The 134,346-nt window shown below is 41.3% G+C and overlaps 3 protein-coding genes across 3 annotated transcripts; all 3 read right to left on the bottom strand.

The window, feature by feature from the left end:
* Positions 1-4,522: 4,522 nt before the first annotated feature.
* LOC139411243 (RAB14, member RAS oncogene family) lies at positions 4,523-12,890 on the bottom strand. The gene is made up of 8 exons (XM_071157278.1): positions 12,746-12,890; positions 11,810-11,868; positions 11,513-11,566; positions 10,911-11,088; positions 8,561-8,627; positions 8,358-8,445; positions 8,206-8,236; positions 4,523-8,097 (listed from the first exon to the last, which is right to left on the bottom strand). The coding sequence occupies exons 2-8, from the start codon at positions 11,859-11,861 to the stop codon at positions 7,920-7,922; spliced, it is 648 nt and encodes a 215-aa protein (XP_071013379.1). The 5' UTR covers positions 11,862-11,868; positions 12,746-12,890; the 3' UTR covers positions 4,523-7,919.
* Positions 12,891-22,624: 9,734 nt separating this feature from the next.
* LOC139411242 (complement component 5) lies at positions 22,625-87,806 on the bottom strand. Its single transcript, XM_071157276.1, has 40 exons — positions 87,645-87,806; positions 87,206-87,401; positions 86,630-86,786; positions 86,443-86,513; positions 83,510-83,604; positions 83,314-83,396; positions 83,080-83,170; positions 82,577-82,679; positions 82,176-82,308; positions 81,789-81,904; positions 62,028-62,231; positions 61,026-61,229; positions 60,538-60,747; positions 60,221-60,370; positions 59,711-59,840; positions 59,450-59,515; positions 59,124-59,327; positions 54,948-55,032; positions 54,571-54,656; positions 53,912-54,060; positions 53,347-53,583; positions 52,364-52,424; positions 51,254-51,343; positions 50,664-50,876; positions 50,322-50,400; positions 49,671-49,923; positions 49,404-49,575; positions 49,069-49,274; positions 30,790-30,945; positions 30,366-30,428; positions 28,368-28,461; positions 28,015-28,054; positions 27,280-27,382; positions 25,949-26,023; positions 25,663-25,768; positions 25,484-25,570; positions 25,207-25,296; positions 24,944-25,027; positions 23,196-23,334; positions 22,625-23,071 (listed from the first exon to the last, which is right to left on the bottom strand). Exons 1-40 carry the CDS (start codon positions 87,707-87,709, stop codon positions 22,939-22,941), a joined length of 5,079 nt encoding a protein of 1,692 aa, XP_071013377.1. The 5' UTR covers positions 87,710-87,806; the 3' UTR covers positions 22,625-22,938.
* Positions 87,807-88,108: 302 nt separating this feature from the next.
* Positions 88,109-92,698, bottom strand: LOC139412109 (PR domain containing 12b). The gene is made up of 5 exons (XM_071158903.1): positions 92,309-92,698; positions 90,810-91,000; positions 90,450-90,605; positions 89,914-90,028; positions 88,109-89,751 (listed from the first exon to the last, which is right to left on the bottom strand). The coding sequence occupies exons 1-5, from the start codon at positions 92,523-92,525 to the stop codon at positions 89,318-89,320; spliced, it is 1,113 nt and encodes a 370-aa protein (XP_071015004.1). The 5' UTR covers positions 92,526-92,698; the 3' UTR covers positions 88,109-89,317.
* Between the last annotated feature and the right edge of the window lie 41,648 nt (positions 92,699-134,346).

The following is a 134,346-nucleotide window of genomic DNA, read 5'->3' as shown; positions in this document are numbered from 1 at the left end:
GATCCAAAGCATAAAGCAAAATCTACAATGGAATGGTTCAAAAATAAACATATCCAGGTGTTAGAATGGCCAAGTCAAAGTCCAGACCTGAATCAAATCGAGAATCTGTGGAAAGAACTGAAAACTGCTGTTCACAAATGCTCTCCATCCAACCTCACTGAGCTCGAGCTGTTTTGCAAGGAGGAATGGGAAAACATTTCAGTCTCTCGATGTGCAAAACTGAGAGACATACCCCAAGCGACTTACAGCTGTAATCGCAGTAAAAGGTGGCGCTACAAAGTATTAACTTAAGGGGGCTGAATAATTTTGCACGCCCAATTTTTCAGTTTTTGATTTGTTAAAAAAGTTTGAAATATCCAATAAATGTTGTTCCACTTCATGATTGTGTCCCACTTGTTGTTGATTCTTCACAAAAAATACAGTTTTATATCTTTATGTTTGAAACCTGAAATGTGGCAAAAGGTCGCAAAGTTCAAGGGGGCCGAATACTTTCGCAAGGCACTGTATATAAAACTATGCATTTGTGTGGCTTAAGTATTGTAGTTTCCACTACCTCAACTAGTTTGAGAAGTTTTTGGGGCAAATTCAATTACATTTTTGCCTATGAATATGCTTGTTTTTGTATGACATATTGGTATATTTTTTAACTTTTTAATATCAATGTCTCATTTATTTACAAGCTTTCCAGTCACGGTAGCATTTAATTCCTAGCATCCGGCTAATGCATGAAAATTCTGTTTGTTACCATCAATATGTTTTGTGGACTTATGTTGCTCTCCGGTTTTGTGATTAAACAAAGGTGTGGTTGAATTTATTGTCTCGGCCTTGGGCCTATATATCAGGGTGTCAAGGCATATGAACTAACAGGTTATAGAGCAATTATCGCAACACATAGATTGTCATGGATTTTTTTCCCTGGCTTGATTCCTCTGTGATTTTACCCCTGCACCACTACTACAACACAATCAAATTGTGCAACATCTGCCGGGACTGTTGTGTTACTTCGCCCAATATCATTATTAAGGTTATAGGGCCACAAGTGGTTTGAAGTGCGTGCCCCCAGGTGGAATTGACATCCAAAATAAAGTGAAAAAGTGATGTCATTACTGTAGTTAGCTAAATTGAATATGTCAATTCCTTTAGACATATATTTTAAGATACCTTATTGGAATTATGAAAAATCACCCTGAAAATGTACCTGTCCTTCAAATGAGGGGGAACTATTTTACCAGACGCCATTCTGCTGCCCAGTTGTGATAGCTAATGGTTGAAGTATCACTGCGCAGGTCCGCGTGGACAGCGTAAGTCCCTACAACGCGCAATGCTGTCGGGGGTACGCCAAATAAAAATGTGATTCACAAAAAAAATACATTCCTTCACATTTTCAAACAGTCCATTTACATTTTCCAACGGGGCTATACATTTGGGTGAGTTTTTTTTCTCACCTGAGTAGCCTCGTTTCAATGCCAAAAACAAAAATTCAACTATCTAGTGTTAAATAACTACACAACGTAAAATACAGGTAGACTAGTCAAATAATGAACATCCAATCACATTAACCGTTACTCTCTCGCGGGAATTCCATTAACGGTCCGTATGTAGCCAAACGTAGCTGCAGCGCATTCCGTTTGCCCGAAAATGGATGAATGGTTTAAAAAAAGTAAGGCAGACGTCCATAGAAACACTTACCAGCTCTACTGGTAGTACTGCTACTACCAGCAGTACTGCACCTGCACCTGTCAACGACACAAGTTGTTCTGCTTCCACGAGCACATTCAATGCTAGCATCAGGAGTTCAACATTTGTTGTTAGCCCAGCTAGCATGGACACTGACAGTTGTGCATCTGATGCAGCCGAAGAGCTACTGCCCCCTTACTCGGGAAAGCACTGAACAACAGACAGGGACATTGGACCATCGAAGAGACGCAAATATGATGAGAACTACATTGATTTGAGGTTCATCTATATTGGGACTAGTGCCTTTCCTCAGCCACAGTGCAAAAGTACTATCTCACAATTCGACTTGCGCAGACATTTAGAAAAAAACATGCCATATTGAAAAATAAGCCACGGGAGATTTTTTGAGCGAAAATGTATGACTTTCGAGTAGTAAGACATATATAAAAAAGCAACATAAACCATTAGTAAGAAGGGGGTAGAAGCGTCTTATATGGTGAGCTACCGAGTGGCTAGGATAGACAAGCCCCATACTGTTGTGGAGGACTTAATTATTCCTGCTGCTGCGGATATGGCTGGGGGGAAAAGGCCCAAAAAAACTATACAGACAATGTCTCCATCAAACAACACTGTTTCACGACGCATCAGTGACATGGCAGATGTTTTGAAACAATTACTGTTTTGCATACAAGTCAGTAAATTCTATGTGTTACAGCTGGATGAGTCAGCGTGCCTGGCACAGCTCCTGGTATATTTCTGTTACATTTATGAGGGGTCAATTAAGGAGGACATCCTCTTCTGCAAACCACTGGAAGCCAGGACAACAGGATATGATATTTTTTAAGTACTGGGCAGCTTTGTGACATCAAATGGACTTTGGTGGTCAAGATGTGTTGGTATCTGTACTGATGGCGCAAAAGCCATGACAGGGAGACATAGTGGAGTGGTAACGCGCGTGCGTGCAAGAAATTGCCCACCAAGCCACTTGGGTACACTGCAGCATCCACCGAGATGCTCTTGCTTCCAAGGGAATGCCTGATGGCTTGAAAGATGTTTTGGACACTACAGTGAAAATGGTTAACTTTGTTAAAGCAAGGCCCCTGAATGTATTTTCTGCACTATGCAATGATATGGGCAGTGACCATGTAACACTTTTACAACATACAGAAGTGCGCTGGTTATCAAGAGGCAAAGTATTGACACTTTTAATTGAGAGATGAGTTTAAAGTTTTCTTTACTGAACATAAATTTAAATTGTCTGACCACTTGTACTAGTTTCTCACACGACTGTCCTATCTGGGTGATGTTTTTTTCTCACCTGAGTGATCTCAATCTAGGATTACAGGGACATTCCACAACTATATTCAATGTGCAAGACAAAATTGAGGCTATGATTAAGAAGTTGGAGCTCTTCTCTGTCTGCATTAACAAGGACACCACACAGGTCTTTCCATCATTGTATGATTTGTTTGTGTGCAGATGAACTCAAGCTTATGGACAATGTCAAATGTGATATAGCAAAGCACCTGAGTGAGTTGGGTGGGCAATTACGCATGTACTTTCCCAAAACGGATGACACAAACAACTGGATTTGTTATCCCTTTAATGCCCTGCCTCCAGTCCACTTACCGATATCTGAACAAGAGAGCGTCAATTAAATTTAATCAGAAGTTACTGCCAGATTTCTTGATTGGGCATTGCTCCAGAGTATGCTGCCTTGGCAAATCGCACTGTTAAGACACTGATGCCCTTTGCAACCATGTACAGTGCCTTGCGAAAGTATTCGGCCCCCTTGAACTTTGCGACCTTTTGCCACATTTCAGGCTTCAAACATAAAGATATAAAACTGTATTTTTTTGTGAAGAATCAACAACAAGTGGGACACAATCATGAAGTGGAACGACATTTATTGGATATTTCAAACTTTTTTAACAAATCAAAAACTGAAAAATTGGGCGTGCAAAATTATTCAGCCCCTTTACTTTCAGTGCAGCAAACTCTCTCCAGAAGTTCAGTGAGGATCTCTGAATGATCCAATGTTGACCTAAATGACTAATGATGATAAATACAATTCTTGTGTTTAATAAATGTATTGTATAGTGTGTGTGGCAGGCTTACAATGATGTCAAAAAACATTTGAGAGTGCGCTGACCCAGATGCTAGAGGGGGTATGCAGCTGGAGGTTGAATGTTTGAAGGGGTACGGGACTATAAAAAGTTTGGGAACCACTGATATAAGGAAATCAGTCAATTGAAATGAATTCATTAGGCCCTAATCTTTGGATTTTACATGACTGGGCAGGGGCTCAGCCATGGGTGGGTCTGGGAGGGCATAAACCCACCCACTGGGCAGCCAGACCCAGCCAATCAGAATTAGTTTTCCCCCACAAAAGGGCTTTATTACATACAGAAATACTCCTCAGTTTCATCAGCTGTCCGGCTGGCTGGTCTCAGAAGAAGAAGCTGGATGTGGAGGTCCTGGGCTGGCATGGTTACACGTGGTCTGAGGTTGTAAGGCCGGTTGGATGTTCTGCCAAATTCTCTAAAATGACATTGGAGGCGGTTTATAGTGGAGAAATTAGTTTCAATTCTCTGACAACAGCTCTGGTGGACATTCCTGCAGTCAGCATGTCTGCACACTTCCTCAAAACATGAGACATCTGTGGCATCGTAGAATGGCCTTTTATTGTCCCTAGGACAAGGTGCACGTAATGATCATGCTGTTTTATCAGCTTCTTAATATGCCACACCTGTCAGGTGGCTGCGTTGTCATTGCAAAGGAGAAAAGCTCACTAACGGGGATGTAAACAAATTTGTGCACACAATTTGAGAGAAATAAACATATGGAATATTACTGGGATCTTTTATTTCAGCACATGAAACATGGGACCAACATTTTACTTGTTGCATTTATTTTTTTGTTCAGTATAGATACGTACCGAGTCATCTTTAAAGGGAAAGATGCACATCCCTAGTTGCCACACACAAGATTGCCCTTAATCCAGAACAAAATCTAATTACAGAAAGCTCAACTGAGATTAAGAGTTGTTTATCCATAAATATTTTACCATGGTTAAAGAGGTGGTCCTTCGAAGCCAGTATTATTACACAGAAACTTTTTATAATCTGGTCTTGTCAAGAGCATCTGTGCTTAGATTCACAAGAGTATAAAGAATGTACAATAATGGTTATCTAAATAAAGTAATTCAATAATGAAAGTACATTATGCAAATTCAATTGTACATTTGCTCAAGACAAAAATGTTACATTAATCAAAGAAAATCATTACAAACAGAAATGGCTAGCCATCAGTGAACCAATTCCAACAAGTAAGATTTTTGACCAGGGACCATATGTATCAAGCCTATCAGAGTAAGAGTGTGGATCCAGGATTAGTTTAGCCTTTTAGATCATAATGAATAAGACTACATGGACAGGGTGGGACCTGATCCTAGATTCTCTCCCACTCAGCTGCTTTGTGAATATGAGACTAGGTTTACGTGATGGAGCTACATTTAATGAGACCAATTTAAATTCTTCTCAACACTTCCAAGGAGACCACATGGGGAAAAGCACCACAACTAATATTAGCCAGTCTCTTCATGCCACCAAAAAACTTGAGTGAAAGGCGGACTGGACCAGTCTTTTTACAGTGCATCGAGCTTTGAGAAATTGCATTACAGTTGTATGTTCTAAGCCCATTTTCAAGATAACACCACTGCTGCGTTGCGATACTGGGCCCTGAAATACAGATTGAACATAACACACTAACACCTCTGCTGGGAAAGAAAATCAGAATCAGAAGCCTTCAGAATCATAGCTCGACATCTCTCCAACTAAGAAATCAAGTACATCAGTGATGTCAAGGTAAATGGAAAAGTAAATATGGAATGACTTCAACGAAAGATTAGTAAGAAAAATATATTTCACAAAACATGAGAAACATAAGCTCTCTACAGAATGCACCACGTGTGGTCATCCCAATGTGGAGATTATTGTTGTGAAATGGTTGAGGAATGAGCTTTCCTATCCTCTGGGGTGTATTCATTAGTGCAAAACGATTTGCATTAGAAAACATTTTGCAACAAAAACAAGGGTTTGTTATTGGACAAATTCAGGTAGGTCCTTACCCATTTGCTTTCATTTGGTTCATAGTGTATACACCAGAGGAATCTGGTGGAGGAAGAGTTCATTGTAAAGTCTGAAATGGAATCGTAACATCAATCAACTTGTTTGACTCCGTTCCATTTCTACCATTAAAATGAGCCCGTCCTCCTATAGGGCCTGCCACCAGCCTCCTCTGGAATACACCCCTGCTAAGACATGAATAAAAGGGGCAGGAACCACTTTAGGTGAGTAGCTAAGATATCTGCGTGGCTCAGACAGCGCTCCTCGATGCTCCATTACAAGAAGGGAATGAATCTGGTGTTATTAGAATCGGAACAAACCAGACAAAAAAAATACAAAATATTTTTGTGCCTTTGAATGGGGTATGGTAGTAGGTGTCAAGAACTGCAACGTTGCTGGGTTTTTCATGCTCAACAGTTTCCCTTGTGTATCAACAATGGTCCACCAACCAAAGGACATCCAGCCAACTTGACAAAATTGTGGGAAGCATTGAGTCAACATGGGCTAGCATCCTTGTGGAAAGATTGACACATTGTAGAGTCCATGCCCCAACAAAGTGAGGCTGTTCTGGGGGCAAAAGCGGGTGCAACTCAATATTAATGTGTCCCTAATGTTTTGTACAATCTGTGCATATGATCTGAAGAGAGGCAGTAAAATATATCAAAATAGGAGTTATGAATCTAATATAGTAGCCTATTGAATTTACAGAACGGCGTTCTACATTAGTCTGCGTAACAAGTTAACACTAAATTAGGCAAAAACAATCACAGAGAGAATGATATAGGGGGTGTGATCAAGGGTCGCATCCCAAATGCCGCATTATTACCTATGCAGTGCACGACTTCTGACCAGAGTCCTATGGGTACAATTTGGGATGCAAGCAGTGAGATGAAGTCCCTGAGATTACATCAATCAAAGGGAGAGGTGCATTGCTGAACCACCTCACAACCTCAGTTCACCAGCTAAGTCCTACTAAAGTGCCCCAGGGGACATAGGAGAGATATCCCTCTAATACAAAGCCACAGGCTGAGCAGGATGACCAATTTCACAGCCACCATAGATCCACATACAATACTCCCATTTGAGTCACAGCTGGAGTGGGCATCCGAGATGTCTCACTGATCAGAATCTCTACTGATGGGGTGTATTCATTGGACAATTAGGTTAGTCCCTCCCTGTTTGCTTCCGTATAGTTTCTAGTGAAAACCACCCTGCTGGAGCTCCATCTCCACCGAAACGGCCTCCAGACCACATCACAAAAAGTGCAAAGATTTCTCTTGGTCTCCAACGCCCAGTGTTCTGTCTAACTTTCCAATAGTACATGCTACAGGTCAGACCTCTCTCATTGAGGCACCTAAGAAATTTGACAATTTGGTCTTTCACACACTCATATTCTACATGATACTGTACCCATAATTTCCCACTAATGTTCATTAAAATAAATGGGTACAAAAATAACAAATATTTTATATTAATTGTATCGAACAAAAAGCCAATCCAACGTATTCCAAGACCGATAAAACCTCCGGAAACGTTTGAGAAGAATGAACAATTTGGTAAATGGTTATACACGTTGAGTGAATCATGCATCATTATCTTTGGTATCTGTGCCTGTTCGCTGAGTATTTTGCAGCCACTCTTAATAATTTAATTTGAATTAAAACAGTACTACATTCAAAACACCTCAATAGTGATGAATCATTCCATTTATAGTTATGCACATCATGGTTTCTTCTGTGGATAGAAAAAGGCATTTTCTTCAGTAGAGCAGCCAGCCAGCCACAAAGGCCTATTTCTCTGTTGCTGTGTTCTAATCACAATGTGTGACCCATGAAGCTTGCTCATCTCATCATAGGCGCTGGGTGCACTGGGTTATGTAGGCTATGGGGACATACAGCATAGCCGTGTGAGATAGATACGGGGAGACAGAGAGAGAAAGAGAGAGATGAGAGGGAGATGGCTGGGAATGGTATAATGCCCATCCCTGGCTCAGAGCCTACTGGGGCCCAGACTGTCATGTCAGTGCCTTGGTGGAGGCATGTGGGCTCCTGGGTGGTAGAGGGAGGCTGTGGCACAGGGGGCAAAGGTCAGCTGGAGGGTCAGTGGGTGGGGTCATTAGCAGCTGCAGCTTTCCTTCTGAGGCTGCGGTTCACTGGTCAGCCGTCCTCCCTGCGGGGCGGAGGGCTTGTGCTGGACACCAGACTCGGCGGCGTTCAGGTCCAGGCTTCCGTCCTGAATGTTCTGGTAGATCTTCTTGGCTGCCTCCAGGAACGCGTCCTCCACATTCTCACCCCTGGGTTACAGGAAAACAACAGACTCAGGCACAATAGACTGACTAGTACCCTAGTAACTTCAATGCACTATTTTATGCAAGTGAAAACGTTTGGGTGTGTTAACTTACGTCTTTGCACTAGCCTCTAGGAACAATAGACCTACAAAAACAAAAGACTGAATTAGGTTCATAAGAAAAGTTTTTGCAAATAGAAAGTGATTGTTACAACTTTGATTTCCCATGATCTACAGTACATGGAGATCTGCAGTGATAAATCTTACCATTCTCCTCAGCAAACTGCTTAGCCTCCTCATAGGTTACATCTCGCTGGGCCTCCAAGTCTGCCTTGTTACCAATAAGAATGATCACCTAGGGAGATAGCACACAGGCCAGGGTTGTCATGGCAGCATGGAAATATACAACTGTCTTGTAAAGACATCCCACAGTCTGATCAGGAGTTCAGATTTCCAGCTGGCTGACTCACAGTATTAGGGTTGGTGAGGTTTCTAGCATCAGTCAGCCAGCTGCTAAGGTGGTTGTATGTGCTTCTCCTACAGGAAAGGACAAGATAACATTTGGAACCATAACAATAATATAATTTCAGTTCAAATGTACAAAGACATAATACCAGATAAGTCATTGTGAATACAAGACAATGGAAATTGAACTAAAGGTTAAATGGGGTTACTGAATCCATGCTAATTCTCAACACTCAAATGCTGGGCACCTTATGGGTTTGCCGAAACCCAGATTTTGCATAGGCCTGGATTTAAAAAGCACTTTAAATTGACATTCTCCATTAAACATGCTTTTTAGTCCAGGACTAGGCTTAATCTGTGAGGCTAGATAAATAATCAATGTAATAGTCGCCAGAGCCGGCGTTATGGGCGGGCCTTAAGGGGCCTGGTCCGCTCCGTATCCCCTTGCCCGTCCAAATCAAATATTGATAATTTATTTAAACGGGACGCGAGCCAACAGAAAGACGCATCAATCTCATAAGTCACCCGAACCAGCATTCCTCTATCTCAGTGTGTGTGGCCCGCGTATGTGATGCTGTCTGGACAAAAATACTATGGCATGTCATACTCTTTTTGTCCAGACAGCACCAGATAGATAGATATATCTATCTATCTATCTATATACACACACACAATATATATATATATACACACACACATGTATGTAGACACCCCTTCAAATTAATGGATTTGGCTATTTCACCCACCCACGTTGCTAACAGGTGTATAAAATTGAGCACACATCCATGCAATCTCCATAGACAAACATTGGCAGTAGAATGGCCTTACTGAAGAGCTCAGAGACTTTCAATGTGGGACAGTCATAGGATGCCACCTTTCCAACAAATCAGTTCTTAAAATTTCTGCCATGCTAGAGCTGCCCCGGTTAACTGTAAGTGCTCTTATTTGAAGTGGAAACATCTAGGAGCAACAACGGCTAAGCCGTGAAGTGGTAGGCCACACAAGCTCACAGAACGGGACTGAAGCGCGTAAAAATTGTCTGTCTTCGGTTGCATCACCCACTACCGAGTTCCAAACTGCCTTTCGAAGCAATGTCAGCACAAGAACTGTTTGTCGGGAGCTTCATGAAATGGGTTTCCATGGCCGAGCAGCCGCACACAAGCCTAAGATCACCATGCGCAATACCAAGTGTGGTCTGGAGTGGTGTAAAGCTCACCGCCATTGGACTCTGGAGCAGTGGAAATGCATTCTCTGGAGTGATGAATTACGCTTCACCATCTGGCAGTCCAATAGACAAATCTGGGATTGGTGGATGCCAGGAGAACGCTACCTGCCCAAATGCATAGTGCCAACTGTAAAGTTTGGTGGATGGCTAATGGTCTGGGGCTGTTTTTCATGGTTTGTACTAGGCCCTTTAGTTTCAGTTAACAGAAATCTTAACACTACAGCATACAATGACATTCTAGACCAGGGGTTGGCAACCCTGTTCCTGGAGTGCCGCAGGTACTGCAAGATTTTGTTCCAGCTAGGCACCACACTTGACCAACTGAGCTAATTGATCAGTTCAATGATTGCCTAAATTCAACACACCTGGTCTTCCAGGTTGGTTAAATCAAAACCATGAAGTGCCTGCCTCACTCCAGGACCAGGGTTGCCTACCCCTTTTCTAGACAATTCTGTGCTTCCAACTTTGTGGCAACAGTTTGGGGAAGGCCCTTTCCTGTTTCAGAATGACAATGCCCCTGTACACAAAGTGAGGATAATACAGAAATGGTTTGTCAAGATTGATGTGGAAGAACTTGACTGGCCTGCACAGAGGCCTGACCTGAACTCCATCGAACACCTTTGGCAGGAATTGGAAGGACGACTGCGAGCCAAGCCTAATCGCCCAACCTCACTAATGCTCGTGGCTGAATGGGGGCTGTTATAGCAGCAAAAAGAAGGGACCAACTCCATATTAATGCCCATGATTTTGTAATGAGATGTTCGACAAGCAGGTGTCCACATACTGTTGGATATACACTACATTACCAAAAGTAACAAACTAATGAAAATGGTTGTGTGTTATTTGGGGGGGAAAATGTAATTGTATTCTAATGTTACCTAAGACCTTCATAAACACAACCAAATTATTATATTTGCGATAGCATATATGAAATGTATTAATAACACTGTTAGAATGTTGCAATCAGAATGACTGCTCATTAGCTTGAAGGGGGGTCCCTCGACGCAAAGCAGTTCAAGCGTAAAACATTTTTGTCCCCTTATGGAAATCCAACGCCCGTCCAACTGCTTAGTTCTTGTGCTGGCCCTGATAGTCACTTCAAGTAAAGCCCAGCTGAGATCCTGGCCTACCTGGTGATGTCATAGACCATGAGTGCCCCTGCTGCTCCCCTGTAGTAGCTGCGTGTGACGGCCCTGAAGCGCTCCTGTCCCGCAGTGTCCCAGATCTGCAGTTTGATCTTCTGGCCGCTCACCTCGATTATCCTTGTGCCAAACTCGACTCCAATAGTGTGGGGGCAGTCTGCCATGACTGTTGGGAAAACAGATAGGCCCTATTAGCTTACTAAAAGTATCTATTGAAGAGAGTATCTTGAGTGCAGTGCACATTTCTTGGATTGTTAACAGAGGTGTATTCACTAGGAACCAAACTAAAGTAAACAGGAGGGTCTAATCCCAACTTGTCCAATAAATCCTATTCTGTATGGTGACTATGTTGACTTGCCTGTATTCTGTTTGTATATTAATGTAAATGTACTTGGCAAATAAAGGTCATGATACTGAAGAAACACTTGATTCTGTTGCAAAATGTTTTGTTAGTGTGCATTAATGAATACATCCCTGGATTATGTAACCTTGAATGGAAAGTCAACTTTGTAAACATGCAGTGGTACAGTAACATGATTGTGTACAATCTTCCATAAAGGAGACACCACTGCTTTTTAGACCATACTCACATTTCTTTTCTGTGAACTGGTGAAGCAGACATGATTTCCCTACACCCATATCCCCTGTAGTGGGAGAAAACAAAGCAATATAGGCAACGCTTACAATTATTCAAAGGCTTATATGAAACAGTGACGTTGAAGATTTATGGGAAGTGTTGTAGTTGGGCTCATTTATAAAAGAGTATGTACACTTAAGCAGTATTCTCAGAGGGCACTTTTACATAAGACCAAAACAACTGCGATGAGACATCAACTAACATTCAGATTAATTTCAGTGAGCTATGTAAAATATGGGAATCCACTTACCAATAATAATGTATTTGAAGATGTAGGAGTAGTTGTATGGAGCAGTAGTCATTTCGGCTCTTGAATAAAGAAAGGAACGTCAATTTTAATGAAACGTTCTAGCTAGCAATGACACCAACCAGAATGTAAACTATAAACAACCATGCCACAGCCTGAGGCCCATTACAACAGTCAAGCTCGAATTGAAAACCATAAGCTAGCTATAACGTTAGCTAGCTAGTTAGCAAACCAATACATTTTCTCGTCATCTAGCCTATGCCATAATAAACATAATGCGAACTGCAAATTCACTTTGGCTATCTACTCCGATTTCAGAGCACTCTCGTCAGTGTGCCAGAGCACAGAAAACCTGATGAATTTATGAACGCTCAACACCGATTGCCAGTAATCTTCGGCAAAAAAAAAAACGTAATTAACGTGTTGCCAAAAGCACAGCAACCAACTGCTAGGGTGAGTAAAATGGTCAGAGTGAGCAGTTATCTCAGTTAGTTTGGGTGCTTGACTGCAGTTGTGAGGTTAGAACACTCGGGCCCTATTCATCCGCCAGAGCGTCCAGTGTGCGCTTTGAACGCTCATTTACGAACGGACAATCTGACAACACTCACGCCCAGAGCGCACTCTGGCACTCAAAAGTCAATTTACGAACACACCCTAAATTAAGCCTATTCGATTTTTTGAAAACGTGGTGCTAGCTAGATCAGAGGAAAAGGACGAAACAGTAATGTAATGGGGAAAACCTAGCGTTCTACATTGGCAATTGTAACGTTGGCCAAAGGGAACTCCCATTCAGTTGCTAGCTAGTTAGCTAGCTGACTCTTGCTCAAGTTAGCATTAGCTAGCTAACGTTACGCATTTAGCTAATTTAAAGTAACGTTGAGCGGTACCAAACTTGAATTCCCCAATTTCAGATAAACATGATACATGTATTTGTTTTACCTTGTATTTGAATACTTATCTAGCAGTCTAACCCGGCGATCTGATAAATCGGTCCTTTTAAGAGGCTTTCACAATTCTTCATCAATAACAGCTAGCGCAACCAAGTTCAGCTGTATACCGCAACCTACTGGACAGGAGTACACTCAGCTAATGCTGCACCGATATGGAAGTGATCATTTTTTTCCCATGGGGTTTTTCCAATGATGTGTAAATTATGTGATGATGTGTATAAATGACACTGTTGGGGAAGCTACTCTGAAAAGACAGTTTAAAAAGCTGCCAGTTACTTCACTCTGAAAAAAGTTAAGCTAGGCTAGTGGCCAATCCTCAAAAATGGCTTTAGTTTTTGAGATACCCCTACCAAATGTAGAACAAAACACAACCATCTTTAAAAAAAAATCTCTGTCTCTCATTTATGAAATGGATTGTTGTGAAAAATATTTGACTGCAAAAGGGGTGACATTTATAGATATTGGGACACACACCCCAACCTGGCTGGAGGGGGGCACAAATCAAATGTTATTTGTCACATGTGCCGAATACAACAGGTGTAAACCGTACAGTGAAATGATTACTTACAAGCCCATAACAACAATGCTTGAAGTAAAAAACTTTTTTTTTTAAGTGTTAAAACATTGATTTCTTATAAGGATTTTTTATAAGCTTCCGGGTTGGAGTCCCGCGCCTTGAAAGCAGCAGCTCTACTCTTTAGCTTAGTGCAAATGTTGCCTGTAGTCCATGGCATACAGTCACTGTGGGGACGACGTCATCGAGGCACTTGTTGATGAAGCCAGTGACTGTGGTGTACTCCTCAATGCCATCGGAAGATTCCCAGAACATATTGCAGTCTGTGATAGCAAAACAGTTCTGTAGCTTAGCATCTGCTTCATCTGACCACTTTCTAACTGACCGAGTCACTGGTGCTTCCTGCTTTAGTTTTTGCTTGTAAGCATGAATCAGGATAGAATTATGGTCAGATTTACCAGGACGTGTACTCCGAGCATGCGCTGACCAACTGACAAGTGTCTTCAGTGACATTTTCAACCTGTCCCTGACTGAGTCTGTAATAACATGTTTTAAGCAGACCACAATAGTCCCTGTGCCCAAGAACTCTAAGGTAACCTGCCTAAATGACTACCGAACTGTAGCACTCACGTCTGTAGCCATGAAGTGCTTTGGAAGGCTGGTCATGGCTCACATCAACACCATTATCCAAGAATCCCTAGACCCACTCCAATTTGCATACCGCCCCAACAGATCCACAGATGATGCAATCTCTATTGCAGTCAACACTGCCCTTTCCCACCTGGACAAAAGAAACACCTATGTGAGAATGCTATTCACTGAGTACAGCTCAGCGTTCAACACCATAGTGCCCTCAAAGCTCATCACTAAACACCTCCCTCTGCAACTGGATCCTGGACTTCCTGACAGGACGCCCCCAGGTGGTAATGCACATAACACATCTGCCACGCTGATCCTCAACACGGGGGCCCCTCAGGGGTGCGTGCTCAGTCCCCTCCTGTACTCCCTGTTCACTCATGACTGCATGGCCAAGCACGACTCAAGTTTGCAGATGACACAACAGTGGTAGGCCTGATCACCAACAGCGAGACAGCCTATATGGAGGTGATCAGAGACCTGGCCGTGTGGTGCCAGGACAACAACTTCTCCCACAACGTGATCAAGACAAAAGAGATAATTGTGGACTACAGGAAAAGGAGGACCGTGCATGCCCCCATTCTCATCGAAGGGGCTGCAGTGGAGCAGGTTTAGAGCTTCAAGTTCCTTGGTGTCCACATCAAAACAAACTATCATGGTCAAAACACACTAAGACAGTCGTGAAGTGGGCACGACAAAACCTATTCCCCCTCAGGAGACTGAAAAGATTTGGCATGGGTCCTCGGATCCTCAAAAGGTTCTACAGCTGCACCATCGAGAGCATCCACTGGTTGCATCACTGCCTGGTATGGCAACTGCTCTGCTCGGCCTCCGACCGCTAGGCACTACAGAGTAGTGCGTCTGGTCCAGTACATCACTGGGGCCAAGCTTCCTGCCATCCAGGACCTTTATACCAGGCTTTGTCCCCCCCCATCCCCCCCAAAAAAATGTCAAAGACTCCAGCTTGTTTTCTCTGCTACAGCATGGAAAGCGGTACCGGAGCACCAAGTCTAGGTCCAAAAGGCTTCTTAACAGCTTCTACCCCCAAGCCATAGGGCTATCCTCTTTTACGCTGCTCCTACCACAGTAAAAATACAAGTGTTAATTTAACTCCTATAGTTTAAATCAACTCTGTATCATATAACATTTGGTCCCAGTCTATATACTGTTAAAGTTAATTTTCAGATCTTCAGGTAGTGTCACATTTTCAGAGTTAATTGGACTCAAAATGGTGTTAAAATTCACACAAATGTGTAATAATATTTAACACTGGTTTGGTTATACTCTCCAGTGTTATTTAATCACTCTTTTCAGAGTCAAGTATACTCAAAGTTGTGTTAAAATTGACACTTTTTTCTCTAGTGTTATCCAGAAAGTTACCGTTACCAAATTACTTAACTTGGTGTCAATATATGTGAATAAACTCAACTCCACATGATAAATGTCCAACATTTATTGTAAATGTCATCAATTTCAATGTTAATGCACATCAACCCACCCCTCACCTTTCCTTTTAATCAGTGTAACCATTTACAGATAATGTCAACATTACAAGTGACATGCTCACCAGAAAAAGCAATATGGGACAACAAATGTGTTATTCATTCTATACGACATTTGTATATCAAATCATCTATGATAATGCAGGTTGTCGACATGAAAGAAAACAAAACCATGTTTTGACTTGGTTACTTTGTATGCATGGAAATGTTCTTGAAAAGCTATATATATATTTTTAAAATTATGCTTACCTTCATACCCCAACTATGAATTACAGGTCAAATTTTCTGGATGCAGTGGGGATAATGAATTAGAAAATGGTGCTTTGGTAAAAGTTTTCTGGGGAAACTGTTTAAATAGTTTGCGGTGCTCCACCATCAAATGTTTTAAATAAACATAGGAGAAAATATTATGTTAACTATTTGAAGTCATAAAAGGAGTAGGCCTCAGTGCTGGTCAGTAGAAGGTATCAAATCCCCCCAAAATAAGAATGTTTCTCAGTAGGCACTATGACAAAATTGCATTAAGTCCCAAATCATTCGATCCTTCTGATAAATTCACAGCCACTGGTTTGTTTCTTTTCATGAATCCATAATCAAAACTTTGTATTCTTAAATCTCTAATTCTGCTGATGTTACATGTTTTTCCTTCAGATAAAGAAATAATAACTTCAACTTGCACTGGGCCACACCCTCTAACAAGTTCTCACAGGTGTATGTTAGTCAAACAAGAATTCCATTTAGGAGAGAAGTTCCTTAAAGTAAAATATATAGCAATATATACCAATTTATGAATTCCTAGCTTGGAACCCAGAGGGTTTGCAACCTCAAAATCATTATAGGACTATTTCATCTGTATTGCGTGCCTTTCTATTGAGAACAGAGGGTGACTCTTAATAAAAGATCCATCACAAATATCACAGTCTTGTGTCACTGGTATCGCGTCTTTGCAACATCTCTGAAACATGTTGACTTTTGAATATTGACTGCAAGGTAGACAATATTGGAACATACATACATTTGTCTTGAACTGCAATCTGTGCATATGTTCCAGTCTTTTTTGTCTTGTGTCAAATCTTGAGCCAATGACATGTTCAACTGGTTTCTCTGTGAAAGAATGTGGGACCTCTTGTATTCAGAATTTAGCACAGTGAAAGGATTCTCTAACCCTTCAAAACATTCCTCAACTTTCTTGGACATTTCAGTTTGTCCTTCATCACACAGAACATGCTTAATGACAGTTTCTTCAGCTCACTGTTGGATAATCATGAACTCTTCCATGGAATTCACAACAGAATTAACTGTACTTTGACCTACACCTGCTGCCTTTAGATCAGCAGTTACAGATGCACACCTATTTACAATGTCTGGGGAAGACATCGCTGTCTCACTCTACATTTTCAGTCAACACTTCTCCAACAGCATTACCCTTACAAGTGTTAAAGGTGCTTTGAGGGTTTGAAAGAAATCGACATCACCGACTGAACCAAATTAACTGCTAATGTGGCAATTATTTAAATGCTTTCTAAAACCAGAAAAGCTACCAAAGGAATGTGAACATCCCACCTGACCACATTTTAGATGAAGAGTTCTCCCAGGACAGAGTCCATTAATTACTTTAAGGTGCTTGAACTTGTATGCTCAGTCTTGCATAGAAAACACTTAATAATTTCTTCTTAGCAGATCTTCACTAACGCAACATTCTTGCTCTTAACTCGGGGAGTCTCCTTTGTTTCCCCCATATCAATGTTATAGATGGTTGTTTGCACAAAAGTGAAGAAGTTACTCAAGCAAGTACTGTATGACGTACCAAAAACGAAGTGAGCCTTAAAGAGTTCGTAAAAGGCTCCCAGTGGGGCCCGTAGCCTTGCATGGAACCATATGCTTGCAGATCACAACAAGTAGGAGTGAATGCTGCTCTTTGTGGATCCCAAGGCAAGAAGGTAGGGCTGACTGCTTTGGTATCCAGATGCTGCTGCACACTGGTTCCAACCTAACACACAACAGATATTGGTAGGAGCATTTAGTGACTAACTTCTGACAAAGGTTATATGAACATCAGATCACTTCACGCTATGCATGGGAGCTTGAGGTAGGGACATAATGTACATCGAACTTGCAAGAATATTAACAATATGCTAACTAACTTAACTACGCAATGTTTATTGACTTGATTATTCACATCATTCTTAGCATCGCTAAGTGGTATAGTCGTTGTGGTTCTCAATGGACATTGTTAGGGTGTGTTCGTTTATTCGCTTTGGCTATCTACTCCAATTTCAGAGCACTCTCATCTGTGTGTGCCAGAGCTTAGAATAACTGATGAATTTACAAATGATCAACACTAGTTGAATATGGCTTGTGTCAGTAAACCTTTGGCAAAAAAGCGTAAATAAATTGTTGCCAGCAGCACAGTTAGTCATCAACGCTCTAGATAACATGAAAACAGCCTAACCAGCTCTGCTAGGGTGAGTAAAATGGTCAGAGTGAGGTGTTCTCTCATTAGTTTCAAAGTAGCTAGCAAGCCCATGTTAGCCAGTTAGCTTGGGTGCTTGACTGCCTTTGTGAAGTCAGAACGTTCAGATCAACCCTACTCCTTAGCCAGAGCGTCCAGTGTGCGCTCTGAACACTGTCTGTTCGTAAATACACAATCTGACAAAGCTCTGAATTTATGAACACTCAGAGCACTCTCCGGCACTCCAGATTGAATTTACGAACACACCGAAGTCGTAAAATGTCTAGCTAGTCATTTGTTATGCTAGCAACTGTCCGGAAGACAGGCAAAGCGCTAGTACGTTCAACTGAAAGGACACTGTTTGTTTACAGCAGGTATTCCCAAACAGGGGTACGCGCCTGAGTAGCCTCTTTTCACTGCCAAAAATAAAACTAAACCATCTAGTGTTCAGCAAAATAACAACACAAGGTAAAATACAGGTAGCCTTGTCAAATAATTAACATCCAATCACATTAACCATTACTCTCTCGCGAGAATTCCACTAACAGTCTGTATGCATCCAAACGTGGCTGCTGCTCATGTTGATATCTGTACTGATGGCGCAAAAGCCATGACAGGGAGGCATAGTAGAGTGGTAACGCGTGTGCAAGCAGTTTCTCCCGAGGCCACTTGGGTACACTGCAGCATCCACCGAGAGGCTCATGCTGCCAAGGGAATGCCTGACAGCTTGAAAGAAGTACTTATTTGTAATAAAGTGCAAATTAATTACTTAAAAATCATACAATGTGATTTTCTGGATTTTTGTTTTAGATTCCGTCTCTCACAGTTGAAGTGTACCTATGATAAAAATGACAGACCTCTACATGCTTTGTAAGTAGGAAAACCTGCAAAATCTGCTGTGTATCAAATACTTGTTCTCCCCACTGTATATGTATATATATATATATATATATTCCATGTCAGATATATATATTTTCCATTTTTTATTCAAATGGAATGGAGTAGAACAGCAAACACACACATGGTCACTGCGCCTGCTACTCCTCTCCATTTCCATATGAAATAGCCATTGGGTGCTGTTGGGGGGGAGGGCAGGCCCACAACAATGGCCGGGGTTGAATTGAACAGTACTTCACCTTAGTGACTGTTCCCTCTGCTCTATACAATACATATCTGTTTATGTTATGTTTATTTTATGTGATGATAAAAGGCTCATACAGTGATAGCGACTCCGACTGGGAGCCCCCGGTGCCAAGCTGCCCGCTCTACCTCTGCCCCCTCTACTCCTGCCTCCAGTGGTGTTCATATGCCACAGTTCATTACAGCATGGAGGCGTCGTTGTGTTCTGTGTCGCATGAAGTCCCCCATCACCTGCACCACTTGTTCAGTTTGCCTGTGCTTTACATCAGAAAGAGACTGCTATGGGACATGGCACAGGCCGCAAAATATTGTGTAGAGGACTTCCAAAGGGTAAATATTTTTTTCTAATATTTGTATATTTTTTTTGTGTGTTAGAATTCGTTTTTGATATGTTGTATATAGTTATTTGCACTGTTGTATATAATTATAGGTCATTTCACCAATTCGGCCACTTGGGTACATTTGGGCAACTTGTGTGGGACACCTGGGTGACTTCATGCTAAATGTCATGTAGCTCACCCATTCCTGAAGTTATCAGTCTGAAACTTTGTACACCTACAGTTGCCCTCTTGTGTTATCCACCACAATTAACTCCAGCATCCTATCTGACTGTATCAATATTCTAGTACATGTGAAGGATGATGCTACAACAATAAAAAACAGAAAACGTATGCTCTTTCTTTCTCTTTTTTTCCACCAGATCTACTGTGTTATATTCTCCTACATTCAATTAACATTTCCACAAACTTCAGAATGTTTCCATTCAAATGATACCAAGAATATGCATATCCTTGCCTCTGGGGCTGAGCTACAGGCAGTTAGATTAGGGTATGTCTTCAGGTGGAAATTGAGAACAAGGGATGCAGCCATAACAAGATAACTAAGGTCAGGGCGTGACATTCAGGGCTAATCTCTATAGTTAGCCAGCTAATTACGAGCGGCTTGCTAAACAAAAAGACCTTACCTCTTCTAATATGTTGGAGTTGGTTCCCTGGTGATTGACATAGGAGCTCAGCCATGATAGCATGGAGTAAAAAGGTGGCACCGTTTTCCCACCTGCATCTCCACTTCGACCCTTAATTTAAAAAAAATCTTAACCAACTGCCTCCACTTCTTGTAACAAGCTTCCCCTTCCATCCCCATTACCTCCCTGATCTCTTTTCAGGAGTTGAAACTAAACTATTGTCTTTGAAATCCCTACATGTGGCATCATAAAGATGTTTATATTTGCAACCTTCTTCTGATAGCCTTTCGTCAAATTTCTCCATGTTTGTTCTGAAGGAAATTAGTTTGTGTTATAACAGGATGTACCGCCTCCACCTATTCTCAACCAATCATGTCAATGCAGAGCTATACAGAGCTAAACGGAGGCCTCTGCATTGTTACAAAATTTCAGAGGTGCACAGCGATGCGTGACAGATGCGTGGATCAAGCATAAATTGGCTTTTACGGTCGCTGTCCTTTCAGCACAACGAGCTTGTCACTTTTGATGTGACACTTGTTGCTATTGGTGATAGTGTGATATTGGTGTTAGGCTACCATAAGTTATGTAAACTGTGTGTTTTTTGTTTTGCTTCTCACACTATTAATGTTATGACCTATGCAGATGTTCAGTTTGTCCCAGACTCTAATTAGGTTCTATCATTTTCTTTCGTCTTTATTTACTTTTGAGCACTGAGGTTGAAATACTTTATCTGGTGGGAGTACTTTGATCTTTTTAACCTGTCTCTCCTCTCTGGGGAGGTTCCCATTGCTTGGAAGGCAGTCCCGGTGCATCCTTCACTTAAAGGGGGAGATCAAGCTGATTCAGATGACCATCCTATCCATAATAGATTACGGAGATGCAATTTATAGATCGGCAGGTAAGGGTGCTCTCAAGCGGTTAGATGTTCTTTACCATTCGGCCATCACATTTGCCACCAATACTCCTTTGGGACACATCACTGCACTCTATACTCCTCTGTAAACCAGTCATCTCTGTATACCCGTCGCAAGACCCACTGGTTGATGCTTATTTATAAAACCCTCTTAAGCCTCACTCCCCCTTATCTGAGATAACTACTGCAGCCCTCATTCTCCACAAACAACACCTGTTCTACCAGTCACATTCTGTTAAAGGCCCCCAAAGCACACTCATCCCTGGGTCGCTCCTCTTTTCAATTCGCTGCAGCTAGCAATTTGAACGAGCTGCAACAAACCCTCAAACTGGGCAGTTTTCTTATCCATCTCTTCATTCAAAGACTCAATAATGGACACTCACTGACAGTTGGGGCTGCTTCGTGTGATGTATTGTTGTCTGTACCTTCTTGCTTTTGTGCTGTTGTCTGTGCCCAATAATGTTTGAACCATGTTTTGTGCTGCTACCATGTTGTGCTGCTGCCATGTTGCATTGCTACCATGTAGTTGTCATGTGGTGTTGCTACCATGCTGTGTTTTCATGTGTTGAAATGGTGTAAAATACTTGTATGCTTGAGGAATTTTAATGAGATTTGTTGTTTTGAATTTGGCGCCCTGCACTTTCACTGGCTGTTGCGGAGTGTTCCAGTCCTAGACAGGTTAATCTACTCATCAGCCCTAACAAAACCTATTGCATAGCATTTCTTATCCTGTGATACACTTAAGGGAAAGTTCAGGGATTTTACACACTGCAAACAACTAGCAACATTTTGGGATCAATTCCCCATGTAAGTCAATGTATTAAAGTAGTATGTATTAAATGTCATGCCTGATATTGTGACCAATGAATTGGTTGAAAGGTAGACAGCATTTGTAGTGTATTGCATTGGATAGCATGGTATTGTACTCATGGATGCCAAGGGAAGTCAGGATCTCCACCCCAACCCCCCCTTTCCAAAACAAACTGAAGAATTTATCTTTCGTCTCTGTGTTTCATACATTTCCTTGCGCAAGAGGCTGAATGTATATCACTGGAGAAAGCATCAGAGTGAACAAAACAGCGCCCCCTCGGTTATGTGTAGCCCATCTAACTGATGCTGTCTGGTCAAAAGGAGTATGACGTTGTTGCCCGTAGCACTGAATGCAAGGGACACCATCGAGCATTTGGCCTCCCTTGATATATATATATTTTATAGATAGTTAGCGTTGAGCTAAACTGAGTGAGCTCAGCTGTGAATGGTCCTGGCACACCAAAAAAAAGTGTCAAGGGAAACCAGTTTGGTTTTGGCTTCACAGCAATCACATCAGAAGCCAAACGTCATTGACAGAAAACTTGAATTGTTGCATCGTTGTGTCGTTATCCTCCGGTGGCTAGCTAGCTAACTAAAATTGTCCCCTTCCTAAATTAGCCACAGATGGAGATAGGGATTTGGACATGTGGTTTTACTTAATTCTCTGTACTGGCCAATGATTATAAAGGCGATTCTGATCCAACTATAAATTCATATATTATGCCCCTGGCCTGAAAGGATAGAAAGGTCAACATGTAGCTAATGTGTCTTCTTATTGTCTCAGCCTTATATCTCGGTGTCAAGGTACAGTTTATGAACTAACAGGTTATAGAGCAAACAATGCAATTATCACAACACAGGTTGTAATATCTATTTTTTTCCCTGGCTTGGCATCCCAGATGATGTTACACACACAGCTACTGACACACACACGAAATCCATATCATCTGTTTATTTGTACAAAATTAATGAGACCTATGGCACGGTTATGTATTCATAATAATCTTAAAAACACCATATCATAAAATTATGTTGTGTCTTTCTGAGTTAGTATCTTGCTGTTTCCTTTTATATTTAGCTGCTATAAACAAAAAATGCCTAAATGTGTCTAAAGCAACCTTTGCCTGCTCATAGTTGTCATGTGATGCACACCAGATGATGTCATCAGTGTCTCCTGAACTTAAACCTGCCGTTTTTTGTCTTGGTTCTGGATATTATGAATTTGGTGTTGAAAAAGGGTGAAGTGCCCCTTTAACAGCCTTCAAATAGAACACGTTCTGCATAATCATTCAGAATGTCTACATATTTAGTGCAGGCGGGACTTCTCTCACATTCAGTTGGCCACATCTCAACTGTAGCCTGGGAATCCAAAGGGTATCTATACCTGAAACATAGGGTTAGGGTCAGACCTGAATCAAAAAATACGTGGTTATAGTGCAGTATATTGTCAGTAGCCAAGTTTTATAATATTTTTGTAATCCAAAATAAAGACCAATGCACACACTCACTTATAACTTCTGCCAACTCGTATCTGCATGCTGTCTGCACCCATGATCAGGTACTGCCCACCAATCTTCATATCCACAGAACTGCAACTGGCCTTTTTGACAAATTCCACCTCTGTGTTGATATTGACATTGTCCAACCCTGTCATTTACACAAAACAGGAATAAAGTTAAACACATATACAGTATGTCACAAAAGTGAGTACACCCCTCAGATTTTTGAAAATATTTGAGTATATCTTTTCATCTGACAACCATGAAATGACACTTTGCTACAATGTAAAGTAGTGAGTGTACAGCTTGTATAACAGTGTAAATTTGCTGTCCCCTCAAAATAACTCAACACAGCCAAATTGGGCCCAATTAGCCATTTTCCCTCCCCGGTGTCATGTGACTTGTTAGTGTTACAAGGTCTCAGGTGTGAATGGGGAGCAGGTGTGTTCAATTTGGTGTCATCGCTCTCACACTCCCTCATTCTGACTGGTCACTGGAAGTTCAACATGGCACCTCATGGCAAAGAACTCTCAAATAATTGTTGCTCTACATAAAGATGGCCTGGGCTATAAGAAGATTGCAAAGAACCTGAAACTGAGCTGTAGCACGGTGGCCAAAACCGTACAGCGGTTTAACTGGACAGGTTCCACTCAGAACAGGCCTCGCCATGGTCGACCAAAGAAGTTGAGTGCATGTATTCAGCGTCATATCTAGAGGTTGTCTTTGGGAAATAGAAGGGGTGGGGGGGGTCAGCCTGTCAGTGCTCAGACCATACGCCGTACACTGCATCAAATTGGTCTGCATGGCTGTCGTCCCAGAAGGAAGCTTCTTCTAAAGATGATGCACAAGAAAGCCCGCAAACAGTTTGCTGAAGACAAGCAGACTAAGGACATGGATTACTGGAACCATGTCCTGTGGTCTGATGAGACCAAGGTAAACTTATTTGGTTCAGATGGTGTCAAGCCTGTGTGGCGGCAACCAGGTGAGGAGTACAAAGACAAGTGTCTTGCCTACTGTCAAGCATGGTGGTGGGAGTGTCATGGTCTGGGGCTGCATGAGTGCTGCCGGCACTGGGGAGCTACAGTTCATTGAGGGAACCATGAATGCCAACATGTACTGTGACATACTAAAGCAGAGCATGATCCCCTCCCTTCGGAGACTGGGCCGCAGGGCAGTATTCCAACATGATAACGACCCCAAACACACCTCCAAGTCGACCACTGCCTTGCTAAAGAAGCTGAGGGTAAAGGTGATGGACTGGCCAAGCATGTCTCCAGACCTAAACCCTATTGAGCATCTGTGGGGCATCCTCAAACGGAAGGTGGAGGAGTGCAAGGTCTCTAACATCCACCAGCTCTGCAATGTCGTCATGGAGGAGTGGAAGAGGACTCCAGTGGCAACCTGTGAAGCTCTGGTGAACTCCATGCCCAAGAGGGTTAAGGCAGTGCTGGTGGCCACACAAAATATTGACACTTTGGGCCCAATTTGGACATTCACTTAGGGGTGTACTCACTTTTGTTGCCAGCGGTTTAGACATTAATGGCTGTGTGTTAAGTTATTTACACTGTTATACAAGCTGTACACTCACTACTTTACATTGTAGCAAAGTGTCATTTCTTCAGTGTTATCACATGAAAATATATACTGATATTTACAAAAATGTGAGGGGTGTACTCACTTTTGTGATATACTGTACATATACACACACACACATTTCTTACTTTATATTTAAAAAGTTTTATAGGAGATAGACTTACCCCTTTTGAAGGGATCCTCCACATTTGCCACATAAGTACTAAAATCACCTTCTTCCGCAATGGATTTGATTTTTACCTTGAAAGCTGTGAGAAAAGACGCAAACATATCATATGCAAGTCCTCCTAAACGAAACAAATAGAATAAGCTCATCATACCAAAAAGGACTGCCTACAAATGTGAAATGTCTTCAATAAATCAATTGGGCATTGGAGACAATTTTTACTGATGAGGTTGTAAAAGTTCTAACAAAGTATCATCTTACCATATTTTATATTGTCACGGCAGGTAGTTCGTCTTCTTTCCTCAGCAGTGATGCTGGGATCCATCTCTGATTTGAAGTTGCAGCATTCCGCTATCATCACAGAAACGGATTGCAGTCACAAATAAAAATAAACAAAGTAATCACCCATAATTTACATTAACTTGAACAAATGACCAACCAGTTTTATCCAAACCCACTCATGTTCCACCCTCCATACATCTTCAATGCTTATAATTTACTCGCAAACACCACTGTCCTCTGAGCCCATATGACTTACCTGCCATGCAGTGGCACTGTTCCCCTACACAAAGCCGCAGTAGCTTGGTTTCTATAGGCGGGGAGTAGAGCTTGGAACATTGGCTCTCTGTGGAGCAATAGAGAAGGATTATTTTAAAGTTGCTCAAACTTCCTGTGGTATATTAGTTTCTATGGGTTTTGTTTTCCGCCATACTGTACCTTGATCATTGTACTCGTAGATTTTAAACAAGGAAGCACTGACCATGCCAACTCGAAAGAGTTCTTTTATACGGAATCCCACACAGACAAATTGGTCAAAGGGGACCTGTAGTGTGAAAGGCAGTGACAGTGTTAACATTATATGACACACTTGAACAAAAGTATAGGACTACAGTATTAGGACAAATTTAAACTAAAGTACAGGACTACATTATATGATTCATTTGAATGTCCACACCTAAACCAACATGTTCCAATAGCAGAAGAGAAGATAAGTGGAACTTACTGAGTCCAGCTGAAGCACAACCTTGTCTCCTGTGATCTTGTAGTCAGATATCACAGATTCCAGTCCATCCCTAAACTGAGGGAGTTGATCACACAACCAAAAACAGGCCATTTCATTCATGTGGAACAGTGTACAAATACACTGAACAAAAATATGGATTTTACTGAGTTACAGTTCATATAAGGAAATCTCTCAATTGAAATAAATTAATTAGGCCCTAATGTATGGATTTCAGATGACTGGGAATACAGATATGCATCTGTTGGTCAGAGATATCTTTAAAAAAAAAGGTTGTGGCTTGGATCAGAAAACCAGTCAGTATCTAGGTGTGACCACCATTTTCCTCATGCAGCGCTACATCTCCATAGAGTTGATCAGGCTGTTGATTGTGTTGTCCAACACCTCTTTAATGGCTGTGCAAAGTTGCTCGATATTAGCGGGAACTGGAACGTGCTGTTCTACACGTAGATCCACAGCATCCCAAACATGCTCAATTGGTGACATGTCTGGTGAATATTCAGGCGATGGAAGAACTGGGACATTTTCAGCTTACAGGAATTGTGTACAGATCCTTGCGACATGGGGCCATGCATTATCATGTTGAAACATGAGGTGATGGCGGCGAATGAATGGCACAACAATAGGCCTCGGATCTCGTCACGGTATCTCTGTGAATTCAAATTGCCATCGATAAAATGCAATTGTGTTTGTTGTCCACAGAAAACTGCAGTTAGGTCAAGACCCTGGTGAGGACGACGAGAATGCAGATGAGCTTCCCTGAAATGATTTCTGACAATTTGTGCAGAAATTCTTTGGTTGTCAAAACCCAGTTTCATCAGCTGGCTGGTCTCAGATGATTCCGCAGGTGAAGAAGCCGGACGTGGAGGTCCTGGGCTGGTTGGACGTACTGCCAAATTCTCTAAAATGACAATGGAGGCGGCTTATGGTAAAGAAATTAACATTACATTTTCTGGCAACCGCTTTGGTGGACAATCCTGCAGTCAGCATGCTAATTGCACATTCCCTCAAAACTTGAGACATCTGTAGCACATTTTAGAGTGGCCTTTTATTGGTGCACCTGTGTAATGATTATGCTGTTTAATCAGGTTCTTGATATGCCACACCTGTCAGGTGAATGGATTATCTTGGCAAAGGAAAAAATGCTCACTAACAGGGATGTAAACAAAGTTGTGCACAAAATAGGAGAGCAATACGTTTTTTGTGCATATGGAACATTTCTGGGATCTTTTATTTCAGCTCATGAAACATGGGACCAACACTTGTTCAGTGTAGATTTAGGAGAAAGTGGAAAACATGAATATGTTAATTACCATATTCAGATCTTCTTGGAAGGGTTGCACCCCAGTGGGTAGTTGGATTTCCATGACTGTGTGGCTGGAGTCAGTGAATACCTCGTTTGGAGGGGGATTGTATCTTTAAAACATATGAGACAATTTAAGCACTGTTCTATGAAGTATATTTTACTTTACAGAAATTCACATTGTCTTTACAGTGGTGGAGATAGCGTTAGATTTTCTTTGTATTTTAATTACATTAAAACAGATACAAAAAACACCTTATGGAACAGCGGGGACTGTGAAGCAACACAAACATTGACACAGACACACGCATACACATGCACACACATACACACGCGCGCGCGCGCTCGCGCAATACATACACATGGATTTAGTACTGTAGATATGTGGTAGTGGTGGAGTAGGGGCATGAAAGCACACAGTGTGTTGTGAAATCTGTGAATGTATTGTAATGTTTTAAAATTGTATAAACTGCCTTAATTTTGCTGGACCCCAGGAAGAGTAGCTGCTGCTTTGGCAGCAGCTAATGGGGATCCATAATGAATTGAAATACAAATAAAACGATGGTGATTTACTCAATAAATTACTGTGAACTAATATATAGAGTGTGTGACTCTATTTATTTTCATAGTTTATAGTTTATTCTCCGTCAGTCAGCACCTCTACATAAAATAATTTCCTCTGGGCGTGCGCCAGCTCATGTTTTTTATTCGATTAATTTAAAAAATATATATATATTTTACTCACTTTGCACATGCGACAATTCGAGAGGAATGCAGCATAGTATCTGGTGAAGTAGAAATGAAAGCTACAGTACCAGTCAAACGTTTGGACACACCTACTCATTCCAGTGCTTTTCTTTATTTTTACTATTTTCTACATTGTAGAATAATAATGAAGACATCAAAACTAGGAAATAACACACATGGAATAATTTAGTAACAAAAAAAGTGTTCAACAAATCAAACTAGTTCAAATAAAGAAAATCCTTGAATGAGTAGGTGTGTCCAAACTGTTGACTGGTGCTGTATATTTGTTTCCATGTTTATTGTGAGAGAAATGGTTGTAGTAAGTTTACAGACATTGATTCACTGTCATACCTTTGGACTTTTTGTTAGGATGATGCACTTCAATGGAAATGTCAAATTTGCAGTTTTTGTTGGTCTCTGTTGTTTTATAATAAACGGTTTTCATCTGTTGTCAGATAAGAATTGAGCATACTGTTTAATCTAGAGTTGAAACAACAATTGGGTATGACAGTTGAACTAAGCTCATGAGGCATAAAATAAATTATTCAAGAATGAATGGGTATATGTAAATCATTACTTAAATGTACAGTGGCAAGATAAAGTATGTGAACCCTTTGGAATTACCTGGATTTCTGCATTAATTGGTCATAACATTTGATCTGATCTTCATCCAAATCACAACAATAGACAAACGTAGTGGGCTTAAACTAATAACACAAATTATTGTATTTTTCTATATTGAATACATTAGGTTGGAAAAAGTATGTGAACCCCTGGGCTAATGACTTCTCCAAAAGCTGATTGGAGTCAGGAGTCAGCTAACCTGGAGTCCAATCAATGAGACTAGATTGGAGATGTGTGTTAGAGCTGCCTTGCCTTATAAAAAACACTCACAAAATTTGAGTTTGCTATTCACAAGAAGCATTTCCTGATGTGAACCATGCCCTGAACCAAAGAGATCTCAGAAGACCTAATATTAAGAATTGTTGACTTGCATAAAGCTGTAAAGGGTTACAAAAGTATCTCTAAAAGCCTTGATGTTCATCAGTCCAGGGTAAGACAAATTGTCTATAAATTGAGAAAGTTCAGCACTGTTGCTACTCTCCCTAGGAGTGGCCATCCTGCAAAGATAACTGCAAAAGCACAGCTCAGAATGCTCAATGAGGTTAAGAAGAATCCTAAACTGTCAGCTAAAGACTTACAGAAATCTCTGGAACATGCTAACATCTCTGTTGTCGAATCTACGATACGTAAAACACTAAACAAGAATGGTGTTCATGGGAGGACACCACGGAAGAAGCCACTGCTGTCCAAAAAAACCCATTGCTGCTCGTCTGAGGTTTGCAGAAGTGCACCTGGATGTTCCACAGCGCTACTGGCAAAATATTCTGTGGACAGGTGAAACTACAGTTGAGTTGTTGGTGTGCTGTGCCTTCCAAACATCAAAACCTCATCCCAACTGTAAAGTATGGTGGCGGGAGCATCATGGTTTGGGGCTGCTTTGCTATCATCGACGGAAAAATTCATTCCCAAGTTTATCAAGACATTTTGCAGGAGAATGTTAGGCTATCTGTCCGCCAATTGAAGCTCAAAAGAAGTTGGGTGATGCAACAGGACAACGACCCAAAACTTCAACAGAAGAAAATACGCCATCTGGAGTGGCCAAGTCAGAGTCCTGACCTCAACCCGATTGAGGCGCTGTGGTATGACCTCAAGAGAGCAGTTCACACCAGACATCCCAATAATATTGCTGAACTGAAACAGTTTTGTAAAGAGGAATGGTCCAAAATTCCTTCTGACCATTGTGCAGGTGTGATCCGCAACTACAGAAAACGTTTGGTTGAGGTTATTGCTGCCAGGAAGGTCAACCAGTAATGAAATCTAACGGTTCACATACTTTTTCCACCCTGCACTGTGAATGTTTACACGGTGTGTTCAATAAAGACATGAAAAAGTATAATTTTGTCGTGCGTTATTAGTTTAAGCAGACTATTTGTCTATTGTTGTGACCTAGATGAAGATCAGATCAAATTTTATGGCCAATTTATGCAGTAATCCAGGTATTTCCAAAGGGTTCACCTACTTCATTTAACTAGGCAAGTCAGTTAGGAACATTTTCTTATTTACAATGACAGCCTAACCCGGCCGACGCTGGGCCAATTGTGCGCCGCCCTATGGGACTCCCAATCACAGCCAGATGTGATACAGCCTGGAATCAAACCAGGGACTGTAGTGACGCCTCTTGCACTGAAATGCAGTGCCTTAAACTGCTGCACCACTCGGGAGCCCATAATCAACTTCTGTTTAGAAGGACATTGAGTAACGCAACAGAGGATGGATGGAACTTACCTGGACAATGGAGACTCCTGTACCAAAGCCTGTGGACACTCTGACATCTTTATCCTCAGTCACCTGTTAAAATGAGACACAGTATGACTGTATAATCATGAATTAGATGGGAGACAGAAAATAGCGAGGAAACATACAAACACAGCACATGAGAGATATAATATAGTCTGTACTGCAACTTCAGGGTTCATTTAGTAAAGATCAGTATGAAATGTACCATAGGGGTAGATGCTGAAGAAACTACATCAGTACATAAATGATTGAGATCATGATCAGGTTATACTGCAAATATCATTGACCCGATACATCATAGTCACAGGAAAACCCAAGGAAAAGATGGTCTCATTGAGAAGAAGTGGTCTTTTTGCAGGCAGTGTGTAAATTTGGGGTCACACAGCGTGTGAGGGTGGAGGTAAGCCCTTACCTCTATTGGTTTGCCCACAGGTTTCTTCTGGGTGAGCACAATTTTCCCCAGTTGTTCCCTCGTCTTTATGTAGGATGCCTCGATCAACAGATCCAGCTTGGTATATTTGACCACTTTGCTGTACTCAGTCAGAGCCTCCAGGGTGAGAATAGTGTCCTGTGTAGAGATGACATACAGTAGTGTGATGAAGAAGGTGTAGGTGGTCCTCTGTAAGTGGTCTTCTGTAGCTCAGCTGGTAGAGCATGGCACTTGCAACACCAGAATAGTCAGTTCAATTCCTGGGACTTACAGTTAAAATATATGCATGACTGTAAATCGCTTTGGATAACAGCGTCTGCTAAAAGGGATAATCAACAAGGGGCTATGTGTTATGGAAATTATTGAACAACGTGGAAGGTATGTGCCATGACTAGTGGTGGGGAGTCCATTCCTCAAGCCTCCATTCCGCTAGGGATCGAGTCCTAAGAGTCAGTATTTTGCAATGGAGGAAACTAGCTAGTTGCCATAGGCTACTTCCGAGAACGCCAACTCTCGCAACTTTTACAGCAAAGAAAGAAGCGGCTAGCCAGGGAGGGAGAGAGGGGAGGGGCACAGCCAGGCATGCCGGCCACCAGGCCGTCAGTCAGAACCGTGCATCCAAAACAAATCAAATTTTATTTGTCACATGCGCCGAATACAACTGGTGTAGAAACTTACAGTGAAATGCTTACTTACAAGCCCTTAACCAACAATGCTTTAAGAAGTTAAGAAGAAAAACGTGTTAAGTAAAAAACAGATAAGTAGAAAAATACAAAAATAAACGTAACAAATAATTAAACAGCAGCAGTAAAATAACAATGGCGAGGCTATATACAGGATGTACCGGTACAGAGTCAATGTGCGGGGGGATCGGTTAGTTGCGGTAATTGAGTAAATATGTACTTGTGAGTTATTAAAATGACTATGCATATATAACAGAGAGTAGCAGCAGCGTAGAAGGGGGGGGGGGGGGCAATGCAAATAGTCTGGGTAGCCATTTGATTAGATGTTCAGGACACTTATGGCTTGGGGGTAGATGCTGTTTAGAAGCCTCTTTGACCTAGACTTAGTGCTCTGGTACTGCTTGCCATGCGGTAGCAGAGAAAACAGTGTATGACTAGGGTGGCTGGAGTCTGACAATTTTTAGGGCTTTCCTCTGACACCACCTGGTATAGAGGTCCTGGATGGCAGGAAGCTTGGCCCGAGTGATGTACTGGGCCATACGCACTACCCTCTGTAGTATCTTGCGGTCGGAGGCCGAGCAGATGCCATACCAGGCAATGATGCAACCAGGATGCTCTCGATGGTGCAGCTGTAGAACCTTTTGAGGATCTGAGGACCCATGACAAATCTTTTCAGTCTTCTGAGGTTTTGTCGTGCCCTCTTCACAACTGTCTTGGTGTGCTTGGACCATGTTAGTTTGTTGGTGATGTGGACGCAAAGGAACTCTCAACCTGCTCCACTACAGCTCCGTCAATGAGAATGGGGGCGTGCTCGGTCCTCTTTTTCCTGTAGTCCATAATCATCATCTTTGTCTTGACCACGTTGAGGGAGAGGTTGTTATCCTTGCACTACACGGTCAGGTCTCTGACCTCCTCCCTATAGGCTGTCTCATCATTGTCGGTGATCAGGTCTACCACTGTTGTGTCATCGGCAAACTTAATGATGGTGTTGGAGTCGTGCTTGGCCATGCAGTCATGAACAGGGAGTACAGGAGGGGACTGAGCACGCACCCCTGAGGGGCCACCGTGTTGAGGATCAGCATAGCGGATGTGTTGTTACCTACCCTTACCACCTGGGGGCGGCCCATCAGGAAGTCCAGGATCCAGTTGCAGAGGGAGATGTTTAGTCCCAGGGTCCTTAGCTTAGTGATGAGCTTTGAGGGCACTATGGTGTTGAACGCTGAGCTGTAGTCAATGAATAGCATTCTCACATTGGTGTTTCTTTTGTCCACGTGGGAAAGGGCAGTGTGGAGTGCAATCGAGATTGCATCATCTGTGGATCTGTTGGGGCTTATGCAAATTGGAGTAGATCTTGGGTTTCTGGGATAGTGGTGTTGATCTGAGCCATGACCAGCCTTTCAAAGCACTTCAGGGCTACATACGTGAGTGCTACTTGTCGGTAGTCATTTAGGCAGGTTACCTTAGTGTTCTTGGGCACAGGCACTATGGTTGTCTGCTTAAAACATGTTGGTATTACAGACTCGGACAGGGAGAGGTTGAAAAGGTCAGTGAAGACACTTGCCAGTTGGTCAGCGCATGCTCGGAGTACACGTCCTGGTAATCCATCTGGCCCTGCGGCCTTGCGAATATTGACCTGTTTAAAGGTCTAACTCAAATCGGCTGCGGAGAGCGTGGTCACACAGTTGTCTGGGACAGCTGATGCTCTCATGCATGTTTCAGTGTTTCTTGCCTCGAAGCGAGCATAGAAGTTATTTAGCTCGTCTGGTAGGCACGTGTCACTGGGCAGCTCTCGACTGTGCTTCCCTTTGCAGTCTGTAATAGTTTGCAAGCCCTGTCACATCTGACGATCATCGGAGCCAGTGTAGTATAAGTCCTGTATTGACGCTTCGCCTGTTTGATGGTTCGTCGGAGGGCATAGCAGGATTTCTTATAAGCTTCGGGGTTAAAGTCCTGCTCCTTGAAAGCAGCAGCTCTATGGTAGCCTAGTGGTTAGAGCGTTGGGCCAGTAACCGAAAGGTTGCTGAATCAAATCCCTGAGCTGACATGGTAAAAATCTGTTGTTCTGCCCCTGAGCAAGGCAGTTGATCCACTGTTCCCCAGGCACTGTGCATGTCAATTAAGCCAGCCCCCGCACCTCTCTGATCCAGAGGGGTTGGGTTGAATGTGGCAAGACACATTTCAGTTGTGTGACTGACTAGGTATACACCCTTTAGCTCAATGTGGATGTTGCCTGTTATCCATGGCTTCTGGTTGGGGTATGTACGTACAGTCACTGTGGGTACAACGTCATCGATGCACTTATTGATGAAGCCAGTGACTGATGTGGTGTACACCTCAATGCCATCGGAAGAACCCCGGAACATATTCCAGTCTGTGCTAACAAAACATTCCTGTAGTTTAGTTTATCCGTATTCAAACTATGTATATGTTTAATCGTATACTTCCAACTTGTGCTAAATTAAAATATTATACTGAGTTAAATCAACCAGACTCAGGCGCTAAACTTCAACATGTCTTTACTCCATCACTGTCCGTGTAACAAGTCCCATATTCCTTTACTGATGTGGTGACGTCATATATCAGTACGTCACATCAATCAATACATGACATCCCTCCTTTACTTGGATATGAACTTCAACGTCAACCTGACATACACAACAACACTAGTTCTTTACCTATATAGAAACCTTTGTTTTTACCAATAAACAACTGAAATATGTTCAGTGTCTTATTATTTCTGTTCTCCTAATGGACTTAATTTTAAAGCTTACTTCTAAGCAAAACAAAACAGTACTATTATTATTATTTCTTAATGTAACAAAACATTCTGCACCTTTTTCACAACATACCAAACATTCAAAGTCTTCGCATTAGTCCTTTGTACTTGTCATTTTTCAGTTTATTCTCATTTTCTTTACCCCTTGCAGTACAGGATAATTAGTTTATGACAAAGTCTGTTAACTTCTGTGGCAGTTTAATTTGTCTGTGAGGCTTGACTGGCTTGGGTGTCCGTGGTCATTGTGGTGATCCCTCACAGATAGTCTGGTTGGACTCTATGTAATGTATCAGAGTAGGACTCTGTTCCACAGTCTCTTTCAGTTGTGTGGTGTCCTTTGGTTGTGGATCTGGCTCCTCAATTGTATACCTCTTTACGAATGTTGTTTTCCTTGAATACCTGGTCCTGGTTGGAGATTGAACAACCACATTGTTTCCCTCTTCATTGATCACAGTGTGTGGTTTCTTTTGAAGGTTGTTGTGAACTTGTGTGTTTTGTCCTGTTTTAGGAGGACCTGGTCTCCGATGTCCACGTCAGAGTGTTTGGCTCTGCAATGGTTGCCTGCATAGATCTTGGATTTCCCTTTCTGCTGAGCATCATATTCCTGTGTCTCCAGGTCACTGTGGTATAGCTATATCCAGAAGCTTCCACCTCATTTTCCTTTAGAAAATGAGCTCAGCTGGGCTCCTGCCCATGGTATAGTGATCAATGGACCTGTAGACTGTGACATACTTGCATAGCTCCTGCTTCCAGTCCAGCCTCAGCTTGTGCAATGCGAATCCGTTTCATGAAGGAGGCATTTTTCCACTCCACTTCACCATTTACCTGTGCCCATTTTGGCATCGTTTTTTCATGCTGTATCCTATTTTCCTGGCAGAAGTTCTGGAACTGGGATAACATGTACTGTGGGCCAAAATCAGATCAGATTGTTAATGGTAGACCATGATGACTGAAAATAGTCTCCAAACTATCAATCACCTTTTCTGCGGTAGCAGATTGCATGATATCATTTTCATAATATCTGCTGTAATACAACTACAAGTATTGAGTGTCCTGTTGGTAGTGAACCCAATAGGTCAGTGGTGACGTCCTGCCTCTGGCAGCTCCTGGCAGACTGACGTCTCTGGCAGCTCCTGGCTGACTGACGGCTCTGGCAGCTCCTGGCTGACTGGCGGCTCTGGCAGCTCCTGGCTGACTGACGGCTCTGGCAGCTCCTGGCTGACTGACGGCTCTGGCAGCTCCTGGCTGACTGACAGCTCAGGACACACTGGCGGCTCTGGCAGCTCAGGACAGACTGGCGGCTCTGGCAGCTCAGGACAGACTGACGGCTCTGGCAGCTCAGGACAGACGGGAGACTCTGGCAGCGCTGGAGAGGAGGAAGGCTCTGACAGCACTGGACGGAGGGGAGCATCTGTAGGGAGAAGACGGAGAGACAGCCTGGTGCGGGGGGCTGCCACCGAAGGGCTGGTACGTGGAGGTGGCACTGGACAGACCGGACCGTGAAGGCACACTGGAGCTCTTGAGCACCGAGCCTGCCCAACCTTACCTGGTTGAATGCTCCCCGTAGCCAGGCCAGTGCGGCGAGGTGGAATAGCCTGCACTGGGCTGTGCTGGCGAACCGGGGACACCATGCGTAAGGCTGGTGCCATGTACACCGGCCCGAGGATACGAACTGGAGACCAGATGCGTATAGCCGGCTTCATGGCACCTGGCTCAATGCCCACTCTAGCCCGGTTGATACGAGGAGCTGGAATGTACCGCACCAGGCTATGCACACGCACCGGAGACACCGTGCGCTCCACCGTATAACACGGTGCCTGCCTGGTCCCTCTCTCTCTCCGGTAAGCACGGGAAGTTGGCGCAGGACTCCTACCTGCCTTCGCCACACTCCCTGTGTGCCCCCTCCAATACATTTTTGGGGCTGCCTCTCGGGCTTCCAGCCGAGCCGCCGTGCTGCCTCCTCATACCACCGCCTCTCGGCTTTCGCTGCCTACAGCTCAGCCTTGGGGCGGCGATATTCTCCAGCCTGTGCCCCTGGTCCCTTGCCGTCCAGAATCTCCTCCCAAGTCTAGGAGTCCTGCGATCGCTGCTTCTGCTGCTGCTGCCCGTTACCACGCTGCTTGTTCCTTTTGTGGTGGGTGTTTCTGTAACGATCGTATTCGGGAGGAAGAGACGAGGACCAAAGCGCAGCGTGGTAAGTGTTCATAATTTTAATTAAAGGAAGCACTGAACACTGAATCAATACAAAAATAACAAAATTAACGAACAAAACGAAACAGTCCTGTCTGGTGACATACAAACGTAACACAAAGACAGAACAAAAGTACTAAGGTCAGAACGTGACACTCGGAAAAGCTGTTTTACATGTGGCACGAAGTATGCATTTAACGCAGCCACAGCCCTGACTTAGTCTGTTGGTTCTCCAGTGTCTGCGAGTGTGGAGAAAATGTCCTGCACAGCTGTCCCAGCACGATCTAGAAGCAAAGCTCTCCTCCATTGTTTTGTAACAGCATCAACTTCAATGGATAGTATTAATCCTTTACCATCCGCGAACAGCTCAAACGTCATCAACCACCTGGTCCAGCATGGACCTAGCGTAGCAGGCTCACGGTAGCAGTCAAACTTTGGCACATTGTTTTCCATCTTGATTACGCTAACTCACTTTTCAGATTTAACTGTAGTTTTCAAACGCTGTCATCTTCACCATTGTTTAATCCTATACTTACAACTTGTGCTATGTTAATAAGATTTTATACTGAATTAAATCAACCAAACTCAGAGGTAAACTTCACCATGTCTTTACTCCATCATTGTCCGTGTAACAAGCCCCACATTCCTCTACTGACGCGGTGACATTATATATCAGTATGTCACATCAATACACAACACTATAGGCTTTCGCAATGCTGTATCTCTCAATTTCTACGGAACCCAGAGAAGAGAACAGGTTCTCCAACCCTGTTCCTGGAGAGTTACCTTCATGTAGGTTTTCGCTCCAAGTCCAGTTGTAAATAACCTGATTCATTTTATCAACCAGCTAGATTTGGCAGGCAAGCACGAGTTTATCCGAGTAACCTTATACACATGACTTTGAACTATCTTCATGCCTAGAGTAAAACCTCCAGGCTTCCGTCATAGGAGTTCAAAAAATTGAATTACGGGGGGAGTTTGGAAAAACGAATCCTGTGTGAATCGTCCTCTGGAATACTGCACATGCTTGGATAACAATTACATAACTAATGTCTCTAGTAATACCTGTCCAATAGGGCTATAACACGGCAAAGAATAAGCTTATCAGCCTAGAGTGATATTTCCGCGCACAGCAGAAATATCACTGAAACGTTCTAGTTCCTACACATCACCTTCAAACAAAATAGGCCTTTTATAAGCTAAATTGAAGAGGAAATGGGCAGCATCATGCTCATGTCAGTTCTCTAGAACAGGGTTTCCCAAACTCGGGCCTGGGTCCCCCAATGGTCCCCCACATTTTGTTTTTTTCCCTAGCACTACACAGCTGATTGAAATAACCATCAAGCTTGCTAAGTCCTAGCTTGCTATTATGAACATCGAAGTCAACAATGCCAACAGTGGTGTACTGCCATGTTTATAGGTGAGAGAGCAAAGAAAAAAAAAAAACATAATTTCTCAATCAAAGTTAGTACTGACCTAATATCCAACACACTATTAAAGTTTATTGTGAAATAGTCACAAATTACTTATTTGAAAAGTTTTTGTGTGTATTACATGATTTAATTTCTTCATAACGCATTTGTGTACATTACACGAATTCCAATTTGATATGGCTAACATTAGCTAGGCTAGCAAGGTGTCTAATGTTAGCTAGGCTAGCTAGGAGGCTAACTAGGCTATGGGGTTAAGGTTAGGTAACATGCTGGCTAAAAAGTAATAAGTAGTTGCAAAGTTGCTAATTAGCTCAAATGCTAAAGTTGTCTGTGATAAGATTCAAACACGCAACCTTTGGGTTGTTTGACGTTTGCGTTATACGCCAACCCATCCTCCCCGAACAGCCTCCCTCCTATCTTTTCTGTCTTAAGTAACCTACTGTCTTTATCTGTGATTGAAAGGCACTGTACACAAAATTGTGTACTGGACATTAACAAAATCAACTTTTTCGTGTGCCTGTCACAAATTTCCAATAAGTAATTTATATCTTTTTCACAATAATCTGTGATACTGGGTTGTGAATATCATTATAGAATAGGCCTATGCATAAAATGTATCTTCCAATTGCAACGTGTCCCTACGCCCACACATATTATCTCAATATACCATCAAACATCAAGTTAGGAATACCTCATTTCAAAATAAGCCATCATCACTGTCAAATGGGAATGATAATTCTTCACGTTTTACCGGTGAAATCTCCAAACTACATGCCTGCCAATCAAATGATCTCAATCAGCTTCATGGGAATATGCATTTAGATCTTCTTGAATTACTGTTTTGTGAACAAATTAAAGCATGTGGAGTTAACAAACTATTAGCCTTTCTTGTAGGCCTATTTTGTTTAAATTAAAGCTTAAATCCTGCCTAGTGGCACGCCATGTTTAGTTTTGGCCACATTGGTGTAACATATTATAGGCCTACTATGCTACAGTATATGCTATTATATTCCGTTTTGTTAGGCTATGTAAAATACCAATTATTCATTAGGTTACGTGATCATACGAGACATTGATTTAGCTTTGATCTAACTTCAAGCCTACTAAACGAGCATCATTGTAAGAAGTGATACTCTTCTATTTGAAATAATAATCATAATAAGTGGGACTACTATGCTTAGACAACAGATCTTGATGAGGGTTATTTTAAGCGACTTGAGCGCCCTTTGAATCATGGTGCTGAAAGGACAGAACCATAATGAAGTGGTCACATATCGTTCTGGGTTCCACTGCGCAAGAGTGGTTCCACTGTGCAAGAGGGGGTCCGTGGAGATTTATGAACATCAAGGCAGACACGCAGTAAATTTGGATCCTAGGTCTCGTTGGTGTGATGATAAGGTTCATGCGGTGGATCAGTTTGTCAGTATACTCAATAGAGGTGGTGCGTTTCTGTCAGCTAAGCACTCGGACAGTAGGGCGAGTTCAAGTGTGTCGTACATGAGCCCCAAGTCCATAACAAACTGTTTTGAGTACAGCTGTTTTAGCAACCCCTGCACCTGCTTCCTGACTCCCTGCGTCAACATTACAAGGTGGCTGTTCTTGTTAAGTCGGATTTGACCCGCTCAAAGTGGTCAAGCCCCCAATCGACGGGCCTCTGCACACTCACCTACAGCAATTCAACATTTGCACCGCTGCCAGAGAGAGAAGACAGGGGAAAAAAACTATTTACAGTGCCTTAAGAAAGTATTCACACACCTTGACTAATTCCAAATGTTGTTGTGTTACAGCCTGAATTTACAATGGATAACATTTAGATTGTATTGTACCTTGCCTACACAAAATACCCCAATATGTCAAAGTGAAATTATGTTTTTTTTATTATTGCACTACCATCGGATCTATTGGCCAACGTGCAATCACTGGAAAACAGTGCATCGACAACGTCGTTCCCACAGTGACTGTACGTACATATCCCAACCAGAAGCCATGGATTACAGGCAACATCCGCACCGATCTAAAGGCTAGAGCTGGCGCTTTCCAGGAGTGGGACACTAATCCGGACGTTTATAAGAAATCCCACTATGACCTCAGACGAAGCATCAAACAGTCAACACGTCAATACAGGACTATGATTAAATCCTACTAATTCTACTCTGACGCTCATCGGATGTGGCAGGGCTTGAAAAATATTACGGACAACAAAGGTAAACCCAGCCGCAAGCTGCCCAGTGATGTGAGCCTACCAGACGAGCTTAATGCCTTTTATGTTTGTTTTCGAGGCAAGCAACACTGAAGCATGAATAAGACCACCAGCTGTTCTGGACGACTGTGTGATCACGCTCTCCGTAGCTGATGTGAGCAAGACCTTTACACAGGTCAACATTCACAAGGCCCGACGGATTACCAAGGAGTGTACTCAGAGCATACGCGGACCAACTGGCAAGTGTCTTCACTGCCCTTTCCCACCTGGACAAAAGGAACACCTATGAGAGAATGCTATTCATTGACTACATCTTAGCGTTCAACACCATAGTGCCCACAAATCTCATCACTAAGCTAAGGACCCTGGGACTAAACACCTCCCTCTGCAACTGGATCCTGGACTTCCTGACGGGCTGCCTCCAAGTTGTAAGGCTAGGCAACAACCCATCTGCCACGCTGGTCCTTAGTCCCCTCCTGTACTCCCTGCTCACCCATGACTGCATGGCCAGGCATGACTCCAACACCATCATTAAGTTTTCTGACGACACAACAGTAGGCCTGATCATCGACAATGATGAGACAGCCTATAGGGAGGAGGTCAGAGACCTGGCAGTGTGGTGCCAGGACAACAACCTCTCCCTCAATGTGAGCAAGACAAAGGAGATGATTGTGGACTACAGGAAAAGGAGGGCCAAACAGGCCCCCATTTACATTGACAGGGTTGGAGTGGAGCGGGTTGAGACTTTCAAGGTCCTTGGTGTCCACATCACCAACAAACTATCATGGTCCAAACACACCAAGACACCCCCTCAGAAGACTGAAAGGATTTGGCATGGGTCCCCAGATTCTCAAAAAGTTCTACAGTTGTACTATCGAGAGAATCCTGACCGGTTGCGTCACTGCCTGGTATGGCAACTGCTCGGCATCTGACCGAGGCTGACTATGAAGATAGGTTCAATTTAGGTTCTGAATGAAAGTAAGTATTTTTTGGATGTTGAAATAAAAAAAAATTCTACCCCCTTTTTCTCCCCAATTTCGTAATAACCAATTGGTAGTCAGTCTTGTCCCATCGCTGTTATTCCCGTACGGACTCGGGAGAGGGGAAGGTCAAGAGCATCATCCTCCAAAACACGACCCTGCTTCTTGACACACTGTTCGCATAATCCGGAAGCCAGCCGCACCAATGTGAAACACCTTACAACTGGCGACCGAAGTCAGAGTAAATGCGCCGGCCCGCCACAAGGAGTCACTAAAGCAAGATGGGACAAGGTCATCCCAGTCGAACAAACTCTCCCCTAGCCTGGACGATGCTGGGCCAATTGTGCACCACCTCATGGGTCTCCCGGTCGCGGCCGGCTACGACACAGCCTGGGATCGAACCCGGTCGGTCCTGACACCTCAAGCACTGTGCCTTAGACCGCTGCGCAACTCGGGAGGCCCTTGGTTCTGAATGACGTGAAAATATGTAACTAATAGACGTCTATGTTTGGGCCAAATCAAGGCTAGTCCAGACCGGACAAAATCTGATTGGTTAAGATTTGGTCCGGACCAGACCAAAAAACAACGTCCGTGGATGTGGAAATCAAGGCTGGTCCGGACTGCACCAAAAAAAAACGTCCAAAAGGCGTCAGTGTTGGTCCTTGCTTACTGAGGTGTAGCCTACAGCAGGGATGGGCAACTCCAGTCCTCAGGGGCTGGAGTGGTCTCATACTTTTTCCCCATCCAACACAGCTGATAAAAGTAATTGCATTCTAAACTGAAGATCATGATGGTTAATTATTGGTGTCAGATGTGTTAACTTGGGCTGGGTCACAAGTGTGACACCGATCAGTCCCCAGAGGACTGGAGTTGCCCATCCCTGGCCTACAGTGTCGCCTGAAATTACATTTTAGGAATGCCCATCTATGTGGTAGACCTACCGTTTGTAAAACACCAAACAAAAGACGTCCGGTCAAGACAGGACTAAAGAAAGACATCCAAAAGACGTCGGCGTTCGTCCGTGCTTACTGGGGTGTAGCCTACCATGTCTGCCCAAAATGGAATTTTATGAATTCCCATCCATGTGGTAGGCCCACCGTTTGTAAAACAGGCTGTTGCATTGGCTTTATTAATCCTGATTCCTGTGACTAATCAATTTGACTATTTAAGCTCTGATATCAGCTACCCAACTTTATCAGAAGGAGTTATCCTAGGCCGATTTGCAATGTGTTTACACTGCGTAAAATACAGAAGTTTTTCATTTTCGCTATGATCAGCTCGTGAAAAATTGAAGGATATAAACTTGAAACCACTGATCATGACAATTTAGAGAAAGGGATGAAACTCCTGGACAGCAGTTGTGAGTAGCCTGATTAACATTCAATGTTGTTCATTTTACTTTGACCTGTCCTGTTTTTAGAATATGTTGTTTGTTAACATGTCAGTGCATTTTTTTTGATTGGGCCAGATTAGGCTATTTGATCGAAAAAAACGTTTCCATTTCATTGCATGTTCATACATTTTATTTCCAGCCTGTAGGCTACAGAAAAGGCTGCATACTCTTTCTACCATCTGCTACATGATTTATGTTAGATCATTTCTTTGACGGAATGTTGGTGGAGCGCCGCAGTGATACGTATTCTCGTCAATCTGCCACCATAGACGCCTAATCCACAGGAGAAGCTCAGTCATTAACACCATAGTACCCTGCAAGCTCATTATTAAACTCGGGGCCCTGGGTCTGAACCCCGCCCTGTGCAACTTGGTCCTGGACTTCCTGACGTGCCGCCCCCAGGTGGTGAAGGCAGGAAACAACACCTACACTACGATGATCCTCAACACAGGGGCCCCACAAGGGTGCATGCTAAGCCCCCTCCTGTACTCTAGGTTCATGCTCAGCCCCCTCCTGTACTCGAGGCCACACACGCCTCCAACTCAATCATCAAGTTTGCAGACGACACAACAGTGGTAGGCCTGGAGGTGAGGGCCCTGACGAAGTGGTGCCAGGAAAAAAACCTGTCCTTCAATGTCAACAAAACAAAGGAGTTGATCGTGGACTTCAGGAGACAGCAGAGGGAGCACGGCCCCATCCACATCAACGTGGAGAAGGTGAAAAGCTTAAACACCTTCTCAACGTCAACAGTAAAGAGGCGACTCTGGGATGCTGGCCTTCTAGGTAAAGTTCCTCTGTCCAGTGTCTGTGTTCTTTTGTCCATCTTAACCTTTTCTTTTTATTTGCCAGTCTGAGATATGGCTTTTTCTTTGCAACTCATTCAAGAAAGCCAGCGTCCCGGAAACGCCTCTTCACTATTGAAGTTGAGACTGGTGTTTTGCAGGTACTATTTAATGAAGCTGCCAGATGAGGACTTGTGAGGCGTCTGCTTCACAAACTAGACACTCTAATGTACTTGTCCTCTTGCTCAGTTGTGCACCGGGGCCTCCCACTCCTCTTCCTATTCTGCTTAGAGCCAGTTTGCACTGTTCTGTGAAGGGAGTAGTACACAGCGTTGTACGGGATCGTCAGTTTCTTGGCAATTTCTCGCATGGAATATAGCCTTCATTTCTCAGAACAAGAATAGACTTACGGGGGCCCCCGGGTGTCGCAGTGGTCTAAGGCACTGCATCACAGTGCTAGCTGTGCCACCAGAGACTGGGTTCAAGCCCAGGTTCGATATCCTTGCCTCACCACGCACTAGTGACTCCTGTGCTGGGCCGGGTCGCTAGGTGTACGGTGTCCCCTCCAACACATTGGTGTGGTTGGCTTCCGGGTTGGATGTGCATTGTGTCAAGAAGCAGTGTGGCTAGGTTGGGTTGTGTTTCAGAGGATGCATGGCTCTCAACCTTCACCTCTCCTGAGTCCGTACGGGAGTTGCAGCGATGAGACAAGACTGTAACTACTACCAATTGGGGAGAAAAAAGGGGTAAAAAAAGAATAGACTGATGAGTTTTAGAAGAAAGTTATTTGTTTCTAGCCATTTTGAGCCTGTAATCGAACCCACAAATGCTGATGCTCCAGATACTCAACTGGTCTAAAGACGGCCAGCTTCTTTAATCAGAACAACAGTTTTCAGCTGTGCTAACATAATTGCAAAAGGATTTTCTAATGATCAATTAGCCTTTTAAAATTATAAACTTGGATTAGCTAACACAAAGTGCCATTAGAACACAGGAGTGATGGTTGCTGATAATGGGCCTCTGTACGCCTATGTAGATATTCCATACAAATTCAGCCGTTTCCAGCTACAATAGTAATTTACAACATTAACAATGTCTACACTCTATTTCTGATCAAGTTGATGTTATATTTTCTTTCAAAAACAAGGACATTTCTAAGTGACTCCAAACTTTTGAACGGTAATGTATGTGTATGTGACCAATCAAATTTGATTTGATTTGATTTCACTAATGAGCAGGCCGGCCCTGCTTGTAATTGCTAAGGACTGGAGAGTTATTCAGGATAAAAAGTCAAAAGAATGGAGCAATGCGCAGAGGAAAGCCTGGTTCAGTCTGCTTTCCACCAGACAATGAGAGCTTAATTCACGTTTCAGCAGGACAATAACCCTAAAACACAAGGCCAAATCTACACTGGAGTTGCTTACCAAGAAGACAGTGAATGTTCCTGCGTGGCCGAGTTACAATGTTGACTTAAAATCTGCTTGAAAATCTATGGCAAGACTTGAAAATTGGACAGAGCTTGAAGAATTTTGAAAAGAATAAGGTGCAACTACTGTACAATTCATGTGTGCAAAGCTCTTAAGAGACTTACCCAGAAAGACTCACAGCTGTAATTGCAAAGGTGATTCTAAAATGTACTGACTCAGGAGTGTGAATAGTTATGTAAATTCAATATTTTTGTATTTAATTTTCAATACATTTGAAAAAAATCTAAAAATATGATTTCACTTTTTCATTATGGGGTATTTTGTGTAGACGATGAGAATTCAGAATTTTGAATTCAGGCTGTAACACAATAAAATGTGAAATAAGTCAAGGGGTATGAATACTTTCTGAAGGCACTGGACCTACCTATAGGCTGCTATAGCCTGCATATTTATTTAGATTGTCATTCTATCATTTTCATGATACTAAGAACAGATATAGCCCCTGGTTCACTCCAGACCTGACTGCCCTTGACCAGCACAAAAACATCCTGTGGCGGACTGCAATAACATCGAATAGTCCCTGCGATATGCAACTGTTCAGGGAAGTCAGGAACCAATACACGCAGTCAGTCAGGAAAGCTAAGGCCAGCTTCTTCAGGCAGAAGTTTGCATCCTGTAGCTCCAACTCCAAAAAGTTCTGGGACACTGTGAAGTCCATGGAGAACAAGAGCACCTCCTCCCAGCTGCCCACTGCACTGAAGCTAGGTAACACGGTCACCACCGATAAATCCATGATTATCGAAAACTTCAACAAGCATTTCTCAACGGCTGGCCATGCCTTCCGCCAGGCTACTCCAACCTCGGCCAACAGCTCCCCCCCCCCCCCCGCAGCTACTCGCCCAAGCCTCTCCAGGTTCTCCTTTACCCAAATCCAGATAGCAGATGTTCTGAAAGAGCTGCAAAACCTGGACCCGTACAAATCAGCTGGGCTTGACAATCTGGACCCTCTATTCCTGAAACTATCCGCCGCCATTGTCGCAACCCCTATTACCAGCCTGTTCAACCTCTCTTTCATATCGTCTGAGATCCCCAAGGATTGGAAAGCTGCCGCAGTCATCCCCCTCTTCAAAGGGGGCGACACCCTGGACCCAAACTGTTACAGACCTATATCCATCCTGCCCTGCCTATCTAAGGTCTTCGAAAGCCAAGTCAACAAACAGGTCCTGACCATCTCGAATCCCACCGTACCTTCTCCGCTGTGCAATCTGGTTTCCGAGCCGGTCACGGGTGTACCTCAGCCACGCTCAAGGTACTAAACGATATCATAACCGCCATCGATAAAAGACAGTACTGTGCAGCCGTCTTCATAGACCTTGCCAAGGCTTTCGACTCTGTCAATCACCGTATTCTTATCGGCAGACTCAGTAGCCTCGGTTTTTCGGATGACTGCCTTGCCTGGTTCACCAATTACTTTGCAGACAGAGTTCAGTGTGTCAAATCGGAGGGCATGCTGTCCGGTCCTCTGGCAGTCTCTATGGGGGTGCCACAGGGTTTAATTCTCGGGCCGACTCTTTTCTCTGTATATATCAATGATGTTGCTCATGCTGCGGGCGATTCCCTGATCCACCTCTACGCAGACGGCACCATTCTATATACTTCCGGCCCGTCCTTGGACACTGTGCTATCTAACCTCCAAACGAGCTTCAATGCCATACAACACTCCTTCCGTGGCCTCCAACTGCTGTTAAACGCTAGTAAAACCAAATGCATGCTTTTCAACCGTTCGCTGCCTGCACCCGCACGCCTGACCAGCATCACCACCCTGGATGGTTCCGACCTTGAATATGTGGACATCTATAATTACCTAGGTGTCTGGCTAGACTGTAAACTCTCCTTCCAGACCCATATCAAACATCTCCAATCGAAAATCAAATCAAGAGTCGGCTTTCTATTCCGCAACAAAGCCTCCTTCACTCACGCCGCCAAACTTACCCTAGTAAAACTGACTATCCTACCGATCCTCGACTTCGGCGATGTCATCTACAAAATAGCTTCCAACACTCAACTCAGCAAACTGGATGCAGTTTATCACAGTGCCATCCGTTTTGTCACTAAAGCACCTTATACCACCCACCACTGCGACTTGTATGCTCTAGTCGGCTGGCCCTCGCTACATATTCGTCGCCAGACCCACTGGCTCCAGGTCATCTACAAGTCCATGCTAGGTAAAGCTCCGCCTTATCTCAGTTCACTGGTCACGATGGCAACACCCATCCGTAGCACGCGCTCCAGCAGGTGTATCTCACTGATCATCCCTAAAGCCAACACCTCATTTGGCCGCCTTTCGTTCCAGTTCTCTGCTGCCTGTGACTGGAATGAATTGCAAAAATCGCTGAAGTTGGAGACTTTTATCTCCCTCACCAACTTCAAACATCTGCTATCTGAGCAGCTAACCGATCGCTGCAGCTGTACATAGTCTATTGGTAAATAGCCCACCCATTTTCACCTACCTCATCCCCATACTGTTTTTATTTATTTACTTTTCTGCTCTTTTGCACACCAATATCTCTACCTGTACATAACCATCTGATCATTTATCACTCCAGTGTTAATCTGCATAATTGTAATTATTCGCCTACCTTCTCATGCCTTTTGCACACAATGTATATAGACTCCCCTTTTTTCTACTGTGTTATTGACTTGTTAATTGTTTACTCCATGTGTAACTCTGTGTTGTCTGTTCACACTGCTATGCTTTATCTTGGCCAGGTCGCAGTTGCAAATGAGAACTTGTTCTCAACTAGCCTACCTGGTTAAATAAAGTCGAAATAAAAAAAATAAAAAAAATAGAAAAATGACATTTTTATTTTTATTTATTCAGAATATATTTTCTATAAATATTTTTACCAACCCCGTGATACGGCAGCACTACGTCCCTGTAATGCCAATAAAGTTTTTAATTCGACTTTCAAAAGCAGCTCATACATAGAACATGTAAGAATGAACTTCATAGCCATTGAATTATACTGTGCATTGTAGGGAAATAATGGACACTCTAGAATGCCCTTTAAGCCAATCAGGACAACTATTCAACAATGCCAACATTGTTGAATACTCATTTTTGATTGGCTAGAGAGTGCATTATTTTACTATAATGTACAGTATAATTCAATGGCTATGAAGTTTATTCTTACATGTTCTATGTCGATTTTCATAATAGGAAGACTGATGGTTTGGCTCGCTAAGCTAGCTTGCTTGGTTACCAAGGCAACTACTGTTGCTGTCAAGTAAACTTGCTAGCTACTTCAGTGGATGTTGAACACATTTCTATCAGCAAATTAAAACATTTCTAACAGCAAATAATAGCCTTAGTATAAGCAGGATAATTAACTTGAGGCTCTAAGCGTTCCCTGCAAAATAATGCAACTCGGTGGAAGATAAGTGGCACACACCTTCCACTTCATGCCTTATTTTCCATATAATTAATTGATTACCCATGAAATATTATATACAGTGAGCTCCGAAAGTATTGGGACAGTGACACCTTTTTTTGTTTTGGCTCTGTACTCCAGCACTTTGGATTTGACTAAAGTAGGGACTAATTAACTTCTATGTTTTTTTATAGTAGTCAAAAGTTTAGTATTTGGTCCCATATTCCTAGCACGCAATGATTACATCAAGCTTCTGACTCTACAAACTTGTAATGATGAGTGAGAAGTTACAGACGCACAAATGGTATACACCCAAGACATGCTAACCTCTCACCATTACAGAAACAGGGGAGGTTAGCATTTTTGGGGGGGGTATGATACTTATTTGCCTCTAACTTTCTCCATCATTATTCACGATTCAGTCAGAATTATCTGTAATCATGGTACCATCCACATTCATGTTAAAAACATATTATATTCTTATTTACAATAAAAGTGACTCCCAAAATGACACAATACATTATTTACCATTCATTTCTATTGGGAACATAATAATCTGAAACACAAACAAAACAAACAGCAAATGCATCTAACAAGTTTGAAGACTCACAAGCTTGATGTAATCATTGCGTGCTAGGAATATGGGACAAATACTAAACTTTGGACTACTTTAATAAACATATAAGTTAATTAGTCCCAACAGTTTTGGTCCCCTAAAATGGGGGGGACTATGTACAAAATGTCCTAAATGACAAATTAAAAAATACTTGTTATGTATATTGAGACCTGGGTTCAAATAGTAGGCCTATTTTGTTTTCTTTCAAATACTTTAACTGCGCTTGATTGAGCCGGTCTGGCGTACTGTAACCTGCCCATTTTGCATTTTGTTCAGGCAGGCTCAATCCAATGCTCAAAGAATATGAAAGTAAATACTATCTGATACCAGTGTTAGTATTGCTATGGAACCTGAGTTGAGTGAAAGCCCCCTCCATAGCGCTGGTCCTGGGTCAGCCAGTTAATGATGGGCAGGGCGTAGTTGTGTTTGGCTTTGATCAAGCCTGTGAGTAGGACGTAGGAGGTGGTCTCCACGGTCTGGGCCGATGCCTTGTCAGGCTTTAGCGGGTTCAGACGGGCATCTATCTCATGCCAGTAACGATATTCAACTGGGTTTCCTTCACAAGAAGACACAAGAGTACAGACATCACAAGATTATACTGATAATTTGGAGCTACAGTATGTTCTACATTGAATTCTAAATTGTATCCAGTAACTTTCGCCTCAGATTCCACAACACGTCGTACCTTTTTCCCTGGCTTGCTTCTCAAGGCCATCATACAGGATCACGGATTGCATGCTGTCCCTGTCGTCCAGTGTGAGAGCATAGGCAGCCACAGCTTTCGCATACAGGCTTTTCACCCGGGGAGCATGATCAGAGATGTAGCCAGCAGCACGTTTCAGAGCCAAACTAAACTCCTGAGGATAATCACACAAGTCTAGGTTACCACATGGTACTGGAAATATTAGAGCCTATATTTGATAGCCTACTTCCACATTTGCTATAGCCTCACCAGCAAGCCACAATTTTCCACCGACATGGCAGTCTTGATCCCAATCATGACGAAGGATGTGAAGAAGACTGATTGATCCACGGAATCTACACTTGCACCCTGTACTCTGGGACAGAAGGAGAATTCACGGAAGGAACCATCCTCATTTTGAGCCTTGTTGATCAGCCAGAAGATGGTGTTAGACAACATGTCACTGTCTACTTTGACGTATTTGTCCACCTGTCCCAAAGTCTTCACCACAAGAGCTGTTAACCTACAGGAGAGTCGGTCACAACAACACAACAAGGTGAGGTGCATGAGAAAGCGCCCTGAGTTTCTTCTAGCCTAGTTGCTGACCCATACTGTATTTACTGTATATATATGCTGACTGGCAGCAAGAAGGACAACAAAAAGATGACTACATTTGATGACTACATTTGACTACATTTACACAGGCAGCCCAATTCTTAAATGTTTCCCACTAATTGGACTTTGACCAATCACATTAGATAATTTTCAGAGCGGATCTGGTCAAAAGACCAATTAGTGAAAAAACTATCCGAATTGGGCTGGCTGCCTGTGGCATGACAATGATAGGGAAACTTCCTGGTCCAGCACACAGTATGGGACCAGGCTCTGTCTGTTCAACCCTATACCAAGCAGCAGACTCACCATGTACTAGCCTCCTTGTCTTTCCACATGCTGTAACTAAATTCACGAGGCCTCTTAAAAGATAAGATGCTTGTGATGCCTTAACGACACAGAACAACAAAAAAACACAATTGAGCAACACCAATTCAAAGCTCATGAAACAAAAAGATTACAATTTTATTTCAACTTTGTTTTACCAAATGTTGAAGTTAGGAAACTTTTTCACACGGAGGACTTAGCAAACAAAGGAGCAAGGGATTCTAAACAACATGTTCCTGTAGAACAGGATAATAATGTAATGTTGTGTTCACATTTGTATTTTAGAGAAACAATAAGTGTAAAAAAAAAGAGTGAATCTCCCACCCTCTCTGATCTTCCTCTTAAGCTCCAGGGGACTGTTGTGTTCCTCTAGGCCCATGATGTCCCAACGGCCCGTGGTCTCCAGGTAGTGGTAGACAAAGTAGATGGGGAGGACTCTCATGATCTCGCCCTCAGCGGAGCCACTGGGTAGGTTGACAAGCTGGCGCAGGCCATCAGGGTTGTTCAAGATAGCCAGCACCTCTCCCAAAATCTCACCTAAAAGATGTGGTGAGGAGGATACAGGCTCATTTAAATGCAAGATGGAGAGGGAGTAAAAGGAAGGAGTGATAACAATTAGACACAATAACAAAGATTACGATAATGAGGTAAGGTTAGGCTATGAGATTACGATTTCTACAATTATTTTAGGCTAAAAAAAGAGCAACTGGGTGCAATTCACAAATCATACGGCACAACTTATTGATATGATCTTAAAGACATGATCAATAACTTGATATTGAAGAGTTTCAGAAATTATACACATTTGTATCATTTCTGCTGTTGAAGTTCTGCCACATTTGAGGGAACAAATAGATATCACAGTGCAACCTCTATAGCATACCATATCATTACAATAGAATAGAATAAAATACCATTAATAGTAAGGAGACGTTCCACAGAGGTCTTAGGCACCAGTTGTGAAGGAATGGTATTACTGAGTTCTACCTTCCTGCTGGCGGCGCCTGATACACACAACACAGAACATACATCAGCAGTTAGGAGAAATTATATCAACAATGGCCAACAAGTCGAATGTCTATGTGTGGAGCATGTGCATCCAATGGAATGCTTTGTTCATCAATTTGTTTTGTTTTTCCAAGAAAAGACAGCCCAGCATTACAGAATATGTATTGTTTAGGAGTGATGATCCACAGGAGGCTGGTGAGGGGAGGACGACTCATAATAATGGCTGGAATGGAGTAAATGGAATGGAATCAAACACATGGAAACCATGTGTGTGAAGTGTTCCATACCATTACATTTATTCCGTTCCAGCCAATACTATGAGCCTGTCCTCCCCAATTAAGGTGCCACTAGCCACCTGTGATAGAGATAGAAATTAAGCAGGCAGAACCATGACACAGAGGTTTGGAGAGTATACTAAGAAAGATATTATAGTTCATGTACTGTATATCTGCAGTAGCTTTAGGACACAACATCGGGAGTCTGTGTATTGGTTAAACTCCCTGAGTTGTGCATCTTTCTGGTGGGTGGCAATGGAAAATAACCCAACCACAATATAGCCGGCTTAACCACCCAAAAAAATCCTGTCTACAAAGGTATATGTATAATCTCTAGGAATTCTACTTACAGACTAAAGTGAATTGTGTCCAACTTTTGTCCGAACCACATCATATTCCTGCTGAGTTAAACAGTGGGCTGGCATTACACCATGCACTTCACATGAAACTTCCTACAACAAAATCTACCATATGGAGGTTCGGACAAAAGTTAGATTCAGTTGTTGATTTGATAGCGAGGGATACATTTCACTTTACGTCTGGTAAGTAGAATTCCTACAGCTTATACATATGCCTTTGTTGGCTTCTGTTGACAGGAAAAGTATTTTTGGTGAAGCAGGATATATTGTGGTAGGGTTATTTTCCTTCACCACACACCAGAACGATGCACAACTCAGGTCCAATACACAGACTGCCGATGTTGTGTCCCAGCACTAATGTGAAATAGCATTGAGCCCATACCATAAAGACCCTGTGGGTCCAGTTTTCCTCCGCTGAGGTCCTCAGTCCTGATGCCTTCAGGCTGATGAAAAGACAGATAATACACAGCTTTTAAAACATCATACATATACTGTACATAATATACGTGTATGTAATCACAATATTCACAATATTCACAATATTCACAATATTCATTAGGCAGTTGCAAAGATGTTAAAGAGATATATATATATATATATATATTTTTTTAAATTTTACCCCTTTTTCGTGGTATCCAATTGTTGTAGTAGCTACTATCTTGTCTCATCGCTACAACTCCCGTACGGGCTCGGGAGAGACGAAGGTTGAAAGTCTTCCGATACACAACCCAACCAAGCCGCACTGCTTCTTAACACAGCGCGCATCCAACCCGGAAGCCAGCCACACCAATGCGCCGGAGGAAACACTGTGCACCTGGCCACCTTGGTTAGCGCACACTGCGCCCAGCCCGCCACAGGAGTCGCTGGTGCGCGATGAGACAAGGACACCCCTACCGACCAAGCCCTCCCTAACCCGGGCGACGCTAGGCCAATTGTGCGTCGCCCCACGGACCTCCCGGTCGCGGCCGGTTAAGACAGAGCCTGGGCGCGAACCCAGGGACTCTGATGGCACAGCTGGCGCTGGCGCTGTGCCATCCGGGAGGCGTAACCACTGCGCCACCCGGGAGGCATTAAAGAGATATTTTACTGAGAAAACACATTATCGTTTTTTTTTCTCGATGCAGTCCAAAACATTTTTTTGCATGTCATCAGTTTTCAAGATAGAGCACTTAGTAAAAATCTAAAAGTGTGATGATGATGCATTTTGTGTCAGTTCCATTTTGCATCATCATCCCCCCCTTTTGTTTTGTCATATCCTCAATAATACCAGAGGGTTCGCAACTGTATAATGGTGCGGATGACGCTCATTCTAGTACAGTTAAGTGCAGAAGTAGCAGCAGTTGAACTAGTCGCCTATAAGCTTACCACTACACGGATCGTCTTCACAATTTGGTCGTTGAACCTTGACTTGTCAGTGTGTAAGGTGAATGTGAGAGTGTGACTCCCCACTTCCAAGGCCATGAGAGTGAAGGTGACAAGACCAACTGAGCCGCTTTCCAAAAGAGAGGTCTTGTCACAGTTGGTAGTCTTTATGCCGTCATCTTTCGTTGGTTTTCCTTGGAACAGGCACACCCCTGCCCCAGCGGTCAGAGTTACACAATACTAGCCACGGATGATACAGACAGAAAGAAGAATGGAAGCAATAAGATGCAAGTAAATCAGTACTTAAAATGGGCAGGTATACACCGGTACTGAATACCAGTAACTTGATTTTTGACTGCTTGAGTACCGGCACATCCTATAGAATATTGTCTTCACAAAAAACAGTAATACTGGCCCTTATTTCATTCCACTTCAAATACATCATAAATTCACCAAAATATGCATTATATGATAAATGTTTTCAATCCTAATGACATGAATAATACCAGGTAAATGTTTTTTTATTATTTTCAATGCATTTCAATAGAACCTCATTTACTGGCTTCACCTTAATATTGTCTTCTGCCTGGTTATAGACGGAGCCTCGCAGCTCGATCTGCTCTCCACGCACCATGGAATAGGGCAGGGGCACATCTACACTCACTGCCTGAGTAACTGAGACCTTGATGGGGTCCGCCACACAGATCCCTGAGCTCCCTGGGAAGAATAAGAAAAACATTAACAACAAAACCGGGGCGACCAAGGGTTGATTCACTCTTCTGTTTTGAGCCAAGCTTTGCTGGCCTGGCTACACAACTAAAATGGCAGCGGGGAGCCATGTAGCTCATACAGGACTGCTACAGGAATGATAAAGGCCTAGTGACCAATTAAAAAAATATATATATTGTGATTTATCAGGGAATGCTGAATGACCCACATCAACCCTACTTCCCTCGGCTATGACAACTACCATAGTTCCTGGAACTGTGCTGGAAAGGACAATGTGTAGAGAAAATACTAGAGCCTGCATGGTACGGTTCGGGTTGGCACAATGTGTGAAAGGGGTACAACTGACTGTGTAGAATAGTGGCTAAGGACTCCAGCAAAGATAGTTGCTATTATATGGATGAAAAAATAAGATTGCTTGGTGTGTTGAATGACTGTGGTAAATGTACCTAATTTCTCCTGTAGGTGGTGCTAGGCGTCAGTGTTTGTTCACCAACTTACCCTCCTTCTTGAACACGCCGACAGCTTTTATCTCCCAAGTGGTCAGAGAGTCTGGGAGATTTCTGTTCAAGGTAATCTGCCCTGACCTAGTTGATGACAACAGTAACACACTTACTTGGCCTCAGGTCAACCAAGACACAAGGGCCACTGGGCTAGCACACTCCCCTTTTAGATACTGTTAGATAACGGTACATTCAATTAACATAGAGAATACAATTGTTAAATCTGTCTTTCAGTATTGTCTCACGTAACTTACTTTGCATTAATTGTCAACCTTAATGTTCTATATTTAATATCTCTTCCAGGTAAGAAGATATATTGCATTTATAGTTTGTTTATATTTTTTATGCTATGCCAAGAACCTTTGTTTTTCTCACCTGACTGGTTGTACTTCCCATAGCCAGCTCTCTGGGAAGTAGCTGCGTATCTGAGTGGGCATCAGGTCAAAGAGAATAGCCATCTCTGCATAGAAAAGGCAGGGATTGTCAGTTAAAACACAACTATGCTGACCCTCAACACGGGGACTCTCAGGGGTGCCTGCTAAATCCACTCCTGTACTCCCTGTTCACCTGCGACTGCATGACTCCAACACCATCATTACTTTTGCTGATGATACAATGGAGCTCCCTGCTATCCAGGACCATTGTGAACCAGAACAGGACCACAAAAAAATCCACAGGACCACAACAGGGACTACCCACTGGGCACACACTGGTTGATTCAATGTTGTTGCAACGTAATTTGTCAATGTATTGTGACATGGAATCACTCCGAATTTACTTTCACATACAGCTTGTACAAGAAAAGTTTGAGGAGTTACTGTTCAATGTTATTTATGTAGTCTACGCAAATTAGTATGGAAGCTGATCAATGTCAAAATGTGTTAACATGATAGCTCAGCTTAATTGTACACAGTTTGTTTCCAAAGTTAAGCAGAGTACATAGAGGTAGGCATTTGGATGATGGACTTGTTCTCACTGATGTGCATTACCTCTCATACAGCAGTAGAAGTCAATGTCCAGGCAGAAATCGTTGGACTGTGACTTCAGATTTTATTTCAAGGTTGATAGCTTGACATTCAAACAATGACATTGATTAAAGAATACAATTTTATTATCAACATTGAAACAAGGGAAAATCAAATGTGTGCCCCGTTTCAAGAAACTATGCGTATGTCGCACATCAGTACTTTCCAGGAGAGGCATTTGAATGTTTATTTTTATCGAAATACATTTTTGGGCAGAAATGCCTTCTGGAACATATGAATTTACATATGCCTTAATTTGTATGCATCTGTAAATAATTGGTTTAGCCAGGGAAAAATACAGGAACCTTCCCACTAGCCATGATTGGCTGAGATAATGGATTGGCTGGACATACAGAGAGATGAGTTTGGAGAATGCTTCTGTCTGTAACGTGAACTGCTAAGTGTGTGTGGATAATCCGGTCTACCTCAGCTTTTTTTTTTAAGATGTCATGAACAACTGAAAAAGTTTTGCTACTGCTCTCAACATTGCTGCCCTGAAGTTAATAGCGCTATCGACAAAGCTCAGTGGGAAAATGTTGTGATGGACTACTTTCTGGAGGTTGATCGTGCCATGCCGACTCTTTCTAACTGAAAATGAATCAGACAATGAGGAAATCCCTGATTTAGGTAAAAACATTTTAATTGAACCAGACACTGTAGTCTTCTGATGACAATGGTGGGGAAGAAACGGTATTGTTGTCACGGAAGAGTTGACTGAATTTTGAAATCAGTGGAATGCTCAGTGGAAGCAGAGAGATGATTGCCAAATACAGAGAGTCCAAAAAGAGAACACAGAAAGGAGGCTGTTGTATAAAACACCCGTCTATAGATTACATCTTCAAACTAAGTGAAACCTTGGCATCCATGACAGAGGGAGAAGCGTTCATCCATGTATAGGGAGGGGTAAGTGCCCAGCTACATTTTCAGATATTATACATTTCAAATTTTGTCAGAAAGTTGTTTTCATTGCAAGTTAAAGCGTACTGTTAGCTAACTAGCTAATGTTAGCTGGCTGGCTCGCTAGCTAATGATCTGTGTAGGAGCTCTAGAAAGAAGCCCGAGTTCCCGAGTTGGAATTCTGAGTTGGATGACAGTTCAAATCGATTTTTCCCAGTCAGAGTTTGTTTTTCACTGGATTATGGTTAACTGTTTAGCTTGCTAGCTAGCTAAATTTCAAAACAAAAGACTCCACTATGCAAGTAACCATTTAACTGTACCGTTTACACCTTCTGTATCCTGTGCATGTGACAAATAAACATAGATTTTATTTGATATAGTGTGATTACCAGAGACGGTAATGTGAAGAACAACAAGACATGCACCAAAGTCAGATTAGGATATATCAAATCAAAGTTTATTTGTCACGTGCGCCGAATACTACAGGTGAAATGCTTACTTAGGCTCTAACCAATAGTGAAAAATGGTATTAGGTGAACAATACATACGCCAAGAACTAGATAAAGTTTATTTTTAATACAACTTTTTGTTACTACTTTAACCATTTTTATTCTTGAAATCGTTGGTTGTGAACGATGCTGAATGGGTGAAGAAAAGGAGGAGCTCTCCAGTAGGTCTATCAAAATATTCACAGGCCATTTTCTCAAAAGTGGGGTTAAAAGTTTATCAACTTTCAAAGCATAATTAATTTTTCATTGTTCCTCAACTGCAGTGTATGCTATACCATTTTCTAGCTCAGAGTCTCTACTTTGATCCAATGTAAAAAAAAAAAAATGTTGCTAAATTTTATTTAAAGATTATTCAAAGTAGCCACCCTTTGCCTTGATGACAGCTTTGCACACTCTTGGCATTCTCTCAACCAGCTTCATGAAGAATGCTTTTCCAACAGTCTTGAAGCAGTTCCCACATATCCTGAGCACTTGTAGGCTGCTTTTCCTTCCCTCTGCGGTCCAACTCATCCCAAACCATCTCACTTGGGTTGAGGTCGGGTGATTGTGGAGGCCAGGTCATCTGATGCATCACTCCATCACTCTCCTTGGTCAAATAGCCCTCACACAGCCTGGAGGTGTGTTTTTTGGTCATTGTCCTGTTGAAAAACAAATGATAGTCCACTAAGCGCAACCCATATGGGATGGCATATCGCTGTAGAATGCTATGGTAGCCATGCTGGTTAAGTGTGCCTTGAATTCTAAATAAATCACTGACAGTGTCACCAGCAAAGCACCCCCACACCATCACACCTCCTCCTCCAAGCTTCATGGTGAGAACCACACATGCAGAGATCAATCCTTTCACCTACTCTGCGTCTCACAAAGACACGGCGGTTGGAACCAAAATCTCAAATTTGGACTCATCAGGACAAAGGACAGATTTCCACCGGTCTAATATTCATTGCTCGTGTTTCTTGGCCCAAGACCGTTTCTTGGTGACCTTTAGTTGTGGTTTATTTGCAGCAATTCAACCATGAAGGCCTGATTCACACAGTCTCCTTTGAACAGTTGATGTGATCTGTCTGTAACTTGAACTCGGTGAAGCATTTATTTGGGCTGCAATCTGCACTTAACTTGAATGAACTTATCCTTTGCAGCAGCGGTAACTGTGGGTCTTCCTTTCCTGTGGCGGTCCTCATGTGAGCCATTTTCATCATAGCGCTTGATGGTTTTTGCGATTGCACTTGAAGAAACATTCAAAGTTCTTGAAATTTTCCGCATTGACTGACCTTCATGTCTTAAAGTGATGATAGACTGGCGTTTCTCTTTACTTATTTGAGTTGTTCTTGCCATAATATGGAATTGGTATTTTACCAAATAGGGCTGTATACCACCCCTACCTTGTCACAACACAACTGATTGTCTCAAATGCATTAAGAAGGAAAGAAATTCCACAAATTAACTTTTAAAGAATCTAAAATATACTTGGAAGAATCTAAAATATAAAATATATTTTGATTTGTTTAACACTTTTTGGGTTATTACATGATTCCATATGTGTTATTTCATGGGTTTGATGTCTTCACTATTATTATACAATGTAGAAAAACTTAAAAAATAAAGAAAAACCCTTGAATGAGTAGGTGTGTCCAAACTTTTGACTGATACTGTGTGTAGTTCTGATGATTATGTTGAAATTAGGTTGATGTAACAACCTGTTAGTCAGGTTAAGTCAATGTATTAAAGTTTAAGTTTGAACCTAATTTCTATATTTACAACGCCGGTTGAAATGAGATGAAAACAGTTCTGGTTAATTACTTTTTTCAAATCCAATGTATTTTCTATGTTGATTCCACGTCACAATAAGTTCACAAATTACATTGAAACAACATTGAGTCAACCAGTGTGTGCCAAAAATCTATAATTTCTCATAAAGTGTGCACTTGTGCCACCTTCACACATATTTAAAAGCATTTGCATCATATTTCTTATACCAATCCATGAAAGGAAGTAAACAAGTGCACACTTTGGGGGAAAGGATAGATTACTGGGATTCAAGGAATATCACATTAACAAGAAGAAGTTTTGTGTCAACATAATCATAGGGGCTGTGATTGCCATCCAAAATATGCACTCACCAACACGTGCCAAGACATGATCACTACTGGTTTGGAGAAGCTGTAGGCTGTAATCACAGCACTCAGTGAACACCGCACGACACTTCTTCACATCACTGGGTAGTTTAACCTTAAGTCTATTGGCACGGTGAGCACAGGTATCCAGGGTTGGGATTTGATGCAATCCCTGCCAGCAGCAGAAAAAGTCCTTGCCATATTGTTTGGCTGTGGGACAGAGACACAGTTAGGGCCCTGATTTATCTAAACAAAGTACAGCTTTTTCATCGTAACATTTAGAATAAAAATAACATTTGTTGTGATGGGGAGTTAGCTCACTATTTACTTGCCTTTCTCTTTCTGTTGGTCATAAGAGAGGGCACGCTTTGGTCTCACAGAAGCAGTGCATGTGTCATCTGATGGAGAGAACATACATGGATAAAAGTGTGTGTAAGGATGCTTATTCTCAATGACGCTTACATGTTCTCCAGTCCTCCGCGACTTTATCTGTGTCTGAAATGGCACCCTATTCCCTTTATAGTGCACTACTTTAGACCAAAGGGAATAGGGTGCCATTTTGGATGCAGACTTTGACAGATACTGTACATTACCTTCAGATTGGGAAGCCTGAGCATTTGCATTGGTTATAAAAGTGAGTCCGGTGAGACGGAAGACATCAGCATTATCTTTGCCACCTCCTCCTCCACACCCTTGGTCACTTTGCTCAATGTGTCGGAGCACCTAAAGAAAGAAATAACAATGATTGTCACCTCACCTTCTACATGCCGGCTTTTTGCTTTCTATGAAATGTGCCCAGTTCAAGTCTTCAGTATTACATTTGGCGTAGTCGGCAGAATATAAATTTTATCAATAAATCCCCATTACTAAGGTTCCATTCACCCGAGAAAATGCCATTCATCCTCTCAGCACTAACCATGCTCAATAAGAGTTTGCTGGAATAACCTGTAAAATGAACACTGTGTGTAATGCTGAATGCATATTTTAACTCTGAGTGCCAAACACAGATGTAATTTTTTTTTAATGTAATGGACAATATTGCTTTCTTTTCTAACAAGTTAAGCATGGCTGTTGTGTGTTTTCTGAGTCTTGAATGGTCTCACTCTTGTCACTGGGTCCTGGAGTGGGGCTCTAAGTGAGTAGACAGCAGTGTCAATAGCAGATAAGGCCACCAGGGAATCCTGCCCAGTTTTCACTTCAAATATCAGTTCATCCTTAGGCTTGTAATCCTTCTTACGAAATGAGAGCTCTGTCTAAGAGATAAACAAACAGAAAATGTTCTGGTGAATAAAGATGGGGTATGCTCATTGTGAAAAGACAAATATTCTGTGCATTCTTAGCTTATTCACAGTTAAATGTGACAACACGATCAGGAATTAAGAGTTTTGAATGGGTTGTGGTGGAGGCGGAGCTACAGTACCTTAAGTGCATTGACACATTTGTCCTTGACATCTATCCACACTGAGTCGGCAACCAGCTCAGGTGTCTTCTCCCCATGCAGTATGTAGTAGACTAGCAGGCGTATCGATGGCACCATGTCTGAGGTCACTGTGAAACTAATGGCTTGGGAACCTGTACCTTGGAGACGCTTTTCAGAAGCAAACTTCACTATCTTACCCCTCGAGATGATCTGGCATAGAAGTGAGATAGGTAGGTCAGGAAGAGGTAAATTGTTAGAATTACAGAACATTTTAAATTATTTTTTTGTTTTGTTATATTATTTTTTTTTACAGAAATCTTTTTATTTTTTACTTTGACCTAATGGGGTATTATGTGTAGATCAGTGACAACAAATCCCAAATAAATCATTTTAAATTCCACTTGGTAACAAAACAAAATGTGAAAAAGCCCAAGAGGGGTGCATACTTATTATAGGCACAGTATGACTAGAAAACTAACATCACTTACCTGGTAGCTGAAAGTCTCAATTCGGAGGTAGCTGCGAGCATGGAAGTAGATTTGAATGCTGACATGTTGTCCAACTTGAAGGCCGGAGTAATCGGACGGCAAATCAATGTACAAGTAGCGTTCGTTGGGGGACGAGTATGCCTTGGCTTCAAGTGTATATTCCGCTTGACTACCGAAGGGTAACCTCTCATCAGCAGTCTTGAACTGAAACAACATTACAGCATTACATACATTCTATCCCAAGCCTCACAAAACCAACAGAAAAGAGAGCAAGCAGTAGATGCGTGGCATGTGCAGAGCCTGTGGTCTATCGATAACATGCCTGGCTTAGACACATTTAAACTCCCTCTCCCCACTGGAGACTGGGATTCAATCCCCGCTCCAACCTTTCAATCTGTTTCTCCCACCTCCCTGTCTAAACAGTGTCAAAATACCTCCAGAAATATATATAAAAAATAGATGTACACTACAGTTCAAAAGTTTGGGGTCACTTAGAAATGTCCTTGTTTAAAAAAAAAAAGTTAAGCTCATTTTTTTGTCCATTAAAATAACATCAAATTGATCAGAAATAGAGTGTAGACATTGTTAATGTTGTAAATGACTATTGTAGCTGGAAACTGCAGTTTTTTTATGGAATATCTATATAGGCGTACAGAGGCCCATTATCAGCAACCATCACTCCTGTGTTCCAATGGCACGTTGTCTAAGCTAATACAAGTTTATCATTTTAAAGACTAATTGATCATTAGAAAATCCTTTTGCAATTATGTTAGCACAGCTGAAAACTGTTGTTCTGATTAAAGAAGCAATAATACTGGCCTTTAGACTAGTTGAGTATCTGGAGCATCAGCATTTGTGGGTTCGATTACAGGTTCAAAATCTATTTTTCTTTCAAAAACAAGGACATTTCTAAGTGACCCCAAACTTTTGAACGGTAGTGTATGTCAAGCTGCCTTCACTTAATCAAACATTTAATGAGACTCAATCCACATTGGTACTTACAATAAAACTTGCACTCTCGGCTTCAGAATGAAGGTTGCAAATAAAAAGAGCAATCCCATCGTCCTTGGTCCTCTTACTGTTATCCACTGTCAGTGTAGGACACTGAAGTTTTTCATCTACACCAAGTTTGTTTTTGATGAAGGAATTCACCAACTTCACTGGTACCAATGCCACAGGTTCCCCCAAGTGGTCCTTGACTGACACCTGGTGGCAAAACCCCCATACAGTCTTATTAAAAAGGGTTCCAAAAGGGTTATTTTCAGTGGAATAGGTTTCTACCAAGACCCGTTTTCTTCTGAAGAACCCTTTTTGGAAGACAAGGCTTCTTTATAAGGCAAAGGGTTCTACCTAGAACCTTTAAAGGGTGTATATGAAACAAGGGATGGTGGAGAAGGAAACCATTCTGCAGGCACCATAATATTATTTTTCATTCTATTTGCTAACACTTGATCCCAAAAAAATAAACAATATGAATTTTAAACCAACAGTTTGCATAGTACCTTGGAACATTACGGACGTTTGTCGTTCTGAAACAATGGACTTTGACATCACTTGGGAACCATTCGATCAACTACAGCATCCCAGTACGCAACATTTTTTCCTCCCTCTTGCTATTTTCCTCTCTACATACGCCCAAGGCTATACATTATTTCCGCCAGCAGGGGCGGGCGGAGTTTGCAGTTCAAGGTGTGATTTGCATCTCTGGGCGAGTAGCCCTTACTCATAGGACCGCTATAAGCCCTTGGCTGGCCGCTTTTGCACCTATGCCGTTTAGCCTGCACTCAGAGGACAGCCATAAGCCCTAGGCAAGCCATCTAGCCATGAGAAAATTTGAAAGACAATAGCAAGGAATTTCAATAATCTCAAATTCAGCCTGCCACTTTCCAGCTAACCACAGCCAGCCAGAGGCTGCAAGCTGTTTTTGTTGTTTCTATAAATACCTTACATTTATTGTGATATTAATTACATGTATTAGTCAATTAAAAAACACAATTACAACCACACATCTGGACATAATACATTTAAAAGCATCAAGGATTACAAAAAATGTGATAAACCTAATAATTTAGTTGAAGTAAATTAAAGATATATTGATTATGCCAAAAAAATAGCCTACATTTTTGCTATTGCTTTAATATACTATATTTCGAGGCAATAGCAATAATGCCACTCCCTAAACCGCCTCATCCACTTGAATAAAAGTGTTGATCACTACAAACAGTATGTGGCAGCACCTCTTAAACCCCACAGAAGAAGCCAAAAAACCTTAAACTGGAAGTTATCTTTCTTACAAACCTGTCTTTGATACTTGATATTAGTAGCTTTTAGAAAATAAAATTCCCCAGGCTTTTGGAACAAAACAACAGTTTAATTATTTTTATGTATCATCACCGAATGTTTTGAAATAGCGAACAATAATACACTAGCGGCACCCATTCAGTCGATATAGATCAGGGAAGGGTAACTTTGATGGGGGTGAGGGTCACAAAAGATTTGAATGTTATAATGCAGGTTTGCTGCAAATTTACATATTTTAACATGGGGCAGAGAGAAAATTTTGCAATTTTATAACTAACTACACAATTTGCCATAGGGTGGAGAGGAATGTTTATTCATATTTTTTATTTTTTTATTAACCCCTCCACCACTCCCCCTCTTCGGAGGACAAATATCTTTTAGTTTTTTTTACAGCTTTTTTGCTACATACATTTTACATACACATTTAGCATAACATTTTTACATACATGGTACTTATATATGTACTTATATATAAAGCAGTCACATAACAATAATACATTACCAAACATAAACTATTTAATCCCAACCCTCAGCCACTCTCAACCCATCCCACCTATCACCATAGACCACCCTCGTTTGGTTTCCATGTGCCATATATTTTTCAATTGTGCTGTGATGTTTTACATAATTTTTTTACCTTTCGAATCGTATAGATTCCACAAAACGTGAGCTAAAGATGAAAACCTTTACAGAAATATTGTTATATTATTTATTGACTATGGCTTTCCAAACCGCCCAACACTGCTATTTGTAAGATTCATTTTAAGAGCATGTTGTGATTTTATTAACATTTCTGAACCTGTGACAATAAACAAGCTACATAGGAGCAATACCTGAATAAATGAGCTATTGATTCTGTCTCGTCGCAGCAAAATCTACACAGCTGAGACTGTTGTATTTATTAATCTTTATTTAACCTAGGAAAGTCAATTAAGAACAAATTATTATTTTCAATGACGGCCTTGTTCAGGGGCAGAACAACAGATTTTAACCTTGGGGATATGGGGATATGATCTTGCAGGTTGCAAGTCCAACGTTCTAACAACTAGGCTACCTGCCGTCCCATATATACATAGCATTCTGTTGGTGGCAAGAATTTTATATAACAATCTAAATTGAAAACTCTAAGTCTTGAATCAAGTGTAGTTTTTTGTACCAGTTCATAAACCATATTCCATAGAATTGTTACACTGAAAATCTCTTCCCATTTATTTTGAAACCTGTATGGCGCAGCTGTCAACATTTGTTTCCTCAAATTAAACTGGTATATTTTTTTTATTCATGCCAGTTTCTTGATTCTACTTGAGACGCATATGTCTCAAGTAGGCACCTGGAAATGCAAATGCGCTACGCTAAATGCTAAATGTACTCGTTAAAACTCAAACCTTGATCAAAATTCACAAGCAGGGTATTGAATTAAAGCTACACTCGTTGTGAACCTAGCCAACAAGTCAGATTTTTAAAATGCTTTTCGGCGAAAGCACGAGAAGGTATTATCTGATAGCATGCACCACCTCAAAATGCCTGAATGCGACGTAAACAAAGACTCTGCTTATCCCAATCTTTTTTTCGTTTAAATCGGTCCATATATACCCAAAATAGCTTTCTATGGAAGCTGTGTCATTCAGAAAAAAACATTGTTTTTAAACGCTGCGTCATTTTTTAAAATTAAAAAAGTCGACGATAAACTTTCACAAAACACTTCGAAATCCTTTTGTAATCCAACTTTAGGTATTAGTAAACGTTTATAATCTATCAAAATGATTACAGGGCGATGTATATTCAATAGCTCCTCGTCTGCAAATCAATGGCTGCCATTGTCCACATTTACAGCGTCCTGGTGGAGACTGGAAGAAACGGAAGCCAGATACTTGGATTTTCCAACAAAAAATTAAATTGAAAATGACGACAATGGCGACATCGTGTGGAATTTGTATGAATTGCATACAGGTCGATATTAAATTTTGTCCTCTTTTAACAACCCATGAAAGTGACTTATGGAAATTATTTTTAGCTTTCAGAGAGCAGTTTTTCTTGCGTTTTTCAATGAAACACACGATCTGTTATAGTCACAGCCGTGATTTAACCAGTTTTAGAAACTTCAGAGTGTTTTCTATCCACACATACTAATCATATGCATATACTATATTCCTGGCATGAGTAGCAGGACGCTGAAAAGTTGCGCGATTTTTAACAGAATGTTCGAAAAAGGAGGGGGTAGAAGTAAGAGGTTATTAAGCCAATTTGTATCTTTAATATATGGTAGACAAACACGTTTTTGTGGTAGTGCTGCAATCAGTTGGTTGTAAATTTGGATTGAGCAGATATTTTCGATAACTGCATATGTGACATAACTCCTCCGTTTCTATTCATAATATCATAAACAAATAATATATATATATATTTTTTAAATTCCATAAAGAATGTTTTTTTTTAAATTAATCAGTAAATTTGAATTTATCCATAACATTTGTTGTAATATATGTTCTATCTTTTCTGGAGAATAAAACTGAAATTGCAACCAGTTTGTATGGCTTGTTTAAGAAAGGGTGATACTTTTGATACTTTAAAAAAAGTTCAATTAGTCGGAAATTCGAAATCTGTATAAAGGCAAAAATGCAATTTTTGAACAAAGGATGAGCCTTTCTTAAATCTTCTTAGGGATAAGGGGCAGTATTCGGAAGTTTGGATGACTGAGGTGCCCAAAGTAAACTGCCTGTTACTCAGGCCCAGAAGCTAGGATATGCATATGCATGGGAGTATTGGATAAAAACACTCTAAAGTTTCTAAAACGGTTAAAATAATGTCTGTGAGTACAACAGAACTGATTTGGCAGGCGAAACCCCGAGGACAATCCATCCAGGAAAATGTATTTTGAGGTAATTGGATTATCCAATGCTTTTCTATGGCGAAGCCAAATTATTAGGACCCAGATTGCAGTTCCTATGGCTTCCACTAGATGTCAACAGTCTTTAGAAATTGTTCGATGTTGTTGTTTTTTTAATGAAAAAGTAGTCGAATTCTTTCTAAGTGTCACTCAGGTGGACTCTAGTCTTATGGTGCGCATGAATGAGAGTGCGCTCTGTGTTGTTTTTCTCCGGTATTGGAAACAGTTTATTCCGTCTAAAATTGTATCGATTATTAAAATTTTAGGGTACCTGAGGTTGGATTAGAAACGTTGTTTGAAATGTTTGAACCAAGTTTACAGGTAAATTATTAGATCCTTTGTAGGCATGTTGGGCGAGTTGGAACCGGTGTATTTCTGAGTAAAACGCGCCATATAAACAGACATTTTGGGGATATAAAGAAGGACTGTATCAAACAACCATTCATTGTGTAACTGAGCCATTTGGGATTGCAAAAAGATGAAGATCTTCAAAGGTAAGCGATTTATTTTATCGCTATTGCTGACTTTCGTGATGCATCTGTATGGTTGAAAAATGTTTTTCATGCTTTTGTATGCAGGGCGCTGTCCTCAGATAATCGCATGGTATGCTTTCGCCGTAAAGCCTTTTTGAAATCTGACAAAGCGGCTGGATTAACCTCTCTGAGCACGGAACCCGGTAGCGGGCTGAAATTCCACAACATACGGTGATTGCTACATAAATAGTCATATTAAACATTCATGAAAATACAAGTGTCTCACATGTATCGAAAGCCTAGAATCTTGATAATCCAACTGCGTTGTCAGATTTAAAAAATGATTTACTGCGAAAGAATACGATGTGATTGTCTGAGGATAGAGCCCATTAAAAAAAAACTATTTCAACCAGCACAGGCTAACAAAATCCCAAACTGCATTAAAATAAATCGTTTACCTTTGACGATCTTCATCTGTTTGCAATCCCAGTGCTCATTGTTACACAATTAATTATCTTTTGTTTGATAAAATCTGTTTTTATAGCCTAACACAAAACATTTTGTGAACCGCTTGTGTCGTGAATTCCATCTCACTCCATTTTCAACGACACGTTCGAGGGTAAATACCCACACAAAACGTGACTTTTCCAGTCATGTTTGGTTTCATTGCAATCAACTGGTTTGTTTGTAACACAACCAAACCTGATGGGCTATTTCACGGGATGTATTGACTGAAAGAAACCGATTTGAAGACAACAAGTAATGACATCATTGTGCACCAATGATATGACCACTGTTTCATTGATTGACTGTATTTTAACCCAATGACAGCTGATCATCTTGAAATCTAGCTGGGTAGATAGCCAATGAGCTGAGGTAAACGGCAATATGCAATGGTTATGTGTTGGAAGACCAACCCATGTAGTAAACTCCTGTGTAAAGAGAGTCATTCGCTATTGAAGTTTTAGAAGAAATTGATTGGAAAAGTGAGACAGAGATTGTTGTAGGACGATTCATTTAGCGATTCCCATTTTTTGAATGGAGAGGACATGTTTTGGACTGGTAAGTTCTTCTCATGCTAATGCCCTTGTTTGAAATTAATAATATGAAATATTATTTGTGATTTTAGAAGCAATATATAAAAATATAATGCAATGAAATGTGAGATGCGTGTGTCTGCCGCCCCACCCCAACCCACATGAAATAGCCTATTTGAGGCTGTTGAGGGGAGGGCAGACCCACAACAATGGCCAAAGTGAAATGGAGACAGTAGATACAGCTGGTCTGTTGTAATATAATAAAGACAGTAGATCTAGCTGGTCTGTCATAATATAATAGAGACAGTAGATCTAGCTGAAATGTCATAATATAAAAGAGACAGTAGATCTAGCAGGTCTATAATAATATATTCAACCTTATGTTCCCTGTACTCTATACAGTGGGGCAAAAAAGTATTTAGTCAGCCACCAATTGTGCAAGTTCTCCCACTTAAAAAGATGAGAGAGGCCTGTAATTTTCATCATATGTACACTTAAACTATGACAGACAAAATGAGAAAGAAAATCCAGAAAATCACATTGTAGGATTTTTAATGAATTTATTTGCAAATGATGGTGGAAAATAAGTATTTGGTCATTAACAAAAGTTTATCTCAATACTTTGTTATATACCCTTTGTTGGCAATGACAGAGGTCAAACGTTTTCTGTAAGTCTTCACAAAGTTTTCACACACTGTTGCTGGTATTTTGGCCCATTCCTCCATGCAGATCTCCTCTAGAGCAGTGATGTTTTGGGGCTGTTGCTGTGCAACACAGACTTTCAACTCCCTCCAAAGATGTTCTATGAGGTTGAGATCTGGAGACTGGCTAGGCCACTCAAGGACCTTGAAATGCTTCTTACGAAGCCACTCCTTCGTTGCCCGGGCGGTGTGTTTGGGATCATTGTCATGCTGAAAGACCCAGCCACGTTTCACCTTCAATGCCCTTGCTGATGGAAGGAGGTTTTCACTCAAAATCTCACGATACATGGCCCCATTCATTCTTTCCTTTACACAGATCAGTCGTCCTGGTCCCTTTGCAGAAAAACAGCCCCAAAGCATGATGTTTCCACCCCCATGCTTCACAGTAGGTATGGTGTTCTTTGGATGCAACTCAGCATTCTTTGTCCTCCAAACACGACGAGTTGAGTTTTTACCAAAAAGTTATATTTTGGTTTCATCTGACCATATGACATTCTCCCAATCTTCTTCTGGATCATCCAAATGCTCTCTAGCAAACTTCAGACGGGTCTGGACATGTACTGGCTTAAGCAGCGGGACACGTCTGGCACTGCAGGATTTGAGTCCCTGGCGGCGTAGTGTGTTACTGATGGTAGGCTTTGTTACTTTGGTCCCAGCTCTCTGCAGGTCATTCACTACGTCCCCCCGTGTGGTTCTGGGATTTTTGCTCACCGTTCTTGTGATAATTTTGACCCCACGGGGTGAGATCTTGCGTGGAGCCCCAGATCGAGGGAGATTATCAGTGGTCTTGTATGTCTTCCATTTCCTAATAATTGCTCCCACAGTTGATTTCTTCAAACCAAGTCTTCCCAGCCTGGTGCAGGTCTACAATTTTGTTTCTGGTGTCCTTTGACAGGTCTTTGGTCTTGGCCATAGTGGAGTTTGGAGTGTGACTGTTTGAGGTTGTGGACAGGTGTCTTTTATACTGATAACAAGTTCCAACAGGTGCCATTAATACAGGTAATGAGTGGAGGACAGAGGAGCCTCTTAAAGAAGAAGTTACAGGTCTGTGAGAGCCAGAAATCTTGCTTGTTTGTAGGTGACCAAATACTTATTTTCCACCATAATTTGCAAAAAAAAATCCTACAATGTGATTTTCTGGATTTTTTTTCTCATTTTGTCTGTCATAGTTGAAGTGTATCTATGATGAAAATTATAGGTGTCTCTCATCTTTTTAAGTGGGAGAACTTGCACAATTGGTGGCTGTCTAAATACTTTTTTGCCCCACTGTATATATATATCTGTTTATTATACCTGTTGATACTCACTTTACAGCAGAAAGAGACTGCTATGGCACCTGGCATCAGCAGCACAACATTGTGTAAAGCTTTGGCAGAGTGGGTGGGGTTATATCCTTCCTGTTTGGCCCTGTCCGGGGGTCTCATCGGATGGGGCCACAGTGTCTCCTGACCCCTCCTGTCTCAGCCTCCAGTATTTATGCTGCAGTAGTTTATGTGCCGGGGGCCTAGGGTCAGTTTGTTATACAGTGCCTTGCGAAAGTATTCGGCCCCCTTGAACTTTGAGACCTTTTGCCACATTTCAGGCTTCAAACATAAAGATATAAAACTGTATTTTTTTTGTGAAGAATCAACAACAAGTGGGACACAATCATGAAGTGGAACGACATTTATTGGATATTTCAAACTTTTTTAACAAATCAAAAACTGAATAATTGGGCGTGCAAAATAATTCAGCCCCTTTACTTTCAGTGCAGCAAACTCTCTGCAGAAGTTCAGTGAGGATCTCTGAATGATCCAATGTTGACCTAAATGACTAATGATGATAAATACAATCCACCTGTGTGTAATCAAGTCTCCGTATAAATGCACCTGCACTGTGATAGTCTCAGAGGTCCGTTAAAAGCACAGAGAGCATCATGAAGAACAAGGAACACACCAGGCAGGTCCGAGATACTGTTGTGAAGAAGTTTAAAGCCGGATTTGGATACAAAAAGATTTCCCATGCTTTAAACATCCCAAGGAGCACTGTGCAAGCGATAATATTGAAATGGAAGGAGTATCAGACCACTGCAAATCTACCAAGACCTGGCCGTCCCTCTAAACTTTCAGCTCATACAAGGAGAAGACTGATCAGAGATGCAGCCAAGAGGCCCATGATCACTCTGGATGAACTGCAGAGATCTACAGCTGAGGTGGGAGACTCTGTCCATAGGACAACAATCAGTCGTATATTGCACAAATCTGGCTTTTATGGAAGAGTGGCAAGAAGAAAGCCATTTCTTAAAGATATCCATAAAAAGTGTTGTTTAAAGTTTGCCACGAGCCACCTGGGAGACACACCAAACATGGGGAAGAAGGTGCTCTGGTCAGATGAAACCAAAATTGAACTTTTTGGCAACAATGCAAAACGTTATGTTTGGCGTAAAAGCAACACAGCTCATCACCCTGAACACACCATCCCCACTGTCAAACATGGTGGTGGCAGCATCATGGTTTGGGCCTGCTTTTCTTCAGCAGGGACAGGGAAGATGGTTAAAATTGATGGGAAGATGGATGGAGCCAAATACAGGACCATTCTGGAAGAAAACCTGATGGAGTCTGCAAAAGACCTGAGACTGGGACGGAGATTTGTCTTCCAACGAGACAATGATCCAAAACATAAAGCAAAATCTACAATGGAATGGTTCAAAAATAAACATATCCAGGTGTTAGAATGGCCAAGTCAAAGTCCAGACCTGAATCCAATCGAGAATCTGTGGAAAGAACTGAAAACTGCTGTTCACAAATGCTCTCCATCCAACCTCACTGAGCTCGAGCTGTTTTGCAAGGAGGAATGGGAAAAAATGTCAGTCTCTCGATGTGCAAAACTGATAGAGACATACCCCAAGCGACTTACAGCTGTAATCACAGCAAAAGGTGGCGCTACAAAGTATTAACATAAGGGGGCTGAATAATTTTGCACGCCCAATTTTTCAGTTTTTGATTTGTTCAAAAAGTTTGAAATATCCAATAAATGTCGTTCCACTTCATGATTGTGTCCCACTTGTTGTTGATTCTTCACAAAAAAATACATCTTATATATATCTTTATGTTTGAAGCCTGAAATGTGGCAAAAGGTCGCAAAGTTCAAGGGGGCCGAATACTTTCGCAAGGCACTGTATCTGGAGGACTTCTCCTGTCTTATCCGGTGTCCTGTGTGAATTTAAGTATGCTCTCTCTAATTCTCTCTTTCTCTCTCTCGGAGGACCTGAGCCCTAGGACCATGCGTCAGGACTACCTGGCATGATAACTCCTTGTTGTCCCCAGTCCACCTGGCCTTGCTGCTGTTCCAGTTTCAACTGTTCTGCCTGAGGCTCTGGAACCCTAAACTGTTCATATTTACTCTTGAGGTGCTGTCCTGTTGCATCCTCTACAACTACTGTGATTATTATTATTTGACCCTGCTGGTCATCTATGAACGTTTGACCCTGCTGGTCATCTATCTCGGCCATGTTCTGTTATAATCTCCACCCGGCACAGCCAGAAGAGACTGGCCACCCATAGCCTGGTTCCTCTCTAGGTTTCTTCCTAGGTTTTCTAGGGAGTTTTTCCTAGCCACCGTGCTTCTACACCTGCTTTGCTTGCTGTTTGGGGTTTTAGGCTGGGTTTCTGTACAGCACTTTGAGATATTAGCTGATGTACGAAGGGCTATATAAATACATTTGATTTGATAGAGGACTGAGGGTCTTCCAAATATTGAAAGTGTGTAAATAGTTACCCATGTTATTTTGGAAATGTATATATTTTTTCCCCCATTTTTTTTTGGGGGGGGGGGGGTTAGAATACCATTTTGGCATTTTGTATATGGTTATTTGTTTCAAAATGTATACCTTCACCAATTTGGCCACTTGCGTACATTTGGGCTACTTGTGTGGGACACCTGGGTGACTTCATGATAAATGTAATGTATAGCACACTAATTTTGGAAGTTATCATTCTGAAACTTTGCACAAGTACTGTTGCCCTCTTATGTTTTTCACTGAAATTGTCCCCATCATCCTATCTGAATGTTTGTTTTATCTTGTTCATTTTAAAGATGATGATACAACAATAAAAATAAAAAACATGTTTTTTTTCATTGTATTATCTAAACCAGATCTATTGTGTTATATTCTCCTACATTCAATTCACATTTTCACAAACTTCAGAGTGTTTTCTTTCAAATGGTACCAAGAATATGCATATAGTTACAGACAGTTAGATTTGGGTATGTCTTCAGGCGGAAATTGAAAAAAGTAGGGGGTAGCTCTAAGAGGTTTTAACAAGAAGTTAATCTTTAAGCCGATGTCTAACACACTATTTTTTATGAATGTCTATTATGACTATTTCTGTATTTTGAATTTGGAGTTCTGCAATTTCACCGGATTATGTTGAGGTGGGTCGCTAGTGGAACGCCTGTGCCAGAAAGGTTAATAATCTACTGGAGAACCATTTTGGGTTAAAGTAAAACTTATGTATGAGTGAAGCTTTTAGTGAGAAGTTTAAAGCTTTAATATTTAATCATTTTAGCCCCCAAACTCATGTTCATTATATACAGTTGATGTCGAAAGTTTACATACACTTAGGTTGGAGTCATTAAAACTCGTTTTTCAACCACTCCACAAATTTCTTGTTAACATACCATAGTTTTGGCAAGTCGGTTAGGACATCTACTTTGTGCATGACACAAGTCATTTTTCCAACAATTGTCTACAGATAGATTATTTAACTTATAATTCACTGTATCACAATTCCAGTGGGTCAGAAGTTTACATACACTAAGTTGACTGTGCCTTTAAACAGCTTGGAAAATTCCGGAAAATGATGTCATGGCTTTAGAAGCTTCTGAAAGGCTAATTGACATCATTTGAGTCAATTGGAGGTGATCCTGTGGATGTATTTCAAGGCCTACCTTCAAGCTCAGTGCCTCTTTACATGTCATGGGAAAATGTAAAAAAATCAGCCAAGACCTCAGAACAAAAATTATAGACCTCCACAAGTCTGGTTCATCCTTGGGAGCAATTTCCAAACGCCTGAAGGTACCACGTTCATCTGTACAAACAATAGTACGCAAGTGTAAACACCATGGGACCACGCAGCCGTCACACTGCTCAGGAAGGAGACGCGTTCTGTCTCCTGGAGATGAATGTACTTTGGTGCGAAAAGTGCAAATCAATCCCAGAACAACAGCAAAGGACCTTGTGAAGAAGCTGGAGGAAACGGGTACAAAAGTATCTGTATCCACAGTAAAACGAGTCCTATATCAACATAACCTGAAAGGCCGCTCAGCAAGGAAGAAGCCACTGTTCCAAAACCGCCATAAAAAAGCCAGACTACAGTATGCAACTAACTGCACATTGGTACAAAGATTGTACTTTTTGGCCTCTGGTCTGATGAAACAAAAATAGAACTGTTTGGTCATAATGACCATTTGGAGGAAAAAGGGGGAGGCTTGCAAGCCGAAGAACATCATCCCAACCGTGAAGCACAGGGGTGGCAGTGTCATGTTGTGGGGGTGCTTTTCTGCAGGAGGGACTGGTGCACTTTACAAAAAAGATGGCATCTTGAGGTAGAAAAATTATGTGGATATATTGAGTGGATAAATAAAGTGGTGATCCTAACTGCCCTAAGACAGGGAATTTGTACTTGGATTAAATGTCAGGAATTGTGAAAACTGAGTTTAAATGTATTTGGCTAAGGTGTATGTAAACTTCTGACTTCAACTGTAAATAGGCATGTTCAATTTTGTCTGGCTTAGCATTTAAAAAATGAGACATCTGGAGTAGGCATTGCCATTAGTAAATAAGTAAACTGTGATAGGACCAAAGAGTAAATCAGTGTGATTTTTAAAGTATTTATCTCTCCATGGTTGCAGAATATTTTCTATTTTTGCTAACTTTCTATTGAAATTAATTGTGGTAAATTCATTTATATTTTTTGAGATGTGAATACCATAGTGAGGTATGTCTACCTCACTATCCGCCCATTGTATTGGTAAACTACAAGGTAGTGTAAACATTGTATTTTTTTAACGATCCAATAGGTAATATTGTCATAATTAGGTTTTAATCCAGTGAGGCTAAAAAAGTGATCAAGATCTTCAATGAGACTGTGCAGGGATCCAGATTGTGGACTTGTGAAAAAACTACAGATATCGGCATACATTGACACTTTTGTTTTTATCCCTTGGATTTCTAACCCCTTGATGTTCTTGTTGGATGTAATTTTAATAGCTAGCATTTCCGTGGCCATAATAAATAGATATGGAGACAACAGACAGCCCTGTTTAACTCCTCTTAAAAGCTCAAAACTTTCTGAGAAGTAACCATTATTTACTATTTTACATCTGGGGTTGCTGTACATAACTTTAAGGGATTCACCAAAATTAAAGTAATCCAGGCATTTATATATAAATTCTAGTCGTACTTTATTAAACACCTTTTCAAAACCTGCTATGAAGACCAGGCCTGGTATCTTCTATGTTTCATAATGTTCAATTGTTTCAAGTATATTATCTCCAATATATCATCTATGTAAAAAACCTGTCTGATCATTGTGAACAATATCTTGCAAAACCTTTTTTATTCTATGTGCTATGCATTTTGCCAGGATTTTCGCATCACAACATTGAAGTGTTAGAGGCCTCCAGTTTTTTAAATGGACTAGATCTGTATACTTACCACCTGTGTCCTGTTTTAGTAGTAATGAAATCAGACCTTCTTGTTGAGTACCTGAAAGTCTACCATTTGTATAAGAGTAATTAAATGGATCTTTGAGTAGATCAAAGAGAGGAATGTTTGCAGTTTTTAATGTGATATCTGACTGTGAGTGACTAACAAAATCAACAGTAGACAGCCCAGAGTCTTCTTGGGTATGAAACTACAAGTTTCTCCCATTCTTCACTGCAGATCCTCTCAAGCTCTGTCAGGTTGGATGGGGAGCGGGTTCAAGTCTGGGCTCTGGCTGGTCCACTCAAGGATATTCAGAGACTTGTCCCGAAGCCACTCCTGCGTTGTCTTGACTGTGTGCTTAGGGTCGTTGTCCAGTTGGAAGGTGAACTTTCACTCCACTCTGAGGTCCTGAGCGCTCTGGAACAGGTTTTCATCAAGGATCTCTCTGTACTTTGTTCCGTTCATCTTTCCATCGATCCTGACTAGTCTCCCAGTTCTTGCAGCTAAAAAACATCCCCACAGCATGATGCTGCCACCCATGCTTCACCGTAGGGATGGTGCCAGGTTTCCTCCAGACGTGATGCTTGGCCAAAGAGTTCAATATTAGTTTCATCAGACCAGAGAAACTTGTTTCTCATGGTCTGAGAGTCCTTTAGGTGTCGTTTGGTAAACTCTGGGCTGTCATGTGCCTTTTACTGATAAGTGGCTTCCGTCTGGCCACTCTACCATAAAGGCCTGATTGGTGGAGTGCCGCAGAGATGGTTGTCCATATGGAAGGTTCTCACATCTTGACAGAGGAACTGTGGAGCTCTGTCAGAGTGACAATCAGATTCTTGGTCACTTCCCTGACCAAGGCCCTTCTCCACTGATTGCTCAGTTTGGCCGGACGGCCAGCTCTAGGAAGAGTCTTGGTGGTACCAAACTTCTTCCATTTAAGAATGATGGAGGCCACTGTGTTCTTGGGGACCTTCAATGCTGCAGACAATATTTGGTACCCTTCCACAGATCTGTGCCTCGACACAATCCTGTCTTGGAGCTCTACGGACAATTCCTTCGACCTCATGGCTTGGTTTTTGCTCTGATATGCACTGTCAACTGTGGGACCTTATATAGACCGATGTGCACCTTTCCAAATCATGTCCATTCAATTGAATTTACCACAGGTGGACTCCAATCAAGTTGTAGAAACATTCAAGGATGTTTCAATGGAAACAGAATGCACCTGAGCTCAATTTCGAGTCTCATAGCAAAGGGTCTGAATATTTAAATAAATAAAACGTTTTTATTTTTTTATTAAAAAACTGTTTTTGCTTTGTCATGATGAGGAAGAAATTAGGAATAATGTATTTAATCCATTTTAGAATAAGGCTGTAATATAACAAAATGTGGAAAAAGTGAAGTGGTCTGATTACTTTCCGAATGCACTGTATTTACCACAGCTCCAGAGAGGGCATTGATAGATAAAGGAGAGAGAGAGAGAGAGAGAGAGAGAGAGAGAGAGAGAGAGAGAGAGAGCATTGATAGATAAAGGAGAGAGAGAGGGAGAGAGAAGAGAGAGAGAGAGAGAGAGAGAGAGAGAGAGAGAGAGAGAGAGAGAGAGAGAAGCCATTGAGGTATGTAAACGTTACATTCACTTAGCCCAGATGGGACTTTGCTTATCTGTTCTTTCTTACACAGTATTTACTTAATTTCAATGTAACATTATTGTTTCAAACAGGGCCAGAAGTGAGACACTACAACGGGTCAACGTTGCCAAGTTTGGGCCATAGACATGAAGGGAAGAACATAGCTAACTGTTACCAACTTGAATGTAAATACATATTGGAAATATCTGCCATCTGTCTTTACAGACTATCACAATAAATGAACATAAAATATAGGGGGTGGAGGAAGAAATATGTTATAACATAGCTTGTCATTTATAATACTTCTCTTGCATTTTGTAGCTTCAGTTTCTGGCTGTAATGGGTGCCAAGGACCTGAAGTCGCCAGTGTTTTGGATGCTACCTGGCATTTTGTCAAATCGTCTTGCCATCGCCACAACCGGTGATAAGGCCTATTTCAGGGACTTGTTTCTGAAAACCATTCTTCACAGTAAGTTTTGATATTATTAAATGAGTTAGTACTTTTAAGTACATTCTTAAACTCTTGTAAGACCATGTGCAATTCAAATGTATCTCAATGTTCTTTCTTTGTGTATAGGAGCCATTAGGAAGACCCCTACAACCTGAGATGCCACGGATGAGGGGATCCAGATTCAGGTCGTTACCTGAAAGGGGCCTCCGATTGTAAATATATGCTGCTACTACACTGTACCTTATTCCACTCACTATCCACATGGACAAAAAATGTCCATACAATATCCCTATAGGCGATATAAATTAAAATATTATTTTTTCAATCGTATTTTATTTTATATGCATGCCTCTTGTACTTGATTTTGTTTATTTAGTATTTTTATTAGTATGTTATATATTTACAATGACACTTACTTGATTGCTTTCTTATGTTACATTTTTTTGTTATTTGACTGGATTTGGATTTGTTTTGTCATCACCAGTGGATCCAGGTGACCAGGACTGGCCCTTGTTATCTGATATATATTGTATACAAATAATAATTTACAGTACTTTGCCACAAACCTTTTTCAAATGGCACCCAAAGTATCTTAAATATTACAATTCAATGGTAACACTTCATTTGAATAGTCCATCTACAAATGCCCTAAAACATTTCAACTAACTACACTGAACAAAAATAAAAATGTAACATGCAACAGACCATTGCCTAATACCAGAATTAAGATGGACCTGCCTATTCCTTCACATAGGTACAGTGCCTTCAGAAAGTATTCAAACTCCTTGACCTGTTCCACATTTTGTTGTGATACAAGCCTGAATTAAAAATGGATTGAATAAAATTTATATTTGATAGAACTTGAAGAATTTTGATAAGAATAATGGGAAATTATTGTACAATCCAGGTGTGCAAAGCTTGGTTGTTGATCATTGCTAGACAACCATTTTAAAGTCTTGCAATAGATTTTCAAGCAGATTTAAGTCAAAATTGTAACTCGGCCACTGAGGAACATGCACTGTCTTCTTGGTAAGCAACTCCAATGTAGATTTGGCCTTATGTTTTTGGGTTATTGTCCTGCTGAAAGATGAATTAATCTCCCAGTGTCTGCTGGAAAGTAGACTGAACCAGGTTTTCCTCTAGGATTTTGCCTCTGCTTTGCTCCATTCATTTTCTTTTTTATCTGGAAGAACTCCCCAGTCCTTAAAGATTACAAGCATCCCCATAACATGACGCAGCAATCACTATGCTTGAAAATATGTGAGAGTGGTGCTCAGTAATGTGTTGTATTTGATTTACCCTAAACATAACACTTTGTATTCAAGACAAAAAGTGAATTGCTTTGCCACAGTTTTTGCAGTATTACTTTAGTGCCTTGTTGCAAACAGTTTTGGAATATTTGTATTCTGTACAGGCTTCCTTCTTCTCACTCTGTCAATTAGGCTAGTATTATGGAGTAACTACAATGTTGTTGTTCCATCCTTACAGGCATTAAACTCTGTAACTGTTTTAAAGTCACCATTGGCCATGGTTAAATCCCTGAGCGGTTTCCTTCCTCTCCGGCAACTGAGTTAGGAAGGACGCCTGTATCTTGGTAGTGACTGGGTGTATATATACCACCATCCAAAGTGTAATTAATAACTTCACCATGCTCAAAGGGATATTCAATATCTGCTTTTTTTTATTTGTACCCATCTACCAATAGGTGCCCTTCTTTGCGAGGCAATGGAATACCTACCTGGTCATTGTGGTTGAATCTTTGTTTGAAATTCACTGCTTGACTGAGGGACCTTACAGTTAGTTAGTTGTAGGTGTGGGGTACAGGGATGAGGTAGTCATTCAAATATCTGGTTAAACACTATTATTGCACACAGAGTGAGACTTATTATGTGACTTGTTAAGCACATTTTTACTCCTGAACTTATTTAGGCTTGCAATAACAAAGGGGTTGAATACTTATTGACTCAAGACATTTCAGCTTTTCATTTATTACATGTATTTTAATATATATAATTCCACTTCTACATTATGGGGTATGTGTGTTGATCAGCGTCCCAAAAAAATCTAAGTTTAATTCATTTTTAATTCAGGTTGTAACACAACAAAATGTGGAAAAAGTCAAGTGGTATGAATACTTTCTGAAGGCACTGTAGACCCCTTATAAATCTGAAGAAGATATTTTATTATAACAATTTTTCTTTCTTTTAAATACCTCAGTGTTGAACTTTAACATCAGGAGTTTGAGTAATCTGATCAGTTTAAAAAGATTGGTGTGAGAATGATTTAAACTGTACACACTGTATATGGGAAGATTTTTGTATTTATCTGGTGGTCCCTTAATAATTGTGCATATACAGTACTTAAATGCACACGTGACTCAGTATGCAATTTTCGGGGACCACTTTTGGCTCGTGGGCGCTACTTTCAGAACTACTGGCTAAAAGGTATAAAAAAGTACCAGGTAATATCTTTAACGTAGGTTGCAGGTGATTAATAGGTCCAATTGTTGGATATTCTCACTCTGGCTGGATTCCAATAGGAATAACACATCACTTTGCAAGTCAGCATAATGACTTGCTGGCCTAATGTGGTCTGTAAGCCAGGAGTTTCCTAAAAACCACTGTGTTAGGGTATAACTAGGCACTCAAAGAAAGACCGTATGATATATGAAAGGTATTGTCATAAATACTTTAATTTAAAATGCTAATAAGGCTGGTGGAACCATTCATAGAGGGTTCTAGGAAGAACCGGTAGAGGATAAAAGGCTTCTCGGTAGAACCATCGTAGAGGGTTTGAGGCAGAACCCTTCATACAGGGTTCTAGGTAGAACCATTTAAAAGGGATTCAATGAAGAACCCTACAGGGAGGGTTCTATAGTAAGTAAAACCATCTGCAAAATGTTTGACCCTATGGGGACAAACTAAAGAACCCTATATGGTTCTACTTAGCACATCTGTTTCTAAGATTGTAGAATTAAGCAATAAGGCACGAGGGGGTGTGGTATATGGCAAATATACCATGGCTAAAGGCTGTTCTTAACATGACGCAACGAGGAGTGCCTGGATACAGCCCTTAGCCGTGGTATATTGGCAATATACCACAAACCCCAGAGGTGCGTTATTGCTATTATAAACTGCTTACCAATGTAATTAGAGCAGTAAAAATAATTGTTTTGTCATATCTGTGGTATACGGTCTGATATCCCACAACTGTCAACCAATCAGCATTCAGGGCTCGAACCACCCAGTTTATAATTACAATTATGTAGTCATGTGAAGAGTAAGTACACCCCCTAGAAAGTGGTCTTATTTTTTTGCATATTTGGACAGATAGATATTTGAGCTACATTCCAACCACATTCATTGATGAAGGTTACCAAATTTAACAAATCACACAAAACATGTTTTACTTTGAAAATGTTGCAATTTCCAATGCGGAAGAAGTTCGTAGACCGCTACCTTTACCATCACATAAAATAGCTAAAATTAGAATCAGGTGCATGGAGGCGGTGGCATTATGGTTTGGGGCTGCTTTGCTTCATCAGGGCCTGGCCAACATGCCATCATTGAGTCAACCATAAATTCAATATTGTACCATGGAATTCTTGAGGAAAAGGTGAGGCCATCTGTCAAAAAGATCAAGCTGAACCGAACATGGATCTTGCAACAGGACAATGATCCAAAACACACAAGCAAAGCTACAACAGAATAGCTCAAAAATAAGAAATGGAGGGTTATGGGAATGGCAGAGTCAAAGCCTTGATCTCAATCTTGTCGAAATCCTGTGGGGGGCCATGCATGCAAGAAAGCCCTCAATCATGACAGCTGAAGCAGTACTGTAAAGAATGGGCAAAAATTCGATATAAGACTGATAGACTGATAGAGTCGATATAAGACTGATAGACAGTTACAAGAAATGGCTACATGGAGTTATCTCTACCAAAGGTGGCAACACCAACTATTGAAGTTAGGGGTGTACTTGTTTTTTTCCACACCATGGAATTGCATTTCTGTAGATTTTTGATGAATAAATGATTGCAAAGTATAATATTTTAGTGTCATTTGTTAAATTAGGTTACCTTTATCTGTCAATAGTGTTGAAGTGAAGATTACATATCCACTTGTCCAAATATGTACAAAAAAAAGACTACTTTCCAGGGAGTGTACTTACTTTTTCACATGACTGTATTTGTAGATCTTACAGTAAGGATATATTCGGTGTCGACTTAATTTGCAATTTTCTTATTGCGTGTATTTCAATTTGTGCATAAAAGATAGCTTGGTCCCAGATCTGTCATGTTTGGCAGAACAATGACCATAGGAGTTGGGAACTGTCAAAAGAGTATCTATCAAGATGTGTCAAATAACAGTCTAAAAATCACTTGAGGGCATATAAATCAGATTTGACCAATCAGACACAAGTCGCATGGCCAGAAATCAGATTTAGGTGGTTTGAAATTAGACTTGAAATATCTGATTCCATGTGCTTTTTGACTGTTCAGACTGCAGGAAAAATAACAGATTCTAATCAGGTATGCAACAAAATGGGATTTGAGTCACTGCAAACTTCCAATGTGAACAAGGCTATAGAGGTGCCCTACCCTGATAGCGTATGGCAGTCCTGGTTTGATGAAAGGAGGAGTAGCGACAAGACTCAGTCTGTACGGGGACTTTAGGAACTTCACATTGACCATCTCAGCTTCCTGGGAGATACCACCTAGAGAGATTAAAAATAACCTTGTCTGATCAAAAATAGAGTAATAATATGTTCCTGCTAAACTAAATGATGCAATCATTTTGCAATAATGGAATGATCTTCTTTGAATGATCAATCAAACTCTAGGTAAAAGTGAGCTAATCTTAGATGCATTACTATTGTTTAAATGGATAGGCCTAATGGAGCTGATTTTTTTTATAGAGTATGTATTTTGGCATCAATACTGTAGGTATGTGTATAACAAGGGGGGCCTACACTGTGCGTCTCTCACCAGTTGGCTCTTGTACCATCACAGCTAAATACAGGAACTTTTCCACCATCCCTTCCAGTTCTTTGGGTCCATCTTCAAGTGATAGAGCTTTCTTCATGTTTATGCACACCTCCACGTCACCACTTTCTGTCATCTGAAAGGTTTGATCACAATTTTGCTTAAAAACCCCAGTGGCTCTAGAAGATCAATGTGAAACAATAATATCATATAATAATATTTATTATATGATATATTTAGCTGACATTTTTATCCAAAGCGATTTACAATCATATGTGCATACATTTTTCTTGTGAGTGGCACCAGCGGGACTCGAACCCACTATCTTCTTTCTCCATGTGTAGTGCACTGACACACACACCCAACCGCACAAACATAACTTGTTACTCATAACTAATTCTTACTTGCTCTCTTCTCACTGATTTGTGTAGGATGACAGTTGTTTTCCCAATGTATCCAAACCGTAGGAATACGTCTGCATTTGCAACTGGAGCACCATGAATATACCTGATACACAGCACAAATAACAAAGAAACTCAATATCTTTCAGGATAATGTAGAACTGCAAAATGATCAGACAGACTGAATATTGTTGGATTGAGACAAGACAACTTAATCAAGAATTAATGCAACAGTGTAGGCTAAAATTATTATTATATATATATATATAAAATGTATATATAACGCAGACGACGCTAGGCCAATTGTGCAATTGTCCACGGACCTCCCGGTCACAGCCGGTTGCGACAGAGCCTGGGTGCGAACCCAGGGTCTCTGGTGGCACAGCTGGCGCTGCAGTACAGCGCCCTTAACCACTGCGCCACCCGGGAGGCCCCAGACTGAATATTGTTGGATTGAGATACGTTTCAGTTTAAAAAAAACATAACTTTTCTGTTCTTAAACCCACCTGGCGGATATCTTGATCTTAAAAGCTTCAAAAGTACTGAAACTGATGTAGTTAGCCTGTGGCTGCATGTGGATGGATAGACTGGGTAATACTAATAATAAAGAAATCACAGTTAAACTCAAAAGTTAGACTCAAAAGTGTCTAAATAAATGTAACTTGGTGGGAGGTATAATAAAAAAATGTTTTAAGTACAATTCAATCATCAATCACAATCAATGTTTCTTGTAGAGTTACCGTATTCTTTGACTTCAAATTCAGCTTTGTTTTTTGTGGTGAACTCATCTGTGTAAGAAGCTTCAATTATCCAGATACCTAACCTATGACATGGACCACACCGTATGTACTGTCATTAATGATACATACAACTGATATTATCATGCTGAATCATGACTAACAGTGTGATGTCAAATGTTGTGTTGTAGATACTTACTTAGGTTTTAGAGGGATTTTGAAAGGATTTTGCATTGATGGGATTCCATTGACATCTGTCATGTCTACAATTTCCACCTTCTGTAACTCTGGGTCCTATACATTGCCAGACAAAAGAAAGACCCATATCAATGTAGTGTATGGCTAAGTGTATGACTAAGTGCATCGCTACTGCCTTCCAGAGACCTAGAAGTACTGTCGTCCAGGACTAAGAAATAACTTAGCTTAACTGGATCACTGGTATTGAAGGTGCTTCGTAAAGGGACCGTTCACCCAAATGACAAAGTTCCATGTCATTCCAAAGAGTAGGTTTAACTGAGCAAATTAAATGTGACCATACTTTATCGCTCATATATCATCAATTATGCTATTTAGGTCTATATAGCATTTGCAAAGTCATCAACAGCTATTGTTTCAATTCAACCCAGAATTAAACTAAAAATAGACAATAGAATAGGCCTAGGGATTTAAGCTCTGGTTGATTTCAAATGTAAGGATATTTAGTGATATTGAATTGTTTAGTTTAACAACGCCACCAATTATCTACATTTTAAGGAGAAGTATCGGCTGGTTGGATAGTTCCATCTGTGCCACTGACTTAGTCTGGAGTTAATTCCATTATGTCTACAAATTCATATGTTGGATTCGGTAAGATTTGAGCTCGATCCAGGCTGTATCACAACCTGCCGTGATTGGGAGTCCCATAGGGCGGCGCACAATTGGCCCAGCGTCGTCAGGGTTTGGCCGGTGTAGGCCGTCATTGTAAATAAGAATTTGTTCTTAAATGGCTTGCCTAGTTAAATAAATACAAAATATATATTCAAAAATACTCCAAAAGACAAGTACTGTAGCTTTGGAAAGTGGGAGTGGGTAGCACTCAAACTTCACGGAACCAGTACAGTTGAACAGGTTAAATTCCATTTAAAGTTGCATTTAGTCATATTCTTTAACATATGTAAGGGATAATCAATGAGGGACTATGCGTTCTATGAAAAATAATGAACTACGTGGTGGAACGTTATTTGGATGAATTTATTCATACTATTTCATCCTTCCACAATATATAATCTCGAAACAAATCTAAGGTTGCTACCCAAACCGACTGGTCGTTCGTTCTATCGGTTCGGTTGCTAGAGACACGACCCAGTCTTAGTCTTTTTGTTCTGTTTCTATGGACACGACCCAGTCGTTCGTTCTAAATGTTCCATTGCCATACTGGCTGGCAACAGTCTTATCCCTTGCTTGCTAGCTAGTCAGCCAACTACGACTAATTTAGCCAGAATAACAGCAAAGTAGCTGCATTTGCATTTGTTTGAACTGTTTTCTAGAGACATTTATTTGGATACAACCATAACAATGAGACAACGAGGCGCGATTTCGCCTGGCATATAGAATGTGCTCTCTGGTCAGGTCACTGTTGTTCAGAGGAGCTAGCTAGCTAGCTAACACAATCATTTCAAACTGAAGCTGGAAAGACTGCAAACTAGCTGCACTTAATTTCACCTTTTTTCTATTTACATTTCTTTGTCTATATCCATAAAAATGATGCCAATTGATTAATGATTTCGACTGATTGAGAAACGCTGCCTGCCATTCTGTCTCGTTCCGACTCCCGACACATTCATTACTATGGGACAGCAGATCGAATTTGAATATTGAAACAATGTTGCAAATGTTGGAGAAAGACAAGGTTTATTCAAATCTCCGCTGTTAAAAACTAAATGTGAGATAATGTCTAGATGCTTTTTATAGTGGAGATCAAGTGTATAAAGTGCCTGGCTGGGTTGATGAGACAGTGGATTGCCAGTCAGATGGAACAGAGTAAATAGGCATTTTAACATCATAGATGTAGCTGGTGGTAACTTGTGGAAAAGACACCGGCTGGAATGCGGTTTTAACCAATCAGCATTCAGGATTAAACTCACCGGTTGTAGAAGTAAGGGATAATCAACAAGGGGCTATAAATTCTACAGACAATAATGAACGAATGTGTCTTCCACAGAGTGCATTATTTTGGCTAGCACGTTTGCTAGATAGCTACAGTAGTTGCCTTGGTAACCAAACAAACATACTTGCTACTTTAGCTAAACATATTTGTGTCTGAGTAAAAAAAAGTATACTAATGCAAAATACTCCAGTCTGAATTTAGACGACATAAACCAGGTAGAGAATGTGTATAAATGATAATGAATTTACATTTTTTTATAATTTAATCTAAGGAATGTTTTTCTTCAGTCACAGTATTTTCAATATAGAGCTATTTTGGTTAGTAGCACTATTTTGGTTGATTTTGTGGTCTCAAGCTAGTGAGTTTATTCAAATGTTTCATCAATAATATGGGCAAAATGTTATTATTGACAATGAAAGAAGTGGGAATGTTGTTCTCATGTCATATAGTTGCAACATTTACTATCAATATAGCATTAAAAATAGTTTTCCAGATTGTATTTTGGCTATTATTTTTGACTGAGACCACCTGGTTCAATTTGGGTCCCGAGGCAAAACCAGTTGAGGACCACGGATGTAAAGAATGCATGTTCAAGATAGCATGCATAGGTTGTCGCTGTTCCGTGGAGATCTTCACAGTTTCTGTAATAATCTGTGCAGATTGTCGAACGACATTGATCAATTGCAACATATACATTTAATGCAATCTCAACTGCAATCCAGGTCATTTGGTTCCGCTATTAGATAAAGCACAGTGACAACACAATCTGTTGTATAAATAAACTAAATATCTGACACTGTATTCCCATTTAAACTTTGCTGTGCTTTTAGTGTGGGTGACACCTAAACCAAAAATCAAACATTGTTTTTCCATTGGAATATGGTTGTGCTTTTAGATGGTTGAAATAATAGTGAAAACTAACTTTTGGCTGTCTTTTTATGTGGGTAAATAAAGGTTGTAATCTCATTGATTTGTGATACACTCACCCTGAAAGTTAGAGTCACAGGTCGAAGGGCTGGCTGCAGATCTTCATTGAGAGAGAATGCTCGCACTTTCACTGTTGGATCATGCTTAGCATTAGAAGGGGTATGTGTATCCACTTCTCACAATGGCATACAAACACACATGCACATACGCACCAATACACGCGCACAATGCTGTTATCATCCTCACCTGATTGTTCTGGGGTATAAATGCCTTTGTCAGTCTGAATGAAGAGGAAGCCATTTTTACGAGAGACTGGTATCTTCACGTGCTGCGCAAACTGTTCTGGAACTATAACTTCAAGGTATGCATGAGTGGCATCCTTAAGGAACGTACTAGGGAAAATCTGTGGAGAGTTAATATATTGATAAAAAAATCCTTACTAAGAACAAATATCTCAAATAAAATTCATACAAACCTGGTATGCCCTATTGCAAAGAAAGATGTGAGACAAAAAAACTCATGCAAAATCATAACCACATACATTTCATAACCAACATAACATAAACATTTCAAATCTCCATGATCTTTGTATTACTACGTATTTCCTGTTCACAGATAGAGACACTTGGGCCTGTATTTGTAAAACATCTCAGAGAAGGAATGGTGATCCAGGACCAGGTTCCTCCTGTCTTCTTTTTTTTATTAGAAAAGACTAAACTGTTCTTAGATCAGCACTCCTACTCTGAGGGACTTTGTGAATACTGCCCTGTCCTTCAAAAGGAAACATGACTGCCTGTTTCACTCGTTGGAACTTTGTCTGACCCTCAATGTGACAGCCTCCAGGAAGCCATTCTGGGTGTTGAGGGTCACAAACTGATCAGCATATTTTATATGGGATGCGTCCATAGAGCTTTTCAAGTAAACATGGACATTGGCTTCTTGGGTATAGCCAAACAGCTGAATCACCACTTTCTCAGATGCATCCAGTCGGAGGAGTTTAGGAGCAGTGATCAGGTACCTTAGGAGTTATATGGGAAAAACAGGGTTATGGAAAATATGTCACTGTGACACACTAGTGTCCTGTTCAGGGGATGTACTTGTACATTAAGCTGCCTCATGCTACAGAAATGGGAGATACGCTCCTGCCCTATGGGCCATTCTGGCTCAGACAAAGCTAGTTACTATACTTACTAATCCAAACAAGTCTAAATTTAAAAAATAAAGGACAATTGCCAGGATTGTCATAAATGCAGCCACTTACGTCTTTTCCTGAGCACCTGCCAAACAGCAGTGATGAAAAACACAAAGAAGCAGTAAGAGTTTCATCTTCCACTGCCGATGAGACTGACTGACTCTGCAAACCCAACCGCTGATGTTTTTATCCAGCCCACTAAGGAGTTATGCAGTATGCTTGTTTTCAGTTAATCATCAACTGTGGTCATCCAAGCTCAGAATTTCCAACCATTTCTAGTCACAAAGGTGAGTTTGCTTAAGCTCTTTTTTTACAGCATTATTTCACAAGAGCGATTCTGTTGGCTCTGTGATGCAAGTCGATAAGGAGGTTACTGGAAACCACGTTTACTTCACGCAATTTGGCTTATCAATGGATTAACTCACTAAGGGAAACTGAATTTAGACATACAGTATATGGTACAGTTAAATTATATATGGAGAGATTGTGTGATATAAACAGTTATAATCATGGGACAATTAACAGAAGACAAGGAAGGTTACAATGATTTATTTGGAGTACTAGGTGAAAATACAAAGTCATTTATATATGCAAACATAGTATAGGTAATACACTGCACCCCGCTTTGTAATTTAAGTTATACATACTGTACATGTAGAGATAAAGTGACTGTTCAATAATTCTGGAAATAGAGTACATTTTAGGATTATATTTACATCTTATATAGTGTTTTTACACATCATGAATCATTCTATTCCCTGACTGGGACACAACAAAGCTAATGGTTTTTGGGAGAGTCTGGAAAATCCTGTTAAGTGACCAGTTCAAATGATCCTTCATCCATTACGGTGGCAAATTATACAATTATTGTTACAATAGTCAAAAATATGAGTTAATCAATGTTATGAACGTGTGAATGTACTCCCAAACCCAGATCTTGTTTGTACAAATCAATTTGACTGTCAGCCTGGGCTACCTCATTCAGGTGGAAATAAACAAATAGCATTATTTTCAAAAAGAAAAAACTGCATGCAAACAAAAGTGAACTACATTTGCCTCCCAGATACAGTACCTCTGAAGATGTACAAGAACATCCCAAGACTTGTTGTCACTGAATAGACAAATATTGTCCCATGCACTGGTAAGAGTGAAAAATAACTTCCAATAACTTCAAAATGTTAAACCATTCAGAACTTGACCTATAGATTTTTTAAATATCTATAAAATAAATGGATTTCTATATGTTATCAGTATGACGGTACCTGGCATGACCAATCAATACACTACATACAGTACTGTATATTATGGACCCAAATAGATATATATATATATATATATATATATATATATATATATATATATATATATATATATATATTAATCAACTGTGGTCATCCATAGTTGATTAATACACAGAGATTAAACTTAATCTCACAAGAACGGTCACAGTGACAACATCAGGTCTAGTTACATTTTTGACAGTAAGTTAACAGAATTCCAGTACCTAGATCACCTTCGTCCTACATAGTGCATTGTAAAAGAGAAATTGTGAGGGCCAAACTATTATATGTGATCAGAAAGTCCATTTGCCGGTAGCTCTAACAGTGACACCCCTACAGCCAGTTAATTTACATCAAATATGTGCAAGGAAGTGCAGACTTGTAGAAAAGCATCACATTTTGCAGTACGATCATCACTGTCGAGGGGATGTGCCTATTGGAATGAATGTACAAGGCTTTCCTTCACAGGACCATGGTGGGGATGTGGTGCACCAGAGAGGCTGGGTGGGGCACCGTGGTCATCTGGGGGGGTGGGGGGGAGTGTGCCTGGTGGAGGCCCACCACCACTCCCCCAGCACCACCGGGCCGGTGTCTGGCGCTCTTCTGGTGTGCCCGCAGTCCTGCCAACTGAGAGTAGGCACTCTGGCACACGTGGCACTTGTATGGCCGCTCGCCAGTGTGCAGGCGCACGTGGTTGCGCAGGGTGGACGACTGGCTGAAGCGCCGATTGCAAAAGCGACATACAAAGGGCTTGTCCAGGGTGTGGATGCGCATGTGGGAACGCAGGTTGCTGCGAGAGTTGAAGCCCCGGTGGCAGATGACACAGCGCATCCGGCTAGCGGTGGTAGGCAGGGCAGAGGACGAGGAGGTGGAGCCGTCGCAAATATGAAACTCATCTAGGAGAGAGAGAGAGAATGGAGTCAGACTCATCTCGACAAACACTCTTGATGTTGTACATGAAATAAATACATCTAAACTTTGGCAGCCTATTTCAGAAAGTGATAGTGAAAGGCCCATCTGCATGTTTTGGCCCAAGTCGTTTCCGACTAAAGACTCACCGGTTTTGCTCTTTTTCTGCTGGTCATCCTCTATTCCTGGAACTCCGGGTATCCCCAGGAATGTGTTATGTGAGTTTCCATACCACACTAGCAGCTCCTGGTCAGGGGGAATGGTCTGCGGAGGGTTGACATACAAAATACATTACTTTTATGGAATAACAATAACATCAGAAACAACACAACAATACATCATAAGCAATGACTGCCTAATAGATTGATTGACTGATGGACTGACTGACTAATTTACTAAGAATCATAAACACACAAAGGGCCCAGCTCATTTGAGTCTGTAAGACAACTTCTTGTGAATATAGTATTAGTATAACATTTGTATTATTATTAGTACAATATCATGTAGAAGTAGAATGTAGTGCATATTGATGTAATAACGTGAGTAGCCATGAGAATAATAACAATGTAATGAAATAACGCTGTTCTAGGGGTCTAGCCATAGAAATCGAATCTCATAGAGAGGGATCATTGACTTGAATGAGGATCCCCGTTCTACTCATTCTAGTTATGTGGGTCAAACTCACCTCCATAGCTTTGTAGAAGATACTGCTGCCAATCTGCACAACTTCCAGGTTCTGCTCCTGCTCGTTGCGGGCACATTTGATATAGGTCATCCAGCTGCGGTGATCCTCCTGACTGGCATCAATGAAGTAGCGCACAGTACCATCCTCATTGAACACCTAAGGGAACACACAAAAACAATGGAGTGTCTATCTATATCCATACAAGCAATAACCTGATCCTGTCCTATTTATTATTTTAATGTGTATGTGGTTGTATGTGTCAAACAATTGTTAAATGACTAGCATTGGGTTGTAGTAAGCCTGTACATGACCTACCAGTGTCTTTTCTGCAACATGCATGCACACTCCACCTTTGCTTACCTCCCACATGAGGTTGTTGTTCTTGAAGAGATCCACATGCTCAGGAGAGATGACTCGGCCAGTAAAAGGCCCCATCTCTGTCCCAGCTTTGATCCAGGTCTTGGAGAAGATTCCTAAGCCCTCGCCAGGGATGGAGCTCTGGGCTATTATCACTTCACTTGGCAGCACCAGACTGGAGAGCTTGTGAACCTCTGGGGAACAGAGAGTGACATTTAGCATGATAACATACACCTGTATTGTAGCAACATCATGCAACATTTCAGTTGTCTATGCTGCAATTGCCATCACTGGTTTCAATGCTTTCCTATGAAATTGCTCCTTGCAGCAGAATACAGTGCTTTCACAAAGGGGATATTGAATATTGTGGGCCATCAATTTTCCCCAGTTGACAGCAAAGGTTGTTAGTATTGTTACAAATACCACAGAATGTCTTTGTCTTTTATAAACTAAATTTTATACAATCACTGTTCATTGGGTGCCTAATCATTTAGGATGTGAAAACCAGTGAAATTTAATTTGAGCCTAAGCAGAAAAAGGTTAAAAGCTAATTTTCCAACCTGAAAGCAGCAAATTGTTATGCTTTTGATGTGATGGGCCCTTACACATTAAAGGCTAAATGCAAGTGGAAAGAAATGTATAATTCCACATTCATGATCCACTTAAAAACTTTGTAGCAACACATGTAGGGACAATGAAATGATGACTTCTTTAAAAGGGCCTGGAATTTCTGGGGGAAAAATGGAAAGGCGATTTAGACGGCTGACATGGTGTGAATAGCAATAGAATTAGCCTTCGCCGCATATTAACGGAGGAACACCCATCTTTATTAAAGGCGACTGAAAGAGAAAAGTGCCGTCCGTGTAATAGCTGCCAAAGCCGGGGAGAGAGGCTTTTCTGAGATTGTTGAATGCAATATAAAACCTGGGACATTTAAAATAAAGGGTTTTTCTTTCCCTCTAAAGTCCGTGGTCTGTGTGGAAACTTTATTTGGTCAAGCACAACTTTAACCAAATTAATGTAATATCCCTATTTAAGTCACCATCAGTTAGTTACACGCGATCCTAAACGAGTCTCTAAATATGCTACGTGGGATCATGTCGTTAAACGGTTAATAAGCTTAATGGAATGGAAATAAATGGAATTCAAGGAAAAAGTGCATGTGGACCAAAACAAAACTTTAGAAAGGATTTTCTGGAAAATTCTCTAAGCCCATAGGTTATGTGAATTTGATAACTTATAGTTCATAGTTATACTATATGCTGTTTCTAGACAGACGGCATTTCAACACTTGAATTACGTAAAACATTATCAACACACTTTAGAGTCGCCTAGGAAATTCAAAATAACGGAACTCAATAATATCAAAAAAATATGTAACTTTGTTTTACTTCATACTAATATATAAACAGGCTATACGTGGACAAAGACATGGAAACAGTTGAAAGGATACAAATAATAAAGGCCTGCATAATTCGAAATGAAACATCCAATTGACTCACCCCCTGAGAATGATTGCGCAAGGACCTCTGCGGTGAAAGCTGTTTTGGGACTGACGTTTATCTTCTCCTCCAAAAGGTGTTCCCCAAGCACGTTCCTCCATCTACCATAGAGAAAACTATGGAGAATGTCCGAGGTGATAATTTCAGACAGAGACAAACTCTGTTGCTTAAATCCAGACTTCAGCACCAATGCTTCAGCGGGCAACACGGAACCCATGGTGCCACAAATCTGTGAGGTTTATCTAAAAAATGCGAAATATAAGTAGGCTAGTCGGTGCGCAATTTCAGATGTCCATCTGCCTTTTTTAATGTATGGAGAATAAATGGAACACACACACAAATAAAAATAAACGAATACTTATATGCACAACAATTTCAGACTAGGCTATTTGCCAAATACACGTCCTCCTTTGCTGACTGAAGTTTTAAAATGTTTCGCCTTTTCAAAGTCCTGGTAGTCTTTATATGCTGCTGGTGTGACCCCCTCTAATTAGTTATTAATGACCCTCCCCTTATGTTCTGGAGCCTTGTTCTACCAGAAAAAAAGCCAAGCTCTTTATTGAGTGGCCAATCCTCAGGGGGGCAGGGGAGGGAGGTGTGTGTCAAGGGAACGGGACTGTTAACTGGGGTGTCTAATGGTGCGAAATACAACCACCTTGCCCGAGGAATAACAAGCTCAGTCCACCACTCTCTCACCAACCTCCGGCGTCTTGCGCTGCAGAAGCAGTAGCGTGCCCCAAAATGCTCCGGGCAGGGGAAAAACCCAAGGCAGCAAAATAAAGACAAACTTAGTTTAGCATAAAAACAAGCTAATAACTGGAATAATTCTGATTTAAAATGATTTTACTTCAGAGCATTAGTCTTATTGAGAAAATAAACGTTTTGCCTCATTGACTGTGAAAATGACCAATTACACTAAGCAACAATTACTTTTTGTAAAAGACCATAACTTTGTTCAGAATCATTAAATAGTAGGTTATACAACACGACATACATTTTCAGCATGGCACGTTGTTATTAGCCTATACAGTAATAGTCGAATTGATAGCCTATAGCAAGTGTAACCTGCATCGCAGACGCACAATCACATAGCTTTCATAACATACATGCGAAATTATGTATTTGGGCTAATTAGCCTGTATTTCTTTCAAATATAAACGGAACAAGTAAGAAGTTAAATAATCTATGCATCATCTACATGCAAATCTAACCACATAATTTACAGTGACTCAAATAAGGTCACAAATTGTTTACTTGCTAAATGAGTAGGTTAGGCTACAGGCCTACATGATCTAGAGATTATGTAAAGTAATGTAGGCCTATAGCCAATAGGTTTATGTATCACAAGTGAAAATGGGAATATTGCAGTCATTTTTACACTCATGGAAGTATAACTTTACAAAGTATACACCAATAGAAACAGGCTTAACAAACCCGTTCCCTTCACAGCCCTGCCCTAAAGCCAATTAATAACATTACTGAATTTGAGAAGCAATTTATGCGATGGGAGATTCAGCTATCCATCCCTGCCTTAAATATTAATGAATGTTAATATAAAGCCTTAAGAATTGTGACAGTGTTAAGAGGTGTACCGGACTCTCTTTGAATAGACATGGCTCTTTATTTTCCTGTTTTTCAGGGTTGATGGACTGGGAGTAAATGGGTAGTTTTCCCCCTTTTCCAGCAGAGAGAACATCTTTATTCCATCCAAGCTCGCGGGTTCCCTATTCTGCTCTCTTCGCAATAATGTCAGCTGAAAGGAAAGTGCTGCAAATCAATCTTTCATGGTGTTTTGAGAGCAATTTGACATCGATGCACTCATCTTTTATTTGGATAAATACAAGGGGATGGTTGGGAAATCTGGACCAGGTTGGGGTCTTACAAGTGCAAGACGAGATGTTTTTTTTTTTAGATGAAAATGAAGAAAGGCGCTCGAAGTGAGAAGGCTGCATGCGACAAAGTGACAAGGGAAAACGAAGGTGAGTGACAGGGCACGAAAAGAGATTACTGCTCAACACCTGCTTTTTTAGGGGGCTCCCCCCCCCCTCGATTTTTCTTCTCGGGATTTTTTTCTACGCTTTTGAATAGGATTTGCACACATTGAGATTGATTTATATTTATTGCAGTTTAACATGTATTGCACTCGAAGACGGTTGAACAAGAAATACGCCGGGAGGGATGGACAATATCTAGGGTATTGAAGAAATATAAAAATAGACCTTATGAATAAGCAGTAAGAATTACATTTGATATTTCCAGTAAACAGTAGCCTAGCTCATACAATTATTATTGGTCTGTAATATCATCGATGTAAAAGGGAAGGTATAGACATATGAAATAAAAGGACCTGCAGTTAAGATACATTCATGAAATCCCTAAATAGATATAGGGAAAAATATGCTGGCAAAACATTTTCATACAATATTTAATGACGTTGTCTTGGCGAATTTGAGTTAGCATACAGCAGGAAACTAACCTAAACATGTTATGGAGTGTCTAGTTTTGCATGTTTTGGAGAACTATAGCTAGCTAGCCACACACACGCACACGCACACACCGTTATCAGAGTACATTGGAGTAGTTACTAATGATTTATCAAATTCCCTTTGGCAACAACAGACCATTTCCAGTTTGATATTGCTAATTTGGACGCTTGAATTTCAACAAGTGTTTTTGTAAAACTCCCATGGGCACATGTGGGACCCATGGACACAGATTATGCGAGCGGCAGTATCACGACCCAGTTAACCTACTGAAACAAACAACTTTATGCTACATACAACTATTAATAAAACATGTACTTAATTGTGAATAGAAAATAACCTGGATATGCTATAGAATAAGTGATTGCGCGGATATCATACAATTAATTTACCAGCGAATTAGTCCATATTTAGGGGCAACTAAACTCAGGCAGAAACAGACATATTTAAAACGATGTCTTATTAGTGTTGCGTAAAAGTTTATTGCAAACAATAAAGTGAAAATAAATAAAAGCTGTAGGCTACACAGAAAGATAAAAGAGAGGTACCCCAATGCGTAATTTATTTCGAATTCATAGCTTCCCTGCGCGGCTCAGTTGCACAAAGCAGCAAGCTGCTTCTGTGGCTTTTGTGAAAAGAGAAAGACAAAAATCCAGGAATAATGGAGATTTGCAAATGTTTTTCAATTGATTTGACTCGATGAACAGAGGATTTTTTTTCATGGGGTAAAAATGGGGGAGTTTGGCTGGAAAGCGATGGGCGAATTTAACAGGAGCGAGGCCGGGAGATGCTTTTTTATTTGGTAGGATAAACTTTAATTAGCTTAGTACAGCCCTTGAGAGACAATGGGAACTCAATATGTACCCAATCTGAATCTATTTAGAGAAACAGACTAATGAAAGTCAAAAGAATTGGTAAGAGAAAGGCAAGCTTCTTTAAACGGGGGTAGAGAATGAGGGCGGCTAAGGGAGACAGCAGGTGACTGGCACGCGTAAAAACAAGAGGGACACTTTTGGCACACGGCTGATTATTTGAGAGAGAAAGAATAGGAGACAAAAATGTAGGTTTCTTACAGGCTATGTGAAGACGAGGATTTGAAAAGAACGAAAGAAATAGAGGGCTCTAAAGCAAACAGAAAGCATTAATAGACGTTTTGTAAAAGGTTGCGACATCACATAAGTGGTTATGGGAATGTACCCAAATGGCACACTCAAATTGGGTTCCAACGGCCCGCCTAATATCCAACACAATCCAACCAACACAATATCACCAATAATGTAAACATATTAATTTACCGTATGCATACAATAATGCTAAATACTAATTCATCCAACACTGATCCATGGCCAAGCGAGGACATGTGCACAGTCTTAATAATCCAAAAAGAAAGCCTCTTGTCCAATCTCGCGTTTCGCTTCATTATGGCGATAATGTGAATGGATAATGCATGCTGGTTCTAACCGCTTTGGAGTTTATCATATCAAATGCACTTTAGGTTTCCATCTGAATAAAGGACGGTGTCTGCGACACACGAGAAATTAGTGCACAATAAGCTCCCTGTTCAATTAAATTATACACCCAGATTTTGTGGCACACTTCTGAATACGACAGAAACAATAGTGTTTAGAGACCAAGCACATGTGCTCAAATTAGTGAAGAGTTAAAATTGAATTATTAAGCGCACCAAGGAAAGGTTTAAATAGCATTTTACTACATGAAACAAATCGATGCGCATCCCCACGAGGCAAGGATAGGCCTAAGTGTAATCACAGGTGGCTGAGTTAGTAGGTTCTTATTTTCACTATAGAGTAACAAGAAATAACGAATGGTTGAAGACGGGAGTGCAAGGCACACAGCTCGAGATGTATTTATCAGAAGTAGGTTTTTAATAGCATAATTATGGTTGAAATTGCCTGCCAAGAGTTTGAATTAGTGAATTTTCAGCCTTTAGGAAATACAAATTACAATTTCAAAATACCAAACAGACCATTGGTAATTTGAAATGTAGTAGTAGCCTATTTTGCAACACTAATTAGTTAGATGATTGACAATTGACAATCATTCAAGAGATTATGCGCACCACAAGTTACGAAACTATTGGTATATTAATAAAACGACAGAAGTAGAAACTTTTTGGCTAACACAAAACAATGTAAATGTGTAAATGTCTGTCCTCATATTTATTAAATAAGCGTGGTCAACGGAAACCTATGCATTGCTACATAGTCATTTTAGGTCAACTTGAACGACTTATAACCACACTAACAAAACATAAAATCAATCAAATTAAGGCCAATATTCCCTGATATTAAAATACCATTTAGGTTATAGCTACAGCAAAGTGGCCAAATTTAGCTACACACAACAATCATAACCTTTCTTAAATTAGCGCTACATTCCAGAAAAAACGGTTCCTTATACGAACAAAAATATAAACGCAACATGCAACAATTTCCAAGAAGTTACAGTTCATATAAGGAAATAAGTCAATTGAAATACATTCATTAGGCCCTAATCTATGCATTTCACTCGACTGGGAATACAGATATGCATCTGTTGGCCATGGAAAAACGGGGACATTTTCAGCTTCCAGGTATTGTGTACAGATCCTTGAGACATGGGGTCGTGCATTATCATTCTGAAACATGAGGTGCCAGTACATTCATCGATAAAATGCAATTGTGTTTGTTGTCCGTAGCTTATGCCTGCCCATACAACGACCCCATCGCCAACATGGGTCAATCTCACAACGCTGACGACTCAATACACGCTGTCTGCCCGGTATAGTTGAAACCGGGATTCATCCATAAAGAGCACACTTCTCCAGCAGTTGCCCACTGAGGTCAGTTAAGACTCGGAACTGCAGTCAGGGCAAGACCCTGGTGAGGATGACTAGCTTTCCTGATTTGTACAGAAATTCTTTGGTTGTGCAAACCCAGTTTCATCAAGTGTTGGGGTGGTTGGTCTCAGACAATCCCACAGGTGAAGAATTTGGACGTGGAGGTCCTGGGCTGGCATGGTTACATGTGGTCTGTGGTTGTTCGGACAGTTAGACATACTGCCAAATCCTGTAAAATGAAGTTTGAGGCGGCTTATGGTGGAGAAATTAACATCAAATTATCTGGCAACAGCTCTGGTGGACATTCCTGCTATCAGCATGCCAATTGCACACTCCCTCAAAACTCCCTCACATCTGTGGCATTGTATTGTGTGACAAAACTGCACATTTGAGTGATCTTTTATTGCACCTAGCACAAGGTGCACCTGTGTACTGATCATGCTGTTTAATCAGCTTCTTGATATGCCACACCTTTCAGGTGGATGGATTATCTTGGAAAAGGAGAAACACTCACTAACAGGGATTTAAACTAATTTGTGCACAAATTTGATAGAAATAAGCATTTTTTGCTTATAGAAAATGTTTGGGATCTTTTATTTCAGCCCATGAAACATCGGACCAACACTTTCAATGTTAATGTTATATTTTTGTTCAGTATAGAACCAAAAAGGGTTCTATTGCTTGCTTCCACCCTAGATCTATACAAACTCAGCAACAACAAAAAAAGTCCTCAGCAAACCTAACGTGTAAATATTTGTATGAACATAAGATTCAACAACTGAGACATGAACTGAACAAGTTCCACAGACATGTGACTAACAGAAATGGAGTAATGTATCCCTGAACAAAGGGATCTTTCAAATCAAATCAAATCAAAAGTAACAGTCAGTATCTGGTGTGGCCACCAGCTGCATGGAGTACTGCAGTGCATCTCCTCCTCATGGACTGCACCAGATTTGCCATTTCTTGCTGTGAGATGTTACCCCACTTTTCCACCAAGCCACCTGCAAGTTCCCGGACATTTCTGGGGGGAATGGCCCTAGCCCTCACACTCCAATCCAACAGGTCCCAGACGTGCTCAATGGTATTGAGATCCGTGCTCTTCAATGGCCATGGCGGAACACTGACATTATTGTCTTGCAGGAAATCACGCACAGAATGAGCAGTATGGCTGGTGGCATTGTCATGCTGGAGGGTCATGTTAAGATGAGCCTGCAGGAAGGGTACCACATGAGGGAGGAGGATGTCTTCCCTGTAACGCACAGCATTGAGATTGCCTGCAGTGACAACAAGCTCAGTCCGATGATGCTGTGGCACACCGCCCCAGACCATGACGAACCCTCCACCTCCAAATCAATCCCAATCCAGAGTACAGGCTTCGGTGTAACTCTCATTCCTTCGACGATAAACGCGAATCCGACCATCGCCCCCTGGTGAGACAAAACTGCCAGTCCTGTCTGGTCCAGTGACGGTGGGTTTGTGCCCATAGGCGACGGTTGCCGGTGATGTCTGGTGAGGACCTGCCTTACAACAGGCCTACAAGCCCTCAGTCCAGTCTCTCTCAGCCTATTGCGGACAGTGTGAGTACTGATGGAGGGATTGTGCGTTCCTGGTGTAACTCGGGCAGTTGTTGTTGCCATCCTGTACCTGTGCAGGTGTTGTTACATGTGGTCTGCCACTGCGAGGACGATCAGCTGTCCGCCCTGTCTCCCTCTAGCGCTGTCTTAGGCATCTCACAGTACGGAGATTGTAATTTATTGCCCTGGCCACATCTGCAGTCCTCATGCCTCCTTGCAGCATACCTCAGGCACGTTCACACAGATGAGCAGGAACCCTGGACATCTTTCTTTTGGTGTTTTTGCAGAGTCAGTAGAAAGGCCTGTTTAGTGTCCTAAGTTTTCATAACTGTTACCATTAATTGTTTATGTTTCATTGAACAAGGATGGGAAACAGTGTTTAAACCCTTTACAAGGAAGATCTGCGAAGTTACTTGGATTTTTACGAATTATCTTTGAAAGACAGCGTCCTGAAAAAGGGACGTTTCTTTTTTTGCTGCGTTTCTTTTTTTGCTGCTAGAACCCTTTTATAGGTTTCTTTGATCAGAACCCTAGAGTTTCTTCTTCACTGAACAAAAATCGTTCAATTTCTGAATTATGGCTACTTCTATAAAATGGTTTAGGCTAAGAAAATAATTTAATAAAAATTAAATAATGGACAAAATAATATCTGCGTAGTTTTTATAATGTATTTTCATTATATGCAAACATAGTTTGGAAATATGCACTGGTGACCAGGGAGGCATCTCTTTGTTCGAATGATGGCTCATGTCAACTCTGGTTGACTTCTTTACCATACAATTAAACGTTGTCCACTAGTTACAGCGAACAACATAAATGGGTCTTCTGCTCCATTCTCAACCAGTTGAGATGGGCACAGGTTCAATCTGCAGTGCAGTGCCCCTAGATGGAAAGCATGTTGTGGGGTTTAAGGGCCATGCTCAAGGACGCAACAGTAGGGGGATGTTTTGAAAATGTGAAGCCAGCAGCCCTGCAGTTGTCAGATCACTTCCACCCATTTTTTCCAGCGCTGTCCCTTGATTTGAATCGGCCACATTTCCAACCAGGGTCAGCGCTAGAACGAATCAGTTGAACTGGCCTTTGATTTCCATAAGCGAACATTTTTTTTCTTCACAGGACCTCCTTATGTGTGCACGCGCTTGCAAGTTCATATGTCTTTTTAACTTCTTAAGACTAGGGGGCAGTATTAGAAGGTTTGGATGACTGAGGTGCCCAAAGTACACTGCCTGTTACTCAGGCCCAGAAGCTAGGATATGCATATGCATATGCATGGTAGTATTGGATATAAAACACTCTAAAGTTTCTAAAACTGTTAAAATAATGTCTGTGAGTATAACAGAACTGATTTGGCAGGCGAAACCCAGAGGACAATCCATCCAGGAAAAAATGTTGAGGTCATTGGATTTTCCCATGCTTTTCTATGGGAAAGCATAAATATTAGGACCTAGATTGCAGTTCCTATGGCTTCCACTAGATGTCAACAGTCTTTAGAAATTGTTCAATGTTTTTTTTGTTAAAAAATGAAGAAGTAGTCGTATTCTTTCTAAGTGTCACTCAGGTGGACTCTTTTGGTGCGCGTGAATGAGAGCACGCTCCTCATTGTTTTTCTCCGGTATTGGAAACAGTTTATTCCATCTGAAATTTTATAGATTATTTACATTTTAGGGTACCTGAGGTTGGATTAGAAATGTTGTTTGAAATGTTTGAACCAAGTTTACAAGTAATTTATTAGATCCTTTGTAGGCATGTTGGGCGAGTTGGAACCGGTGTATTTCTGAATCAAACGCGCCAAATAAACTGACATTTTTGGGATATAAAGATGGACTTAATCGAACAAAACAACCATTCATTGTGTAACTGAGACCTTTGGGATTGCAAAAAGATGAAGATCTTCAAAGGTAAGTTATTTAATTTATTGTTATTTCTGACTTTCGTGATGCATCTGTTTGGTTGGAAAACGTTTTTCATGCTTTTGTATGCGGGGCGCTGTCCTCAGATTATCGGATGGAATGCTTTCGGCATAATGCCTTTTTGAAATCTGACAAAGCAGCTGGATTAACAAGAAATTAAGCTTTTAAATGATGTAAGACACTTGTATCGTCACGAATGTTTAATATTACCAATTTAGTATTTTTGAAATTCGCGCTCAGCAATTTACCGGATGTTGTCAAATCGATCCCGTTAACGGGATTCTAGCTGTAAGGGATCCCTAAGAGGTTTTAATGGGTGTAATAGTAGAGACCATACATAGGCAGCTCATGAGTTTCAAGTTTGGGGAAGTTTACAATTTATCCTACCAAAGCTACCGATCTGCTTGCCAGTTCGGATTATTTTTATATGCATATTTTTGTTGAACATTTTAATTTCAATAGTAACGTTTTCATTTCTCAAAATCATTGTCACGTGGTTAATCATACAAATCTGAAGTAAAATGATAAAAATCTAAAAGTAAAAATTCAAGTATGGGGAGAGCACTGGCCTCTGCCATATGGAGACATTGACACACTGTGAAATGAGCATAGAACTCAGAGATAGCCTATAGCCTATGCAGCAGTAGGCCTATAACTTCCATCGGCAACTAAGTAAAATACATAGGCCTAAAGCCGACAAATAAAAACAGTACAAAATATCCTAAAGAAAATGAATCTCTCTACTCCTCCTGTATGCCTCCTTTTCTATCCGTCTTGGATTGAGCTATTGCTAGTAAAGTGCAGCATTGTATCAAATCATCACTAGGTGTCCAGAAGCTGTTGCTAGTGAACTTGGAACATTTTATCAACTAGCCTATGTGCCAGTGACCTCGGGACAGTTTTTTTTACGACGTATACACTTGATATATGGGTTCATCAGATCATGATATTTTGCTCTTTCATACCGAGGCATGGTGAATATCGAGGCCAGGAGTGTTGGAAAGATTTTTCAAATACTGAGGAACTATCAGTCGCAATGGATATTAAAAAAAATACTTCCTTGACAAAGAAAAAAATGACAGAGAAAACAGTAATTGCCAAATGGGCACTTTCCTACATGTGCGTACATTCTGGAGAGAGACGCACCATATCTTCACCACACACCCCTCCTCCTCTTAACATTTCAAATTATACTCAAGACACATTACCTAAAGACATATTTTAGAAGCTTTTCACTGACAGCTGCAACTCAATCCGATTGAGTGTGTTCAGTGCGTTCAGAAAGTATTCAGACCTCTTGACTTTTTCCAATTCTTTTTTGTTACAGCCTTATTCTAAAATTGATTAAATCGTTTTTTCCCGCTCATCAATCTACACACAATACCCCATCATGATACATTTGAGCAAATGTATTACAAATAAAAATGAAATATCACATTTACATAAGTATTCAGACCCTTTACTCAGTAATTTGATGAAGCACCTTTGGCAGCGATTACAGCCTCGAGCCTTCTTGAGTATGATGCTACAAGCTTGGCACACCTGTATTTGGGGAGTTTCTCGCATTGTTTTCTGCTGATTCTTTCAAGCTCTGTTAGGTTGGATGGGGAGCTTCGCTGCACAGCTTTTTCAGGTCTCTTCAGAGATGTTCGATCAGGTTCAAGTCCAGGCTCTGGCTGGGCCACTCAAGAACATCCAGAGACTTGTCCCGAAGCCACTCTTACATTGTCTTAGCTGTGTGCTTAGTGTCTTTGTCCTGTTGGAAGATGAACCTTCGCCTCAATCTGAGGTCCTGAATGCTCTGGAGCAGGTTTTCATTAATAATCTCACAGTACTTTGCTCTGTTCATCTCTCCCTCGATCCTGACAAGTCTCCCAGACCCTGCCGCTGAAAAACCTCTGACAGCATGATGCTGCCACCACCATGCTTCCCCGTAGGGATGTTAGCATACTTTGGTGTGGGGGCTGTGCTTTGGCAAAGTGGGTGTGGTTATATCCTGCCTGGTTGGCCCTGTCCGGAGGTATAGTCGGATGGGGTCACAGTGTCTCCCGACCCCTCCTATCTCAGCCTACAGTAATTCTGCTGCAATAATTTAAGTGTCGGGGGGCTAGGATCGGTGTAGTGGTGTGGGGGCTGTGCTTTGGCAAAGTGGGTGTGGTTATATCCTGCCTGGTTGGCCCTGTCCAGGGGTATAGTCGGACGGGGCCACAGTGTCTCCCGACCTCTCCTGTCTCAGCCTTCAGTAATTATGCTACAATAATTTAAGTGTCGTGGGGCTAGGGTCAGTCTGTTACATCTGGAACATTTCTCCTGTCATATCCGGTGTCCTGTGTGAATTTAAGTATGCTTCCTCTAATTCTCTCTCTCTCTTCTCTCGGAGGACCTGAGCCCTAGGACCATGCCTCAGGACTACCTGGCCTGATGACTCCTTGCTGTCCCCAGTCCACCTGGTCGTGCTGCTGCTCCAGTTTCAACTGTTCTGCCTGCGGCTATGAAACCCTGATCTGTTCACCGGACGTGCTACCTTGTCCCGGACAAGGTTTTAGATTCTCTCTCTCTCTCTCTCTCTACCGCAACTGCCGTCTCGAACTCTGAATGATCGGCTATGAAAAGCCTACTGACATTTACTCCTGAGGTGCTCACCTGTTGCACCCTCTACAACCACTGTGATTATTATTATTTGACCCTGCTGGTCATCTATGAACGCTTGAACATATTGGCCATGTACTGTTATAATATCCACCTGGCTTAGCCAGAAGAGGACTGGCCACCCCTCAGAGCCTGGTTCCTCCTTAGGAGTTTTTCCTAGCAACCGTGCTTCTACATCTGCATTGCTTGCAGTTTGGGGTTTTAGGCTGGGTTTCTGTATAGACCTTTGTGACATTGGCTGACATAAAAAGGGCTTTATGAATACATTTGATTGATATTGGCTAGGTGATGAGCGATGCCTGGTTTCCTCCAGACGTGATGATTGGCATTCAGGCCAAAGAGTTCAATCTTGGTTTCACCAGACCAGAGAATCTTGTTCCTCATGGTCTGAGAGTCCTTTAGGTGCTTTTTGGAAAACTCAGAGCGGGCTGTCATGTACCTTTTACTGAGGAGTGGCTTCTGTACCATAAAGGCCTGATTGGAGTTCTGCAGAGATGGTTGTCCTTCTGGAAGGTTCTCCCATCTTCACAGAGGAACTCTGGAGCTCTGTCAGAGTGACCATAGGGTTCTTGTTCTCCTCACTGACCACAGCCCTTCCCCACCAATTTCTCAGTTTGGCTGGGCGCCCAGCTCTAGGAAGAGTCTTGGTGGTACCAAACTTTTTCCATCTAAGAATGATGGAGGCCAGTGTGTTTTTGGGGACCAGTACCCTTCCCCACATCTGTCCCTTGACACAATCCTGTCTCTGAACTCTACAAACAATTCCTCCGACCTCATGGCTTGGCGTTTGCTCTGACATGCTCTGTCAACTGTGGGACCTTATATAGACAGATGTGTACCTTTCAAAATAATGTCCAATCGATTTAATTTACCACAGGTGGACTCTAATCAAGTTGTAGAAACATCTAAAACATCTCATGGAATAGAATGGTGCCGGAGGGAGGTGGGTGCCGTTTTACGGGCTCCTAACCAATTGAGCTATTTCGTGTTTCTTCACATTGTTTGTAACTTATTTTGTACATAATGTTTCAGCCACTGTCTCTTATGACCAAAAAGAGCTTCTGGATGTCAGAACAGCGATTACTCACCATCTAATTGGACAAAGATTATTTCTTTAACAAGTCAGACGCAAAGGATTTACTCGAGATACCCGAACAGGCCCAAATCCCAACATTCGCATGAAGAGAAGACACAGATACATGGGATGCAGGTCGGGGTGCCTTGTGAGAATTTGTCGATGAGTGGGTAACACGCCTCTACCATCTGTCTTATTGGCCAATTTGCAATCATTGGAGAATAATCTGGATGAGCTCCGTTCAAGGCTATAGTACCAACAGGTCATTAAAAACTGTCATATCTTATGTTTCACTGAGTCGTGGCTGAACGACAACATGGATAATATACAGTTGGCTGGGTTTTCCGTGCATCGGCAAGACAGAGCAGCTATCTCCGGTAAGACAAGGGGTGGCGGTCTGTGGTCTATTTGTCAATAATAGCTTGTGCGCAAAATCAAATATTAAGGAAGTCTTAAGGTTTTGCTCGCCTGAGGTAGAGTCAACAGATAAGTCATGATAAGCTGTAGACCACACTATTTACCAAGAGAGTTTTTATCTATATTTTTCGTAGCTGTCTATTTACCCCCACAAACTGATTCTGGCACTAATACCGCACTCAATGAGCTGTATAAAGCCATAAGCAAACAAGAAATTTCTCATCCAGAGGCGGCGCTCCTAGTGGCCTGGGACTTTAATGTAGGGAATCAACTTAAATCCGTTTTTACCTCATTTCTACCAGCATGTTACATGTATAACTCTCGACCACCTTTACTCCACACACAGAAACACGCACAAAGTTCTCCCTCACCCTCCATTTGGTCAATCTCACCATAATTCTATCCTACTGATTCCTGCTTACAAGGAACAACTAAAGCAGGAAGTACCAGTGACTTGCTTAATACGGAAGTGGTCAGATGACATAGATGCTAAGCTACAGGACCATTTTGCTAGCACAGGCTGGAATATGTTCCGAGACTCATTCGATGGCATTGAGGAGTATACCACATCAGTCACCGGCTTCATCAATAAGTGCATCGATGACATTGTCCCTAGTAACCGTACGTACATACCCCAACCAGAAGCCACAGATTACAGGCAAATCCGCACTGAGGTAAAGGGTAGAGATGCTGCTTTAAGGAGTGGGACTCTAACCTGGACAGTTATAATAAATCCTGCTATGCCCTCAGACGAACCATGAAACAGGCAAAGAGTAAATACAGGACTATGATTGAATCCTACTCCACCGGCTCCGGCGCTCATCGGATGTGGCAGGGATTGCAAACTATTACGGACTACAAAGGGAAGCCAGATGAGCTAAATGAGTTGTATGCGTGCTTTGAGGCAAGCACAACTGAAGCATGCATGAGAGCACCAGCTGTTTCGGACAACTGTGTGATCATGCTCGCCGTAGTCGATGAGAGCAAGACCTTTAAACAGGTCAACATTCACAAGGCCGCCGGGTCAAACGAATTACCAGGACATGTACTCCGAGCATGTGCTGACCAACTGGCAAGTGTCTTCACTGACATTTTCAACCTGTCCCTGGCCAAGGCTGTAATACCAACATGTTTCAAGCAGACCACTACAGTCCCTGTGCTCAAGAACACAAAGGTTACCTCCCTAAATTACGTCTGTAGCCATGAAGTACTTTGAAAGACTAGTCATGGCTCACATCAACACCATCATCCCAGAAACCCTAGACCCACTCCAATTTGCCTACCGCCCCAACAGATCCACAGATGACGCAATCTCTATTGCACTCAACACTGCTCTTTCCCACCTGGACAAAAAGGAACACCTACATGAGAATGCTGTTCATTGACTACAGCTCAGCGTTCAACACCATAGTGCCCTCAAAGCTCATGACTAAGCTAAGGACCCTGACTAAGCTAACACCTCCCTCTGCAACTGAATCCTGGACTTCCTGACGGGCCGTCCCCAGGTAGTAGGTGTAGGCAACAACATATCTGCCACGCTGATCCTCAACACGGGGGCCCCTCAGGGGTGCGTGCTTAGTCCCCTCCTGTACTCCCTGTTCACCTAAGACTGCGTGGCCAAGTATGAGTCTAACTCCATCATTAAGTTTGCAGATGACACAACGGTGGTAGGCGTGATCACCGACAACGATGAGACTATAGGCAGGAGTAGGGGTGCAAAGGGTCTGGATTTTTCTGGAAATTTTCCAAGAAAAGTGAAGCCAGGGAAAAGCTTCTACAGTGAACCTTTTTATGTGGGATACACATAAGGCAATTATAAGTCTTGTGGCATATTTTGTTTAAACTATCCCCAATTCAATGGAATTGCAACCCTCTGCATGCACAGTGCATTCTTCCATCACATGTGCAGCTGAATCTCAAGATCTTGCACACGAATGAGATGCTATTGAGCCCACGCTACTACACTGTCTCGAGCCAAGGACTACATGCTTTCTGGTAAGTTTTGAATACAATACTGGGTGGGGTGAACATATTTAATATGACATACATGATTTTTTGTTAACTAGTAAATAGTAGCCTACAGCAAGGTGTGTTTAAATAATTTTTAACTTGTTAATCATTTCTGCTAGTTAGTTTTTGCTACCATGTGGGTTTTAGCCTGATTGACCCTGCTAACAGAGGAGTGTTAATTCACCTGTTTCCATACATGCTTTATTTTAAAACATTTATCTTACAAAGGAGTTGTTTAATCTAACTGCTTAACTATTTATCTGTACATGGAATTGTATTTGGGTTTAAAAATAAAATAATTATAATCTTTACAGGAAAATGCCACGGGCACTATCTGATGTGTTAAGTAATTTCACTGCAGCTAATGTAAAAGGAAAAGCTGTGTACATTTGCAAATACTGTGCTAAATCATATGTGAAGAATGCAACAAAGATGCAGAATCTGGCCAAGAGCACAAAGTTCCCTCAGTGCTCACAACAAGCAACCTCTGACAAAAGTCCCTCTATTTCTATTCGAGGTGAAAATGTTGAATCAGACACCTTATCGATAGCAACAGCTCATGGTCCTACTGGAATCAGAATTTTTTTTGACTCAATGGAGGAACGTAGTCAGAGATATGCTGATGAATGACTTGCTCGAGCTGTGTATGCAACTGGTTCATCTGGCAATGTGTATTAGAAGAGATTTCTGAATGTTCTTCACCCAGCATACACCCCTCCAACCAGACATGCTTTATCTACTCATTTGCTGGACGCAGAGTTCAACAGAGTTCAAGTGAAAGTCAAGCGAATCACAGAGAAAGCAGACTGTATTGCAATCATCTCTGATGGGTGGTCGAATGTTCTTGGGCAAGGAATAATTGACTACATCATCTCCACCCCTCAACCAGTATTCCACAAGAGACAACAGGCACACCGTTCTCGACATTGCAGATGAGCTGAAGGCAGTCATCAATGACTTTGGACCACAGAAGGTATTTGAACAGGTCACAGACAATGCTGTGAACATGAAGGCTGCTTGGTCTAAAGTGGAGGAGTCCTACCCTCACATCACACCCATTGGCTGTGCTGCTCATGCATTGAATCTGCTCCTCAATGACATCATAGCACTGAAAACAATGGATACACTCTACAAGAGAGACAAGGAAACGGTTAGGTATGTGAAGGGTCATTAAGTTATAGCAGCAATCTACCTCACCAAGCAAAGTGAGAAGAATAAGAGCACCGCATTGAAGCTGCCCAGCAACACCCGTTCGGGTGGTGTTGTCATCATGTTTGACAGTCTCCTGGAGGGGAAGGAGTCTCTCTATGAAATGGTCATATCACAGTCTGCCGATATGGAAAGCCCCATCAAGAGGATCCTCCTGGATGATGTATTTTTGGAGAGAGTGGTAAGCAGCCTGAAACTCCTGAAACCTATAGCAGTAGCCATTGCACGGATTGAGGGAGACTCCCTCAATCCTGTCTGATGTTCAGACTCTGCTTGTAGATGTATGAGAAGTACTGCCCTGCCCACTTCAATGTTTCTCCAAGCAGAGGAAACTGCAGTTCTGAAATACATAAAAAAGCGTGAAGACTTCTGCCTGAAGCCCATACACGCCACAGTGTACATTTTGGACTCCAAGTATGCTTGCAAGAGCATCCTGTCTGGTGCAGAGATCAACCAGGCCTATGGTGTCATCACTACAGTGTCTCGCCAACTTGGCCTGGATCAGGGCAAGGTTCTTGGCAGTCTGGCGATGTAATAGGGCAGTCGTGCCAACATATCTCATCAGCTACCTGGTGGAAGGGACTTCATGGATCTGAGGCTCTTTCCCCAGTTGCCTCCATCATCCTCCAAATCCCATCAACATCAGCCGCCTCAGAGCGCAATTGGTCCTTTTTTGGGAACACACACACCAAAGCACGCAACAGGCTGATCAATACAAGGGTTGAAAAATTGGTGGCCATCCGAGCAAATATGAGGCTTTTTGAGCCTGACAACGAGCCATCGTCAACAAGGTTGGAAAGTGGCAGTGAAGATGAGGCCTTAGAGTCTGATGTTCAAGAGGTGGACATTGAGGAGGTCCAGGGAGAAGACATGGAAGCCTGAGAAGAAGACAACCAAAGCTTTAGTATCTAGACTATCATTTTACAGATGTATGATGAAAACATTTTTGGGAGATTGATGGATCATTCAATATTCCCTTTCTTTTGTTGTTCAGTGAAATCATCCCATGTGAAGAGTCAACTCATTAAATTAAAGTTTATAACTAAATTGTTTTTAAAAATGTCTATTGGAAGCATTTAAACATTTACAATTATGTCTCCATATGATATGGTAAATATATCCAATGCAAAAAACATCTATATTTAAATGGTATTAATATTAACTCCCATATATTTCCGTTAATTCCCAATTCCCAAGTGTGGTGCAACAACCTCTCCCTCAACGTGATCAAGACAAAGGAGATGATCATGATCCTGGACTATCTATCTATCTATTCGATAATATATCCATCGGGACAATTCGTTTTTCACTAGGACCGATTGGAATAATGGCTACCTCTGTATTTTACGCGAGAATCTCTCTCGGAGCCACCATGTGACCACTTACGCAATGTGGCCGCCTACGGCTATTTTTCAACAGAAATGCGTGAAACTATGACACAATGCTGTAGACACCTTGGGGAATACGTAGAAAGTGTAAGCTCGTTGATGGTACATTCACAGCTGAATAGGGAGTCATTGGAACGCAGCGCTTTCAAAACCTGGGGCACTTCCGGATTGGATTTTTCTCAGGCTTTCACCTGCAACATCAGTTCTGTTATACTAACAGACAATATCTTTACAGTTAGAGTGTTTTCTATCCAAAGCTGTCAATTATATGCATATTCTAGCATCTTTTCCTGACAAAATATCCCGTTTAAAACGGGAACGTTTTTTTTTCTCCAAAAATGAAAATACTGCCCCCTAACACCAAGAGGTTTTAAGTGTTATTACATACAGCCGGGAAGAACTATTGGATATAAGAGCGACGTCAACTTACCAACATTACGAACAAGAATACGACTTTCCTGAAACGGATCCTTTGTTCGGACCTTCATCCTGGACATTGGATCTAATCCCAGAAGCCGACCCAAAACAACGTCGTCCCCTCAAGAGAGAGTCAGATGGAGCGGCCTCCTGGTCAGACTTAGAAGGAAAGCACACCGTCCACAGCTTCCAGGCATATTACTCGTTGTCTCCAGACAACAAGGTGGACGAAATTAGGGCACGAGTTGCCTTCCAGAGAGATTGCAACATTTTCTGTTTCATGGAAACATGGCTCACTCCGGAAATGTTGTCAGAGTCAGTACAGCATCCAGGTTTCTTCATGCGTGCGCTGACAGAAACAAACATCTCTCTGGTAAGTAGAGTGGTGGTGTGTCCCTCATGATTAACGACTCATGGTGTAATCATAACAACATACAGGAACTCAAGTCCTTTTGTTCACCTGACCGAGAATTCCTTACAATCAAATGCCGACCACAATATCTCCCAAGAGAATTTTCTTCGATTATAGTCACAGCCGTATATATATCCCCCCCAAGCAGATACCTCGCCCGTGCTTAGGTCTACCCAACGCTGGTCTGACAAATCAGATTGCACGCTTCAAGATTGCTTCGATCATGTGGATTGGGATATGTTCCAGGTAGTCTCAGACAATAACATCGACATATACGCTGACTCGGTGAGTGAGTTTATTAGGAAGTGCATTAGAGATGTTGAACCCACTGTGACTATTAAAACCTTCCCTAACCAGAAACTGTGGATTTATGGCAGCATTCATGCAAAACTGAAAGCGCGAACCACCGAATTTAATCATGGTAAGGCGAATGGAAACATGACCGAATACAAAACAGTGTAGTTATTCCCTCCGCAAGGCATTCAAACAAGCAAAGCGTCAGTAGAGACACAAAGTAGAGCCACAACTCAATGGCTCAAACATGTGACAGGGTCTACAGGCAATCCCGGATTACAAAAAGAAAACCAGCCCCGTCGCGGACATCGACGTCTTGCTCCCTGATAAATTAAACAACTTCTTTGCATACTTTGAAGACTGTTGGCAGTGCCACCGACACAGCCCACTACCAAAGACTGTAGGCTCTCCTTCTCTGTGGCCGACGTGAGTAAAACATTTAAACGTGTTAACCCTCGCAAGGCCGCCGTACCAGACGGCAGCCTTGGGCGGCAGCCTCGTCCTCTGAGCATAGACCCACTCAAATTTACTTAGCGCCCCAAAAGGTCCACAGACGGTGCAATCTCCATCACACTGCACACTGCCCTATCCCATCTGGACAAGAGGAATACCTATGTAAGAATGCTGTTCATTGACTACAGCTCAGCATTCAACACCATAGTACCCTCCAAACTCATCATCAAGCTTGAGACCCAGGGTCTCGACCCCGCCCTGTGCAACTGGCTCCTGGACTTTGACGGGCCGCCCCCAGGTGGTGAAGGTAGGAAACAACATCTCCACTCCGCTGATCCTCAACACGGGGGCCCCACAAGGGTGCGTTCTCAGCCCTCTCCTGTACTCCCTGTTCACCCATGACTGCGTGGCCATGCACGGCTCCAACTCAATCATCAAGTTTGCAGGTGACACTACAGTGGTAGGTTTGATTACCAACAACAACGAGACAGCCTACAGGGAGTAGGTGAGGGCCCTCGGAGTGTGGTGTCAGGAAAATAACCTCTCACTCAAAGTCAAAAAAAGAAAGGAGAATATTGTGGACTTCAGGAAACAACATAGGGCGCAACACCCTATCCACATTGATGTGACAGTAATGGAGAATGTGGAAAGGTTTAAGTTCCTCAGAGTACATACACATCACGAACAAACTGAAATGGTCCACTCACACAGACAGCATGGTGAAGGCACAACAGCACCTCTTCAACCTCAGGAGGCTGAAGAAATTTGGCTTGGCACCTAAAACCCTCACAAACTTTCCCAGAAGCACAATCGAGAGCATCCCGTCGGGCTGTATCACCTCCTGGTACGGCAACTGCACAGCCCTCAACATCAAGGCTCTCCAGAGGGTGGCGTAGTCTGAACAATGCATCACCGGGGGCACACTACCTGCCCTCCAGGACACCTACAACACCCGATGTCACAGGAAGGCCAAAAAGATCATCAACGACAACAACCACCTTAGCCACTGTCTGTTCACCCCACTATCATCCAGAAGGCAAAGTCAGTACAGGTGCATCAAAGCTGGGACTGAGAGACTGAAAAACATCCTCTATCAGCCATCACTAACATAGAGAGGCTGCTGCCAACATACAGACTCTTATCACTGGCCACTTTAAGAAATTGATTTAATAAAGGTATCACTAGTCACTTTAAATAATGACACTTACATATCCTATATTACTCATCTCATATGTAAACTCAGCAAAATAAAAAACTTCCCTTTTTCAGGACCCTGTCTTTCAAAGATAATTTGTAAATATCCAAATAACTTCACAGATCTTCATTGTAAAGGTTTTAAACACCGTTTCCCATGCTTGTTCAATGAACCATAAACAATTAATGAACATGCTCCTGTGGAATGATCGTTAAGACACTAACATGTTACAGACAGTAGGAAATTAAGGTCACAGTTATGAAAACTTAGGACACTAAGAGACCTTTCTACTGACTCTGAAAAATACCAAAGGAAAGATGCCCAGGGTCCTTGCTCATCTGCGTGATCGTGCCTTAGGCATGCTGCAAGGAGGCATGAGGACTGCAGATGTGGCAAGGGCAATAAATTGCAATGTCCGTACTGTGAGACATCAAAGACAGCGCTACAGGGAGACAGCTGATCGTCCTCGCAGTGGCAGACCACGTGTATCAACACCTGCACAGGATCGGTACATCCGAACATCACACCTGCGGGGCAGGTACAGGATGGCAACAACAAATGCCCTAGTTACACATGGAACGCACAATCCCTCCATCACACTGTCCGCAATAGGCTGAGAGAGGCTAGACTGAGGGCTTGTAGACCTGTTGTAAGGCAAGTCCTCACCAGACATCACCGGCAACAACATTGCCTATGGGCACAAACCCACCTTCGCTGAACCAGACAGGACTCGCAAAAAGTGCTCTTCACGGTTTTGTCTCACAAGGGGTGATGGTCGGATTCACGTTTATCGTTGAAGGAATGAGCGTTACACCGAGGCCTGTACTCTGGAGCGGGATTTGGAGGTGGAGGGTCTGTCATGGTCTGGGGTGGTGTCACAGCATCATCGGACTGAGCTTGTTGTCATTGCAGGCAATCTCAACGCTGTGGGTTACAGGGAAGACATCCTCCTCCCTCATTTGGTACCCTTCCTGCAGGCTCATCCTGACATGACCCTGCAGCATGACAATGCCACCAGCCATACTGCTCTTTCTGTGTGTGATTTCCTGCAAGACAGGAATGTCAGTGTTCTGCCATTGCCAGCGAAGAGCCCGGATCTCAATCCCATTGAGCACGTCTGGGACCTGTTGCATTGGAGGGTGAGGGCCAGGGCCATTCCCCCCAGAAATGTCAGGGAACTTGCAGGTGCCTTGGTGGAAAAGTGGGTGTTACGAATACAGGTATCCTGTGTGTGTGTGTATGTATCCTGTGTTGTTTTCTCTCCTTCTCCCCTCACAGGTGAAAATCATCACTCCCCAATCAGTCAACAACCAATCATCAATCAGAAGACACACCTCCTCCTGTTTCCTACCCTATCACAGTTCCTTTCCCTTGGTTTAAAAACCCCATCAGTTGTTTGCTCTAGAGCTCAATCTCTCTGTAAATGCCATGTCTGTAGGTCTCTGTGTTTCACTCTCTCGTTGTGTCTTAACCTCTCTTTTGTTTGAGCACCTCCATAGCACTTTGTCATCACCTGTGAGTATTGTTTTTGGTTATGGTGTTTGTGTTTGATTGCTGGTGGGAAAAGGGGAAACCAAGACAAGTCGCCCATGGGCATACACTACCCGTAGGTAGACTTTGTTAAATACACTAGTTAGAACTGGGCGGACCACCCACTGTATTTTTGGTTAGTTAGTTAGCTGTTGTTAAAATTGGCTAGTATAGCTTAGGGGTGTTTGGATGCTTGTTTCTTTCCTTGGGTCCAACTCAGCCCCTTTTCCTGCTCCCCCCCATTACCGTGTGTTTTACAATAAACCCTGAGTTTGACGGTAGATTTCAGTTGTCGTGGTTATTTCGTTCACACTTTTACTTTGTCACAACTATAATTTGCATGAGTTATGTTACGCGTCTCATTACCATCCCCCCTAGACTGTCGGGCCAAAAGGGATTCGTAACAGTGGGGTAACATCTCACAGCAAGAACTGGCAAATCTGGTGCAGTCCATGAGGAGATGCACTGCAGTACTTAATGCAGCTGGTGGCCATACCAGATACTGACAGATTTTGACCCCACTTTGTTCAGGGACACATTATTAAATTTCTGTTAGTCACATGTCTGTGGAACTTGTTCAGTTTGTCGCAGTTGTTGAATCTTATGTTCATACAAATATTTACACATGTTAAGTTTACTGAAAATAAACGCATTTGACAGTGAGGACGTTTCTTTTTTTTGCTGAGTTTATATACTGTATTTTATACCATCTATTGCATCTTGCCTATGCCGCACGGCCATCGCGCATCCATATTCGCGCATACATATTCCATCCCTTTACATTTCTGAGTATAAGGTAGTCGTTGTGAATTTGTTAGATTACTTGTTAGATATTACTGCCGGAACTAGAAGCCCAAGCATTTCGCATTAACATCTACTAACCATGTGTATGTGACCAATAAAATTGTATTTTATTTGATGAAAACCTGCTCCAGAGCGCTCAGGACTTCAGACTGGGGTGAAGGTTCACCTTCGAGCAGGACAATGTCCATAAGCACACAGCCAAGACAACGCAAGAGTGGCTTCGGGACAAGTCTCTGAATGTCCTTAAGTGGCCCAGTCAGAGCCCGGACTTGAACCCGATCGACCATCTCTGAAGAAACCTGCAAAACGCTGTGCAGCAACGCTCCCCATCCAACCTGAAGGAGCTTGCGAGGATCTTCAGAGAATAATGGGAGAAACTCCCCAAATACAGGTGTGCCAAGCTTGTCACGTCATACCCAAGAAGACTCAAGTCCTTAATTGCTGCCAAAGGTACCTCAACAAAGTACAGAGTAAAGGGTCTGAATACTTATGTAAATGTAATATCAGTTTTTTATTTTTTTTTATAAATGTGTTAAAACCTGGGGGGAAAAAACGTTTTAATACATTTTAGAGTAAGGTAGTAACATAACAAAATGTGGAAAAAGTCAAGGGGTCTGGATACATTCCAAATGCACTGTATGGCTACAACGCAACAAGCTGCATATTTGGCGCGTATGATGCTCAAATTGCGGCCTTCCTTACGATAGGCAACGTGTAATTGCCAAAATTAAGGAAACACTTGGAGTAAATAAGGGACACAAAGTTTGTTATGGTGTGTGGGGTGCATTTTCCTGCCATGGTTTAGGTCCACTTGTGGAATCTATGCCAAGGCACATTGAAGCTGTTCTGCCAGGTTGTGGTCGCCAACACCCTTTTAAGACACTATGTTGGTCTTTTATTTTGGCAGTTACCAGTATGTGCTTGTGATCAAATTTAAACCAGTTAATTTAAGAAACTATTGATCCTCTGTGGCTAAATTATTCTCTCTGGTGTATTTTGAACATTGACAGCGGGCTCCTGTGGTTGGATAAATTTGTTTAAAAAAAGGCAATGTTTTTTTTGGCTCTTTTTTTGTTGAATTACTATTAATCAGTTTCCCAATCAAGGAAGGGCCCCAGTTACCCCTACCTCCTCTCCTCCCACCATCTGACGATAAGCAGAGCGGCAGTAGGCAGCAACAGGCTGTCTACACTCATTGAGGGGCTCCTGAATCCTCCAGTGGTTGGCGGTTGCAGTAAATGTTTTTAAAAACTATACAGTACTACATTTCTAATATACTGTATATGTATTATTTTTTTTACTGCCTCTTGCGCAATTGTTTAGCGGTTGCAGTAAATGTTAATATATACAGTACTACATTTCTAATCTACTGTATATGTTTTTGCTGCCTCTTGGGCCCCCTTGAATAAATCTGTCCCTGTCAGTACAGTATAGGTTGTTGCCTGACTGGTTCAAAAAACAAAACAAAAAAAGAGCAAAAACAAGTTAATATTCAGAAATAAGAATGAGTTAATCTGCCAAAATGAAGACAAAATGCTATGCCAGACTTACAATTATTATGATGTAGAGGAACAACATACATGCAGTTATCGGCAGCAGCCGAAAGAGATCCTCTACCTCCGATAGTTCTGGGTTACTGCCAGACTGAGGAAAACAGTGTTAAAAGTCACATAATGATTAACTAGGTAGGCTATTGAATAACCAAGACTACTTATACATCATTTATACATACCTCCTCTCATTCAGCAAGTCTTCTAATTGCTTCATGAAACATGGTCCCCGAAATTGACTCCACACTGACATAAAAGTAACAATTAGCTAATTGCCAATGTCAGGCATGGTCTGTAGCTTTATTTGAAAGAGTTAGCAGGTAAAGTGGCGAATTAAAGTAGCCTTTTCTGTTTAGCTATCTTACAAAAGGTGCTCAAATTATAATAGCATTTTTTATTTATGTAGCATAGGATATAGTTTATCAAATAATCAATTTTGCTTATCTTAATACATAGAAAAATTAGGTTATTGGTAGGTTACTGGCAAGTTGGTTCAACCACCGTCCCTCTTGCGTCAGCATGCTGGAATGGCGGTTCTATAGGCCAATAGAATATTTTTTAATCTAAGAATGTATGCTTTTATTAAACACATTATTTGCATCTAGCTAGCATTTAGCTTGCAACAGCATAGGTTTATATGAACCTTTCTGTTTGCCACTGAGACCTCTGCAACAATGTTGCAATATATTAATTAGATCTCCCTCCTGCCATAGAGAGCTAACATATTTTTCTGACCAGGCGAAATCATGCAGCAGCATCCTTAATATGGTTATACATTTCAATACAAAACAGCTGAAACAAATGAAAAGCGATTGTTACTTGTCATTTCAGAGTTTGATGTGACTGGGTTAGCGTTTGTTAGCTGTTGTTTTCAAAAATCCCCATTACAGTCGGGGGTAGGGTTTGAACCCTCAAGCTTATTTGCCTTCACTGGTTATACAGTGCCTTCACTGTATTCACACCCCTTGACTTTTTCCACATTTTGTTGTGTTACAGCCTGATTTAAAATGGATAAAATTAAGATGTTTTTGTCACTTGCTTACACAGAATATCCCATAATGTCAAAGTGGAATTGTGTTTTTTTATTTTTACAAATGAATAAAAATGATACCCTGAAATGTCTTGAGTCAATAAGTATTCAACCATTTTGTTATGGCAAGCCTAAAGTCCAGGAGTAAAAATTTGCTTAACAAGTCACATAATAAGTTGCATGGACTCACTCTGTGTACACATGCAGTGAATTTCAAGCAAAGATTCCACCTCAAAGACCAGGGAGGTTTTTCAATGCCTCACAAATAAGGTCACCTATTGGTAGATTGGTAAAACAATATATATATATATATTGAATATCCCTTTGAGAATGGTGGTTATTAATTACATCTTTACAGATAGAGTTTAATGGCTATGATAGGAGAAATCTGAAGATAGAGCAACAACATTTTAGTTTCTACACAATACTAACCTAATTGACAGAGTGCAGAAAAGGAACCCTGAACAGAATAAACATTCCAAAACACACATCCTGTTGCCAACAAGGCACTAAAGTAATACTGCAAAAAATGTGGCAAAGCAATTCACGTTTTGTCCTGAATACAAAGTGTTGGATTTGTGTATTGGATTTGCCCCAAACAACATAACACATTACCGAGTATGACTCTCCATATTTTCAAGCATAGTGGTGGCTGCATCATGTTACGGGTATGCTTGTAATTGTAAAGGACTGGGGAGTTTTTCAGGGGAAAAAAATGAAATGGAATGGAGCTGAGCACAGGCAAAATCCTAGAGGAAAACCTAGTTCAGTCTGCTCTCCACCAGACACTTGGAGATTAATTCACCTTTCAGCAGGACAATAACCTAAAACATAACGTCACATCTACACTGGAATTGCTTACCAAGAAGACAGTGAATGTTCGAGTTACAGTTTTGACTAAAATCTACTTGAAATAGTTGTCTAGTAATGATCAACAAACAATTTGACAGTTTAAAGAATTTTGAAAATAATAATGTGCAAATGTTGCACAATTTAGGTGAAAAAAAGCTATTAGAGACTTAAGTAGAAATTCTCACACCTGTAATCGCTGCCACAGGTGCTTCTACAAAGTTGACTCAGGGGTGTGAATACTTATGTAAATAAGATATTTCTGAGAAGAAATAAAATTATTTAATCCATTTTGAATTCAGGCTGTAACAACTAAATGTAGAATAAGTCAAGGGGTATGAATACTTTCTGAAGGCACTGTATAACTTTTTTTTTAGTAAAGGGTTATTTAATCTTGTCCCCAAAAAACAAAAGGTTATATATAGAACCCCAAACAGCGCTTTTTTCTAAGTGTACATTTTGGGATGTAGACTTAATTTAAAGTAACCGAATTAAGTTTATTCCAGTACTAGCCTCATCTGTGTTTGGGGTAAACCAGCCATCAGTATGTTGATGGTCCTGACCATATAGCCCATATGAAACACATAATGATATCTGCTTGATTGGTGCAGTTTAAATTCAACTAGGCAGGCCTACATGAGATTTGACACAAAAGCCACAGCAACCATACAATATTGGTTCCACATGTGCTCATAAACTCTGCCCTAAAAAAACATGTTTTAAAATAGGCTAAATACCTGTTTGGGAAAAGAGAAGGGAGTCTTCGACCCCATGGCCATTTCTGGTGACTAAAACAGCTTAATTGAGACTTCTCATGAAGTTTAATGGCCTTGCACTAATTGATATGTTTAGTAAATTGGGCTACAATTATCAGTCACATGTAGTGGCTCAGTCTGTTTTTTCTCACTCACAGAGCTGCCGGAAAGCCCCAGTCGGGATTTTGGATGATAGTGGGAATTGGAGGAGGGAGGTGGGCTTCTGAATACTGGAGAAGCCCCGCTTTGGGAATAGCCAGCCGAATTGGACAGACATCTCATTCCTGCCAATGCTGCTGTGCATCACTATTCATAAAGTAAGGGCAATGTGAACAGTAAACACTATGAGCGGTATGGCTCCGATTATGTGGTGGACAAAACCATCAACCTTAAAGGGCTTTCCAGACCGGACTGGGAGCGTAGTTTTCCAAAATATAGCATACTCCAATTTTTTCCTGCCTCAGCTGAGCGGCTTTCACATGCACGAGCACCACCGACCTTGCCGCCCCCCACCTACAGTGGTTGCTCAACTAAAAGTTTTAAGATTATGCTGCGGAACATAGAGGTAATTTGTGGTTTAGTATGGTGCCCTGTGTCACTGCTCCAGACCAGCGCAGGGGATGAGTTAGAGCCCTGATTATGCTTACTGGAAAATACTCTTTCAAAATTAATGGAAGAGGCAAGTGGAAGGGGAAAAAGATAGCATTCAGAGGTCAAGACAGCACTGCTCTGAGACAAGCATGGGGACTGGTCTCGATAAATCAATGAGATTTCTATTTCACTGAATCTCAGTTTGGGTATTGGTTAGACTACAATTAGGGTGTAGAAATGTTAGGATTATTTTAGCTCTTACTGTAGTACTGTAGCCTACTCCCGACCGGTCACGTTGTACAATGCCATTATGGGCTAATAGAAGGACAATAGATACTTTGTGCAAGGCAATTGATCAGCATTAAAAACTTTGTGGATGGGGCCTCCCGAGTGGTGCAGCGGTCTAAGACACTGCATCGCTGTGCAAACTTCGTTGCTACAGATGCTGGTTCGATACCCGTTCCGGTCTCGACCGGGAGACTGATGAGGCGACGGTGGGCTTTTGGTTTCTCTCCCTCTAAAAACAAAAATACATAATTCTAAATAACAAAAGGTATTTTTTATTTTATTTTTTACAAACTAGTAAGAATGTCTCACCCTATGTTCAAGAATAGCCTTTTTCCTCGCTCACTTTTTGTTATTTGAAAACGAAATCTCAAAAATATTGTTATAAAAAAAAAAAACAAGGCTTCATTAAATAGTACCCGCAAAACACCAGTCTCAATGTCAACAGTGAAGAGGTGACTCCGGGATGCTGGGATTCCTGGCAGAGTTGCAAAGAAAAAGCCATATCTCAGACTAGCCAATAAAAGAAAAGATTAAGATGGGCAAAAGAACACAGACACTGGACATAGGAACTCGGCCTAGAAAACCAGCATCCCGGAGTCGCCTCTTCACTGTTGATGTTGAGACTGGTGTTTTGCAGGTACTATTTAATGTTCTTAGGATGGTTCTCCATAGTGAGAGGACAAAGGAATTTTGTCTGTTGCCTAAGATTTAAAATGGGCGTGAGGGGTCATGAAAACCCCACATCTTCATACTCCTAGATCTCTCCTCCTCTGTTGAGGTGAGAGATAATCTGTAGGGTTGTGGTCTCCTGTAACCTGACCTGATCAGGACAGTCATGACACACACGTCTGAAAACTCTATGAAATTTCTATTTTCACTGAATCTCAGTTTGGGTATTGGTTAGACTATAATTAGAATATTAGGGTGTATAAATTGTATGCTCTGGGTGTAACCTTTATTTAACTAGGCTGTCAGTTAAGAACAAATTCTTATTTACAAGACAGCCTACTCCTTCCTCCCTGTTGGGAAATTGAACCCCGGTCTCCCGTGTGCCTGCATTTTCTAGTACAGCCATTATCGAAGGTACTTGAGGTCACTGAGAAAGCCTGGACATGGCCTTCTCTCCCTTATGTAAGGAATTAGGCACTTTCCAATGTTTACTACAGTATGTTTGTAGGCTATGTTTACTTGTCAGACTGCACATTAGCCTAATAAACAAATGCACAGGTGGCTTATATCTTAAATGCTTTATTATCCAAATGTGAAAGCATATACTGCACAGTACTGTATATCTTCAACATCTATGTTTTCGTTAATAAAATAATGATACAAATACTCTTTCAAAATACAGATGTTGATTTAGTTATGGATCCATAACGAACAACTATGGGAATAAATATCACTGAATTACAGAAATATTGGAACAAACTGAAGGCAAACAAATTGTGGCTTACTGGAAAATACTCGTTCAAACACACGGTCACGTTGTACAGCGTCATTATGGCTATTAGCAGGGCTATATTTTGGCCTTTATGAATATTATTTTGGCCTTTATTCAGATTACAATTGCTCACTGTCATTTAAAAAAAACAAAATAATCTCCAAAATATAACTATATATAGGCTTCCCGGTGTGGATGTCTATTCCAGCACCGCTTAGCGCTGCTCTGAGACAAGCATGGAGAAATTAAAATGTTACATCATATTCTTAACTTCTTGGTGACAGGGGGGCAGTATTGAGTAGCTTTAATGAATAAGGTGTCCAGAGTAAACTGCCTGCTACTCTGTCCCAGATGCTAATATATGCATATTATTAGTAGTATTGGATAGAAAACACTCTGAGGTTTCTAAAACTATTTGAATGATGTCTGTGAGTATAACAGAACTCATATTGCAGGCGAAAACCTGAGACAAATCCAACCAGGAAGTGGGAAATCTGAGGTTTGAAGATTCATTTAAGTGATTGCCTATCCAATATGCTGTGTCTATGGGGCCAGATTGCACTTCCCAAGGCTTCCAGCAGATATCAACAGTCTTTCGAAAGTTGTTTGAGGCTTCTATTGTGGAAGGGGGTCGAATAAGAGCTGTTTCAACAAGTGGACTAGGATGTGGCCAAACAGTTGTTTACTGCGCGGTCACGCGGGTGTGCCGTGTCTTCTTTTTCCTCTGTAAAGAATACGCTATTGTCCGGTTGGAATATTATTGAAGATTTATTATAACAAGACCCTAAGGATTAATAAACATCGTTTGACATGTTTCTACACACTGTAATGGAACTCTTGACTTTTCGTCTGGATTTTGTTCTCGCGCATTGTGCCTTTGGAATAGTGAACTAAACGCGTGAACAAAACGGAGGTATTTGGACATACATATGGACATAATCGAACAAAACAACATTTCTTGTGGAAGTGGGAGTCCTGGGAGTGCATTCTGACGAAGATCAGCAAAGGTAAGTGAAGATTTATAATGCTATTTATGACTTGTTGACTCCACAACTTGGCGGGTAACTGTAGGGCTTGCTTTTGTGGCTGAACGCTGTTCTCAGATTATTGAATACTGTGCTTTTGCCGTAAAGCTTTTTGAAATCTGACACAGCGGTTGCATTAAGAACAAGTTTATCTTTAATTCTATGTAAAACATGTATCTTTCATCAAAGTTTATGATGAGTATTTCGGTTATTTGATGTGGCTCTCTGCAATTTCTCTGGATGTTTTGGAGGCATTTCTGAACACGGCGACAATGTAAACTGAGGTTTTTGGATATAAATATGAACTTGATCGAACAAAACATACATGTATTGTGTAACATTGAGTCCTGGGAGTGTCATCTGATGAAGATCGTCAAAGGTTAGTGATTCATTTTATCTATATATCTGCTTTTTGTGACACCTCTCTTTGGTTGGAAAATGGCTAAATGCTTTCTGTGACTAGTTGCTGACCTAACATACAGTGCCTTGCGAAAGTATTCGGCCCCCTTGAACTTTGCAACCTTTTGCCACATTTCAGACTTCAAACATAAAGATATAAAACTGTATTTTTTTGTGAAGAATCAACAACAAGTGGGACACAATCATGAAGTGGAACGACATTTATTGGATATTTCAAACTTTTTTAACAAATCAAAAACTGAAAAATTGGGAGTGCAAAATTATTCAGCCCCTTTACTTTCAGTGCAGCAAACTCTCTCCAGAAGTTCAGTGAGGATCTCTGAATGATCCAATGTTGACCTAAATGACTAATGATGATAAATACAATCCACCTGTGTGTAATCAAGTCTCCGTATAAATGCACCTGCACTGTGATAGTCTCAGAGGTCCGTTAAAAGCGCAGAGAGCATCATGAAGAACAAGGAACACACCAGGCAGGTCCGAGATACTGTTGTGAAGAAGTTTAAAGCCGGATTTGGATACAAAAAGATTTCCCAAGCTTTAAACATCCCAAGGAGCACTGTGCAAGCGATAATATTGAAATGGAAGGAGTATCAGACCACTGCAAATCTACCAAGACCTGGCCGTCCCTCTAAACTTTCAGCTCATACAAGGAGAAGACTGATCAGAGATGCAGCCAAGAGAACCATGATCACTCTGGATGAACTGCAGAGATCTACAGCTGAGGTGGGAGACTCTGTCCATAGGACAACAATCAGTCGTATATTGCACAAATCTGGCCTTTATGGAAGAGTGGCAAGAAGAAAGCCATTTCTTAAAGATATCCATAAAAAGTGTTGTTTAAAGTTTGCCACAAGCCACCTGGGAGACACACCAAACATGTGGAAGAAGGTGCTCTGGTCAGATGAAACCAAAATTGAACTTTTTGGCAACAATGCAAAACGTTATGTTTGGCGTAAAAGCAACACAGCTCATCACCCTGAACACACCATCCCCACTGTCAAACATGGTGGTGGCAGCATCATGGTTTGGGCCTGCTTTTCTTCAGCAGGGACAGGGAAGATGGTTAAAATTGATGGGAAGATGGATGGAGCCAAATACATGACCATTCTAGAAGAAAACCTGATGGAGTCTGCAAAAGACCTGAGACTGGGACGGAGATTTGTCTTCCAACAAGACAATGATCCAAAACATAAAGCAAAATCTACAATGGAATGGTTCAAAAATAAACATATCCAGGTGTTAGAATGGCCAAGTCAAAGTCCAGACCTGAATCCAATCGAGAATCTGTGGAAAGAACTGAAAACTGCTGTTCACAAATGCTCTCCATCCAACCTCACTGAGCTCGAGCTGTTTTGCAAGGAGGAATGGGAAAAAATGTCAGTCTCTCGATGTGCAAAACTGATAGAGACATACCCCAAGCGACTTACAGCTGTAATCGCAGCAAAAGGTGGCGCTACAAAGTATTAACTTAAGGAGGCTGAATAATTTTGCACGCCCAATTTTTCAGTTTTGATTTGTTAAAAAAGTTTGAAATATCCAATAAATGTCGTTCCACTTCATGATTGTGTCCCACTTGTTGTTGATTCTTCACACAAAAATACAGTTTTATATCTTTATGATTGAAGCCTGAAATGTGGCAAAAGGTCGCAAAGTTCAAGGGGGCCGAATACTTTCGCAAAGCACTGTAATGATATGTTCTGCTTTTGCCAAAAAGCCCTTTTGAAATCGGAAACTGTGGTTGGATTAACGAGAAGTGTATCTTTAAAATGGTGTAAAATACTTGTATGGTTGAGGAATTTTAACTATGAGATTTCTGTTGTTTTGAATTAGGCGCCACTTTCACTGGCTGTTGGCGATGTGGGATGCTAGCGTCCCGAACGATCCTAGAGAGGCTAAGATATATGTGTTGACTGAATATAAGCAAGTAATGTCTGCTATATAATCAAGTTAAAATAAATAATTTCTGGAGAAACCTAAATAACAAACTGTCTTTATTTACAAATTAGTGAGAATGTCTCACCCCATGTTTAAGAATTGCCTTTTTCTTGCTAACTCTTGGTTAAAATGAAAACGAAATCTACAAAATATCATTACTTTTTAAACAAAGAAATTATTATTATTAATTTAGAATTATATAAAAGCCTCTTAGATATTATCACAGATCGTAATGGAAAATGGCCCTTAGATATTTATTTAAAATCCTCCAATCCTTTAAATGTAATTATTGGCGGAGAGTCACGTCATTGAAAAACATATTTTTAGATATACTGTAGGCCTACCATAGGCGAAATGAGTATTGGTTCCACTACAATTATGGCGAGGAAATGTTATGCCCCTTAGATATTAATTTAGAATCCTCCAATCATTTTATGCTGTAGCCTACACCCGACCGTCACGTTGTACAGCACAATATTTTCCATTCCATCCTAACGGAAACCCTGAGGGTTTTGTTTTTCTCAGAATAGAAACACTATAATATTAAATCAAATGAATTAAGCCAAATTTCTTGAAATCAATCTCATGTAATATCTTATTACAAAAAAGGTTTTAAATTCTCTAGTTATGCCAATATGGGAGACTATCAAATGCTTCTCAAAGTTGCCCTCTGGTGGTCAAACTACCACTAACTTGAATTAACATAAAACATTTTACTCTTATTGTAAATCGTGTGTAAATAGTTGTTTTTTCACTTTGTATGTGGTGTGCGCACTTATGACATTAGATCAGTGTTGGCTGCTAACTTGGCCCTTATCTTAAATAGTTCACTTCTGTGTTGGAATGCATTGGATCAGCGTTCTCGTCACGTCTCCTGTTAGTACCTTTTATGCAAGAAGGTAATGATCCATCATGTATGACATTCCTGGGAGTGTGTAAATTTAAATGTTTTATTACCATATCATTTTTGCATGTTCTCTATAGTTATGTACTTGAAAATGTATCAATTCGGCCACTTTGGTATATTTGGGCAAACTCGTGAGGGACACCTGGGAGACTTCATACTAAATATTATGTAGCTCTCTCATTCTTGAAAACTTTTGCACACACAATGTTGACCTGTTTCCTATCTCAATGAACAGCCTTTGATAATGCAACAAAAAAATCTAATTTGAAAATTCATATATTTTTTACATTTTGTTTTATCTTAACATATCTATTGTGTTATATTCTCCTACTTTAATTTCACATCTTCACAAACTTCAAAGTGTTTCCTTTCAAATAGTATCAAGAATATGCATATCCTTGCCTCAGGTCCTGAACTACAGGCAGTTAGATTTGGGTATGTCATTTTAGATGAAGGGTCCTATCCAGAAGAGGTTTTTAAAGTGACCAGTGTTCCATGACTATGTATTATCAGATTGTGACAACTATGTGACTAAGTCTATTGTTGTGCTATTATTTTATAATAACCTCGACAACAGCCATTGAAATTGCAGGGCACCAAATTCAAAACAACAGAAATCCCATAAATAAAATTCCTCAAACATACAAGTATTTTACACCATTTTAAAGAAAAACTTATTGTAAATCCAGCCACAGTGTCCGATTTCAAATAGGCTTTACGGCGAAAGCACACCAAACGATTATTTTAGGTCAGCACCTAGTCACAGAAAACCATACAGCCATTTTCCAGCCAAGGAGTGGGCTCACAAAGTCAGAAATAGCGATTAAATACATCTCTAACCTTTGATGATCTTCATCAGATGGCACTCACAGGATTTCATGTTGAACAATAAATGTGTTTTGTTCGATAAAGTTAATCTTTCTGTCCAAAAACCTCATTTGAAATGAGGGTTTTATGTTCAGAAAGGCATTGTCTCAAACAAGCATCCGGTGAAAGTGCAGAGAGCCACATCAAATAACAGAAATACTCATCATAAACATTGATAAAAGATACAAGTGTTAAACATATGAATACAGATAAACTTCACCTTAATGCAACCGCTGTGTCAGATTTCAAAAAAGCTTTACAGCGAAAGCACACTTTGCGATTATGTTAGGTCAGCTCCTAGCCACAGAAACCCATACATCCATTTTCCAACCAAGGAGTGTCACAAAAATGTTAGCATTAAAATGAATCACTTACCTTTGATCTTCATCTGGTGGCACTCCCAGGTCTCCATGTTAGACAACAAATGTTTGTTTTGTTCGATACAGTTCATCTTTATGTCCAAATACCTCCGTTTTGTTAGTGCGTTTTGTTCAGAAATCCAAAGGCACAACGCGCGCTCTCAAAACCAAGGCGAAAAGTTAAAAAAGTACAATAAAAGATAGTAGAAAGATGTCAAACGATGTTTAAAATCAATCCCCAGGTTGTTTTTGTCATAAATAATAAATAATATTTCAACTGGACAAAATCTTAGTCAATGGAAAAGGTAAACAAGAAATGCGCGCTCTGTATCACGTGCTTGGTTCATGGATGGAAATGTCCACTGTCCTCTCATTGAAAGCGGTGTATCTCACTCATTTTTCAGAGTAAAATCCTGAAACAATGCCTAAAGACTGGCCAAATGTAGAGGAAGCCACAGAGCTCGTGAACTGGGTCCTAAGTCTTTGTATGGTGGATAGGCTTTCAATGGAAAAACAGCCTTCCAAAATAATAGTACTTCCTGGTTGGACTTTCCTCTGGGTTTCGCCTGCTATATCAGTTCTGTTATGCTCACAGACATTATTTTAACAGTTTTGGAAACTTTAGTGTTTTCTATCCAAATCTACTAGTAACAAAAGGCAAAAGGCCTCCTGCGGGGACGGAGCTGGGAATAAAAATAGAAATGTAGGAGAAAACACACATGACTACAAGAGACACCACAACACTGCTCAAAGAGAGACCGAAGACAACAACAGCATGGCAGCAACACATGACAACACAGCATGGTAGCAACACAATATGACAACCACACGGTAGAAGCACAACATGGTAGCAACACAAAACATGGTAAACATGATTGGGCACAGACAACAGCACAAAGGGCAAGAAGGCAGAGACAATACATCACGGGAAGCAGCCACAAGTGTCAGTATTACAAGGGGTATTAAAAGGGGTAAGCTAGCTAATGTCACATTTGGAGTCTTTTAGAATCAAATGACAAGTGCTCTCAAGGACCTCAGCTACCCGAGCCACAGCCTGTTCACTCTGCTACCATCCAGAAAGATAGGTCAGTACAGATGCATCAAAGCTGGGGCCGAGAGACTGAAAAACAGATTCTATCTCACAGGCTGTGGTTTGGGTGGCTGAGGTCCTTGAGAGATTAGAGTCAAATGTGTCTGTTCCCTCAAAGTGAACTTAAACCTATATCTCCAGCAGCTCAACAGGTAGGGCAAACGTAAAAAGAAGGGGGTGATCAAAAAAACGAGTGGTGGATTTGAAAACAGCTGTAGATATTGTAAATGGGGGCCAGAGAGGAGCACTTACAGGGACCAGGCCAGCATTGCACCTCACCCATTAGCTAGCTCACCCCTTCTAATAACACATGGCGGTGGTGATCTACAATCCACCAATCACGAGGAAGTGTGATGTAAACAATGAACAGATGCGGCATACTCATACTCATACTCTTCAGCTTTGTGGCTGTTATCTAGTAGGTGCTGGTGCTTGTTGCCATGGTCTCAAAACGAAATAAAATCATACTTGCTTGCTCTAATTGTGTAGTACCTCGTCTGTTCTCCTTTTTGTTTTGCCAACTCGTCGGTATGTTCTCTGTGAAGTAGGCTATGGGAGTGTTGTAACTTTTTCCACCTTGGCTTAGTGTTAGCACACTAGCTGGAAACAATCTATTTTTGAATTTTCTCGCTATATAGCTATTGGATTTCTCTTCTCCCCCACTTGCTTTGGTAGCTAATTGAGCCTGCACTCTTACAAGTTTTACCATCAAATGGGCCCCAGCCAACAATCTGTAAGTCTCTGCTCTCTATTTGCTTTTGATATGCAGTTATGATTTAGTTGTGGCGGTAGGCTAATAGCTAGTTGGCTAAAGAGCTAACGCTAGCTGTCCGGCGAAGATAACTGCATATACAGTGCATTCGGAAAGTATTCAGACCCCTTCCCCTTTCCGTTACAGCCTTATTCGTAAATGGAATAAATAAATTTTTTCCTCTCATTAATCTACACAAAATACACCCATAATGACAAAAACGAAAACAGGTTTTTTAAAATGTTTGCAAGGAGACTCGAAATTGAGCTTAGGTGCGTTCTGTTTCCATTGATCATCCTTGAGATGTTTCGACAACTTGATTGGAGTTCACCTGTGATAAATTCAATTGAATGGACTAGATTTGGAAAGGCACACACCTGTCTATATAAGGTCCCACAGTTGACAGTGCATGTCAGAGCAAAAACCAAGCCATGAGGTCGAAGTAATTGTCCATAGAGCTCCGAGACAGGACTGTGTCGAGGCACAGATCTGGGGAAGGGTACCGAAAACGTTCTACAGCACTGAAGGTGCCCAAGAACAGTGGCCTCCATCATTCTTAAATGGAAGAAGTTTGGAACCACCAAGACTTTTCCTAGACCTGGCTGCCTGGCCAAACTGAGCAATCGGGGGAGAAAGGCCTTGGTCAGGGAGGTGACCAAGAACCCGATGGTCACTCTGACAGAGCTCCAGAGTTCCTCTGTGGAGATGGGAAAACCTTCCAGAAGGACAACCATCTCTGCAGCACTCCACCAATCAGGCCTTTATGGTAGAGTGGCAAGATGGAAGCCACTCCTTAGTAAAAGGCACCTGACAGCCCGCTTGGAGTTTGCCAAAAGGCACCTAAAGAACTCTCAGACCATGAGAAACTAAATTCTCTGGTCTGACGAAACCAAAATTGAACTCTTTGGCCTGAAAGCCAAATGTCACGTTTGGAGGAAACCAGGCACCACATCTCTATGGTGAAGCACGGTGGTGGCAGCATCATGCTGTGGGGTTGTTTTTCAGCGACAGGCAAAGGAGAGACTAGTCAGGATCGAGGCAAAGATGAACGGAGCGATGTACAAAGAGATCCTTGATGAAAACCTGCTCCAGAGCGCTCAGGACCTCAGACTGGGGCAAAGGTTCACCTTCCAACAGGACAATGCAGGAGTGGCTTTGGGGCAAGTCTCTGAAGTCCTTGAGTGGTCCAGCCAGAGCCCGACTTGAACCCGATTGAACATCCCCGGAGAGACCTGAAAATAGCTGTGCAGTGACGCTCCCCATCCAACCTGACAGATCTGCAGAGAAGAATGGGAGAAACTCCCCAAATACAGGTGTGCCAAGCTTGTAGCGTCATACCCAAGACGACTCAAAGCTGTAATCGCTGCCAAAGGTGCTTCAACAAAGTACCGATTAAAAGGTCTGAATACTTATGGATAGTGCATTCAGAAAGTATTCAGACCTATTCCCTTTTCCACATTTTGTTACTTTACAGCCTTATTCTAAAATGTATTAAATACTTTTTTTCCCTCATCAATCTACACACAATAACAAAGCAGGGTTTTAGAACGTTTTTCAAATGTATTAAAAAATAAAACAAAATGTGGAAATACTCAAAGGGTCTGAATACTTCCCGAATGCACTTTATCTAACATTTGATAACTGGTTAGCTGGTGTTATGTACTTCCAAAGCTTTGGTTAACTTTCATATAAGATAGGTGTTGATAGCAACTGGTTGACTCATTCAGTGCTAACGTAACTTTAGCAGGCTGGTAGGGCTAACGTTAGCAGGTTAGTAGGGCTAACACTAACACGGAACCCAAACCGGCTGCACGCGTGCGCTATCGTGCATACATTTATTTTGTCCCCGTACACTAAACACGACCACAACACGCAGGTTAAAATATCAAAACAAACTCTGAACCAATGACATTAATTTGGGGACAGGTCGAAAAGCATGAAAAATGTATGGCAATTTAGCTAGTTAGCTTTCACTTGCTAGCTAATTTGTCCTATTTAGCTAGCTTGCTGTTCCTAGCTAATTTGTCCTGGGATACAAACAATTAGTTGTTATTTTACCTAAAATGCACAAGAGCCTCTACTCCGACAATTAATCCACATATAAAACGGCCAACTGAATTGTTTCTAGTCCTCTCTCTTCCTTCCAGGCTTTTTCATCTTTGAAACTTATATGGTGATAGGCATCTACACTTTCATAGTATTACCACAACGACCGGCAAAACATTTAGTCTTTCAATCACCCACGCGGGTATAGCCAATGAGGAGATGGCACGTTGGGAGACGATGGGAGAGGCAGGACTTGCAGTGCGATCTGCATCAGAAATAGGAATGACTTCTATTTTAGCCATTGGCATCACAGACGCTCGTTGGCACGAGCGAGAAGTGTGGGTGCAATAATTGGATAACATGGATTTCTACATTTATTTTGCGACTCTTGCGCACGTGACGTGTCCAGTCTGGTCAGCATGTAACAGGCTAGTTGGCTAGCAACCTTGTTGGCTAGCAAAGTTGATTTGTAACAATAAATTCAGTATTTGCTTGTAAGTTGGCTGAAAATGTTATTGAAACCAGTAGACATGAGTGCAAATTATTTGGTTTAATTTGAAGTTATACATTTGAAGTTATTTATATTGGAGTTTACATTATAGGGAATAGGCTGGCTTGCCGCGTCCTCCATATTACATCACACGCCGGAAAAACATTTTCCGACATGACTTCTGCAATCTGATCAGTTTTAAGTAATAATTTGAAAAGTAGAAAAGTGAGGCATAACTTTGCATTGGGACTCTTATGTTACGTTTACACTACTTACCCTTTAAACATCATTCAATAGTAAGGCTCCCTGGGGCTTCATTATGTGAAGATTTTAAAGTCATGGTGACATTCCAGCTTCTCTGCAATCTCACAGACTGACCACAGACCAGGATAAAACTAACATGGCCATGTAGTCATGGAGCAAAGAGCTGAGGATAGCCAATGAATAAATGAATAAATAATGAATAAAATATTACACCTAAACAGGTGTCGTGGGGGTTCTCCAACAGATTCAAATTTAAAAGGCAAAAAAATAGAATACAAGTAAAAAACCTATAATCCTTTAAATACTGCTTGGCATGTATCATTCTAAGAAACAAGAGAGGTGATGGCTAAAGTCAAAACCTGGCAGTATTGGTACCTATCGATTCATAGTTCATAAGGCTAGTTTATGCATTCAACTCCAGGCTCCTAATTAAGGGCCAGAAAGTGACCTAAACTAAGCTAGGTTCCCTGGTTTTAGAGAGAAGAAAATCAGTAGAAGAAAACAATCCTTAAAGACTAGAGTTGAACACCTTTGGTCTAAATGTCTCGTCTGCAGCCAGCCTCAGCAGCCAAACAGTTTGAACATCTCAACCGAATCCAAGAGGAACAATTGCACTGTGGTCAATACAGAAATGCTACACAAGACGTTCAAACTAGTGCTGCCATCAAACTCCTCAGACACAGATTTATACTGGGCCCACTCACTTGTAAAGCAGGTTGCATTGAAGGAATGTAGAGACAACTGGGAAAGGATGACTGGCAGTCATGATAAGGCTGTTTAAAAAAAAAAACATTGCTGTCAAGTCAGGTGTTGGAATTCATCAGATTCTACTTCTGATGGTACTGATCTCGTCCCCAGGTGTGAATAACTGGCACCTAGAGCCTGGTAACAATGTGCTACAGAGACTTGAAAGGGGTGTCGTTAAAATGTATATATTATTTTTGGAAAGCCCAATTGATTCTGAGTTCGGGCATATAGTTTATGTGACAACTCTTTCTAAGATGCGTACTATCCGATTTTCAAAACTCACTTCCTTGTAAAAATCAGTTGCGCTGCTCGCGCTTTGAAGTCCACCATGAAAGTGAGGGAGGGGTTCTAAGGGTTGCACTAGATGGTGGACTGCGAGATCAGCCAATTAAAACTGGTGGCTGTTTTCGCCGCTCCTGCCAAGTCCCGTTCTGAGGCGGTGTGAAACCAGACGTCTCGGCAGAGACTGGTGGGCGAGACTATGATGGCACAAATATCACCTCCATACTGGAAACGTTAGCTCTTGTACTGTTCCAAATGGATTTCAGCATCAACGGATTCTATGACAATAACAGAACACATAATTTGTCTTACGTCAAAGAGTGCAACTTTCATCTGCACTTAGGGACTCAAGTTCTGTAGCCACTGGAGGTGTACCTGTGCATGTATTTCAAGGCCTACCTTCAAACTCAGTGCCTCTTTGCTTGACATCATGGGAAAATCTAAAGAAATCAGCCAAGACATCAGAAAAAAAATAGTAGACCTCCACAAGTCTGGTTCATCCTTGGGAGCAATTCCCAAACGCCTGAAGGTACCACGTTCATCTGTACCAACAATAGTACGCAAGTATAAACACCATGGAGCCTTCATACCGCTCAGGAAGGAGATGTGTTCTGTCTCCTAGAGATGAACGTACTTTGATGCGAAAAGTGAAAATCAATCCCAGAACAACAGCAAAGGACCTTCTGAAGATGCTGGAGGAAACAGGTACAAAAGTATCTATATCCACAGTAAAACGAGTTCTATATTGACATAACCTGAAAGGCCACGCAGCAAGGAAGAAGCCACTGCTCAAAAACCGCCATAAAAAAGCCAGACTACGTTTTGCAACTGCACATGGGGACAAAGATCGTACGTTTGAGAAATGTTCTCTGGTCTGATGAAACAAAAATAGAACCGCTTGGCCATAATGAACATCGTTCTGTTTGGAGGAAAAAAGGGGATGCTTGCAAGCCAAAGAACACCATCCCAACCATGAAGCATGGGGGTGGCAGCATGGTGCACTTCACAAAATAGATGGCATCATGGGGATGGAAAATTATGCGGATAGATGGAAGCTACATCTCAAGACATCAGTCAGGAAGTTAAGCTTGGTCGCAAATGGGTCTTCCAAATGGACAATGACCCCAAGCATACTTCCAAAGCTGTTGCAAAATGGCATAAGGACAACAAAGTCAAGGTATTGGGAGTGGCAAGCACAAAGCCCTGACCTCAATCCTGTAGAAAATGTGTGGGCAGAACTGAAAAAGAGAGGGGGAGCAAGGAGGCAGACAAACCTGACTCTGTTACACCAGCTCTGTCACACCAGCTCTGTCAGGAGGAATGGGCCAAAATTCACTAAACTTATTGTGTGTGTGACGCATGTGGAAGGCTACCCGAAACGTTCGACCCAAGTTAAACTATTTGAAGGCAATGCTACCAAATACTAATTGAGTGTATGTAAACTTCTGACCCACTAGGAATGTGATGAAAGACATAAAAGCTGAAATAAATCATTATCTCTACTATTATTCTGACATTTCACATTCTTAAAATAAAGTGGTGATCATAACTGACCTAAAACAGAAAATCTTCACTTGAATTAAATGTCAGGAATTGTGAAAACTGAGTTGAAATGTATTTGGCAAAAGTGTATGTAAACTTCCGACAAAATACAGATAAAAATACAGATAAAACTGTATTTTATCT

Source organism: Oncorhynchus clarkii, chromosome 6, assembly GCF_045791955.1.
Source record: "Oncorhynchus clarkii lewisi isolate Uvic-CL-2024 chromosome 6, UVic_Ocla_1.0, whole genome shotgun sequence".
NCBI lineage: Eukaryota > Metazoa > Chordata > Actinopteri > Salmoniformes > Salmonidae > Oncorhynchus > Oncorhynchus clarkii.
Note: the sequence above shows the minus strand (reverse complement) of the source record. Positions and strands in the feature narration are given on the sequence as shown.

Coding starts and splice junctions, on each gene's coding strand:
- LOC139411243 (XM_071157278.1), bottom strand. CDS start 11,861: ATGACTACTGCTCCATACAACTACTCCTACATCTTCAAATACATTATT. Junction 11,089..11,512: donor CCAGTTCACAGAAAAGAAAT/GTGAGTATGGTC, acceptor TTTTCCCAACAG/TCATGGCAGACTGCCCCCAC. Junction 8,098..8,205: donor CTAGAGGCTAGTGCAAAGAC/GTAAGTTAACAC, acceptor CCTGTAACCCAG/GGGTGAGAATGTGGAGGACG.
- LOC139411242 (XM_071157276.1), bottom strand. CDS start 87,709: ATGAAACTCTTACTGCTTCTTTGTGTTTTTCATCACTGCTGTTTGGCA. Junction 54,657..54,947: donor TGGGAAGTACAACCAGTCAG/GTGAGAAAAACA, acceptor GTCATCAACTAG/GTCAGGGCAGATTACCTTGA. Junction 23,072..23,195: donor CGAGTTGGCAGAAGTTATAA/GTGAGTGTGTGC, acceptor CCTATGTTTCAG/GTATAGATACCCTTTGGATT.
- LOC139412109 (XM_071158903.1), bottom strand. CDS start 92,525: ATGGGTTCCGTGTTGCCCGCTGAAGCATTGGTGCTGAAGTCTGGATTT. Junction 90,606..90,809: donor ACAACAACCTCATGTGGGAG/GTAAGCAAAGGT, acceptor GTGTTCCCTTAG/GTGTTCAATGAGGATGGTAC. Junction 90,029..90,449: donor TCTTCTACAAAGCTATGGAG/GTGAGTTTGACC, acceptor AACCCTCCGCAG/ACCATTCCCCCTGACCAGGA.